Raw genomic sequence first — 144,179 nt, 5'->3', positions numbered from 1 at the left:
GAGGTACCTAGAGTAGTCATGTTCATAGACACAGAAAGTGGGATAGTAGTTGACAGGGGCTGGAGGGGGGAAATGAGAAATTGTTTAATAAGTATAGCATTTCAATTTTGCAAGATGGGAACAGTTCTGGAGATTGGTTGTTCGACAACATGAGTATACTTAACACTACCGAGCTGTACATTTAAAAATGATTAGGGTGGACAGTGTATTTGACCCCAATTAAAAAAAATAAAAATACAGTACTGTTAAAAAAAGAAACAACAGGCCCAAGATGGAGTCTCTTATCCCCAGGACAACAAACCAAGACTTAATGGCTATTTCTGCCTCTCCTGGCAATGTGACCTTAAACCAATCAGTCCAGAATGTCCTGATCACCACTAGTGAGGTAAGAAGTGTCCCAAAGTAGGTGCCCTTGCCTGAAACAGTCCTTTCTTCCCTTTTACTAATAACTTTCTTGTCCTGCCCAGTTTCTGCCTTCTATTTTTGTACAACTTCTCACAACTAGATAGGATGCTGCCCGATCTAGCAATCATTCAATAAAGACAATTAGATCCTTAAAACAGTACTGAGGCACAGCGAGAAGTCCAGGAGAGAAAGGACATTTGAAGGTATCGGAGAGTTTTGGGGAAAGGAATAGAGAGCTGATACATATTGCTCTCTTTTGTGAAATACACACAGCTGAATTTCAGAAGCAATCTCTCTATTTAATCATTACTAAAACCTTGTAGAGTAGATGTTATTTTACCCATTTCTAAAGATGGGACAAATGAAGTTGAGAGAGACTGAGTAATTTGGCAAGGCCCACAGCTGGCCAGTGGTAAGGCCGGGCTTCAAGCTCTACAAGACATGATTTCCAAGATGCCACGTCATCTCTGTGGAAGGAGGAAGAGGGCTGAGGCCTGGGCTTGGAGAACCACAAGTAGGTCCAGGAGGGAAGAGAGAAGTCAGAAAGGATTCAGCAGGAGAAAGGTTAGAGCGGGAGAGATGCTGGGATCAGAAAAGTGTAGGGTCGTCGGAGTTCAAGAGAGAAATCCAGGGAGGCGATGAATGGCCCTTAAGTGTATCTGCCTTTCGTGTGATTGCTTATCATGCTACCTTTGTACTTAATTATTACAATTTTGTTCAGAAAAGAAAGCTAAATGAGCCTCATTTGCTTTAATTCTGTTGCTATTATGTGTACTCTTTTGAAATCCCATTTTTTGAAGTCATTCTGTGCTGCTTTCTACTTAATTCTTTATTATATAGTTTGACTTCCCTGAAATACTCACAATAGTGTTACCGAACAGAAAGAGCCCGTCCACTGGGCACTGGCAGAGCCAAACACTAGACACTGAGAATTGCGGTGGAGAAATGTTGGCTGTTTTATTATGAATGGTGCCACCCAGGAGAACGGAAGCTAATGCTCAAAAGCCTGAACTCCCTGATGGCATGTAGGTTACAGATCACATTGGGCAAAGTCACAAGACACCGTGGGTTAGGGGTTCAGGGTTGTGCGGGGACCTGATTGGTTAGAGGGGAGGTAAGGTGATGAATCATTTCTTCAGGTCTTGAGGACAGCTCTGAGGTCTGCTCCCCTGTCCCTCTGTGTGGTTTTGTGGGGAAGTAGTCAGTTGGTTATGCCACTTTAGGGCTCAGGAGCTAAAACATGACTTAGGTCAAGATGTTATCTTTAGCCTGCTAAAGTCCAGACCTTGTGACCATTAGTCAGGTCTGGGCTACTGTCTTCTGCTACCTCGGGGGATGCTGATTATCTAGGTCTCTTGAGAGAGAAATGATTTCTAGAGCTAGGACTCAAAGCTATATTGAATCAAAGTCATAAAGACCCTCAGTTTCAATAGATGTCGCTTAAAATATGTTTTCACTTCATTATCTGATGCTTTACCCTGGAAAAAACCAAATTTATGCAAGTTGGATTCCATGCCTCCCTTCCCTATGACCCTCCCTCACATTATTCCCCCCCCTCCCACCACACACACACACCATGATGTACCAGATGTCCCCAGGTGGCCCTGTAACTCCTTAGGACTAAAGAACAGCATATCCTTTTTTAAAGGAAGCAGAATATGCTACCCAAAATATGTCTCTTTGGCATAAGGATTATTTTGAGAGACTGCAGTCACAGGAGAAGCCCTAACAGCAGGGTAGAAATTCCCCTTCTATAAGAGAAATGTACATTCATGAAGGAGATCTGTTTGTAAGGGTGTCTCCATCTCTGTCCCAGGAAGAGGGAGATGAATCTAAATCACAAGAAACTCATCCATGGTGAGGCACCCACTTAAATCTGCACAACAACCTTACCCTTGCTGACCATGCTTACCCTTGCTCACCTCCCATGACTAGCCTTCCCCCAACTCCAACACCTTTCTTTTGTGTTTGGCCAAAGATGTATTGAAGGTAGTGGGTTGGGTCCTCTTGAGGGCATTACCGAGGTGTGCATGTTAATAAGCTTCTGTTGGTTTTTCTCTTGTTGATCTGCCTTTAACACAGGGGACCTCAGCAAAAATTCAGAAGGGTAAAGGAAAAATTATTTTTCCTGCCCTGCACTTTCAGCCTCCTGGCTTTCAGTGTAGAGATTGTAACTGTTACACAGTAGGTCACTGCCTCTAAGATGCCATTGTTATTATAGGTACCACTAAGAAGGAAAGGACCCCGTCAGATATATTTGTAGGACACCATCAAGAGACGTTAAAATGTTCACTTTCAAATCAATGAAATATGGTTGTGTAAAATTTTACTGTGATTAAAAAGAATACAAGTACCTTCTCTAAGGGCTTAACATAGACCCACAGATGAAATGCAAACACAGGTGGCCCAAGAGGGGAGCTTCAGTTGTGCTGCATCGCCCCCACCATGCCAGCTCTCACCTCCTCCTCAAGGAAACCAGAATGTATCTGGCACATTGACACACTGGTGATTTTGAATTAAAGGCACTTAAGAAACAGCAGGTGCAAGGACACTCTGACCCTCTTTTTTCTTACTGAGAACAGGAGATAAACAGGTACCTTCCCAGATCCAGGAGGAAGGAAGACGACCTAGCACCAAAGATAGGGACTGAGGGCTGAGAAATCTGTACAAAACCTTTGTTAAACTAACCAGCTTCCTGGCCACTTCTTTGCGATCTACTATCCTCAAGACCAAACCTCTTTGTTTTGTCAATTTTTCACAAATGTATTGTGAAATATGGGAGAAATATTATCAATAAATGGTATGGTGCTGAGGACAAGTGAGGGTAGACCAAGGAAACCAGAAGTAAGAAGCCTCATGAACCTTGTCATCTTACCTTAGCCTTTCTTATAGTAAGCAGTTAAACATGTGCCACCTTGGCCTTCCCATAGTAAACAGTTAAACATGTGACCATACCCATGTTTGTGCATCTGGTCTACCCATCGCCACTGGGAAACAACTTCAGCAGTCAGGATGCAAAATAGAGAATATCATTCCCATGACATTAACGTGGCGTTACGGACATCCGCGATCCTAAGAAGGCTAGTGGGATTTTGTGGGACTTGAAGGAGGACCTGGTTTTTTGTTCTGACTCTGTATCTTTACTTTTATTATACAGTCCTAATTTATTAAATAAACACTATCAGAAGGGACTATGAAGAAATGTCGCTGTTGCTAGATTAAGATGAAGGGCAAGTGTGTATTTTGCAGCTGGTGATACGGTAAAGGAGGTTTATAAGATAAAAGTCAATTGATAAATAAAAGTAGCATTTGGGAAAGAGAGTCATCACAGTGGGCTGGCAGGAAGGTTGCTGGGGAGGAAATGGGCTGAGACCTGGGCAGGAGGTAAGGGACAGTCCTGATTGACAGCGGAGGTGAAGCGTCGGGGGTAGAAGGGACTAACTAGCTCTGTGAGCAGTTCATGTCAACAGCGACCACCGGAGGTGCTGGCAGATGGCGCAGGACCTGGGACCCAGCAGGTGAGCAGAGCTTATAAGGAGAAGGCAGGTGGAGATGGAAATTCAGCCCGCCAGCTGGCAGCATCTGGACCTGCCCTCGGGTCACAAGGCCTGGCCACTGGCTGAGGTTCAGAACAAAAACTAGAAGAGAGATTTAATCTTTAAAAATTGGAGCACATGGGTGCATTTTGGCTCAAAAGTGCTGTTTACAAAGAAGCTGAACTACAGCTGGAGGCACAGAGGTCCTAGCTCCCAGGTCCAGGGAACTGGGAGGTGGGCTGGAGTTGTTTTAGCACTTTCTGCTTTAGAATGTTTGCTCCGCAAATCAAAAGGGCGTCCTCTTGCCAGGCTGAGGAGGGCAACTGTGGGCTGGTACAGACGATGGTGAAAATCCATGTTAAACCATTTAACGAAGACCAGAACTAGTTAACTGAAGAAAAATTATGCAGCAAGCACCACACTGAGTCTGTGTGGCTGTGTTTGGATGAATTCCGAACTAGCAGGAGGCACCAAGAATTAGAGATGGATTAGACGAAGGGTCCAAGTCCTGGAACATAGTGGATTCACTTCTATTATCTTTCTATCATTGGCAGGAGCTTGGACAGACCATTTAATTAATCCAAGAGGCAGTTTCATCGTCTCAAAAGTATATCCAGCTTTCTGTCCCCAATTCCACAAAGATTCACTGTGCACCCCTGTGCTATATGTGGTGCTAGGGAAACACAAAGACATGAAAGAAGGAGTGGCCCTGTCTCGGGGAGGTCACGGCCCATCAGGAAAGAGCAGGAGATAAGGGGAAGGATGAGACACATTTACTAGGCACCAGGCCTGGGGCCTCCTACATGTGATCTCATTTAAAGAGCTCAACCAAGTGATGGGACAGGCATTATTATTTATTTTCTCAAAGATGAGAAGATAAAGGCCTGGAGAGGGGTTAGGTAACCTGTCCAAGGTCGTAGCATTGGTTAATGGTGAAGCCATGGTTTGAAGCCAGTTTGGTCTGACCTCAAAGCCCATGATCTTCCCCACATCCCCCACTGCTCAGAGGAGAGGGCACTGGGCAGGGACCTCTCCTTCAGTGCATGTGTGCAGTCCAGGGTCATTGGAGCCCGGGGGCGAGGCTGGGAATGTTTCATCTGGTTGTTTTTATTTGTTTGTTTGTTTTTTAAGTTGACATAGGATGGAAAAGGGCATTTAGGAAAATCGGGCAGTCTGATTTGTGTTAAAGTGCATTTTTCAGGCTGTGGACAGAATCTGAGCCTGTGAAATTGCAAAGGTAACTTCATAGCTTCTTCCACTAACGAGGCTGGGGCTGAGCAAACTATCATCTATCCCTCAGGAGGTGAGAGGGTGGCCTCAGAGGACAGGATGAAAATCAATAATGTTATCACTTTGGAGCAAGAAGCTGAGTGGGCACCAAATGCCAGCAGCCTGACAAGGCAAAGGCAGCCTTGGCCTGGGGCAATTGATATTGATTATAGTGACTTCAAGACAACTAGCTCTCGGCTTCGTCTCCCATTCATTTTACCTTCCTTCTCAAAATAAGTACCTTCAGAGCCACGGTGAACCATGGGTCCCTGGAGGGCTGGCTGTGCTGTGGAAAGACATCAGGAATCTCATCACTGTGCCATCAGCATCTCATCACAGGGCCCACCAGGAGCAAGGAAGGGTTTGGGAGCATCTGGGGCACCCAGGACCACAGACAGGAAAACACAACTGGTGATGGAGTTCAGGGCAGGCCACCCCCAACATGCCAGAGTAGCAGACTGATTATTTTGAATTAAAGTTACAGCTGGTACAAGAAGAACACACTGACCCACCCCTCTCTGTCCCCCTAAAGCAGGAAATAAATCTCCCACGTGAATGGGACCCTCCCTGCACCAGGATTCAGACATCCTTATAATTGGAAATAGGGAATTCAGGACCCAGAAGCCTGTTTAAACAAACCATATTACTTCACTAGTTTTCTGCCCTAAGCCCAAACTCTGCTTAGATTCTCCATGAATTAAGCACCCAAGCCTAAGTCTTTGTCCTGTGAGTCTGTGATGTGCGTGTGTGCGTATGTGTTGTGTCTGAGTGTGTTGTATAAACAGGTGTGCATGTGTGTCTGGGAGTATGTGTGGGGGTCGCTCTTTGGGTGAGTGTGTCTGTGTTGGTGTGTTTAGCCAGAGAGTCAGGCCTTGGCCTGAAGCGTATTTTCCTTCCCCCTTTGCTCACTTGCTACATGCCCCGTAGGTTATTTAATAGGTTTGATTACTTAACTTCGATGCTGATGAGTTTATTGGATTACACATTGGTCCCCACTGGTTCAGACTCCTTTGTGTGTTCTACTAATTAGCATCATTCCTGATTTTAACGCACTTAATTGGAATCGGCATAATCACGGCAGTCAGATGGAGCTGAAGATGCCTTTCGCTTTATACTTTGAGAGCAAAAGGGGGGTAAAGACCTCATGAGAGAGAGGAGAGGATTCGAGAGTCCTCCTCTGTATCCTGCCCACATGCTGGGGAGCATCTACCAAGGCGTAACCAACGCTGCTGTTGGCCCCCAAGGAAACGGGAACCCTGTCTCACCGACCTGGCCAGGCCTTGCTGGCACACAGTAGGCGCTTAGGACATACTTGCTGATGAATATGGCGGGGTGAAACAGGGGGCCCTCCTTGGAAAAAAAGTTTTATAGATAATATGGAAAAAATAGGCTTTCAGAACCATGTTTCATGGAACAAAAATGACGATGTTAAACCGAAAATATGGTTTTTGTTATTTTTCCTAAAACTATTTTCTTTATATATTCCAAGCTTCTATGATAATAAAATAGTTTACTCTGATACCATCATCTCATATAAATAAAAACATAATTTAGAAAACTGATATATATATATATATATATATTTTACTCTTTAAGCAAAGCAAATGTCTAAGCTCCCATGGGGGAGCTGCTCAGGGTCTGTGTTCCGGCGGCAGTTCTTCCTTCGTGGGCTCCCGAAATTTGGGGAGAAATGTGCTCTGTGCTCTTTCGATGGCAAAGAGTAGGTCTTAGGATGCCTTACATTTTCTCAACTCTCAGTACTAGAGAAAAGGCTCAGTAAATGCTTCCAATGAGATGTGAAATAACAGCAAGCTCGCTTGAGTGGAGCAGATCTATGTACCCCAAATCAATTTATTGAATGATTAATTTATCACATCATTATTCATGAGTTACTGATTAATTATTTCGAAGAATCACTTAGAGTTTATAATACTTCCTGTTTCACCATCATTCAGTATATTTTGTGTTTTCGTGTTCTTTGGGTCGGTGTTTGGTGGGAATCACAATTTCAGGTACCTTTAGAATTTGGAACTGAATTCTATCTTGACACGATTAAGGGTTTTACAGATGCTAAAGTGGGTTCATTTCTTCCGTAGCATCTTCTACACACTCAGCTGCCCTTTTAATTTCTCTTAATTTACAAAATTCCTTTTTTTTCCTGCACTGGGGGAGAAAGGCATGGAGTCATCTCCCGTCTTTGGGGAACTGTATTTGAGTTTGGGATACTCAGAGGCGTCTGTCACCCATGCTGTGTGTCCTGGTCCTCTCCACATCTCCCTGTCCCCATTGTACCCATGTGTGCACACAAATACAGATACCCATGTCCGTGTCTGTATCAGATCCCTCCGTGCTCACACGTCAGCTCTTTCCAAGAGGTGTGTGGTTTTCCTTGGTTAACCCAGGAAATAGGAAAGCTCGGCTTCCAGTTCATTTTCCTATATACATGACAACTTCAGTTTCTTTTTAAAGAGAGCCCATCTATCTGCCTATAAAACATTGCGCTTTCAGAAAGCGCTCCGGTCCTGAAATAGAAAGTGTGTGTAAAATCCGCCTTCAACTGGGCTGGGCTGGCAAAGCATGAATGAGAAAAGCAATGGAAAAAAGAGCCGGCTGGGCTGAGGACAGTGAATGGAGTTCGGATTTCATGTGCAGGTCCTGCCACTCTTTATACACGGTACCTTCTGGACGCCGGCATTTCCATTCCGCTGCTTGGAATGGATTTGCCTTATTGTTGTCATTTGGTTTGGCCGGGGGAACAGACCTGGAGCTTCACCATGTGCCAAGGGCCAAGGCAGGCTCTGTTAGAAACGGCAGGGCAGGTGGAAGCAGCAGCTTCTTCCTTCAGGGAGCCAGATGTAGTCAGTCACCCGCTTGAAAGGTCCAGTGGCTCCCCGTGGCTTAGGATGCTGTGTGCTACTTGCGGCCTGTACTGGCTTCTGTGACTCTCCTCGCCCACACTCCCCTGTGCCTAGCGTGCTTTCTCCCTCTCCATCAGGCCAGTTTCTTCCCACTTCGTGCCTTGCACTGGCTGCTCCCCCACTTGGAGAGCCTGTACCCCAGTCCTCTGCTGAGCTGGTCCTTGACACCCTTCAGACTCAAAAGATCTTCCCTGACCCCCTGCTCCTTACAGCACCTTCCCTCCCCACTGTACTCTCTCGGGTAGCACTCTGCTTCATTTTCATCATAATATTAATCTCCATGTGACATCAAAGACATTTTTTTCCTATCTGCTTCTCCCTAATCACTGGATCATAAGTTTGATGAGAGCAGGAAGCTTAGCTGCCCTGGGCACCTGGATATGCTCCTGACTCACAGTAACCTCAGGATATGTTTCTTTCATGAGTTCTTGAAACCACACTTTGTAGATGCAGGAACATCTTATTTTTCTCAGTATCCTGTCAAAGAGGCTGTGCTGTGTGTTTTATTAATTTTTTTTTTCCTCTTTTCATGTTGGGTGACAGTGGGTTTGGCCAGATAAATGTTTTGAATTGTTAGGTATTCGAATAGACCATTCATGGTTTCTTCCTCTGAAGGCCTGATCAGAAAATACTTCACATCAGGATGGTAAAAAAGCACCTAAATTTTCTTCTAGTGTTCCTGTGTGTTTGATTTATATGTCAATATTCAATCTATCCTGAATTTGTTTTGGACTAAGACACATGGTAAGACTCCAAATTAAATTTTATTCAAACTGCTAGTTGGTTGTCCCAACACCATTTATTGGAAAATTTTTCATCTCTCTACTGATTTGAAGTGACAGCTTAATAATATGCTAAATTTCTCTATATGCTTGAATCTTTCTCAGGACTGTTTTCTGTTCCATTGATCTGTTGGTCCAATTCTGTCCATGAACCACAACATTTCAATTATTGTAGCTTTAAAAAAAAAATTATTTTTATTTTTAGATAGAGGAAGTGAGAGAGAGAGAAAAACATCAATATGAGAAAGAAACATCGATCCGTTGCTTCCCGCAAGAGTCCACAACCTGTTGGTGTACAGAAAGATCAACCAACTGAGCCACCGGGCCAGGGCAGAACACAGCTTTTATCTGGCAGAGTCCGTGTCTCCTTCTCAGGCCCCCACTATTATTGCCTTTTTAAATGTTTTATTCCCTACCCCTCAAATTCACTTTAGAATTATTATGTCAAATTTTTAAAAAACGTGCTGGTGGGATTTATTGGGGTTGCCTTCATGGGATATACCAGTATTTTTAGGCTTGCTTGTCTAAACAGTTCAGCATGTTTCCTGATTTATTCTAATTTTTTTGTGTCCTCCAGGAATTTTTCTTTTTTCATTTTCATCTTATACCTGATGATCTATGGAAAATAAAACATCCTAAGCCTGCCCCTCTTTTTGTGCTATATCCACATTTCCTGTGGTTTGCTCTGAAGTGTCTCTCTGAACCCCACACATTGTGTCTGGGTTTAGTCCAGTGGAGTGAGAGCCACAGACAATGTTCTGAAGGTCCCGAGAGCCTTCCTGTTGGACAGAATCACCAGAGCCTCCCATGATTGTCAAGCTTTCTTAAAGCAGAGGTGAGCTTGCCAGGTCCCAGCCCTTCAGGTCCCACAATAATCTGCAGCAGACCACGTGCTAATCTTCCTGAACAGGTGATGTGTTTGTCACCCTGAGTTTGCTCGAGTCAGACAGACGTCCCTGTTAAACTCACCTTCCAGATACTAGAGGCTTGACTCAGGGCCATACCCAGCCCGAAAGGAGACATTAGCTCAGTGTGAATGTTGTGTGGGGATAAACAAAAGCAAGTCAGATTAACTTCTGTTGGCTCTGGACTGGAACCATCTTGGTCTGATTCTTGGGTCCCCCGTCCCCCACACCAGAATGGCAGACAGCGATTCCTGAGCTCAGCCAGGTACCAGATCCTTTATGGAAAGCGCAATCTCATAGAATCCTTGCAAGAACCTGAAATAACCGGCAATATTTCCCCTACATTGTAGGCGTTTAAAACCAAAAATCAAACTGCTTGAGTTGTTTGTTCAGAATACTCAGCAGTAAGAACCAGAGTTAGGGTATGAACCCAGGTCTCTCTAATTCAGAATCTCCATATTTCTAAGTGGTGTGGGGGTGTTTGGGGTCCCCCACCCCCTCTTGTTTCTAGGCATCAGCATCTGCTGTTTCCTCCGTTCCCAGTCTTCCTGATTCATTTCTCCCCTTCTTACAATACCCGATCGATCATCAGCCCCTACCCGCTGCCTTTCCTTAAACCTCCGAACTCTCAAAGCCCAGCTTCCTCTGGGACCATTTCGCAGTCACGTTCTGCGTTCTAACAGAAAAGACATTGTGTGTTTATTTCCCTTCTTGATACTGAGCTCCTGGAGTGGGAAGGATCCTTCATTCTTAGCACTCTGTCTATCATGAGAAACACTTAATACTAATGGCTTCATTCATCTTTTCATTTATTTACTAAATAAGACAGGGGAAGTCCCTGCATGGAGCCTGCCTTCCAGTGGGGGGAGGTTGAAAGAGTAAACAACAAATGAAAAACTGCGCGCATCTATTGTGTCTCCTTGTTTGCTCTGTTTGAAATTCACAGGGGGCCAAGTTGGTGGCTGCAGCAGCTGCTGCCTTTCGGCGTCGCCATCTGCTTCATCCTCGGTGTCCCAGGTGTTCAGCCTGCCTGACAGGGGCAGGGAGGCTCCCGCTCCTCCTTGTTGGTCCTGCTTCCCTGGGATCGGGAGTCTTCTTTCCACTTGGGGAATGGCCTGGGAGTACCCGGGAAATTCCCTTTTAGAGGTCATACGTTTCAGCTTCACTGCCATTCATAGAGTTGATGGTGATCTTATTTTATTTATTTATTTTTAAATATGTGTTTATTGATTTCAGACAGAGGAAGGGAGAGGGAGAGAGAAATAGAAGCATCAGTGATGAGTCATTGGTCAGCTGCCTCCTGCATGCCCCCGACTGGTTGGGGATCGAGCCCGCAACCCGGGCATGTGCCCTGACTGGAATCCAACTGGTGACCTTTGGGTGCGCGGGACGATGCTCCACCAATGTAGCCGTACTGGCCAGGGCTGAATGGATATTTTTAAAAGAGTAGAGATTTGGTAAGAAAGTGAGTGTCAGTCCTTACTGGGTATATGTATAAATAATGAATATCCTGGTTAAAAAAATCAAACCCAAAGACTTATGCAACCATGATGGGTAAGAATTGTAAAACCTACCATTTAAACTTGTAATCTAGTTGATATGTGATCAAAATTGGAGGCTTCAATATTTCTTTAGGGAAGACTGCCCCCAATTAGAAGGACTAGTTAGAATATGCCATTTGGATACAATTTTTAAGCAAGTTTGGAGGTAAAATTCAGAAATGTTATAACCTGAACTAGATTCGGGACACCAGGACACTGTAAGAGATAGGCGAGGGGAGGCGAGCTGGGTGGTGCATTAACTGGATCAGGGCTGGGGTCATACCAGGGCCAGACAGTGCCACCCAAGCCCAAGTGATGGGTGAACAGAGAAAGGAACACGTATGCAGACAGAAGCCTGGATCCAAACAAAGAGGCCCCCTCCAGATAGGGTAACAACAGTGTCATGGGACACAAGGCAGGACAACTTCTGGATAAGGACCACCTCTAGGTCTTTTTGTTTGTTTTTAAAACCATCCAAGAGAGCTGATGAAATTGTCAGGCACTTTGAAACCTCCTGATACCAGTTTATCTGCTACTTAACTTCAGGCACCTCTTCTTCCCCTAAAGTAAACCATGCATGTTGCTCCTGACAGAGCCCACAGGCTCCCTGCCTCGGTCTTTGCATATGTTATTGCTTCTGCCCCAATTCTTTCCTTCCCCTTAGCATCTTCTATGTGTTCACTGCTGCTAATGCTTCAAGACCCAGATGAAAGAACATCTTCAAGAAGGCTTCCTTGAGTCACTGAGCCCAGGGAACCCCTGCCTCTCCTTCTCTGGTAATTAGACCACAAGCCCCTTATGGGCAGGGTCTCTTTGTGATTCTCCATTGATTCCCCAATAGTACCTAGCCTGGAACACAGTACAAAGCAGCTGCTCATTAAACATGTTTAAACGAATGAAAAATGAAGTTCTAATCAACTATATGAATTCAGGATCCATATTTTTATTTTGCAGTATTAGATGAAATCATGTGCTCAGACACACGTGTCTTCTCCACCGCCTCCCACCTTTAAGATAAATGATAAATGATACCCAGCCATAATGGGTAACCATTTTCCCTTTACTCTTAGGATAAAACATTAAAAAATCCTAACGCCGTTTGAGCTTTGAACTGGAGCTATCTTCCCGTTTCCAGGGTAATCGGAGTGGGTCCCAGAGGAGCCTGAGCCTCAGAAACCCCGGTGCTGGGACTGGGGCAGGACAGGGGCTCCGTTCTAATCCAAACCTGTGCTCAGTGACTTAGGGTTTTTTCCCCATTTATCGCTCAAGGCTCTGCTGATGAAAGGAACCGAATCAAGCACTTTTAAAGCTGCAGCATTGCAGAGAGGGGTTGAGGGCTTGAGAACTTTGCTTTGCCCCCCCCTTAATTGATTTAAAAAGCAAGAAAGGAGGAAGCAGCAATAAAGAAAAAAGAACAGCAAGCCTCCCAATCCCCCAAGCTGCTGACGTCCTCGCTCCCAGGGCGCATGACGCGCAGGCCAAGTGCGCCGAGAATGCATAAGCAGGAATATTTAATATGCGTGATAGAATTACGTGGTGTTGGTTCACTGATTTCCCAGTGTTGTTCTGCGCAGCTCTCTCCAAGGAGCAATCCCGGCGAAATGAAATTTTAATAAAAGGAATCCGTTCGGTATACTGTTGAACTTTCAGGACACTGTCTGCCTAGCCCAGTGGCACCAGGCTGACAACACGATCCTGTTTGAAAATAGGATGTTTAGGTACAAGTGTAATTCGCCAGCACAAAACAGCCCCTGCCCAGGATCCACGGAACACGTGCATTTTATTAAGCTGTCCCTGTGCAGGACTGTTTGTCTGTCTGTCTGTTTTTAGGTGGGCCTTGTTTATTTGCTTGGGTTATTATTTCCTTCAGCTGTTGTATAGGAACTTTGTGTAATTTATACGTGGGGCTCCGGAGGTGAGTTGTCCCTGAAATTTCAGCAATCAGTAATTTAGTTGGGTTCCGGACAGCTCCCTGCAGCCTGCTCTTTGAGGCTCGCAGAATCTGCATGGATGCAGTAACGCTCACAAGTTGAACACAGAAACCGCTGCTGAACCCAAACTTGATCATTGGACATCCGTGTGGGATACCCCGAGTGAGACGGACACCAGGGTGATTTCCGATTTCCACCCCCCTCTTTCTCTGACGACAGACCGAGATGGTATAAATCCCTTGGCTGAAAAAGTGTAGCAGTTGCTAGTCTCCTTGCTCGAGGAACAGAGTGCTGTGTCATGCTGACGTTGACTAGCTCAGCAGACCTTGTGGACATTACCTAAATTAATGCTCACACCAGGTCTTGGAGAGGACACAAAAAGTCAAATATCCCCCTACCCAGCAAAAGTGTTTCTATCCCTCCAGCAGCCTCATCAAAAGATGGAAATCTATGATGATTGACTTCCATATACAGTTGACCTTGAACAATGCAGGGGCTAGGGGTGCTGACCCCCCTCCTGTGCAGTTGAATATCCATGCATAACTTCTGACTCCCCCAAAACTTAACTACTAATGGCCTACTGTTGACCGGAGCCTGACTGATAACATAAACAGTCGATGAAGACATATTTTGTCTGTTGTATGTATTATGTACTATATTCTTACAATAAAGTAAGCCAGAGCAAAGCAGATGTTATTAGGAAAAGGTCAGGAAGAGAAAATGCATTTACTATATTTATTGAAAAAATCTGCATGTGCACAGTTCAAACCTGTGTTGTTCAAGGGTCAGTTGTATATGGTAGTCCTCCCCATGTCTGCATCCCAAACCAAACCAGGTTAGGGATTCTGTGTGTGTGTGTAGGGGGGGAGAGATTGTTAGGGATTCTGTATGTGTGTGTGTGTGTGTGTGTGTGTGTGTGTGTGTGTGTGTGTGTGTGTGAGAGAGAGAGAGAGAGAGAGAGAGAGAGAGAGAGAGAGAGAGAGAGAGAGAGAGATTTGAGAACTGCAATGTAAGGAGGTGAGGTCACTAGTAAGTTCCTACAAGTCCCAGGCAGTGTGGACTAAGTCGTACAAAGAACAAAGAGCTCAGGCCCGGAGAGCTGCCTCCAGTCTCTTCTCTAACCTGAGGATGTGCCTTCACCCCGTCACACCATGGGGATGCCTGCAGGACATGCCTTTTTGTTATATGTGGATATGCTGGGTCTTGGCAGGACAGGGTGGGTCTGGGAGAAAGAACAACCTCAGAAGAGGCTGAGCAGAGAAGCTAAAAGCTTGGAAAGTGGGAGAGGGAGCCTGGTGACTGCAGAAAGGTGTTAGAAAGAGACACAGGTGAGAAGCACCAAGGTGACCTCCAACTGGTGACTTGGAGTGGACTCATAGCTCCTTTCATGACATTGCCAGCTCCTCCCCCAGGGATGTCCATTCCTCTGAACCGCTCTTGTATTGGGGATGCTCCCAGCACAAAGACCAAGGCCAGCGGTGACTACAGAGTCAGCCTGAAGCCACTCGGGCTGGAGAGTTTTCTCCTCACTGTGTCCCCGCTTCCACGGAGCCACAGAGCCCCCACTTCATAGAGATCCATTCAACAGAAGCCCAAGTGGTCAGTTTCTGAACAGCCCAACTTACTCCCAGCAACGGGGCTCCTCACACACGCAGGCAGCTCTCTGTGCCCAGCTGCCCTGCTGTCCCGTGCGCTGGCGTTCCTGGCTTCTCCGGTGTCACACTATTTTTAAAGTTGTTACTATTTCGGATGTGACCGTTTTCTTAGAAAGTTACCATTTTTTCTTGGCAGCACACATCACCTCTTCCCTTCAAGGTCATTTCGCTCTAGCCAGGGTCCAGGATTTTACCCACTGTAACTAGTCACTGAGAGTTACAAAGAAAATCAGTGGGGGAAAAAGGAGATTTGCTTCTCAGCTGTTGTTTTTCTCCCCCTACCCTCCAGAAGACGTTTTCTTGCATCTTTTCTAGTCGATTCCTGCAACACATACTTCCATTCTGGATCTTTCCACATGCTTCCCCTTCACACACAAACACACACAAGCTCATGGCAAGTTTGAAAGACAGAACAGGTAGAATTATTACTGTTTTACAAGCGAGAGAATCGAATCTTTATATACTGAGTGACTTTTTTGGAGTTATCGGGCTAATGAGCAGAGTGGGGTATTGGGGCGCAGGTGTTTTGGGCTGCTGGTGGTGGGTGGGTGTAACTACCATGTGACATCATGTTGTATATCAGGAGGTGGTGACATAGCCAAGCAGTTAAGCCTGCAGGCCTCTGGAGATTTCTCGGTTGTGGCTTTGGACATGAAACATAGCTCTCTGCCTCGGTTTCCTCCTCTGTAAATGAAGATAATAATAGTACCTATCTTATACCTGCAGAACAGATCAGAGCACACATTAAGCACTTGGTAATTGTTAGCATTTTAACCTTTTATTACTCAAGCTTTTCCCCCATTCAATTTTTTTTTTCAAATTTAATTTTTATTTTATCATATTTTATTTTATCTATCTCTATTAAAAATTTTTACTTTTAATGCTGTAATACTGTCAACAAAAAATAAATTTTAAAAGTTTGATTTTGATATTTTGGATTGTAGTAGTCTCTCATAGGGCTCAGGAATCCAAATTTTCAAAATACATATTCTTGAAATTTTTCCTTTCACTCCTGTTTTCTCTACTTCCCAGTGTCGTCTCCGGTTCTCAAAGCAGCAGCAACTGCTACTAATTTCTCTTTGTGTATCTGCTGGGGGATTTCCTTTCATATACAGGGAAATATGAATATTTATTCCTCTGGCCCACAGACTTCTACATGAATAATAACTTACTCTGCACACTTTTCTGCCTTTATTTTCTTTCTTAGTACTAACCTTGAAGTTACTTCCCAACCCACGTACATTGAGCTTTCTCTTTTTTTAATTGCATTGTACAGCCTCATCGTATTGCATCACATGGACATACAGATGGACAGGTCGGCTGTTTCGGGTCTCCGCTCTTACAACAGTGGTGGAATGAATGACTTTGCACATGTCGTTTTGCGCGAGCATCTCTGTAAGATGAATCGAATAGGTGTCATTATTCAAAGAATATGTTTACATCTCATTTTGGAGATACCATTAACCAAATTGCCTCCTGTAAGGCTGCACTCATTTGAACTCCTGCCAGCAGTAGGTGAGAGTATGAGTGATTGCTTCCCCAAAGCATCACCGACGCAGGGACAATTACATTAACATTTCAAATCGACTTAGGAAAACCGATACATTTTTGATGATGAGTTTTCTTAAAAGTATGGCTTGTTTTAGTCTTTATTTCTGTAATTACAGGACATTTTAAAGTGCTTTCTATGTAGCCCTTGGATATTCCGTATGTTTATTTCTAGAACGCTTATTGCTTTTTGTGGCTAGTCTACTGGAATCTCCCATTATCTGCTAGAACTTGTGGGTGTTTGCCTATTTGCAAGTCGGCGATTTCCACGTGCTAATTTTGTTTTCCATAACCTTATTGAATTTTTCGTGTATATGCTGTTTTTTCAGTTGAGTTTGTTGGGTTTTCCAGATAGACAGTCATTACCAACTGCGAATGCTGGTAATTTTATTTTCATTTTTCCCCTTCTCTTGTCTACTTCCGTTGGGTAGTAATTTATTACAATGTCAAACAATAGTGGTAACATGGTGATATGTCCATTTTATTTCTGGTTTGAAGCTTATTTTATAAATAGGATTAGTAAGGGATCTCTCTTCTGTTCTGCGCGCACACACACATATCCTTATATATCCTACTGGCTCTGTTTCTAAAATGAGATTTATTATGAAGGATTGGCTTATGCAGTTATGGAGGCGAAATTTCAAAATCTGCCATTTGCAAGCTGGAGACCCAGGGAAGCCAGGGGTGAAATTCAGTCCACATTAGAAGTCTTGAGTCCGAGGGGAGCCAATGGTGCACATCCCAGCCTGTACATATGCACTTTTCCTCACGTATGCACACGTGTATATATATCATATATGCCTTTTTCTATTCCTACCTTGAGTGTCTTTCATCAATTCAGTAATTTGAGTGATGCCAAATTTCTTTCCAACACCTGAGATGATTATTTGACTTTTTTCTTAAAATCTATGGTTATGATCAATTTTCTTAATCTAGTTCCTAATATTTAATCTCCTGGAATAATACCCACTTGGTTATGTTGTATTACCCTTTCATAGGCCACTAATTTTTGTTGTTGTTAATGTTTTATTAAGGATTTTTGCATCTAAAATGATAAGTATCCCTGGCATATAGTTATCATTTTTTGTATACTATTGATTTTTGTTATCAGTGTTATAGTCAGTTCTTATAATGAATTTAGAAGGTTCAAATTTATTTTGAATTCATTTATGTGGAACTGAACAACAACAACAAAATGCTTCTGTGATTCTTCTATTTTCTTCGGTTTCTGTAATTATTTCCCGCATACCAGTTGTATACATTTTTTATGAGCACTCCATTTTTTTTTCCCCGATTAGGACATCTAGCAATTTATTTATTTAGTTTTTGTTTTTGCTGTTTGGTTTGTTTATTTTTTCCAAGATCCAGCTTTTGGATTTATTGGCTGGTCTTACTGCTTTTATTTTTTCCTAAGTCATTAATTTCTGCTTTTATTTTTACTAATTTTTCCCTTCTGTTTCCTTTCAGGGTATTTTGTTGTTTTTTTCTGACTTCTTGAGTTGAATACTTAACTCTTTATTTTCATTTTTTCTTGCTTTCTGATGTATGTATTAGAAGTTATCAATTTATAAAAATTGAAGGGTATCTATATACACACTTTGAAGCCATAACATTATATAGACCAACCAATGCTTGGTCCCTGCCTTTTCTCCTCAATGCCCCCCATAGTACCTTTCCCAGTATCAGGCACATACTGTGCTATGTTCTCAAGAATGAGTTGATTCAACAAATGCATAGTAAACAGATCCATGGCAGAGGGAAATGGCCCCTCCCTGCCCTTCTACCCTGCAATACAAGTTTTCTTGCGCCACGTTTATTAGCACGCCCATGGGCTTTCACCTCAGCAGAAACACTGGCTTGCATTAGCCAAAACAACTTCCTACCCAGCCAAGAGTCCCAAAGACAGGCTGGCTGCCTGATTGCTCAACAGAAAAATATTTTGATAAACTAAGTTGGCACCAGTGATTCTGGAGTTCTTGCTTGAGGGCGCAGGGTTTAGGTCCATCTGCAGATCTGCGCCAAGAATGAAAGCTTGTATTCATACAGGACCTATTTGGGAAGATCTGGTGTTCCTTAGAACTATGTTTTTCACTCTCTTACCACCCTAGAGAGGAATGCAAGGAGAAACTGGGATCTGAAGTCTCCCCATGAGAGGTTTTATCTCCTGTCAGTGATGGAGAAGACCAAGTTGTGTGCGGCCCTCACTGAATGTTCAGTTTCCACACTGTATGTGGTCATTGAAGGTTAACTAGGCCATTTGCGTGTCCAGAAGAAACACCTTCTGGCTCAGTAGAAGGACAGGGATCTTGTTGGACTTGAGCTGGCATTTGGTCTTTTGTTACTAGGAGCTTTCCCAATCAATTAGGCAGAGGAATGGTTCATTAAGAAGAGAGAGGCCAAGAGATGGTTTATTGGGAACAGCAGCTGCTAAAAGGACAGATTTACTGTTTCTCGGGCATCCTGAAGGTGGTGTCTTGGTATTTAACTTCTGCTTATCTGGATAAACTGCGACTGAGATTTGGGGACATCCCCATACTCCCAACCTGACACCATCCTTTTTGGGGTCTTATTGAATATATTGATGGTGGTTCAGTGGTTTAAGGTGGGAGTGGATCTGTTCCCTGGGCTTCCTTATGCTTGAGGCCCTATGATCATCAAGCTTTCTCTTTGCTGGCGAGGTAGAGAGGGATTAAGAGAAAGCTGATGAAAATATCATAATTCTGTTTCAATTAGTAAGTCAGCCTGGTCAACATGAAAAGTGCCTACAGATTTTAATTGGTCTCAGGGGAGAACAGACTGTTCCGAGATGTCCTTGCTCACCCTGATACTGAATTATCTGGGCCACAGGGCAGCTGCAGTCTTTCCCCAAGGGCTCAGGATGTCTGCTTGGAAATAAAATCCAAACTCACCGTTAACCTTTTTACCACCACGTTGCTTCAAAGCAGATATTTTCCAGTGGTGTGAGCTTTAGCGACACAGAGTCTGTGCCGTTTCTAAGGAGGTCAACTTTATTCCTAGAATGCTAACCCCGGAGGACACAGATGTCGGGGGAGGGGAAATGCCATCTAGGAAGAGTGATCGGAAATAGCTTAGATGAAATTTAGGTCTGTGTTCTCATGCTAATGTCACTCATCATTCCAGAAGTCAGTCTCTTTACTTTCTGTGCCAGTGGATTCTCCAGCAAGATAATGGGGATGCTTGTATTGTCTTAGAAACTAATATGGAAAACAGTAAGTTAGTATGGATGGACCTAGAGGGTATTGTGCTAAGTGAAATAAGTCAGAGAAAGACAAATACCATATGATTTTGCTTACATGTGGACGCTAAAGAACAAAATAAACAAACAAAACAGAAATAGACTCATAGATACAGAGAACAGACTGATGGTTGCCAGAGGGGAGGGATGTTGGGGAGCTGGGAGAAAGAGGTGAAGGGACCAAGAAGTACAGATTGGTAATTACAAATAGTCACGGGGATGTAAAGTGCAGCACAGGGAATGTAGTCAATAATATAATAACTGTGCATGGTGCCAGGTGGGTACTAGGCTTATTGGGGAGATCACTTCATAAATTATATACATGTCTGACCTCTGTGTTGTACACCTGAAACTAATCTAAAATAATATTGAATGCCAACTTTAACTGAAAAATAAAAATAATAAAAGTGATAAAAAAATGAGTTAGTAAATGCTGAGACCTTCATTTTACAGCATCCCAAATGAAAGGTAAACATGACAAGTCTTGAAAGAGAGAAAGTACATGGAAGACAGACTTTGAAGACAGAGCAGAGGAGAGGCCCTGATAGATCACTCCCCCAGTGGTGGCCTGCTACAATTTTGGGTGGTACCTGTAGCCCTGTCCACTGTAGCATTCAGTTATTGGCCAGCAATGCTCTAAGGGGAATGAGAGCTGCCTCTGCCAGAGGGTTCCTCTCATTATTTACAGTCCTCTCACCCTGGAAGACTGATGTCTTTAGCCTAAGAAATTAGGATCCCAGCCCAAAAACATTATTTCCAAAAAATGACAGGACATATAGTAGAACCTTCTGGAAGCTACTCCCTCCCCAGGAGCTTGTACAGCTACTTTTGATGTGAGGCCTTTCAGAAAAGGTTACTGGCCATACTACCTTGCATTTGCACAGCATTTAATCATTTGCAAAGCTCTTAAATATCCATTCAGTGAGCTGTGTAAAAAAAAAAAAGAGACCAATATTGAGGAGAGTGTGGGGAAATGGGCTGTTTTTTTTGCACTATTTGGAGAACATGTAAATTGCTACAGCCTTTTTGGAGGACAATTTGTCTGTCTACTTTTTCACCTAGTGATCATACTTCTAGGAATAAAAAAACTATAGAAATCGATGTTTGCACCAGAGCTAAAGATAAGAATGAATTTACTGCAGTATTATTTGAAATAAGAGAAGATGAGAGAACACTTCAGTATCAACTGGGGATTATCCGAATAAACCATTCTGTACTGGAACTATGAAACACTACGCATCTACTTAAAAACGAGACAAGTCTCATATGTTAATATGGAAGGATATCAAACAACCACTCTCAGAGCCACCCTTTAGGGGCAGTGGCTGTGAGAAGAACCAGGGTGGGAACCAGGAGAGGCTGAAAGGGCCGTCAAACCACATCGAAAACCCCTGAGGTTTTCAGAGCAGCATCTGGGCCCCAAGCCAACTGTGCTCCCCGCCATCGAAGACCTGAGTGGCCCATTTATACCAGCCACGGTGTGATGCGCTAGGTACGCATACCTGCCGACTCCCTTCGTGCTGTACCAGTATCCGTTGTGATTGTAAACCTCCAGGAAGGATTATAATGGTCACATCAGGAGGGCATCTCAGAGTCACAAGGAGACCGACAGGAATTAACCGATTCAACGACAGAAGTTGTTTCTGAAACAGAGTAAGAGGTGCTATGTGAAACGAAGGTGGTAGTGTTGCTATCAGAAGCTCTTTCTAACTTAATTTCGATTTTGGATTCGGCAGCTGGTGGGGTTTGTGAAACCCCCTTTCTCTTGGCTTTTAAAGACTGAGGACAAGCAACAAGTGTTGAGTATCTGCCATGTGCTTATCACTGTCCTGGGTGCCACCAGGACTGAAAACTATAAGAGGAAGCCCATGCTATGGAGGAGCACATTGGAGAGATAACTATATTCATGAATAACATAAATAACTATGAACAGGGCAAGACAGGTATAGCTCTATAATGTGGACAGACAATAGAACCTGCTCAGACAAAAAGGAAAAGAGAGTCTTGCCCTTGACCATGAAACCAACCCCTAGACTGTGCCATATCACTCCTCTCATCAGGGTTAAGTCATTGACAGGCCCTAGAAATGACAAAAACCAAATAAAGATTGGGAGTGCCATCAGTGAGATGGAATGAATGGAAATCTGAAATGAAAATATTATTATTAGGTGGCTGAGTAGGATCTTTCTTGGAGTTCTGGACACACAGTCCCACCTGTCACACAAGCTTCTGGGATAAACTCATGTTTCACTCTGAGTTCCTGAGCCATTGACCTGAGAGCTATACCTACCCCGTCCTTCATTCTTCCCTGGTGGTGGGGGCAGGGGGGGTAGTTTCTATGCTTTCATGGCCATAGATGGGTCTGATCGACACTCTCACCCCCAGGCCTGGCCTCAGATGCCCTTTTCAGGAAGAGGGAGGCTTGGGCTGAGTCGCCCCAGTGAGACACGCTGCAGTCACTCTAGGGAGGTATCCTCAGCTGCCCCTGCTGGAGGGCGACCAAGTGAGTAACCCTGCCGGTGTCACGTGGTCCTGGAATGGAGCTGGCTCATGTGTGTGCCAGGCCCCTGTGATGGCTCACAGCACACACCAGCCCTGACAATTCCTTTGAAGGGACCAGAGGTCTGTCTAAGGGTCTTGTAGAATTAACAGCTGAACTTGCAGAAGGAAGGCTGTGACCCTCCAGGTGAACTTGCAGGCAACTGGAGCTGACATGAAAGCTTCTAGAGAAGAAAGTTCCTGGAGATTGTTGGCTGGGAAACTCCAGGTGGGGATCTCTGGGAATCACCTGCCCCTTCCCACGCATGTCCTTGCCCCCCTCAACCCAGCTCCTGGGGCTGACACAGACTCTCCAGCATCTTGCTCGCCCAGGGCAGAGAGGGAGAGAAATCATCTCCTGGTGCAGGATGTTGTTAAGGCTGAAAACCACCATTGGAATCTGAGTAGGGGACATGGGAGACCAAGACTCTTCTCCTTGGAGTTGGCCACGGTGCCTAAAGTTTTGAGTTGCTGCTTGGCCGATCCAGCTCCCCAAGGGACTTCTATTTCAGGCCATTTGTGTTACTAATGGTGAGGCTCGGCTCTTTGCTCTGGGCTTTCAAATGTCTTCAACTCGATCTTCCGTGTCATTCATTTGGGTCTCAGCTGTGTAGTCAAATCCCCTAAATTCTCATATTCTCTCTCTCCCTCTCTCCTGCTCCTCCGCCTCCTCCTTGCTGTCTTTCTGTCTCTCCCATTCCTTCTCCCCCTCCCAGATTGACATCTGTCCCCTGAGGCACTCCATTTCGTTAGGGCCATTATTTTGGGTGGTCAGCTGGCTCTTCCTGTCTGTACTCCCTTCAGTGTCTACTCAGGGCCTCAGACCCAAGGCCTGGGGTGCTTGAAGCGACACCCCAACACAGGATGTAGAAGGTGCACAGGCTCCCTTGAGCTTGACTTTTTTGCTACCTGGGGTGTTCAGTTACAAGTGTGCCACTACCTAATGTTCACTTATGTGGGCAGGTCGCCCATTAGCGCTCATTAGAGCGTTGGCACAGATGAATTAACCAAACTAGCCCTGTGCCACCTACTTCAGTGAATAATTGCTCAGACAAAATGGGACTCAAGTAGTGGGGTAGAGAGGAAAAAGGCTAGAGGCAGCTCGTATGGAGGTTCAGACAAGCTGACAGTAGCAGTAGGGGTGGCTCAGAGGGGTGCCTCACTGTTTCTGTCTCAGCGTCCTGCCACCAACTCAAGTTTGGTGATTTGTTAGAAGGACTCACTTGTGCTTGCACTTAAGGTTTATCATAGTGAAAGGAACAGGAAGAGGGTATGCTTTGGGTGGAGCCCAGAGATGTCCGAGACAGGCTTCTGAGTTTTTCTCCACCTGTGGCCACACAGTATATAATCTTATTGTAGAAATAAACCACAGAGACATTTGCAGAATGTCTCTGCCCAGGGAAGCCCATTCCAGCCTCAGGATCTGAAGGTTTTGTGGAGGGCTGGTCCCATTGGTACATACTCATCTGCAACTAGCCATGGTAAGCAAAACTTAGGACCCCAGCAATGAAACCAGGCATATCATGACTCTTGCTACATGGTCTTGACTATCTGGTACAGCATCCCCATCTCTCCAGGTGTCTTCCCTTCCTGAGGTCCTTGTGACCAGTATGAAAATGTCTAAGGGCCTGGATGGTGGATCAGTGGACTGAGCATTGTCCCATGTACTAGGAGGTCACTGGTTCAATTCCTGGTCAGGGCACATGCCTGAGGGCTTGATCCCCAGTAGGGGGTGTGCAGGAGGCAGCCAGTCAATGTTTCTCGTTTATCGATGTTTCTATCTCTCTCTCCCTCTCCATTCCTCTCTCTGAAATCAGAGCAAATGTGTTCCAAAGCAAATGGGTGGGGTTTGGGGTAGGGGAACAGCTTCTCTCTCCCCTCCTTTCCACCTATGTATCCTATAGAGGTGCTATGTGACTATATAGGTCTTTGTGTCTTTGCCCAGGAAAAGACAAACTGTCTCATAGTGTGTTAAGTCTGATACTTGTATAAATGTGTCATTTTCTCCTAGCTCCTCTTGTGTGTACAGAGCCACACTGAATTTCATACCCTGTCAACACCCTAGATTCCCGATAGCAAATACAGCAAATATTTGTAAGTGAGCCATAGCAAACGCTAGAGAGGGACTCACTCGTCCCAGCCCTTCTGCATGAGCACATGCAGAACACAGAAGAAGGGCATCCTGGGGCTTGTTTGTACTGGCTCTGGGATCGACCGCTTAGGAAGCATGCATAGCCAATAATGACTAATGTCCTCAAATATTACTTATTACTCATATAGCATAATCACAACACATACTCCGAGGCCTATTTGCTTGTTTGGCTCTTTGCACCACAATTTCATGTCTGCCCAGTATGGCATCTCCATGGAAGGCCTATTAGCTCGCTGTACTAAACTATATTTAAAGAGCAGTCAATTGTATGAATTCTTTGCTCTTAATTTGCAGTTAAGTTCCAATTAAACCTGTGCTTTATTTAATCAAGTTAAATTGCAATGACTGTTGAGTCAGAAAAAAAATGTAAAAGAACTGTCTGGGACTGAGACTGTGGTTTGCACTGATCCTGTTAGAGAAGGGGGTGGAGATACTTGGAGTTATAGAGCAGAAAACAATTCTCCTATGAGAAGGCACCACTATATGTGTCTAGTCAACAAGTATTTATTGAAGATTTATTGCTGGGCATTGTGGATATCTCCAAAAATATATACAATACAGTTTATGTCTGTATTGAGACTACAAATGATCCTTGAATAACGTGGGGGTTAGGGTTACTGATCTGTCTATCTGTCTGTCTATCTAACATTTAGCCTTTGTAGAAATAACATCTACTTCACCTAAGATAATGGGCTTTTAGGGTGGAAACATTCCTGTCAATGGGCACAGTTCTAACCCTATGTACAGGGGGAAAGGGAGCCCAGAATTCTAAAGAAGACAAATTCCTGGGATACAAAATGAGCAGGGAAAGTGATGAGGGTGTGATTAAAAAATGAAGCTGGAGAGGGCAGAGATAGAGAAAGGAAGGAAGAAATTTGGACAGCCCTGGAACCCAAGGAAAGAATGGTAAAATCAAACCCAGGACCAAAGAACACAGAATGTCAGCCCCCTAAATACACAGAGAAACTCCAGTGCCTGTGGCATGATCATGGGATGGGCTAGATAGAAACCTTAGACAGTTTCTAACATAGTAGCTGGAGGAAGATGAAGGGAAAACACACCCAGCCAGTGGAATGCTCAGCCTAAGACTCCAAGCAGCCTGTTACCCCTCTTAATTTTAAGTGAAAGTTTGCTATTTAAACCAGCGGGGAAAGATTTTCCAGAGCATCTGAGCTACTTGCCAGGCAACGTGCTTTTTTTCTGAGGGGGTGCAGGGTGGAACAGTGGTGACCATGTCTCCCAGTGATCTTGGCCCCCCTTGGCCTTGACCCCCAGTGACTCACATCATTTAACTCCCTTCTCTGGCTTCCATCGTTCCTTTCCTGTCACCCAAGCAGAGAGGTTCCTTTTGGGGACGTAATGTCATGGTCATTTCCTTGGTCTGCTGAATAAGGGAAATCTACCCTTCCCTGTTGAGCTGCACCTCTTGACACCGCCTACCTGGAATGACGCCGTTGGCGATGGGCAACTTCAGGTGCCATGGCCATGCGTTTCTGGGCAAGATGAGCGCATATCCCACTTTGCCTGGCAGTGTCTCATCTTTCGATGTGTTTAGCACTCAGCAGAGCCTCACTGTGTAAGACGGAATTGCATCTGTTTCCCTTCATGGCCACCTCAAGGCAAGGCAATCATTCCATCTCAGGGCCCAAGTTGGCCGGCCAATGGGGGAAGTGAGAACAAGCTGGGATCTGCTCCCTGAATCATCCACCAGCTGTCTGCACCACCTCAGAGGCAGGCCTGACCTGCTTTCATGATGAACCATGATGTTGGAAGAAGGGAAATCCAGCTGGGTGAGTCAGTCCCAGGTGGGCTCTTCAGGCAGCAGCATCTGGACGCTTCCTCCTGTGGACCGCACATGGAACACAGTCTGGAAGTCATTAGGAGAACCTAAGCCCAGAACACCCTGATGTCATCCTTAAACGGTGACCTGATCCGAGAGCATAAATCTGACCCTCACATAACTCTCCCAAACTACATGCTTATGGTTGACCCAAAAGTTTCAACAGATGCACAATCTCTTCACTGTTGCCTCGTTTGGAGTAGTCTTGGTGGCGCCTAAACACACTAATGAGATGCTGCTGAGCTTAATGCCAACCCTACTCAGCTGTTTATTGCATCCCCCCCCCCCCCCCCAGCTAGACTTTTTCAGCTTATTTCCACATAAACCAGGGTTAAGGGGCCAGCTCCTTTTCCACATCCCTGACACAGAATGAATGCTACTCTGGGCATCCAGAAGGGCCCCTCCAGGTAGGGTGAGGAGCTACAGAGCATGGGCCCATGCTCAGATGTTCCATCATTAGCTGGCTCTTCCTACTGGTAGGAGACCAGGGAATCAGCACTCTACACGGGAGGTGCACTGGCCCATCTGCCCTCATGATGTTGCCCTGGGATATTGACCATCCCAGGGCTGTGGCATAGACAACGTGGCAATCATCCCTTCAAAGTTAGCAGTTAACAGGGAGTTGCAGAAGCATTCGAAACAATGTGAGCAAGTCTGCTTTGGGGCCATCTCTCTGTTTTTTCTCCTCTTTTTATTTTATTTTTTTATAGTTGCTTCATACAGATTTTCAAGCTCTGCCTCAGACCTATGGATTTAGTTTAATAAACTCTTGAGGTTATTCTGTTGTGCGAGCCAGGGTTGTAACCACTGATCTGAAATGCCTGTCTTAGGTTTAATCTCATTGTGCAAGTCTCCGGGTCTGTATGAATGGGACTGTAGGTACAACCCCAGGTCTGCAATTCTCTGATCATTTTATCCCCTTGGCTGGGTTGATCATATTCTCTCTCTTTGTCTCTTGATAAGGAGCCAGGCTTGAAGGAAGGTGGTGGTGTAATGGTCATTTCACTCTCCCAGGCTGGTGGACGAGGTGACCAGATGTCTGTGCTTGTGCCGCCTCATTTGGAAAAGTGAGTTCCCTCTACTCACCCAGACCGTGATGTATCCACAGAGGTGCTCTTTAAAGCAGCACAACAGAAAAATATTGGAAATCAATAAACTCCAAACAATGAGAATTTATTAAGGCTATTATGACACATCCTTCAATGCTGCTTTAAAATTGTATTTGCAGAGAATTTGGCATAGAAAAACCCTTTCCACAATCAATACTTATGGTATAATATTAGCTGAAAAAACAGTGCATACATTTTATACAAAATATTTTAAATACGTAAAACATGCATGGAAATGCAATGGAAATGGATTCACTAAAATGCTAACAGTGGTTTTCTGTGGGTGGAAGAATCTTTTACATTTTTATTCGATTTTTCTAGATTTGCAACAATTTCTACAATGATTATATTAAGAGCTTTCATATTAAAATGTCAAAGGCTATTTAGCAGATTTTACAAGGATATTATGAGAATAAAATGAGATAATAAATGGAAGGCAGCTGAGAAACATGTGGTTGATTGCTGTTGTTCTGAACAGTGATTACCCAACTTTAGGGGAAGCAGTAATAAAATTTTAATTTAAAAGTGAGCCCGGAACAGATTGGACCATCTCCACTGGCAAGTGATAATCGTATGCCAACTTAGCGCATCACCCGTCACTTCCGGTTCACATGATGACGTCAGGTTTTGGATCACCTGGGGGGAGGGTACCAATCTGTACCTCAGAGGTCAAGTCCTCTACATCTCAAGCCTCTGACACCCATGTTTGCTTTGCATTGTCCAGAATCAGTCCACTGCCCAGTGAAATTGCAGCATCACCTGGCTCCCCTTCCCTTGCTGGTCCAACCCTGACTTTGGCGACTGTCCCCCTGGCAGCTCGGGCAGTGGGGAGATCGAGATGTGGGCGAACCCTGCGTTTCCCACCTTCCTCGGTGCCTCTCTCAGCTGTGGTGTGTACGAGTGACGAGCGTGGCTACTTTGGGAGATGACATTTGCCCGGGGCCAGGTGCTCAGCTCTAATCTCGCTTCCTCTTCTTACATGTCTCCCAAGGGGCATAATCCCAGTCTCTAAATATAAACTGTGTCTTCTTAAAATATATACCCTCTTCTGCCAGGGCTTTCCGTTTTTGCCCAGGTGGCATTACCAAAATTTCTATTAATAAAGAGAAGGCCAAGTGGCCAAACATGGCTCCCTATCTTCTCCAGGGAGGGGGGTGCAGGGCTCAGGGTGTGCAGATATGAGCTGCCCCTTTGCTTTTCTCTGGGAAACAGCCCGCCGCACTCTGGCAGGTGGCACTAGCCTTCGGGACCGTACGTGCTTGCTTCTCATTGTCATATTGCCGCCAGCCTTGACGACCAACTTTGCACCTTTGAAGAAAATCCCTGAGAGATGGACTGAGCCCAGTGGGTGAGCGGGAAGAGCCCACAGTCCTGACCAGGCCCCAGCTCACCTTGCAGTTTCTGCTTCCCACCATCAATCATGGTACCAACCCTTCCCGATATCAGCAAGATGCCAACGCTGGAGCCATCTAATGGCCAATACAGTCCCGTGTCCTCACTCTGGCTTTGACCCAGGGGACACAGAGTAGAACTCAATCATCATCATCTCTGATCTCTGCCCCTGCCATCCCAGAACCCGTAAATAAACCCCGCTTACTCCAACCCTAAGAATAGCTGCGTCGCATTGAGAGCTTACTATGGGCCGGGCCCTTCAATCACAGATGACTAATCTTCACAACACCCCTGTGAGGTGCCCGATGTTGTGTAAACCGACGCAGAGACCGATACTCAGCGAGGTTAAATAACTTGCCCCGGTCACGTGTCCTGACAGTAGCGTCTGAATTTAAACACAGACCCACCAGACTATTCTCCTAAACCATTTCGCTTTCTCCCAATTCCAGAGACTGTTGGCAAGTCTTTGCAAGACAGTTCAATGACTTCGTGTCCTCCAAGGGCAGAGAACTGGGAGTTCAAGGACCTGCTATACTTATTTGCCCTAGGCTCGCTCTAAGTGACCTTAGGGAGCAGGACATAGACTCGCAGTCACCCCTTCTGAAACTGAGAAGGACCCAAATGTTCCCTGAGCTGCCCTGCTGGGGATTAGCCTTTTGGGGACTTAGGACATCAAGCAGGCTTCTTAAAAGGGGAATTGAGGTGTGTGGTATCATTTTATACCAGAGTTTACAAAGGCTGAAGGAATTTGGTTCTAATATTAACAGCTCAAGGTGCCTCTTGCCAGAAAGGGCGACAAATGTCCTTCCTGAGATAGCTCATGGCCTTGGCATATGAGCTTATGGAAGGAAGCGATCCTACTGAAAGATGCAACGGCCAGGGCTCATGAAAACTGCACAGGGGATGGGAGACTCGATTATCATTTCAAGACTTGGATGGCAGCTAATAGACTGCCCCTCTATTGCTCCAAAATGATTTTTAATGGGTTCTGGAACGATCGCTTATCTAGTTACATAGAGTGTGGGAAAAGAGTGATTGTGGTGTCATTGAGGGTATCAGTGTCATGCTTGGGTCCCTCATGTCTTTCTGCCACGTGTGCTGCCATTCTGATGGGAAAGCCAGGGTTGGGGGAATCGAGTCCAATGTGATGGGGACAGCTGGGAAAGGCAAGGAGCATAGGTTCCCATGGGCTCCATCCAGGACAACTTAGTAAGGGCAGCCCTTGCCGCAGGCCAGTGTCACTGCCCTCCAGACTGTCCTAGGACCAGAGTCAAGGGTCCTGACCAGTTGATTCTGCTTTTAGTTAAAGTCGACGGTATCTGCCTTTTTCGTTCTCTATCCTTGTGTGTATTTGTGGTATATGTTGTCAGAATCCAACTCACACAACAAACTGAGTTAACACCTTAATGTTGGAGTGACCTTGAGGAGAACCAAGAGGACATGTCCCCACACCATGGAAAAGGTTACAGTCTCTCAGAGGCCATCCACCAAGTTTTTAGGGGACTATGATGAAGGCAAGATAGATGCTGCTGCGAGGTTTCAGAGGAGGAAGGAGCATTAGTCTCCCAGGAGACCGACTCTTAACATCTAGAAAGTCAACCTGGAATAAAAGAAGCATCTCGATTCAATGGAGAAATGTGGTGTTATTCACACGTGTGAAAAATACTAGCATTTAAGAAAAAAATCTGTACAGGCCTTCCCCTTCAGACATACAAAAAGAAACCAGAGCTGGAAAAGAATGAGTTGAGGATTTAAAAAGAAAACCAAAGAAAACGAGAAGCTGATAGACGCAAGTCATCTAAAACTTCAAGAAGTAAGAACTCTTTAAGTGTAGAAGCAACAGAATATGTCTCAGAGGAATCTGGTAAATTACAGATTTGAGTCCTTAAAATTTTTGAAGTTCTATGTGCTTAAAATCTTCATGAAAATATAACTCGAGTGAAAAGATCTGCCCCCCCCCCCCAGCTGATTCAGGAAAAATACTGCAGCATATTGTACTTGCAAAGGTTAATATCTTTATCCATCTACATAGCTGACAGCAGTTGCCCAGTGAAACTTGCAGAGGAGCTGTGGAATCAGCCCATTTTACAGATGAGGAAGCTGACAGGAAGTACCAGAGGAACCCACTAGAGAGTTTGTCCCAGAGATGGAGCCACATTCATGGGACTCCTGGTTCATGGGCTGGACTTTTTCTGCCGTTTCCACGTTAATCAGTGTCAGAGCCCCACGTGGGTTTCCTCCTGTGGGGACCCAGGGAGAGTTTGCCTCCTCCATAGCATCAAGGATGACCAGCCACCACCCAGGTGGACATAAGCCTGAGACAAACTCTGTGAGTTAGAAAAGCTTGGGGTTTCAGAGAGGCGGTTATTTATCCCAAAGAAAGTGAGTATCAGTTATCAAGGAGAAGTGAAATTAAGAAATAGCTAAAAAGAAATCCATATACACTGTTATTTTTTTATACATTCTTAAGTGTAATGCTGAAAAGGCAGAATGGCCGACTAATTAAAATGAGAGTGTACCAATAATCCTAAAGCCAGAGTTTTGTTTAAATCATCACATCACAGTGTGCTATGCTAGTATTTTGTTTTTGATGATAAATGAGGAAATTGTTATAGAAATCTTTGGAGGTATTTTGGAGAAAGATGCAACTCATTCATATAGATAGGTAGATAAATAGGTAGATACAATACATTCATTCATATACATATATATGATGTATTTTAATGCTCATCGTTTTTATTCTGTGATTGCGTTCAGAATCCTAAACACTGCACCAAGGCTATTTTTTTTTAAATCCTTGGGCTACATATATACACATTTAGGTGATAATAACCTGTGATGTGCGCGCTCTCCCTGGGAGGAAGATTTCAGGGGGACAATTCAAATTCTGGTGGATAACGACTGTCAGCCAGAGAGGAATTTAAAAAAAATTTCCGTAAGCCCAATATTTTAATCAGATCAGTTCATAGTTTTATGGAGGAGTCATCTTTTACAGGAAAAAAAGTATATTTTTTTCCAACATGGACCAAAAAAAAAAAATGAGACCCAAGGGAAACGATTTCTTCACAAGGCAGCTGTTTAACGGATCCGTTTGGCCCCTCAGACCACGTTGCTGCATGCTAATTGCAAGTCATTTTTAAGCAGAATCCGCTCGGATCACGATTGATTTAACGCGGCGGAGCTGACCCAGCCACCTCAGGAGGGAAGCGTGCACGGGGCCCTGGCTTTACAAGCCCCATGGAGGGAGCGGTAATGTGGGTGAGACAGAAAGAACAACAAACCAGAGCTCCAGGGATGACACAGAGCTTGGCAGCCTTTCAGAGCCACATGCTAAGTCTTCAGTGACTCCTCACGCCCCGACGGCGTGGGCCCACAGGCTGGCGGTAGCACCTCTGTCCCCCAGCACTCCCCCCTGGGGCTTCCCAACCCCAGTCTCCACGTCCAGAATTTGCCTTCTGGAAAGATGGACTGGATAAGCCCCGGTTAGCACACTCACTCCAGATCCCCGGCCGGCACCGTTATAACTTTATCTTGCTGGGCCAGGAAGGTTTGTTTTCTTTCTGTTTTGTTTCGGCCTTTCAAAGAGTATCTAAAATTCATCATAGTTCAAATGCGCTGCCCTCAAAGGCGACGTCTTAAGATTGAGCGCATTTGCGAGTGTGAATACCTGGTGGGTACTCAGCGGGGCAGGCGGGCACCTGGATATGGGGGCAGTGAGATCCTCATGAAGGGCAAGGAGGGGGGCCTGGCTGGACTGCATGGGCCTTGCCTTCCTCCTTGGACACGTACGAGTAAGGGACCAGGCCCCGATCTGGGAAGGAATGATTCCTAATTTTCTCCGTTAGGCTTGCTGTGCAGCGTGGGAAGGAAGAGGTATTTTTATATTTATTAACTGTAAGATGGATGTACCAGGAGGATAATTTTGCCTCCCCAGATATTTAACTATTCAACTTGGTAACATTGCAACTACACATTAGGTAGGCACTATGGTGAACACCCGCTAGACCACCCCCCCAACAGCCCGGCTCCCTTTCTGTATCTGATATATCCTTCCAGAAACTATTCTTTAGTAATTGTCAACACACATATATTGATACTAAATGTTTAATAAGCAATCTCAGAAGCAGGTATTGTATTTAATGCCATTTGGTAAGTTCTGGAATAGGATGTTCCTATGGCATTGTGACATCATTGAAATGAATGAATGGTGACAAACGATGACTCCATATATACCTGGGGAATTTAGAATGGAACTGTATATATTTCTACTGAAGGCAATGTGTGTTTCTTTGGAGTTTAAAATTTAATCGAGCACCTACTAGGTGTCTAGCACTGTACAAAGTTCTCGAGCTACAGAGTTGAGTGATAGAGGGACTTTTCCTTAAAGAACTTACAAAGGAGCAGGTCCACGGAGATCAAAGCTGAGGCAGAGAAACAAGCAAAGCGCAAGAGGAGCAGTGGCAGGCAGCTGGGCTCGTGGGGGGCTTCCTGCAGGAGGCAGCATGTGATCTGGCCTTAAAGGACCAGTGGGATTGTCACAGGGAAGACTGGTGTGGGGGCCTCTCAGCGGGGAGGCATGGGACGAGCAGAGGCACCGGGGTGGAGGAAGAGGTGTGGCAGCAGGTGGTTTTATTTGGCTGGAAAACACTCAAATGAAAAGGTATTGGGAAGGATGGGCAGACCCAGTGAGGAACCAGCCAGTGGAATCTTGGGGCCTCCCTTGGTGGGCAATAAGGAGCTGCTTATTTTTTTGTAGGTTTTGTAAAAGGAAACGGGTGCTCAGGTCTATGTTTTAGGACAATTTGGATGGGGCAGAGACAGGGAAGAGGGACGTGATGGGGAAAGACTGTCTCATGTCTAATAGTTTAAATCATTCTGAAGTTTGGATGGTCTCATTTCAGCTAATTGAAAAGCACAGAGTCGTGAAGAAATGCATTAAAAATTAAGAGGTCTGAGTTCTAGCTCGCGTTCCTCTACAGTTAGTTTTGTGTCTGGATGAGATGCTTCCATCACTGATCCTTAATAGTCTCACCTCTGTGGGGGGATGTGTGTGTGTGTTGATGACAAAGGTGGGTTCCTTGAATACTAAGGTTCCTTGAGTTGTATGATCCTGTATGGTGGATACATTCATCATTTTCTCCTCTGGCATTTTCATCTCAAAATTTCCAAAATGATTTAAATAGAATATTAAATTATTCCTGCCTTATTCTAAAACAAGCCATCTCCTTTGAGATCGCTACGTAGCATTCACCTCTCAGATGTCCTCTCCTTCTGTTTCCACTTTTGTCATTTAAATATTTTATCCAGGAAAAGACGAAGGCGACACCCTACTGCCACCACGTCTCTCCACGTGTTATGGTCTCTAAGCTTTAGGGTCTAACGGACTGGACTTCAAAAAGATACCTCTATGTGCTAGTAAAGTGTCTTTAAGGACAGCTACTAATTGAGCCAAGTTGGGAGGTGGTGACATAAGGGACAACTAGTACAGAGTAGAAGAGAGAGTTAACTTGCCCTCTGTCCCAGGCCTCACATGGAGAAACCACTCCCTGACGTTTAATTGTGGGCCATCATTCTAGGGACAATGCCCGTTTCCCAAGAGACCACTTCCCTGGCACCTCAGGTTGCTGTTTCAAAGTGGGGACATGTTACTAGATGAAAATCATGTAGAGCAAGTAGACATGAATAAATATGTTATAACGGAAGGCACTCTACAAAATACCGGTTGCTAAGAAATAAATGAGAATTCTGTCAGTCAGCAAAATGACTGCATATTTGGGAATACATAGAGTAGATTGCATATTTTTTTTAACTTTCTGTCCAGATCTTTATACAGAGTGGGGGAAAAGTAGGTTTATAGTTGTTGGTATGGAAAATAATACAATAATTAATAAATAACAATCCAAGAATAAACTCTTTTGCGTACTAACCACTAACTGTAAACCCACTTTTGCCCCACCCTGTATGTGGTTTTTACACGTAATTATTTGACTTTTATTTTATGTTTAACTTATGGACAGCCCTCTTTTCACCAAGTCATATAGTCTAATAAGAAAAGCAGTCCTTTCTGGGCTGCGGGAATTTGGCAAAGAGACAGCACCGTTGACTTCTTACACTCTACCGTCTTAACCAAGAGCTCTTCAGGCCCACTCTGCGGTCTTTTTCAATTTGTCTTCCAATATGACATTGACTCAAACATTTGGCAGATTTAGAATGTCTCCATTCTCCCCTGCCACTCACTCTTCCGTTTGAGATTTTTCTCATTTGATGGCTGTGGCAGTGTTTTACGCGTCCCATAGATCTCCGTGACATTTCCCAAGCCAGCACCATGCAAGTGAGTGGCCCTCTCGCGTCATCGTCTGAGGACCTGGCTGCTCTCTTCTCTCGCTCTGCCTGAATGACTCCTCTGCCTGCGGGAATGAGTCCCCCCTGTTCATCAGGAAGGCTGGCAGTTTCTTGCTCTCTACCCGTAACGAGATGAGCGCTCAGAGCTTCTGCTGAAGCTGTCAGACCCCCTGAGCTTGGAGGGTTCCTTCTCCAGCTGTGAGGCTCCTGGCTCGGGAAGTGGGTCCTCAAGAGCCATGAACCCCCTAGACAGAGGTCAGAGGTCTGCAGGAACCTGACTTTCCCAGGTCTTCCTCTCTCTGCATTCTTGCTGGGACTTCCAGTTCTGTTCTCAGCTTGGATATTTCCTCCGTGAGTTATGCTGTAACATAGATGGGTGATGACAACAATAAAAAATGCAGCCTTAAAAAATAGCAACAGAAAATTGCCCAAATTTTCTGCTTAAAAGTCCCTGAAATCCAGTTTGAAGAAAATCCGTCAGCAACCCTTGATTCAATACCTTCCCCTCTGCCACACCCCACAGCCTCCCCACCAGTTATTAGTAACCTTTCCTTTAATTGTTCACTCTTTCACTACTTTGGGCTTCCATTTTTTCTCTTCCTGAGGCAGCGAAGTCTAATAACTGGGTTTGGGCACCATCCCAGGTCTGCTGGCTCTTGCTCCTACATAGAGTTCTTTTGATTTTGTACCTGGTTTATTGTTAGGTGGGAAGTTGGGGATCCAGCCTTCACTCTGGGGTATAATCTGGTAGACTGGATGTCATGTTGAAGTCCAAGTGAGTGCCCTCACCGCTTTGCTGCTGAGGATGTTGGTCAGATTTCAGTTCACTAGGACTGACTGTGATTCACAGGACAGCAGGTGTGGGGCCTGGAGTCGGGAAAGAGGGATGGAGGCCGCCTCACGATGTATCAGCATTGCTGCCTCAATACAAAGCGGGCTGGTGTCGATACAATTTCCTAGATTTGCAGCCCACATCCACAACGTGAGGAGGAAGGGTTAGTTGGCGTTCCAAAAACCGACCTATGAACGGAAAAGCAAACATAACTTGGTTGGAAGAAAACAGAAGACAGGTGTATTGTTAAATGTCAGCATTGCCCTTGAAGGTGCCAGAACCCTGGGCTTATCTAGTTCTTTTGTCTGTTAGACTCTAGGGTCAGTCACAACAGATATGATCTCAGCTTTTCTCAGTCTTCCCCAAAGGAGGCAAAGAACAGTCAGATTATGATATTTTATACATGTGTTGCTGATGGTGCAGATCGGTTAAACCATTGCCCAAGGTCACCTAGCCCAGTCAGCGACAATACCTCCATCCAACGGATGGGAAAATGTAAATAAAGAAAATTTTAAGATTTTTACATTGCCATGATTTAGACTCTTTGAGTACCATGCTTCAATAGTACCTTATAACTACAGGATTTCTTCACCTGACAGTACTTTTGCATACATTTCACATGCAAATACATTGTGTTATTTCAATTATAGACAATAACATCTCCCTTCCAGACTGGTTGGGAAGATTAAATGAGAAGATAGACGTAAGGGACTCAGCACAGTGCCCAGAGCCTGATGGATCTTGTGTAAGGGTTGCTTGTTTGGCACAAGGTTTCTCCTGTGCCCTACACTTGATAGACACTTGTTACATCAGTGTTCATCCCACATGCGTACCCTGGACCTAGGCATTCCCAGACCTGGTTTCTTAGTCAGTTATGGCTTTCCTCTTAACACAGGAAGCACTGCTTCGAACCATCGCAGAATCAGAGCCATCTGCCCTCTGCAGTTCAGTGGTTCTATAAATGAATCGCCTGTCTAACGGCTCCTAAAGGCATTTGGTTTTCTCCAGAGGATGTGATCACGCCAGTGAAGTGAGAAAGCCTTTAAAATGTAGGTTCGCCACTGAACATCAGCAGCCACTGCTTCCCAAATGACAGCCCCCCTGGGATTCCAGCTTTTAATTACTAGGTAGTTTGCAGGTATAATTGCCTCGTAATTGCCTGAACACATGTAGCAACAGGGTGTGTTTACAAGTCATTGGCCGTGCAATAAATGGCCCACTGATTCCCATCCGTCCCAGCCAGCAGTGGCTTGGGTTTTGGAAGTTCAAAGACCAGCTGCCTTGATAGGGAGCTGAAAGTGTCTGATACGTTCATCTTCAGTGTCTCCTTGAAATTCGCTTCGACATGTCTTCTTTCCAAAGGGCATTCTAATCTTCACCCAGTGTCGTTTATTGGCTCGTCTGCTCTGTGGACCGCAAGTAAACTTTACTTAAGCAAGTATGTAAAACAGTCCATTAACATTCCGAGGTCTGTTCACTCATTTCTCAGTAGTATATTAATCAGCATAGACCTAAGCTAAACGGAGTGCTGAGTAGGCGATGTCTGCTTGTGTCTCTGTGACTTTAGCATGATTTATGCTTCGAGGAGACTTTATTGGGATGTCTCATTAGGACCAGACATAAGGAAGTCATTGAGTAAAAACTAGTCAGATGGAAACAGGAGAATTTTTCATTTTATGCTGGTAAGTGTGACTGTTAGCCTGTTTGTTTTTGACGGTGAATTGTTTCTTTGTCAAGGAAAGCCATTGCCTCTGGGGCATCAAAAGGTAGGTTTGCTATTGGACATCAGCGGCATATGGTCTTTATAATCTGGTTAAGGTTTGGGGGAAGCTAAATAATGGAGTGAGAAGTTCAGAGAAAGCCTTTAAGTCTCTGCCATTTGTAACTTGCATAACAACTTACTCCATTCATGAGGCCCCAGCTTCTCCGTCTAGGAGATGATAGGTTTGAGAAAGAGGGAAAGAGTTCTTGATCTGCTCCCTACGGTCACCCTGCGAGTACACAGATTCATCCTGGTCTGTGTGCAGCCCCCCACAAGGTGAGCTTGGCCATACTGCATAGTCCAGTGACAGGAAGTCTCAAAGCTTAGCTTGTCAGTGCCACCTTTGGCTCCTATGTGTCATGGTCGGGACCTGGAAATAGTCCCCAGGGAGTCAAGTAACCCTGGACTCATACTTGCACACCAGTAGCAGAGGGTGGGTAATGATCCGGTCCTGTAGGAAGTCAAAAGACCCATCCCCCGCCTTCTTTATACGGTAGCATCAGTCGCTGCTCAGACACCGTCTCTAAGGGCCAGAGGCAGAAGGCAGAGGCCTCTGAGGGCCCAGCATGTGACCGAAACATTCACTAAAGAGGCTGCTTCCATGATCACACCCGACTAGGTTGGAAATTGATAGGGCTGTTAGTTGGTGAGCCCTCAGGAAAGAAACCCTTAGAGTTATAGACAGAATAAAGAGTTGTGTCTCGTGTGGGTACACCCGCGTCATAGCGTGAATGAAATCTGTGATGTCATGGGACTTAGAGACTGTGAGAGCATTTCACTGTGGGGTGTGAAGGACTCCACGTGTTGTGCGTGCCTCTCCTTCCTGTGTCTTTGCCTCCACATCAGAAAGGACTTCCTTTTGCTCTTTCCCAAGATTGATGTGCGGTGTATATGGTTTTTGCTGCCCTAACCCGCCTGTCCCCCCAAACAAGGGGTAGCGCTACTCAGAGGCTCTGGCTTCTGCGTGGAGGTCACTGTGTGGCTCACGCAAACACACTGGCTTCATGGGGCCTGGGCTCACCCCCGCCAGTGAGCAGACAGCTGCTTTTCCCTCCCAAGCAAGAGCAGGGACTAGACTGAACACGACGGGCCACTCTCCTCCTTCTGGGACTCGATGTCCTGCCAAGAGCTAGAGAGAGGGCCTCGCACGCAGGTAACCCCCGCGCTCCAGCCCCCGGCCTCCCCCGAGAGCCTGTCCACACCTCGCTCGGTGCCAGCGAGGGCCGCCCGTGTTCTTCGACACCGTGTTCCTCACAGGTTGATGGGACTGTAAACATTGAGTCACAGCCAGAGTCTGGATGCTGAGGGAAACCGCGCGTGGTGAAGAGATGACCTCACAGGCCGGGGCTGCCAAGGGGAGACGTTAGACATCGCTGCTGGCAGCTGGCGCAGCAGGGGGACAAAAGGCGCGGCGAGCCTCTAAAGACCGTCTTGGAGGTGGAGCTGCCCTCTGTGTGCCCCAAAGGGTCAGGCTGCGGGTGGCCAGCCAGAATGAAAGCCACGGGCTGGATCGACGGCCCAGGAGGGAGCCGAACCCCACTCCTTGCTCTCTGAGTGATAATGGGGGGGAGAAACTGCCTGTACCAGGAGGTGCTGCGCCGGCAGGCGAGGGGGAGAGGGTGCGGGCTACTGTAAAACACAGTCGGGGTGTCTTTCGGTTTTCTGAGGTGCCCTGAAGAACTGCCCTTAAACAGAGTAAAAGGAAGGGGAGTTGCTGGGGTGGGCTGCATACTGTTAAAAAAGAAAAAAAAGACAGTAAAAGAATATTGCACACTGGAATTTGCATACTGACAAAAGAAAACAAAGCTTAGTGATGCCTCAATCCCATTCTGTACAATAGCAAAGCAACTGCATTATGTATGCTAGGTGCATCCCACACTGGGTGCATCGTACACTGGGTGCATCCCACACTGGGTGCATTGTACACTGGCTGCATCCCACACTAGGTGCATCCCACACTGGGTGCATTGTACACTGGGTGCATCCCACACTGGGTGCATCCCACACTGGGTGCATCGTACACTGGCTGCATCCCACACTGGCTGCATCCCACACTAGGTGCATCCCACACTGGGTGCATTGTACACTGGGTGCATCCCACACTAGGTGCATCCCACACTGGGTGCATTGTACACTGGCTGCATCCCACACTAGGTGCATCCCACACTGGGTGCATCGTACACTGGCTGCATCCCACACTGGGTGCATTGTACACTGGGTGCATCCCACACTGGGTGCATCCCACACTGGGTGCATCCCACACTGGGTGCATCGTACACTGGCTGCATCCCACACTAGGTGCATCCCACACTGGGTGCATTGTACACTGGGTGCATCCCACACTGGGTGCATCCCACACTGGGTGCATTGTACACTGGCTGCATCCCACACTAGGTGCATCCCACACTGGGTGCATTGTACACTGGGTGCATCCCACACTGGGTGCATCCCACTAGGTGCATCCACACTGGGTGCATTGCACACTAGGCCCATTTAACATTCTTCTCGAAGTAGTAGCTAATGTAATTAGACTAGAGAAAGCAATCATAGGCCAATGACTATAAAAAAAGAAATAAAGTGATTTCTACTTGCAAAAGACATAATAATATGCCTGGAAAATCCGAGAGAATTAATGATAAAATAACTCAATAAAAGAATCAGCAAGACAGCAAGATAGAAGGTTAATATAAAAATGTTAATGACATTAACATATACAAATAACCATTAGAATATATAAGGGATGAGACAACTGAATTTATAACGGAGAAAAGGGATACAATAAAATATTTAGTAATAAAATGATATCTCATTAAAAATATATGTGCGCATAAACTTGTACTTGTTTGTAACATCTCCATTTATCAAGGCCAAAAACTGGAAACAAAACCCCAATGCCCGTCAACCTGTTTTATGGAAAAACAGATTATGGCATATTTATACAATGGGACACTACTCAGCGATAACAGGGAGTGAATTAGTGACTTGTGCAATAGCAGCGATGAATCTCTAAAGCATTTTGCTAAATGAAAGAAGCTAAACCAAATGGCTACTTACTGTTTGGTTACATCTATATAAAATTCTATAGAGGCAAAGCTAAGGTGACAGAAAGATCGGTGGATCCTGGAGCCCAGGGTTTGGGAGAGGGATTCATAATTAAGAAAATTGGAGGTAACAGAACCGTTTTATAAGTTGATTGCAGGGCTGGTTACATTACTGTATGCATATGCCCAACTCATTGAACTGTACACCCAAAATGGTTGGTTTTTTATTATGCGTAAATCATACCTTGATAAAGCCGACTTTCAAAAATAACTTTAGTCTTTGAGTAGCTTGCTTTCTAGAAGTCCCCAGAAAATCAGCCAAGGCACCTGGAGTGCAGCTAAAACGGAAAAGGGGTGTCTTTGTATAAAATAGCCTTGTAGGGTGTTGAGACATAAACTAGATGTTTTGGGGCAGCAAACTCAGGGCCACCAGGTCATTTCTCCTGGACTTACAGATTTCGAGGTTCTCAGCATTCTCGGCAAAGCTCAGAGTAGACCAAGCAATGGAGAAAGTGGCGACAGCACAGAACCACTATCCTCACAGTACCACCTACCGTTTCCTTCATTTGTCATCGCCCTGTCTGGCCGATGAATCACTACAGCTGCTCATTCATTCATTCAACAAACATTTGCTAAGCGCCTGCTCTTTCACAGGCCTCGATGTCACGTCCTCCATGAAGTTTCCCACAACTTCCCTCACAGGAGTTAGTCCCTTCCCCTCTGCCTCTCCCTGGCACCTGACTCACATCCCATGATGTCTCTTGTGCATGTTGCAGTGGTACCCCACTCCTCTCCTCTGTAGGCTCATGATGCTTCTGCTTGAGGGAGGCCAGTCTTACTGGTACCCCAATGTCCGGCACTCTACGGATGTTGACTGATGACAAATGAATAATGAATGGAAACAGGGATCAGTGCAAACACAGGAGCTCTTACTGCCCAGGAGGGAGCGTGGCTTTGCCGTCAAGGGCACAGGTTTTGAAGGCTTACCGCCTTGGTTTTCATCCCGGCTCTAAGATTTAGCAGCAGTGTGTTCCTAGGCAAGGCATGTACCCGCTCTGAGCCTCAATGGCTACACTTGAAAAACAGTAATAATCGCAGTACCCACCTCACAGAGTCACTGTGCGGCTGAGCTAAAAGAATCCGGAGTGAGTACGCAGAAGACTGCAGGCATATAGTATGTGCTCACTAAATGGTGACTGTTATCGCTCACTCTTCCTCTCTTGCGAAGTGGGTTGTTTTGGGTAAAATGTTTGTGTACTTAGATGGACAGTTGGGTGGGTTTGCGGTGTGGAGAACAGAGAGAAGTTTGATTTCATTTCCAGTGAGCAGCAGAGAGAATAAGTTAATACATCTCATGCTCTGCCTTCGTTCCTCCCAGCTAGAGGCCAGTTACACCTCCTGTGTTACTCCCCCGCTTTGCAAGGACTCTGGTGCGACAAGAAGGATGCTGGAATCTAGTCATGTAGAGCTATGAGGGGACTTTCTAGCCAAAGAAAATACAGTTGGAGGGCAAAATATGTCATCCAACAGGGAAAAAAATCTGCATGTTTCTTATTGGGGAAAATAAGGTGGATTTGAGATAGATTCTGCTGTGTTAATGGCTACAATAGCCATGAGATAAATGATTACCTTCTGAGAGTGGGCAGCAATTCCTAGTCTGGAGACATGATTTTGAGACCATTTAGGGAATCTTAAATTTACCTAGCTTCTCCACAGAGTCTTTGAAAAAGTGCTGAACTTTTTGAAAGACTCAGTTGGTTAGAGCGTTGTCCCAATTCACCAAGGTTGTGGGTGTGATTCCAGTCAGGGCACATACAAGAATCAGCCAGTGAATGCATAAATAAGTGCAACAGCCAACTGACGTTTCTCTCTCTCAAATAAATCGGTAAAAAAAAAGGAAAGAAGAGTTTTTTAAAAAGTGCCGCACAAGCTTTCTCTAAGGATCCCTCAGACACCACCTCAGCTCTTCATGTCCTGCCATTGATAGTGTCTAGTCCCAGAGCTCTCAGATGAATCCTTGAAAACGTCCACATTAATGTGGGAATCCATTTGTCCTGATACTGGATGTGATGGGAAGAGTCAGGAACCACAGAATGCTGCCCCCAATTACAGGCACGTGATGGGAGAGTTTGGGGAGAAATGCCAGGTATCAGGAGGCCAGGAAGAGACGCAGGGATGCGGGGAGGTGCCGCCTGCAGAGCAGCGGGCCGGGCATCTGGAGAACTCCAGGGAAGTGAGCCTAGACTTGTTCATATCTGTCCAAATGCCTACTTTTCTTTTCCCGGATCTCTGGCTTTCCCTGAATTTCCCAGAATCGGATTTTCAGTTTCCCCTGCCTTCAACATCCCGGCTCCCTCTCGCACCTTCCTATGAACTGAGGTTGGATGGTGACAGGGCAAAAGTTTTCATCTGGTGGGTCTCAAGGTTCTGTGTTCTTGAGTCAGGTGCTGCCCAGCCTCCTGTTGGCCCTGCGTAGCCACTCGCTACTTTCTCCGCCTTGCCTGTGACCTAGGGGGCTGACCTGTGTGTTGCTTGCCTCTGGCTTCCCGTTGCATTTGGCCTGTGTGGGTCCCGGCAGAAGATGGATGGTCAGGAGCGAAGGCAGGTTGGGGTGTTCATTCGCCTGGCTCCCTCCCTGTGGGGGCCAGCAAGGGCTGGCTGAGTCCCTCCATCTGGAGAATGCCAAGGATGTCCTGTCTAGTCTGGTGGCCATCCCCAAACAATCCCTCTTCTGCAGGTTGCAATAACCCCTCTCTCTCCATGCCCCTTCACACCTGACCCAAGGTTCTTACAAGACAGAGCACTGTAGTTTTGGTTTCCCCTCTCCCTGGCTACCTCTTTGAAAATGGTCCCTTTATGAAACTCTCCTAGAATTACCCTAACTTGAGTGTATCATCAGTTTCCTTAGGGGCACTGACCTCACAGATCAATAGGGAGCTTGTTTAAAATTCAGCTTCCTGGGCATCAAGTGCAGATTTTTGAATGACTAAATAGGTCCAGAGTGGGATTTGTGACAAGCACCTGATTCGGACGCCAATGGTTCAGGGATGACTTTGGAGAGAGACTTGACCAGATTCCGAATGTCAAACTGGACTGAGTACCGATTTAGTCAAACAGTAAGAAAAATGCAGCCCTCCTAGTTCCCACTGTTCTAGCACATCTTCTGAGAAGACCAGATTTTTTTATGAGATCATGATGAGCTAAGTTGGGAAAGGCAGGGGGATTTCTAAACCAAGTCCTGGAATCCGTGGGAGGGCTCTGGTAACCAGAAAAATAGAACTAGTATCAGCATTATGTGATAGTTTCTCAACACCTCATTGATTTATGCTGGCATGGTTTACCTGGAGCTGAGGGCAGCCGAAGCTTATTTGTATTGATTGCATCATCACTAATAAGAGAGGGAGATGTAATAGATGGCAGATGCCCAACCTGAAATTAAAGACCCATGCAAGCCAGCCGTGCACACCTCTAGTCCAACCCAACAGTTGTTAATTGCACGGTAGTACAAGGAGGCACTGGGCCAAGGAGAGAAACCAGAAAACGAATGAACTGGTATCAGGAAAATACCAGTGAGGACCAGCCAGGTGTGCAGAGAACATCCACCTGGATGTTTAAGTTGTGTGGACGTAACCATTTCAGAAATCTGTCCTGATTTGGACCCACCAGGTGCATTCTTGGACGGTGACTACTTCAGACATTGAGGTTAATATTTGTTTAGGCAACAGGGTAGACAGCAGGAGACCTGGAGAAGAACCATGCCTCTTCTGGGAACTGTCACCTCCTCTCCTTCTCGAGTTCACTTCTTAGAACAGCTGCTCAGAAAGTAGAAGGGACCCCACTGCTAGTGTCTGCCTTGAAAGTCTTCAAGCAAGAATCCCATCATGGATGTCTCTTCAAGATCACCTACTTTAAATCCTGCTCTTGCCCAGTCATAGGCGAGAAAGAATCCTTCAAATAATCCAATGTGCAATGACACAAATGGAGTATTTACTATTAATTCTTCATTCTGTTACTATGACCACCACCATCAATGGAAATTTTATTCAGGGAGGAAGAAGGGACAGCTTGGGATGGGATTGGGGGAGGAACTTGGGCGGTTAGTACTAATGGAAGTAGCCTGAGAAATGCCGGACTGGCAACTGTCTGTTAGAAAGGGAAGGTGATGATAATAGAATAGACCTTCAGGTGTGGGGGTGGCACTTGCAGTGTGCTGGGCACTATTTTAGGTTCTTATCTGTATTATTACATTGAATTCTCAAACAAGTCTACGAAGGTAGGAAGTATACATGGTCTCTTGGGGCACATAAATTGGGGTTGCCGTACATATAGAAGGATGGCATTACATACAGAAAGTGGTCTTACATAGAGGTTGATGTCGCATGTAGATTGCTTACAGAAGGATGCATTCTGATCAAAGGACCATTTGCCAAGATGGCAACTCTCACTGGAAACTGACCTTCCCCTGCACTTATAATTTAAAGCCGTGACCTTGTTTAGGAAGTAAACTCTGTGCCTCTGGCCTCTGGGAAGAGCCGGGAACAAAAGCAACTGGGTGCTCGTAGAAAAACAAACAGAGAGGACAGCAAATCTCAGAGTGGCATCTGAACTCAAGATTAAATGTGTGAGCCTCGGGGAAGGCAACAAGCAGAGCTCACTTTACAAGGAGTGGGGAAGAAGAAGCATCCACCTGTGTATCGTGTGTGCTGTAGTGTAGGACACCCCAGCCCTCCAGTCACCTTTTCAATTTAATTTGTTAATCACCCCTCAACATAGCAGAGCCTGCACATATGATGGACTGAACAAAAGTTAGTTTCCATATTTGTTTGGTAAGATATAAATGCTTGATCAGTAAAGTACACCTTTCTATGAATTCATTTATAGATCCAGTCTTAAGAATAGGTTTTGCTAAATGTAATTAAGGAGAGAGCCTGGAAATATTCCTCTCTCTCTCCCTCTCTCCGTTCCTTCCACTCTCTCTAAAAATGAATGGAAAAAATATCCTCGGGTGGGAATTAACAACAAATTCTTTGAAAAGTCTCAGCCCTGTTCCTAACACTGGCTCAGGTAGGAAAGTAGGACATGTCCTCTGGGAGTCTACAAAGCATATACTCATAAAACAGGTAAGTAGCAAGAGCAAGGTATGATTAAATACTAGAATTAGTCATCTACGTATTATCTGTGCGTCTCTGCCCGAGCTGTGCATTAGGATCCCCTGCGAAGCTCTGTCAAACCACAGATGCCTGCAGCTCACCCACAGTGATTCTGATTAGGTCTGTCTGGTCAGGGTCTGTATTTTTTAAATAGTCCCCAAGTGATTCACATGAGCACACAGGATATGAATCACCGTAACAAGTGCTGAGGAGTATAATTAAAAGGGAGGCCAGTGAGAACCAGAGTGGGGAGAGAAGCCTAATGGCACAGTTGGACCTTGCGTTGAACCTTGAATCATAGCAAGGATGTGGATGGTCGGTGATAGAGAGAGGAGAGCATCCCGCCTGGGGAGAGGGAGTGGAGATGTTGTGAACAAAGGGAGTTGGAAACCAAGTTGATGCATATTTGATGAGTGCAAGCACACGTTAGAGGAAGGGTGCAGAGGTTCATGTCCAGCTGCATCATGTGCCACCAGCTACGTGATGGCAGAAGGAACAGCCTAAGGGACCAAAGGAAAGAGGCAGAGGGGGAGTATTTTGGCCCACAAGCCTGGGAAATAATGTACCTTAGTTTGTGTCCATAAACCAGCTATCGGTGGTTATCAACACAGTCTTGAGGAAAGCTTGAGACTAAGAAATGCGTGCGTTTTAACTCAAGATGCCATTAGTAAGACTCTGATCTGAAACAAGTCCCCAGGTTTGGAGCCCAGGTTCTTGGAACTATTACTCCTAGAACTGTTGCATCGTAAGGGTTGGGAGGATGTCTCCCTGACCTTCCTTACTTCCCAGATTGTCTGGTTTCTTTTCCTCAATGGCAAGCTCTCTTGCCTTTCTGCTTCCTCTCTAGGGAGTAATAAAGAAGCTGGGTGGGGGTGGTGATCAGGGTCATTGGAGGTAGAGTGGAGATTCAAGGAGATGAACCAAAAAATTCATAAATGAAAAATGATCTAAATGGGGTGTAAGGGGGTGACTATGCCTGATTCCTACCCGTTAATGTGCAAAATGAGATAATTAAAAAGAGCTTACCCCAAATGGTCAGGTGAGATTGCTGACGGTATGCACCAGATTTAGTGAGCTCACTTATGGTGTATGGTGAGGGCGCCCTCATTGCATGAAGGACTTTTAACAGTGTGTGTGGGGATGGATCCCAAAATTATGGAAAAAGCAACTCATCAGAGCAGCTCAAGATGTTGTGATATTTTGCTGACTTCCTCCATCCATAGCTTGTCTATTTCTCTATCCAATTGAGGGCAAACAAAGAGAACCAACCACAAAACAATTTTCAAAAAGAACTTACAGAAAATTAGAAGGTGAGACACCCCCCCCCCCCAGTTCCCAGGATCATGAGCCATAGGTTTGTGTCACTTCTGCTAACAATGGAGTCATTATTAGAGAGGCAGAAAATAGCAGGGAGTAAGACCTAAAGATTTTGCCCAGAGGCGTAGCAGACAAAGGGAGCAGCAGTTTCCCAGGAAAGCAGGATGATTCCCATTGAACTCATCCAACGAAACTTTTCCAAGAATGAAGCCAGACTCCCTAACTGTATCTTGCAGGGAGCTGGAGGCGGTCCCATCGCAGCGATGCCAGCTGCTGCTGTGGGTGCCAGTGCCAGAGTTACTGTCTGTGGGCTTTGGCGAGGTGCACTCCCATGTGTGTTTGGGGCAAGCAGTGATCTAAATTAAGACAGTTGTCTGGGTCCCCAGGTCAGATCCGCCACTCCCCAGGCCCTCGTGGAGAGTGCATATTATTGAAGTTTCAGCTTCCCTGGTGTCCTCTCTCAGGTTCCCAGTACCTACAGCCAGATCCACTGATCCCATAACCTCAGGCCTCAGTCCCCAGACCAGTTTGGACTTGAGACAGGAAGTACTCACAAAGGGTCAGTCCTTGCCCTCCCCCCTCCCAGCCGTGGCCCCTCACCACTGAGTCACTCTCACCAGCTGACCACTGGGCTCCCTCCCTTCCTTGAGTCACCCTTACTGTCCATTACCCCCAGTGCTCCCCAGTGGGCTTTCCTCCAGCACTGAGCGGCGCCTGATATTCCATCCTGGGACCAGAGACCTGAGAGGGGCCAAGGTGACATTGACGCTCCGGGATTCAGTGTCACAGTGTGGATTACAATTAGCCTCGATGGGTGGTCACCCTTTTCCTGGCAGCCACTCACCAGAGACTATTCAGAGGAGGGCAGTTTCCCACTCATTGGCCCAAACACTGGCTAACCTTCTGGAAACAAGCAGGCAGCCTGGGTGAGCTCGCAGGGCAGCAACACAGCAGGTGGGACATACAGCCTCCAAGACGATTCCCTGCAGGGTCTTTGTTTTGATTCCTGGTGAAATGGGACCTTTTATAAAGTCATCCAGGCATTAGGAAACCTGACTCATTTCAACCTTAACAGGAGTTATCTCCTTTAATCATCCAAACTTGTCTGAATCTCTCATTCCTGGATGCCAGACCCCACAGCAAGGGGAAGCAGTTTTAGCTTTTAATTTCTGCCTCTTTCCTATGGTTTAATCCTCACAATGCATCCCGGCCCTTCAGTGCTTTCTCTCCTCTGTTGGTCCTCAAAATGCAGTCACCAAAACAGCAGCATTAGTATTTTAGCTTGCAAGAAATGCAAATTCTCAGAGGTTGTGGGCAGGGTTCAGCAGCCTGTGTTAGTGGGTTCTCTAGGGAGCTTCTGATGGGTGCTAAGTGTGAGAACCTCTCTCCCAGGACCATGGATCCTTTCTGATTAACTTCTACTGCAGATAAGCTGTTTGGTTCTGACCTCCAGGAAGGAGAGATTTCTGGCAAGCTTTGAGCCAGAGACCAAACTATGATCCAGTCTCGTTTAATATTTAATCAATACACAATTAACATTCAAGTCGTTTTAGGAGGCCACCCTGGTCATTGGAATCCATGGCTGAAAGGAAGTTCTCTGGAAACTTGTCACAAGTCCTTGCAGTTATATTTTTATCATCTTCATGAATTCCAGATGCTGTAAAGTAATTTGGTATCCTTGGCATGGTTCCCTTTGTCAATAGCTCTCCACTGCTACTTCTAGAATAAGGTCCATTGAGAGAGGCGTCCAGTGCTTTGCTAAAAGATCTATTCTACTCACGCTAATGAAACCCCCATTGTCCGCCAAAACTGGAATGGTTTCAGAGAGTGCCATGGAGTTTTTCTGAAAGGTCTCTTTGTTTCCTTTACGCATCGCTCACCTGTTTATACCCTGTGAGCTCAGCTCTGTTAGCTTGGGGTGCATTGTCTCACAAGTGAGATTATTTGAATGAAAGAGTTGTTCCTGTTAGACTCCCATGGGTTCCTTCCCATTGAGGGACCTCCAGTAACTTTAACGTGTTTACAGGCAAGGGAGGCCAGTTACAACCAGTCAGGGAATGGAAAACCATGCCTGGTCCCAGAAGTTTGTCTATAATCCTCACTATACCTTCCAGTTCCTGGCTTGGCTTGACTTAAAATTCCACTCCTTATAAGAAATATAGGAAATAACCCTTTTGGGTAAACTTCTGTTAACAGCCCACTTTCCATCGTTGCCCATCTCATCTCTGTCTCCACGTCTCACTCAAAGCCTGATGCATTTCTGAGTCCTCCTGTTACTGACCACACTCATCTCATGATTCTGTTTCAGCAAAATCCCATTATTCTAGCTCAACGTTTCTCAAGCTTCTGGGTGCATCCTGATCACCTGGGGGGTTGTGACAATATGGATTGTTGAGCTCCACTTATGGAGTTTCTGATTTAGTAGACCTGGGGGGTGGAACACAAGTTCATGGGCAAGACTGATACTGCTGGTCCAGGGACCATACTTGGAGAACCACTGGCTAGTGGCAATATCTGGATTCTTTCTGATTGTTGCAGCCCCGATGCCCTGCTGTTCCCAGTGCAGTGTTTCACTCATTCCCTTTACAGCAGCATATCTCCTGCAAGTTGCCAGGCAACTGTGACCTATTGTTTGAACAAGCAGAGTTGATATAAATCTCACCATCTTCCCATAACTTTTATTTGGGACAGTGAACTGATGTGTGTCCAGGAAAACAACTCACTTCCTTGCCCAAAGTAAAGAGCTTAGAGAGTGTTAAAACCACATAGCGTCCTTGAAAAACAGTGCATCCCATGGCATTTCCTGACAGACACACAGCCACATGTAATAGGATTATAGATCAGCCTCATTTAAGATAAAGTTTGCTGGGGGAGATTAGAATTGCTCCTTGTGGGACTTAAATTAGGTACAAAGCAATTAACTTGAAGCAACCAAAAAATTGGCTCTATAAAAAATTCCATTTCAAATCAGTTCTTAACCACGAGCTTGTTACCAGTTACCTTCACTACATAAGAGCCACGCAAGTCCCTGGAGCTAGAAAACGTGCACTCGGTTTTTGAGACATCTCCTCAAATATGGAAACTGATGCGGCCTTACATCTGACATCTCACAAGTATCAGATATTTCCACAGACTTTCTGACTTTTCAATTTATTCCTACACCTGGAAATAGAAATCTTCCCATTACTGAAAACAAATACATTTGGGTTTCACTTCAGAGGATGGGTTTGGTTGCGCATTATTAAATGCATTAGATTTCCTTCTGTTTCTTTCCGAGTGTGAACATGTTCAGTGGCTTTTATTGAGAACCAGCACCTGATCAGCTCAGGACACTTATTTTCACAAAGCATGTTTCTTTGCTTGGTTTATGGTAAGAGCTTTATAAGTATTTGTTGATCAGAACATGAACAGGTTGTTGATTTGTTAATTGTTGGATTAATGAATTGAAAGTTCATTTTTATGATTATAAAATCAATGTCATTGTTTTGAAACTTGAAAATCACAAAAATATAAAGAAATAATCATCTAAAATTTCACAACCTGGGACTAATATTAACTTTGGAGACTTTCTTCCCATCCTATGTGTCTATATGTGTGTATATTTACTGTAATTGTAACCATATTGAATATAAAATTGGATTCTGTTCATTTTACTTTTGTCATGGAAATTTTGAGTCATTAGCAATTCATTGCAAGCATCATTTTCATGGTCACTCATCAATATTTTCAGTTCAGTTGCTTCTATTGTCAGCTATTAAGGTGTGTCTAATATTATTTCTTTGTACCTAGATATTCACGTTTCTAGAGAACTATTTTATTTAGAATCTATTTAGAATTTAGAATCTATTTCTTGAAGTGAAATCGTTAGGTCAAAAGGTAGGAACACTTTTAAATCTCTTGACAACTATTGCCAAATTGCCTTCCAGGGTGGTCGTACCTGTCTACACGCTGACCTGCAGTGTGTGAAGCATCCGCCTCCCGGACTGTGAGTATCTCCTTTCCATTTATCACACAGTGTGTTTTCATTTTAATTTGTTGTTGTTTTTTGCCAGTGAGCTTAAACATGGCAAGTTCCACTACCGTTAGCACTTTCTTATGTGAAGTGTGTGTTCATGCCCTTTGTCCATTTTTCAACTGGCGTCTTAGACAATTTATTATTTATTTGCATGTGCTCTTTGTACGGTAAGGATATAAACACATTATAGACCATGTCCCATTGTAAAATTCTGGACAAGCGATAGGGAGCAAAGAGCAGAGCCGTTTGGGGGATGTTGTAAAATATTTTTCTAAGATATAATCTGTACAGACTAATGCATGTCTCATAATTAACCCGTTGCCTTTTAAATTTTTTATTCATATAAATGATTTATTCATATAAATGATTATGTCTATACATTTTCTTCTGTCACTGGGGTGAGGTGGCTGCACTAAAGGAATGGAAGATCTTGAATACTTTGGATTTATTTTGCTGAGTTGATTTCTAAGTATTTGTGATAACACTCCCAGCAGCAGGCAGAGAGGAGAATAAGTTTGTGCTTGTGATTTTCTCAGAGTGTGGGGTGTGGGGGAGGAGTAACACCTGCTGGTCCTGGGTCTCTGGGAACTGGTGTGTGTGGGGCAGGTGAGGGGGACTGTCCAGCCTCTCTTTTAGGGATGTCGTCGCCCCAACTAAAAATGAGGAACTGAGGTCACACTAGATGTACCCATGTTAAAGTACCTCTTTCCATTTACATGTCAACTCTCCTCTTATGAGACAATCAGGAAATGAACTTTGAGTAGGAAATGAATCAGAAAAGAGAGCCAAGATGAGCTAATCTCTCAACACATGCTGTCTGGGGACTCCAGAGAAAGGACAGAGGGGCGCCTGCCTAGGCCTTGGGGATGAGACAGGGCCCAAGCCAACCTTAGCTCCGGTGAAGATGGCGCACCGCTCGTCTGCTCCTCTAGAATCGATATCTCTCTTCCTTTCTGCATTTATTCTTTAATCCATTCAACACTGATGGAGCTAAGAGCTGTAAAATGAAAGGGGGTGCAGAAGTGAGGGGCTCCCAGTCTAGTGTGTCTTTGAGTAAAGTCATGAGAATAGGAACAGATCCCAGACACATCAACAGCCCAACATGCCCCCGTGTCGATGAGTAGAGCAATGACCCGGGCATGAGTCTCAGAAAGTCTTCGCAGATGAGGTCACTTGTAAGCTGTGGAGGCCAAGTCGCCTTTGTCCAGGCAGAGAAAAAGAGGACATTCCAGAAAAAGCACAGAGAAGTGAAGGAGCCTCACATGTTTGGGATTGCGGCAGCAAAGACCGCGGTGGAGGTGGGGGCTTGGGACAGAGAAGGGCAGGCCCACAGTGACAGGGAGTGAGGCTGTGAAGTGAGTCAGAGTTTCTACCGTAGAGTCTTTGTAGTCCATTCAAAGGGCTTTCACCTGTCCCGTAGGAATGGGGAAACCCGAGGATGACACTTACATGATCTGTACTTCTGATATAAAAGGATAACGGGACAGAGGCAAGGGGCTGAAAAATAGGAAAGCCTGGGATGGGGAGTGACTAAAACCGTGACATACAGTAATGACATGAAGACATCACCATGCATGGATTTTGTGGTTCAACGTATTTTTGAAACAGAGGCAGAAGGCAGAAAGTATACGGCAGAAATGACCAGAATCCACGGATGAGCTCATGGTCGATAGTGACAGTGATGGAGCTTGAAGTCGGGGTGGCTGTCATTGCAGAGAATGAGACACCGCCCAGAACACTCCAAATATTAGAATAATGTCATTATTGTTCCCTTACCTGTGACAGCTGACGGGCCAGCGTGATCTATGGTCTTTTCTGGGCCTTTCATTAAGTTTTCATCACTGTGCCGCCTTCACAATGCACTGCCTCGGGGGACATTTGAGATTTGAATTCGAAAACGAGAGTGACAAAATTAGATAGTCTTCATATTTTCTTTCTTTCTCTGTTTTTGAACTGACTTTTTAAACAAAGGATTTGAAGGGTGAGGTCCTTGAGCCCTTTGACCTTCAGCTGTGAGACAGCTAAGATTTCAGTCCCCAAGCATACAGTTCAGAAATCTGTCCCTGTTCCTTTATTATTTGCAAATATATTTTTTTTCTTGGAAACTCCCAACCCCTGCCGTGGGAGGAAGAGCGTGCTTGGGCGAGTCTCATGCCTGGGCTCTCAGAAGGTTAAGGGAGGGGCGAGGAAGCTTTGGAGGATGTTCTGAGGGCAAAGAAATCAACAGTCATGATGCAAGGAGACCGCGTTGAAGGCTGTCCAGCCAGGCGAGGAATGCAGAGAGCTGGGCCCTGCTGAAGTTCAGGGAAAGCTCTGACCTTGTGAGGCCAGGAAGTGACCTTTAGCTAATCAAGCACCAAAGATGAGAGGACAGAGGTGCCATCCAGAGAAAATAAGCAACAAAGGTTATGGTGAGAAGGGAAATTCTAGTTTTTATTTCTCTCTTCGGATCATGTGCTCTCTCGAGCTAGATCTCTGTCCCTGGGCGGCTGGGGGAAAAGCAAAACATTTAATTCAGGACTTGAACAATTAATGTAGGCAGAGGTTTCGTGTCACGTAGTAATACGTCTGATCGACGGATGTGACTCTCTGTGGCCACAGAGAGCTTGCTGGTTGCCATCTCTGTGGTTTGCTTTGCTTCTTGGCATCTGATCTTGCCCAGAAACTTGAAAACATCACGTCTACCTCGCCAACCACCCCTACCCCCAACGACAACCAATTGTGGACCTCTTCTACCTTCATGTATTTCACAGCCTTGGACTTCGGCCCTTGTGCCAGCCAGACTTACACTGCTCTTTCTGACAAACGCCTGCTTCCATCCTGGCCCACAATTTGGGTTGGCCTTCGGGTCACACTGGGTGCCCAAGCCATGCAGGGCTGCTCAGATGGAACACTCCCGTCCATACAGCCCCCCAGGAGCAGTTTCCAGGGGCCTGCCACATGGTGCTCGAGCAGGTCCCACCATTGTGTGCATGACTTCCCCAAAACAAGCTAGGATGCCTTCTAGGACCTCAGGACATTGTGCGGGTCCCCTACTACTGACACTTCCAAACTTCTGTCACCCACTTAGCAGATATCTCTGTGACCTCAGGGTTGTTCCCTTGAATGGCTCCCAATGCTCTGGGATGTCCCAAAGGATGCACAACCATGACAGAAAGAAGGAAAGGTCTGGGGACTTGGAGAACAAAATTCCCTGAGAACACTGGGTTCTCCACACCAGGGAGACTCTAGAGCTGAGATCTGCTTCCACTGCCCACCCCCCAGTACCTCATCTGTGTTGTAACGAGGACTCTGAAACAGGTGGTACAAAGATGATTCCTGAAAAATCAATCCATTTTAGGCAAGTTCGAGTGCATTTAAGGACACAGGATTTAGTGAGTTGGTTTTTGGAAATTCTCTACTTGGGTCAGTGATTTGGGGGAACTTTTCATTTTAAAAAAATTGAATAAATGCTCACTATTCAAGGATTTTTTTAAAATGGGAAGTAGGAGCTTCCCTCAGACATCTATTTCTTGATGTATCCATTCACTTTAGATATTTCACTGCATCCTGTTAAAAAGCAGTCAGCTATTTGCCATCTGTAGTGAACAGCTGTGGTTTCCTTCCTACCCAAGCACAACATTTTATTATAGAGAAACTGGCATATTGTGCTGGTCGCTGGCTTTTTGCATCTCCCCGGCCATAGCTAGACTAATCAGAGAAGGAAAAGAATTCTCATGTCCCAGGTCCTAGCTAGGTCAGGTAAATCCAGGTGACATCACGTGTCTCTTTGTCACCAGGTTAGCATTGCCTTGCCTTGCCCAGCTCTGGGAGCTTCTTAGCTGAGACATCTGTGCACAGTGTTATTTATGAATGGGCACAAATGCTTGACTCTCCGTGGGACTTCCTGTTACATGTGTTGGATTGAATGCAAATATTTATCTTTGCTCTTTTGGAAATTTTATTAAAAATGAGAGTAGAAAGAAGCAAAGCTAAAAATTAACAAGGAGATAGAGAACAGCAAGATGATCTCAGCCAATGAGAAATGTCAACAAAATTTGGAAATCTGAAAACAGATGGGTGAACAGTAACTCATTCATTAGAGCCTAGAAAGAATGGGGGGGGGGGGCAGAAGAATTAAATGAATTTGATGGGCAGAACTCTGAAAAGGCTTAGGAATCGGAGGCAGGAGGTATTGAGGGCTCGAGGACAGATGGGGCTTAAGACAGGGGGATGAGTTAGATCTCTATAAAGAACATTGAGACCCTCCATCTTCTTCTGATCACTCCGTTCCAGTCACCTCACCCTCCTTCACCCAGGCAGGGGGCTGGAGGCTTTTCTCTGAATGAATCTGACCTGGAAATCTTGCCAGGAGGACTCAGGTGCAGCGGAGGGTAGAGCAGAATATGAGGCTGGAAACAGGGCCAATTAAGTGAAAGACTAATTGAGTATTAGCTGCTGATCTTAGCTTAGACTCCCCCAGAAAGGACCGGAGACTCCTTTTTGTAGAAAGAGCCACGTGGGCCCAGAATGCTCACAGATACTGATGAGTGTGGTTCTCCCATGAAATGACTTGGTCCCCACCTTGTAACTCTGTTGTAAACCCTACTGATGAGCAAGCTACTTCTAAACCCACTTCTCTCTCTCTTTTATAAAGAAATATTTTTATTATGCATGGAGTGCTGTGTTTATTATAGATAATCTAGAAAATATATAAAAGCATAAAGAAGAAATACAACTCACCTAGATTGCCATAATCTATTCATTATCATGGCTTAGATGTATCATCAAGCCTTTTTTTTGTGTACCTATATATCATAAATAGTGTCATTTTCAGTGGACCTCCATTTTTATACAATCTTCTTTCATATTTTTAACTTAACATTATGTCATTAACATCTTTCCTTGTCAATAAATAAGTTCCAATAATATTATTCCTTATAGCTAAATAGGATTCCTCAGATAATATAACCATCATGTATCCTGTTTATAATTTGTATTGTGTCCAATTTTCACTATAATAAGCAAATTTGACTAATTATCTCCTTAATATTAGGAGCTATAGAATTGCTGGCTCAAAGGGTACACTCTTTTTACATAGAGCTGAATTATACCCTGAAAAAATGAACCAATTTATAGTCCTCCCAGCAACGTATGAGAGTAACCTCTCCCCATCCTTGCCAAGATTTAAAATTACAGTTAAAAAAAAAAAAAAAAAAGACAATTTGGTGCTAAAAATGTCCTCTTGATGTTTTCATTTATATCTGATTACTAGTTAAGCATTTTAAATGTTTTAGCTAATTGTATTTTGCAAATTGGTTGTTCATGACATTTATCCTATTTTATTGAAACAGTTCTCTTATTGATTTGTTCATGCTCTTTAGATATATAAACGTTGGCCATTGTTCTGTCATATATAACAAATATTTCCTCTGGTTTGGAATTTTCCTTTTGAATTTGTTTATGGCTCTTTTTTGATTTTTAGTCCTTTGTTCTGAAATGGGAACAGAGAACTGGGAAACGTCAGACACGCTGAGGAAAAGATGCAGAATTAAAACAGATACCCCCTGCCAAAAAAAAGAGGCCGAAAAAGAAAGAAAGAAATTGAGAAGGAAAGAATAAAATGAGGGAAAGGAAGGCAATTAAAAACGTTACGATAATAGACTCAGAGAGACAAGAGAAGATAAGGCATTCGTGAAAAGAGAGGCGCTATTTAAAAAACAACATGATTGTGAGAAGCTGAGGACCTTTTAAGAATAAAAACCTGTATATTTGTTGGAGCAGTTGAAAGAGGTGCTAATAAATATACCAGAAAATGGGAGAGAAAGAAAAATAGGAGAGAAAAAAGAAATGTAATGAACGGGAGTTCCAGGAAAGAAAGGCAGAGGGGAGTCAATTATCCAATATATCACGTAAAGCAAAAACCCCAAAAGTACCCAGATTACATGAGATTGAAAAGCCCTGCCAGGAGCCCAGCTGTAGGAAGCACTCGAGCCTTTTGATGAACTAACTCCACAGTGTCGTCTTTGGCACCAGGGCCCACAGATGAGCGGCTAATTTGCAGGGAGAGAAAATCACTTAATCTCCTTCTCACCCATTATCAATCAGCTAGTCCACAGACTAAAAAAAAATAGCTTTGTTGGCAAAAGACTGTAGAAGGTTGCCCAAGGCCGTTCTAATTGTCGTTCGCTATTTTCATGTTCTAATAATGTTTTCTTAACCTGGTGAATTGTATTGTACAGATTCCATTCGCGTGAAAATCTGTGTGTGCAGGCGGTGGAGTTGAGGGTGCAGGGGCAGGTTCTTCCTTCACTGACCTCGTCTGTACCCACATCCCCTAACCCCTCTCCCCCCATCTCATTTTCTGGGCCCCACCCGCGCCTACACCAATCCAACTGTACCTGAAGAATTTTGCTGCTTTTCTTACCTGTTGTGACAAAACGCGATGGCACACATCTTTAAAGCAAAGACAATACGTGGGATTGGCAGAATTATAAAGCTCCCTTCCCTTTGTTCTGTTTTCAGAGATTGCTAAAGATGCAGAAAGGGGCTATTTTTGAGTGTTACAAGCAAACAGCGCTCATGTTCTTTACCTTAGTGAGACAGAAAAAAAGGTAGAAGAAAGAGGCGAGTGAGTGACAAGCAAAGGCGAGTAGGCTTGTGTACAGTTTTCAAGATAAATGGAATCCTGGCGTGCTAAAGAGCATCTAGAAACCATTGTTAATGGGATTTTTAATAATATAATTTATCAGGTTAAGAAAACATTTGAATACAGAAATAGTAAACAATAATTAGAACTGCCTCAAGCAACCTTTTCTAGTCATTTGCCAATAAAGCTATTTTTTTAAAAGAGTGCGGTTTGGAACACTGATGATAGGTTTATTTAATGAGGTTTTATCAACCGTGTTATTTTCCCTAGAAAAACCCAAACCTATAATCATCGAAGATTTAATCCTTGTGTATCACCCGTGACGGAACAGCGCTGGTTTGAAGAGAAGTTGATTAGATTATGACCATTTTTCTAGAGCAAGTAGAAGACTGAGCCCTTAATGACACCTTACGTAGCTAACAATCAATAAAACTTAGCTGACATTTCAGATCCATTTCCTTGAATCTATAGTACTCCATGGGATCGTTACTTTATCTTGTGAATGTATCAATAGGTCATTAAAAACCACTGGCGAGCGCACTTGGCCTTTATCCCTGAAGACCAATAAAGTCAGCCAAAATGACCTTTTTACTTTTCCCTTGGCTTTTGAGCCACACCATAATTGGACTTGTCACCTGACTCTCCAGCTGGAAATAATCACAAACCAGCCTGATCAAATGATATTAAAGACTCGCACACACGACAACAGAAGTGGTTCCCAAGGCAACCAGCCCCTGCCAGTCATCCCGTTCATTGTGCACTCGAGGGCTGGTTATGTCTGAGATGTTATGTCAGTTCTTCTTTGCTTGTTTTCTTCCTGGAGTCAGGCCCTATAATACTCTGAAGGAAGGACAGAGAAGACAGAAAAGAAAAGTGTCAGCAGAACAGGGTCAGAGGTGGAGGGGGGAAAAATCGGAGCAGCTTGTGGCTTTTGTACAAATTACCTAAGTGAGTCAGCCCCTATGAATCACTCCCCACTCCTGGAAAGAGGCTCTGTGAGTACCTAGCCCAGCCTCCAAAGACTGTTTACAGCCAGGCAGCGACTAAACGAGCTCTGAAGGAGCCCGTGTCACCCAAACCCTCAATGACAGGTGTCTGTGGTTAAAATCCGGAGCTCGCCAATCTGGGGAGATCTTATGAGTCTCTGTCCACTAAAGTGCTGAGTCAGGTTTGACACCCAGCAGCCTTTCTGCCTGAACACACCGAGTTCTGTATTGAAATGGGCCCCATTCACTTTCCCCTGTGCCAACACCATCTCCCCACTCTACCTTCCTGTCCACCTGCTGGCGACTTCTGTCCCATGCTCCTGCTCCCCATCTGGCCTGGTAAAATGAGCAGAGGTCTCTAAGGCATCATTGGCATTCTTTTACAGAAGCAAATCCCCGAAACAGCCAGGAGAAAAAGAAATATGTCTGTTTTTTTCCCAGATATTGGATTGGGAAAGAGGGAAAACAGAGCTCTACATTATTGCATGCTTAAAATAAGTGAGCCCTGTGCTGGAAGCTTTGCTTTTATAATGCTATTTAATCAAACAACTATACTACATAGCATGCAGTGCTGACTCAGGAAACTGAGGCTAAGGTACCCCAAGCTTGACTGCCACACAATCCCAAATTCTGTGCATTGACACATATGTGGCTGATGGGGGCCGTGAAGATAAATTTGCATGGTTGTTACTATACATCATGCACAGCAAATGACATAATGCATTAGGAAGGGCTGTGTAACTCTGAAGTGCTATACAAATATTACTGCCATTATTGTGGTTATATTTATTACCTCTTTGCTGGGGATGGGACTGCACATGTCATAGAATAGCCAAATATTTAGAAATCACCAGTCTCTAATGAAGGGTTAAGATTATGACAAGGCTTCTTCTTGACAGAGCAGAGACACACACCAGAGCACAGTGCGATTTGTTGAACTTCATGAAACCAGACTAGTGCTTGTCTCTTTTCTGCCTCTCACATCTGTGATTCCCCCCCCCCACCATGTCTCTCATTATGCTATAGGGGGGGCATAGACTATATACATATGCACATACAAATGTATGTCTATGTACATGTAAAATACAGTGTCTAAAAAGATGCAGGGTTTCATCTTAGCTATGGTTCCCCTAGGGAGACAGCAGGCATGTAGACAGAGGGGAGGAAGACTTTCGTAACTTGTTTATTGTATTTCTGTATTCTTCAAATTGTGTATAAGATGAATAAATGCATGCATTATGTGTGTAATAAAAAAGCAGCAGTGAATTTTAAAATTGCAAACTTAGTTATAAAAAATTAATTAAAATAGATGCAGTTTTATTGTGCAAATTGGCCAAGAGTTTTTTTGAAACAGAAGGCAATAAACTATAAAGAAGTAATACATTTTTAAAAAATCCTGGGATTAAAGAACATGAATTTCTATAATGAAAGGGCCCACCAAATGCCTAGCTGAATGAATGGGTAGATGATAGGTAGGTAGGTAGGTAGGTAGATGGATGGATAGGTAGATAGATAGATATAAGTAGATAGGTCACTTCAAGGCAGATTGATATGAAATTTTAAAATACTATCGATAGAGGAGTCCAAAAACTTCCAGAGAAGGGAACAAATGGTGGTGTGCAAATTCTGGAATTAGAAAGGGATTGAACTAAAAAGAAAAAATGGAAGCTAGGAAACAGCAGAGCAATGTCTTCAAAGTTGTGAAGGATACTGTACCCAGACAAACTATCCATCAATTGTGATGGGAAAATAAAGACACTTGCATGTGAACCAAGGCTCAGAGTTCTCCCTCATGCACCTTTCCTCAAAAAGCTGCTGGAGGATATGTTTCATCTGAATGCAGGAGTAAACCAAGAAAGAGCAAGGCATCAAAACAAAACAAAACAGGAGATGCAAAACACGAGCGAGGCAAAGAGAATTCCGGGGATGATTGCAATGATGATTATCTGGACAAAAGAGGTGCACCTGGCCTATAAAACAATCAGTGAAATTAGAATAGATAATAAAGGACTCCAAGCAGGATGTCTTTAGGAAAAAACAAACAGAACTCAGATTAGTTGATGTATTTAAGCAATGGGGCAAGTTGCAGGAAAGTTTGAGAAGAAAACGGGATATGTACATAGAAAATTGAGCCAACGACTAAAACAAAAATATTCAGTTATTAATCATATAAAAATAAAATGTTGCACGTGCAAAAAATTAAATTTAATCATAGCATACCACTTGTCTCAGCAGAGAAGAATTTCTTTTATGATCATCATAATTTCCATGATGCCTCTTGATTTAACTGAGTTTTAATTTTATTCTAATTGGGAGAGATGGGGAAAGCTGTTGGGATTGGAGTACCAGATCCTCATCTCCCATCAATACAGTCACTGGCTTTGGTTAAAAAAAAAAAAGCACCCCAAACCCTGATAAATTGAGAGTGAGAGGAGAAGCACCTAATTTTGAAACCTTGAGGTAATTAATAAAGAGGCTGTCAAAAGATTGAAAACGTCTGTCACTGGGAGTAGGGATCTAGACTAGGGAAGGATGGGCAGGGGCCTGCTGTCTTCTCTGAAAAGTTCTGTATTTGCTTCTTAACTTTTTATATAATTAAAAAACTTTGTATATAGTTTGTATTACTTTGGTCAAAATAAAAGTTAGTTTGGAGCACCTGGAATCACAAAGAACAACCACAAAAGCCCTATCATGGAGCCCCCTCCCCAAATTTTCATAGAATAGAATATTACTCAATCTTTAACATGACTTATGAGTTTAAATAATTTTTAATGACAAAGAAAATGCTCATGAGATAAAGTTTTAAAAAATCAGGGTACAGTAGTATCCTTGGCATATTATCCAACCCACGCTAAAAAGAAAAGGTTGGGGAGAAATACACATAAACTCTAATTACCTCTCAGAGTCAGATGATAAGCAGTCATTATTTTATTCCTACATGTTCCTATATTTCCAAGTGTTCACACAATAAGCATGTATTACTTTAATGAAAACAGGGTTAACTGTTTTTAAGCATACAGCCGTTCATCATCATGCCAGTGCCTGCTCTTGTGTAACTCCGCCCAGGACCAAAGTAAAGAAATCAGTCTGCAGTGCAGGAGGGGACATTCCAGTTAGACATAAGGACACCAGTGTCACTAAATTCGGAAAGTGGGTAGCTGGGAAGGTGACAGAAAATATTTTTCAATGAAACGGGCTGTATCTTACAATGTTAATGCTGGGAAGAAACACCAAGATGGCCCACTCCAAGCTGGTTCTCTATAGATGAGATGGAGCATTGTGGAGCTTACGTGGCTGGCCGGGGGTCGCCAAGCTATTAAGAGGCAGAGGCATGAGTGGACTATCGGCCTGTGGACCCCAGCGGTAGGTCCTTTCTACTCCTACCCTGTGCCTTTGCTCTATGAAGTGACTTCATCGTGTTAAAAGTCTGGGCCTGGGCTGCATGGAGCTGGGTTCTTCATGCCTATTTCGTCTCTTGTTTTAATTCTACCCTTTTCTTTCTGGCCTCTCCATGGAACGTCACACCATAAATATAGCCTAAGGGCGTGTCCTTTTGCCTTCCTGTGCAGCTGTGTCTTGCAGAAGTTGTCTTCTCTTTGGGGTGACGCCTTCCCCAAACAACCACTGCCTTTGACTCCATTAGTTTGGGCTCTGGGAGTCCTAACCAGGATTTGGACTTCCTGTTGGTATTAAGCCACTCCCTATGGACTGTAAGGCCCCAGAGGGCGGTGACCTTGTAAACGTCCCTCTATGGCTCCTAATTGCCAGGAAAGTGCCTTGTACATGGTGGAGACTCTTGTACTGTTTTTGAATGAGCACATGTATGTCCTACCCATTCTGAGCTCCACACACAAGCTCTCCCCAGCTGTGGGATCCATAAGACGTGCATGGTTAGCTAAGACATGGCAGCTGTAGCCTCAGTGAGCCTAAAGGTGGGGTGAGCCTAAAGGGGACCTTATGGGACAGGGGAGCAGAAGAGTAAGGCCTAGAACCCAGGTCCCTCTGCCTCTGCATCTTCCCTGCTGGGGGCCCTGTCCAAGTCCCCATCATTATTTGTTCTCTCCCTGCTCTGGTTAATGGGAGAAAGGCTATCTGGAATTGCCAGCAAGCCTTCTGCTCTGATTCCCTGGCCTGACGCGAAGTGGGTGAACGGCTGCTGTCACTGAAGATGAATAGCATTTGTAGCCACGAGCGTCTGATGCTGTGTCCCCGTGAGGCCCTCTCGTTGGGTTTCTTGATTAGGTCATTAGATAAAATTTGGATGATCTCTGCACTCGTCTGCATGTTTATCCAGACCTCTGGACTCTTAGGTCTTCTCATTGTAACCTACCAGGAGGGGAGAAATATATGACTGCATAAGGAAGGTATTTTCACTTAAAAAAATAAATTTGAATTAAATGGCCATGATTTCCCTGAGCTCAGCTTCTATTTTAAAGTAAACTTCTTTGGTTGGATAACAAGGAAATCCTGCTTAGATTGAACCCACCTCTCCTTTCCTCACCCCTTCCTCTAGTCACATTGGTTCAACTCCCATCAAAGTGGCCTGGACAGAGCTTGAAGCCCAAAGGTGGATGCTCCCCAACGGACTCCCCTTGCTGAAGCCCCTCCCCAGCAAAGGAGGTACACGGGGCATTTCCAGAAACTTCGAAGGCCATGCCTTAAACCCTGAGTTTACAACTAGGGCTTCCTTTAGTATTTAAAGGTGCTCTGGTGTTTCCCTGGACACAAGTGCGTGTATGTAGGTGGGGCAGCTGCAGAGCAGCATAGGGGTGTCTTAGGGGTGCTGAGGCTTTGAGCTCCTGGGGGGGCCTTCTGGCAGGCAGGTTAAGAGTTGATAATCAATCATAGAGCCCAGGGTACACTTCTGTATAAACACAGACCACGGAGGAAGGCTTTCCCAACGGTTGACATTTTAACATGGATTCATCAGGTGTTTTTCTTGTTTGTTTGCTTTTGTGTTTGTTTTTAATCTTCACTCATGGACATGTTTAGAGAGAGGAAGGGAGAGAGAGAGAAACGTCAATTGGTTGACTTCCGTACATGCCCCAACCAGGGATCGAACCCTCAACTCAGGTATGTGCCCTGGCCAGGAATCAAACCGGCAGCCTTTTGGTGCACGAGATGACGCTCAACCAACTGAGCAGCTCCAGCGGGGCAGTTTTCTTCCTTTCTTCCTTTCTTCCTTCCTTTCTTCCTCCCTTCCCTTCCCTTCCCTTCCCTTCCCTTCCCTTCCCTTCCCTTCCCTTCCCTTCCCTTCCCTTCCCTTCCCTTCCCTTCCCTTCCCTTCCCTTCCCTTCCCTTCCCTCCCCTCCCCTCCCCTCCCCTCCCCTCCCCTCCCCTCCCCTCCCCTCCCCTCCCCTCCCCTCCCCTCCCCTCCCCTCCCCTCCCCTCCCCTCCCCTCCCCTCCCCTCCCCTCCCCTGTCCTCCCCTCCCCTGTCCTCCCCTGTCCGTCCTCCCTCCCTCCCTCCCTCCCTCCCTCCCTCCCTCCCTCCCTCCCTCCCTCCCTTCCTTCCTTCCTTCCTTCCTTCCTTCCTTCCTTCCTTCCTTCCTTCCTTCCTTCCTATGCTGAGGGATGGGTTGGGTTGGAGGGCAGCAGCTGAACAGCGCGACGAATGGAGTTGAGAGCAAAAGTAAGCTACACATCTAACTCTGGGGGATTTTAAATTTTTCTCAGCATGTCAGGGATGCCCATGTCACTCCAACTTCTGTTTTGTTGCTGTTTGTTTGTTTGTTTGTTGACTTGTCAACTTTTGAGGTTCTTGTGTGGAAGGGGTCATGATTGCTAGACCTCAGACACAGGGAAGGTAATGGCCACAGCTGTTCCCTTCGCATGTACGTGGCTCCTTGTAAATAAGTCTCAATTAAGAAGCATTTTGTGACCCACAGGAAGCCCCCGCTGACCCTGGCTCTGTTAATAAAGTGTGTGCCTGTGCTGGAAGTAATTACACGGGCTGAGCACAATTGTCAGAGCTCCCAGGGCCGAATAGCACAGCTCCTTTGTTGGGAACATAATGAAGGAGACAGGCGGGAAGAAAGCCCATTGTCAGCTGCACAGATAACTTTGGTGTACCTGGGCTTTGCTATAAATGTATTTTGATGGTTTATTATGTGGGGAAGGACCTTTCCTTATCTTCAGGACTATTTAGCTGAACAGAGGAAATCATCCTAGTGTGACATCTACTTATCCAGATGTGAGTCCCTATAGGAACAGTGGGAGGAGAGTGTCATGTTTATACCATCTTCTTTATTAGTGTTCTGGTCTTGCCTGGGCAACCTATGCAGGTGGACGGGTGGGGCTGGTCACCGTTGGACATCTGGCAGGAAGACACACAGACCTGAGGACTGTCACCCCAGACTGATGATCCCTTTCAGGACGGAACTTTTAACGTGACATTTCACTTCAAAAGGAAGCCACTCAGGCTATCAGATGACCAACCTGGTTTCCTCAAATGCACGTCATCAAAGCTGGCACTGGGGTCCCAATGACTTCTGTCATCGCCACTCTCAGAAGCTGGGAGATGCTTTTATCACCCTGTCACTGTTCCAGTTGAGAAGATAAGAGACTTGGGAACTCCCCAGGAAACAATTGTCCCCATTCTTTCTGTTCCCTTCCAATTTTTCCTTTTACATATTTCTCCTTCCCTCTTGACACCAGGGTAAGTGTCATACTTAATATGCTAAACTGTGGTCTACGTTTCAATTCCTGAAACTCTAGGAGAAATGGTCTTGCTAGCCATTTTAACTCCTTGAATCTTTTTTCTGCTCACTACATCCATGTGGGTTACGTTTGTATTTTAAAAGAAGACAAAGGGGGGAAAACAATGGTTTGCCCAAAGGGACATGTTCCTCATGATGGCATATTATGAACAGTGACAGCCTGGTTTAGAGGGGCTTGGAGAAAATTCTTGTTTTCTGAGCATCCCCAGTTCAGGTGCTGTGGGCATTTCCTCACCTAAGGCTAACCCTGCATGTTAAACATCTCTGGGCATCTGAACTACCCAACTACATATGGCTGCATATACACCTCTCCAAACTTAGTAGCTTCAAATGACAGTAAGTCATTATTTCTCATGATTCTCTGGGTTAGCTGGGCCCAGCTGGGAAGTTCTTGTGCCCTGCATGGTGCTGACTGGGGCACTCATGTCACTGTACTTAGCTGGTCACTTGGCTGGGGCTAGAACATCCCAGATGGCTGCATCCATGTGCTTTCAGCTGATACTGTCCATTCAACGAGGTGCTTCAATTCACCCTCACATGTCCTCTCTCCCTCCAGTAGTCTAGACTGACTTCCTAAGAGTATGGAGGATGGGTACCAAGAGAGCAAAGACTGAATTGCTTCTACCATATTTTATTGGTCAGGCATGTCACAAGGCAATCCCAGACCCAAAGGGAGGAGAAATAGTCCACCCCTTGATGAGAGGAGCCATGTGGCTGGAGGAATTGTTGACGGGCATCTCTAAAGGCTCTACCACAATGCCTATCTCAGATAGTTGAGAAAACTCATGACTAGGTCATCAGAACAGTTCACATCTACCTACTGCTCCACCTTTGCTAAATTCCAGAGAAAAGACTGAAGCGCTCAGGCTTGTAACTGTATTCTTTGGTGAGGGACCTGGCCAGTGGATGTTTCTAAGCGGGATGGACAATGCTCTTAGTTTCATTTCTCAATGAATGAAAAGGGAGCTCTCTGAGTTAGGGCGAGGTCCATACCATATTATCCCCACAGTTTGTTCTGCCAAAGAAATATGTGACAAGACTTGGTGCCCAACATTGCAATGCTTGGGAGCAGCAATGCGTGATAGGTTTCCTCAGTTACTCTCCAGATGTTTGAAATACAGTAAGTCCCAGCCCATGGCTCCCATTTGCTCCTGGACAGACTCACGGAGCTCCGTAGCATTTCCCTGGAGCCTCAGGATGAATCATAGATTTGAGGTCCTGGCTATAAGGAGTGAAAACACACTTCTCTCTGCCAGAATCTTGCTAGCTTGGGTGTCACTCTTTTATGGACAGAGCATTGTGGGTAAAAGAATAAATTCTAATATCAGCATTGCCTCCATTTCCTTTAGCATATCAGATGGTCGGTAAGCAGGGATAACTGTGGTCTACTACACTGTCCTATGAACAGACTAAGAAGCAAAAAACCTGTCCCGATTATTGAAAAGGAGATTTCCAGTAGATACCAGGTTGACTGTGCAGGCTGGGAAACTTTGGCACAGATGACAAAGAGCTTTTTGGTCCACTTGACAGAGCCTTAAGAATATTGCTACCTATGTTGACTTGGTTGATGGTCTAGCAGAAGTCAGAAGGAAGTATTCTCTGACCTTGCAAGTCATGTTTTGCTATCTGAGACCATTACTGCTCTTAGTTGTCACATTTTCTTACCACCACTTTCATTAATCTGTGAGATGCTGAGATATTTATATTTATTTGCATTTAAATTGCTTTCCCCTTTGCATCTATATAACACCCGGGGCTTTATTAGTGAGCTCATTAGGAGTGGCTGCCATGTGGAGGTGACGCTAGCATGAGACACAGGTCAGTCTCTGCACATTCAAAGCATGCCCACCCCTCAACCCAGAAGACAGGATGGGCTGGGGAGTCTGGGTGGCTTCTTTCCCAGAGGTTGTCTCTGAGACAAAGCGATATTGCAGCTCAGGCAATGCTTCTGCCCATGACCATAAAGGCAGACTGGATGCCAAATGAGAAAACTTGAAATAGAAGAACATTCTGAGTGCTCCGTTCCCTGGATTATCAAATCTCACTTGCAAAAATGGAAGCTTGGCTTCTCCTTTATCCAACCAACTTCATCAAAACAGTTCCACTCATTTCTGCTCAATGGTTTGGCCTGTGGGCTGCGGTTGTAAAGTTTGAATGGGTTTCGAGCTCACTCCTTTCTGTCCTGGTTGCAAAAAGCCTACACGTGGTTTGATTCAGGCAACCCACGCATTTCAGGGTTTTGGAATACTCAGCATTACTGCTTATTGGGGACGTGGGGGTTATGTAGGGCCCGGTGGCTCTGTTCTGGGTCTGGGCTCCTGCATGGTTGTTGGTGTCTCTTTAATCCTCAGCTTTGTCCCTGGTCACTGCAAGCCTATCGCATCCTAGGCAGTCTCTGCTCATCGTGGGTCACCGCTGTCCAAGGGAAAGCTGTCTTGGCCTTGCCGTTGCCGTTCTGTAAAGATCAAACCTATCGCTTCCCAGGCCTTTCTAAGCGACTCAGACGGGACTGCTCAGGTCTTTCTAAGTTTTAGATGTTGAATAAAACCTCTTGCCTCTCAGATGCCTCCCTGTCTCTCCCCCCGCAAACTGTGTAACCAATGCCTGGAATTCCCTTTGTTTTCAACATTTAGAGTGGGTTCTGCTGTCCTGGTTGGACCCTGGTGGATCCATGTACCCTGGAAGGCAAACCACCCGACTACCTGCCCTGTGCTGCTCATTCCTCTCCTCTGGGAATAGCTTTGTGTGGAATGTGCAGGTGGAGTCCAGATGGTGGCTCCAGTCCAGCCCAGGACCAGCAGGACCAGTTAAACTAGCTGGAACTGAGAAAGGCCCACATCTATCTATCTATCTATCTATCTATCTATCTATCTATCTATCTATCTATCTATCATCTATCTATCTATCTATCTATCTATCTATCTATCTATCATCTATCTATCATCTATCTATCTACCTACCTACCTACGTACCTATCAACATCTAATCTATCCTGAATCCATTTTTATCCTATATTGGATAATTCATTCACTCAACCTATTTTAGAGAATCTTCTGTCTGCGGAAAACATTTTGAGAGACCCAATTAGAGAGAAACAGGATGTGAATTCTGAAAAGCACAGATGCCTCTTGGAGTCTAGTGTCAGAATGTCCTTCCCCAGCTGTGTTGTGGGATGTGAGGTCCGGAGGAACTGGGGGTGCGGTGGGGAGGTAGCAAGCTGGCCTCTCCTCCCCAGGCCCTCCAGGCGACGGACTACAGGGGGTCAATTGCTCTGCTCGGGATTGGGTGCTGGTGGATTGTTGTAACAGGCACTCCAGCCCAGGGTTGCAGAAAATAGCATCGCACATTCTGTCCACTGTAAAATGATTCCACTCAGTTATCAACTGAGACGTGGCCTCTCAAGTCAATCAGCTGTGACCTCTGCAGGCTGCAGCACAAAATGGGCCAATGGCAAGTCAATTGTGGTGCACAACCCGAAGCTTTCCGAAACCTCTATTTCTGAAAATGAAATACGTGGGGGAAATACATCCTTCCCAGTGAGCAAGAACCGTCTTCATTTATGACCGAGTAGTTGCTGCTTATCAAGCGCCCATCATGAAGCCAGTACCGTGAGTTTCACACATGTGGTCTTATTGTGTCCCCAAAACTCTACAAGGTCGCTTTTTTTCAATCCCCATTTTACAAGTGAGGAATCAAAACCCAGGTAGTTTTCTATAGTTTGACCCAGAGGCAGAGGTGGGAGCCCAAGTTCATCGGAACTGTTCATCAAGTTCGGCTTGGTGCCTGTCCTTGGCCCCTCACCAGGCTGCCTTTTAGTAAAATCTGTATTTTCATGTTAGCATCCAGGGTTTCTGGGTCACTTACCCACAGCAGGTCTGGAAAGCAGGCTAGTTCACTTTCACAGTGCCAGGGCTGAAAGGGGACAGGTGGGGTGGCCACTTTCTGTGCTCCCTACCACTTTCCTATCCCTTTCTCTCAAAGACAGGACCTGCCTCTCACATGGACACATCCTGGGCTCACTCCTGTCCACCGCCAATGGTCACTTTCATTCCTTTCTGTGACTTGCCATGTGCTTGCAATGTCAGGCTGTATCCAGATCTTTCTCTGCTTCTGTATTCCCCTTACCTGGCTATTATTTAACTAGAGATTAGAGTTAGCTCAAGAGAGCATTTTGGCAGGGGGGAGGGAGAAGGAGCCCAAATGACAAAATGTCATGATATGAAATCCATTTCTCTGTAAGGTTTGGGGCTTTGGAGCTTCCATTTGAGGTTGACATTTTGCACTGTGGCCGTGAGGACACCAGTGAGGGAACCGATGATGACACTGCATTTTTGAAGCCCTTTCGCAAGGTAGCCGAGGCCACGATTTATCGTGTTTATTGATTCTAATTTGGCTGCTGATGTCGGGGCCAGTGTCAGGGCACACATGCTGGTGCTTGGCTCTGGTTTGGAGGCCTCTGCCTCCCTTGCCTTTCCCCCTGGCTCCTCCTCCTGTCCCGGGGGGTCCCCAGCTGGCATCAGGTGATGGTCCCTCTGAGACTCTGCGACCGTGATGGATGGGCAGCCTGCAGCTGGGCTGGGCCCAGATGACATCGTGCAGTTTCACTTCACTGTTTCCCCCAAGTGAACTGGGTCAAGTGTATTGGGGCATAAAGGCCATGCATGGTGGCTCAATCCCAGGCTGTGGCCCTTGAAGCAGAAAATTTGAGCCATGGGCAGAACAGACTCCCAAGTGCAGGCCAGTCAGCCCAGGAACTGAGCCCTTGCATAAACAAGCCCAGCAGGGCCCTCGCATGAGCCTCCTCCATTCCCTCATCTGTAAAATGGGCACATCTGGAAAAGGCATTACTCTTTCTACCTACAGACTAAATCTGCAAAGAGACCGAAAATTAGAGTGAATCCAGGCTATCAAGTTGGAATTTATGTCTTGGAAGCTCCACCCACCCTCATGAGCATCCTTTCAGTGCCAGTTTGGACTTGGACTTGCCAATGGGGAACCTGCCTAGTTGTAGTCTTATTTTAGGATTCATAGGAGAAGGCGGGATTTTTACTCACAGCAAGACAGAGTAATAGAGATGGAATAAAAATAGCAACAAAGTGATCACTAGCACCTGGCTGGGGTGGGGAGCAAGGATGGGGTTGTGGATGGTCCATGAAATAACAGGAGTTCCATGAGTGGGTGGAGTACCGCCCAGGGGAAACTAAAAGACCTGCTGTATTAGTTATTTGCTGCTGTGTAACAAGTGGCCCCCAAGTTCAGTGGCTTAAAACAAAATAATTACTTATTATGTCTTATGTTCTTGTGAGTCAAGAATTCAGGAGCAGCTTGACTGGTAGTTCTGGCTTGAGGTTTCTCATGAGGTCAAGGTCATAGTCTACAATCGGTACTTGACTTTTGTCACAAATGCAGAGTGGGAAATTTATTGGATAGTTGATGTCTTTATTTTTTAATTCTTTTTTCTTTTTGCTGCCCTGCTTGGATGTTTTCTGCTCTCTTGTCCTCTAAATTGCTGATTCAGTCCTCTGCTTCATCTGACTCCTTGTAGTGTATTTTTCATTTCAGATATTGTATTCTTTATTTCTGACTGGTTCTTTTTTATGGTTTCTCTTTCCTTTTTTGTGCTTACTATCTCCTTCTATAAGTTCTCACTGGGTTCATCCACTCTTTCCCTAAGTTCCTTGAGCATCCTTATGACCTTGTGTTGAGGGGTGTAGGTGTCTTATTAGCCAAGGTCCTTTCCAGCCCAAGCTGTAGGATGAAGCAGGTCATTTTCCCAGCCAGGCACTCTGGGGAGAGCTCTGGTTAGAGCAGTGTGGACAGGCATATTGGCAGGAGTGCACACATTTCTGGAGCCCCTTCAGAGTAGCACCTGCCTTCTTTGTGGGGTGTCAGGTTTGGGAATGGATAGAGGAGGTGAATGCCGTCAAGTTGGCTCCTCCACCACTGCAGTGAGGACTGGAGGGTGATAACGCTTTGATGTCTATTCCCTGTGCAAGAATGTTGGGCTTCACGGCTTCCTTCTGGTTCGGTTGCGAGGAAAATCGATGTCATGGGGGTTGGGGAAGATCTAGCCTTCTTGGAATGCCTATTGTGTGCCAGACATGAAAGCAGGTGCTCCCTTTAGAACACTCCTGTGGGGTGGACTCTCTTAGCACCGTGTACAGATGAGGAGACTTGTTCCTGGAGGCAAAGTCATTTGCCCAGGACCCCACTGCTCACGAGTTGCTGGAGCTGGGGTTTGAATGGAAGCCTCTGTGACTCCCCAGTTCACACTTGCTTCCAGCATGTTATCCCTCTGGGAAGGAGATCTGAAGCCTTCAAATGAAAGGATAGTTTACCCTTTGTGGAAATCAATACAACAGTGTAGCAACTGAATATTCTGGAAAGAAAATTTTGTCCAGCCAAGTTGCCCTGGTGCCCAGGGCAGGAGAGGGGCAGGTCTCCTGGAGGTGAAGGAGACAGTGTAGGAAAAGGGACAGTGTTTAAAGCACCTGAGGGTGGTCTAGTATTTCTCATAGAGCGGTCTGAGCGTGGGCCTCTTGTGGTGTGGGTGAATTTTTTAAGTTATGAAAATGTGCATATGTCTGGTTTCAGCCTGACTTGGTAATTTGCTTATATAACCTCTGCGCCGACTCTTGGTGGCCCTCAGGACTCGGAATAAGAGTTTTATGAACATCCTGCTGTGTTTAGTCTGCTATACCTGGGAGTATCTATTTCACTAACCCAGATGGTGCCATTACCACACACATGTCCTCCAAGACGAGGAATTGTATTCATAAGTATAACCAGTAAAACCACAGCATTTCACTGTAGCCAAAAGGTTTCGAGCAGGAAGCAGGTAAATCCCCTCCTGCCCACACCCATCACTCTGTTCTCGCTTCTGTGAAGTTTGAGTCTTGGACTCTGCCCCTGTGGGCCAAACTGGGCACTGGGGGAATCTGCAGGTCTCATATTTAGCTCAAAATACCCCTGAGCTAGACGTGGGACCCATCACTTCCTTATGGTGGAAGAAGCTATAATTTCTCTCCTCTGTCCCCCGTCTTTTCTTGGTCTCTGTTGCTTCCCCTTCTTCCTAGAGTTATAGGCTTGCCTGGACCGCTCTTTCCCGGTGGGTTTCTGATGGCTACTTGTAGGGGACCTTCCTTACCAGAACTAGATTACGTTTCCAATCATCAGGAAGAAGGCTGAACCCATCGGTTTCCCTGGAGAGCAGCGTAATATTTCAAGTACTTCCATGCTCCTGCCCTCTTCCTATTCTATCACCCTCCATAAAAATGCTGGAAAAATATAATTTAAACAGCTCTTTGGATTCTAATTTTTTTCTTTTTCTCTGTCAAGCCATTGTGGATGAGATGTTCCCTCCCCCGCCCCCCCAAAGTTGTCTGTTGGCTGGAAACCTTGAACAAGCGCAGCTTCAGAGAGTCACAGTGAGCCCGAATCTCCACCTCAGGGAGCATCTCTTCAGGTACCAGAGAGGGAGGCTCACCCTGTGCTTCTCCTCCCCAGGCTCTGGGAGGAGAGGCCATTAGCTCCCTCGCTACTGGCAATGCTGAGAGTTGCCCAGTGAGTGGTGGTGAACATATAATGACAGTCCCACCGTTGGGACTGCTTTATGTCTGTGCAGTAGTTTGCATTTGTAAACGGTTTCATGTTCATTATCTCGTTTGGACTCACTAATAAACCCTGTGAGGTGGGTGTGGTGAGTACTTAAGCCCCTCTGGAGATGTGATTTTGATCTTCAAAACACTAAAGAAGCTTCAGAAGACCTCCTTGGAAGGAGATAAAAAGCCAAAGGATTGGGAACTTTGCAGTGGGTCATGATAGACTTGTATTGCAAATTCTTAAAAATAAGCCTATTAACGTGGCTGCAACATGCAATACACTATGCCTACCCCTCAGGAAGGGAGGTATATAAGGATAAAGAGACTGTCTGTGCCCTCAGAGGGGCCATATGTATCCCATTGGGGGACAGAGACAAGCTCACCAAGAAAAGCAAGAAATGAAAGGGAAGGAGAGAGAGAGCTTTCCATCTGCTCTTGCTGTTCGATTGCTTTACATTCAGTCTTCTCTCCAGATTTTGCTGATGTTGCTGGAAGGCCCAAGAATCCCGGACACTCTCCTTAGCCTAAACAAAACCTCCATTTACACAGGACTTGCTGTGGGAATACATGGGAAATGACAACGACGGCATTAAGCTCACGCAGCGCTTCTGGACAGCTGCCCTTCATTGTTCTCGAGGGCTCAGGTCTCTAGCTGCTGGGCCGGCAGGCTTCTGATGAACCAAAGATGACCGAGTTCTGATCCTCAAAAGAACATCGTCGGGTGTAGTGCAAAAACAGTCGGGTTCAAACTCTATTTCTGCCAAGGTTTAGATGTCTGACAGCCTCCATTTGTACACCTGCTGGGCCTTAATGTTCTTCCTCTAACGTCAAGGTGCCTGTACTAACCTCTTCATGGGGAGAGGAGGCCAGGAGGAAATGAGCCAAGGTGTAGAGAAAGCTTCGTGATAATTACTAATAACTGTTCTTACCCCCCATACTCCAGGCCTCACCTGTCCCTCAGATCCGTTAAAACCTCATCTGTCACCTAGTCACAGCTTCCACCTGTCTCAGGGCACCCCTCGACCCACCAGATGAACAGAGGTCTTCCTCAGGACAATGCCCTGTGACAGGCATCAGAAACAGACTGAAGTCCACGCCCTAGGGGAATCCTCTGGGGTTCAGTCTCTGCAGCCCTAAAATAAAGTCATCGACTACAGTTTGAAGCTCTAGCTTGTTCTAGAAATTTCCACCTCGTGGAAGGCATACTTTATACCTAGGGCACTGTGTCTGTCTTCCATAGGGAAGATATTCTACAGCTCAGTCATCCCCTCCCCCTCCCTGAGGTTGGAGTCTAACTAACTGGGAAACACCATCATCACTCCACTTGGTTAATCGCCACCCCCACTGGGCGTAGCAGTCGGCACCTCCCGCAAGGACTCCCTGGCCCCCTTCCTATGGAGACCAGGGCCACTTGGCCTCAGCTTTTGAGCTTTCCTAACTAATCAAAGCAGATTTCCCAACTCCTATTACCCTGTCTAAATGATAAGCCAGACTCGGGACAAACTCTTGATAGGAAAAGGTTAATTTTAAATATGATTGATAAAATAATAGCTGAGCCAGCAGGACCTTTCCTGATAAAAGGCCAGTGAGCATTTCCAGCAGGGCTGCTGTTGAGAGGATTTTTTTCCAATTTGACCGTAATTAATTCCATCCTGAGCTCCTTGTATAAATTCTCACCTCGGGAAGGTGAGACGAGTATGCATTATACAATAGGCATGCATATTCATGGGCCAGGTAAATTCTTTCCAGGTGGCACTTGATGGATGTAGGTTATAAATCCACAACCAGGGTGATGAGAGAGTAATAATTACCTTGGTGGTGTTTGATATTTGCCAAGGAGCTTGCAATTATTTATTACATGGGCACATTCCATAGATCAGTATTCTCAATGGATGAGGGAGAGCAGGGAATGGCGGGTGGGCTGTTACGAAGGTTGGGGGGGCTGTCTTTGGCATCTTCTGTGGCATTAGCACTGGGGAGCCCTCCCTGAAGGATACCACTGTGTGAAGCCACATTCCCTTTGGTGTTCCTGGCCGAGCATCCATTCTATTATTGTTGTGTCCATGGCAAAAGCAGCAAGGAAAGGAACCGATGACTTACACCTCTTCAATCATCATTTTAAGTCAGTAATTTGAAGCTCACACTTTGAGAGAAGGTAGTGGGAGACCCTGGGTTGCTTTATATGCATGCAGTCAGATCTCCAGTCTGGGGGGGGGGTGTCATGCCAGACAGTTGCTCCCGCCCCAGAGTTTGTAGCCCAGTGATAGAAGATTATAAAATTACAAAATAAGAGAAAGGCTGTATGTTCTCATAGTCTGGGGCCATACCCTCTTCTAAGGTCTGAGGAAAACTGGTCAGGAAAGTTGCTCAAAACATAGACACTTCCCCAAAATTCTGTTCCTAAGATACGCCTTCCTCTCCTTACTCTTCTGTTATCTCTTATTTCTGTAATTCTTCATTTCCCTCCTTCCAACCCCCACCCTGATCTTTCCCCAGAGCCTGTTTGCTTCTCCTATGGGGTATCTGACCCTGTGGACTTCTCCAGTTTCCATTGCCACCCTCTGAAAATAGCTAATCATTTCTTTTCTCCCCTCTCATACATGTGAAAACATTATTGAGCATTTATACTGGGTACCAGGCATTGAGAAACTTTTCACATTTATTTGCATTCTCTTCCCTACGAGGTAAGTTCCGGTATTTCTCCAATTTTAGAAATAAGAAACCAGTCACAGGGAAATTAAGTCACTTGCCCAAGGTTACACAGGAAGTAGAAGCTGCCAGACTTGACCTTGGCTCGGTTGATTCTCGAGGCAGCGCTCTTGACTGTTAGGCCATCCTTTTCTCAAGTGATTGTGATGCACCCGGAGCCTCTTTATGACCTTCACGCAGGGAGGGGGTGTTTCCAGCTTAACAAGGGTTGTGGGAAACTCAGCTGTGCCTGTGCATAAAGTGGGTGGCTCCATTCCCTGGTGGACAGGAGATGGCCAGGGGGCCTGCCACCATGGAAGTGGCATTGGATGGGAGTGTTCTCCCCAAGTTAAGGGGTGGGGAAAACTCCCTCATCCTCTAGGGCGGGCCAAAGGAGGTGGCTTACAGCAGGGAGAGGAAAACACTCTAAGGAGGCCTAGAAAACGGTCCTGGGAGCTGCTATGGAAAATAGGAAGCAGGGACCTGCCCCACTGGGCTGTTGGGCTGGTTACGCAGCATCCAACAGGAGATGGCAGAGCCAGGCTGCCTCAGGTGCCAGAGTAGCAGGAAAGGGATGGTTTGTACGTATACTATATACTGTATTCTTACAATAAAGCAAGCTAGAGCAAAGAAAACATTATTATATAAAATTGCAAGGAACAGAAAATGCATTTACAATATTTACTGAAAAAAAATCTGCATGTAAGTAGACCTGTGCCTTTCAAACCCATGTTGTCCAAGGGTGAAGCGTATTTAGTCATCGGATGGCGGTTGTGCACCTCCTGTGTCCCAGGCCTGAGTCTAAGGACTGGGCATTGAGGACCAACAAGACAGATGAGCGCTCCTGCCCTGTGGAGGTTTTCTCTGTGTGCCTCTTGCAGCAACGTGAATTCATCAGCGACCAAGAGGTGCCAGATGACGACGGCGGTGCGGGTATGCCAGCCTCGAAGACAAGCACAGTTAGAGCTGTCAAAGGAATTAAGCAGCCAACGAATATTCACAGTAACAAGCTTCTTTGCTTCACAGAAAAAACTCTATTCTCGAGTCTTTTCAAAGATGCACCACGGAGAGAGATCACCGCATAAATACAACACGGAATCTAAGTCATCAGAAATTCAGCTCCTCGAGGCAGCAGGGTGTTCCAGGGAGCAGGCACTAATCAGGTGGCCTAATTTCCATGACTGACACTGTGTAATACCTAGTGGAGTTACTACTTGCACAAGTTGTTGGATAGTCAGGCTGTTGCAGACACTGAAACGAACACTTGTCCAGTAACAACAACCAGAAATGACAGTTGCCAGTGTTAATTTTGGAACTCCCCTTTCTCATGACCTTGAACAAGTCATTTCACTTTTACAAATGTCCTGTTCCATTCCTGGAACAAGTTGGGGCGCGTTAAACAATGTCTAAGTTTCATTCCCATCCTGACCCAGTCTTTCTGTGAGGCTCCACGAAGAAGTCATTCCAGTGAGTTAGAGCAGATGGAACGAGCCTCTGTGACTGTCAGATGCAGAAGAAAAGGCACCGAGTCAACCAGAAGTCCTAGGGCTGAGAGCCTGGGTCTGCATTGGGAGCACTGAACCAAGGATTATATAGATTATAGACATCACTCACCTGGGAGATATTTTGTTTTTTCCCCCCGGTCACATGTTGTCCATGACCAGGTGCTTTAAGAGCAGCCACAATTGCGTGTCACCCATGGAGATTGGTACATATTCTGCCTGAGGGAATTCCCAGAGCACCCAGGCTTATTTCTGCAGACATCGACACTCCTTTCCCCAGCATCTAACCTATTTTCTCAGGGCCAGTGTGAGGAGCCTCTGCTACTGTGCTGAGCTGAGCGATGGTGGTAGCTGTGGCTGCTGCAGGAGTGCAGTATGACCCTGCATTACTGGACGATTTTTCTCATTAAACTTCTTTTCTTTCTCTCCCCTCCCCTCCCCTCCCCTCCCCTCCCCTCCCCTCCCCTCCCCTCCCCTCCCCTCCCCTCCCCTCTCCTCCCCTCCCTTCCCCTCCTGTCCCCTCCCATCCCCACCCTTCCCCTCCCCACCCTTCCTCCCTCCCTTCCTTCCTTCCCTCTGCAATCCATGCTCTCCTTGCCCTTGTTTTTTGGTCTTGTCTTACATCTGTTTGTTTCACACATCACTGCCTAGTTGGGGGCCTCAAGGCCACTCCATGCTTCCCCAGAATGTATCCCCCGAGCTATGTAACCACTTGTTTCCCAGAACAAGGCTTTTAACACTTTCTATCAGGATGGCAGGGCTGCAAGAATGATCTTCATATGACTACTGGGTATAAAAATCTGTATTTAGCAATCAGGAATTAATTCATGTAGTAAGCAGTGGTTTGCTTGAATAAATCTTCTGTTTCAAATAGGGAGCCATGGGCACTGTGGGCAGACACTGAGGGGTAGTTCAGATATTGTCCATGAGGACAGGTTCTTGCTGTATGAATGTGAGAGACCACCTCCCTCCTTGAGCTTCATGCTTTCCTATCTGCAAAATGACAATAGGAACATGCACCACAGAGCTCTCATGAAGTCAACTGTGATGAAGTGTATGAAAGCATTTTAAAGACAACGTGAAATACAAGGTAACCATTAGTAGGACACAGCGTGCCATGATAGTGACGTGTGGGCATATCTCAGCCTCTAAACCGAAAGGATTATATGCAAAATATTTAACAACTGGTTGGGGCATCAGCCAATCAGGTTGGTCCAATCAAAGCAGATGCTGGCTGTAAACAGCCAGAATGCCTCAGCCAGGGCTCAGATCAGCCCTGCTCACACCATGGCATCTTCCAAAGGGACTAGTACAGTGCCTTGTGCACCAAGGGATGCTCGGTGAATGAATTTAAAACATTACCTGCTCTGGGAAACTTTGTTTTACTCACAAAATTTTTAGATGAATTTTTGATGCAAAGATGAGCTGCATCTCTTTCTGTTTCCCCAAGATTTCTTAGGGGCACGTGATCCATCCTTGCCCTACTTGACTCCCAGTAGAATATTTTCTTTCCAAGCGCAGTTCCAGGTACTAATCCCTGAACACCTGAAGCCTCTTTTCTTTTACCTGAGTTACAGATTCATTAACCCAGACTTTTCAGAAATGTTATTATTAGAGCTTTAATCACCCATGTCCTCCTTTTAAGTTCTTTCTAAAATTACTTTCTGGCAATAATAATTATGTCAATCGGGGGCCAGCCAAATATAGCTGTGGCCCTTGAGCCAAATCAAGACGGGAGTTTCCAGCCACGATCTGGAAACTATTATTTGGCTCCAAATGATTGTGCTAGTTTTCCCCCCACCTCCCCTCTCTTCTCCGTCATTCTTCTGGCATAAAGTGACATCCTAGCAAATGAAGTCCTAGAGACCAGGGTAGATGGCAGAACTGGGTCCGTCTTACATCTGTTGCTGTGCTGAAGAGTGGGACCAGATTTTGCAAGTCACATCTTGAAAGAATGCAAAAGCACAGATGAGGTGGTAGGTAAATGGAGTCTAAGGCAAGGGCAGAAGCCAAAATGGGAGTGGTGTTGGCGGGGATGGAAGGATATGTGGGTTGGAAGAAAAAGAAACCAGGGAAGCCTAGAAATGAAGAGCGCTGACCAAGTGACCAGGGTTTTCACTGTGAAAGATGGTCTCAGCCACGGCTCCTTTTGATGTGATCTGGGAGAGCTTTCGGAATGGACCAGATTCAGCTGGAGAAGCCACAGTGGAAGCATTTCAGTGGTGGTCCTCCAACCTTCGAGCCCCCATGGCCTCCATCTCTGTCTCAGGAGCTCTGCAACTTCATCTACAGGCTTAGTCCAGCCCCGGCACTGAGACGGACTTGACCATAGGCAGCATTTATCACCCTACCTCCCTGACCTCTGCTCAGTATGAGGTCAACTAAGTTGTCCCTTTCTGCCCTGACTTCATTCAACAAACATGTAATGAATGGGTGCCTCGTGTTGTCCAGGCACTGTGTTAAACGTTGATCTTACACAGAGACTCTTTTCCAAGGGGTAAGGAACTGAGGTGATAGACATGTGAACCAGAAGTCGCATCTGAAGGGGACGACATACATGACCTCTTTGTCAGATGTCAAAGGAAGGGCAAATGCGGGTAGTTCAAAATGCCTGGCTGTGAGGAAGGGATCGTAAGCCAGCCCAGGGTGTTTACTTGGACTATGAGGAACCACTCAAGGGTTAACCAGGGGCATGGAGTGCTCAGATCTGGGCTTTTGACAGCTCTTTGAGGCAGCAGCGTGGGGGATGGCTCGCTCATGACCTGTGGCGAGAACCAAGCCAGACTTTGGTAGTATAGGTTGAACTGGAGATGGAGAGAAGAGAGTGGTGTTGAGAGCTACGTATGACTGGTCAAGGAAGGTGAAGATGTAGGATAAATTACCCTCCCTGGTGTTTCTGGCTTAGAGACCTGCTGGGGGAAGGCACCAACTCATGGAGGACAGTGAAGGAGCAGGGGGAGGTTTAGGAGGTTTAGGAGGTTTAGGAGGAGAGAGATGTCTATAGGCATTGAGGTTGAACTGTCAGGAGGAGAGTGTATATAGCAGTGTTACCCCAAAGTACCTGCTCTGTGCGCGATGAGAAAAGGGAGCCCAGCCCGAAGGTAAATTCATGTTCTGCTCCTTTTAAAGAGAGGAAATAAGTTCAGCTGAACTAAACAGTGTGCTTAGTAACGTGTACTTGCCTTCTGATGCCAACCCCTTCCCTGAATTTCGATCAGCGACAGTCTGTGATCACGCACGGGTCCGCGGGCCACACTTTGAGAAGCCCGAGACCAGGTTAGGAGTTTAGGAGGGTCTGGGCTGAAGTCTAGCAGGTCCTCAAATAATGTCATTTTGTTACAACGTTGGTGAGATGCCGTAGGAACTTAACTCTTGCTGATACCAATTAGAATTGTGTAGAACTGGTGTCATTATAGGTCATTTTGCTTAAAGTCACAGAACCTATCAACGACATTGGGGACTTCCTGTAATATGAAATTATTAACGAGATATTTCATCTTTTTTTTCCTACTGCACCTTCAAAATCTGGTATGTGTTTTATACTTAAGTAGATGTGAATCCAGACTAGCCACAGTTCAAGGTGCTCCAGTTGCCCTGTGTGGTGATGGCTACCATCTTGGGTGGGGTGGGTCTAGATGTGCAAAGTGCGGTCTATGCATCGGCTGCGTCCATGTCACCAGAAAGCACACTAGGAAATGCAGAGCCCCCAGTCCCAGCCCTGCCCTGCCCAATCAGAACCAGCACTTTAAACAGGGTACCCTGATGGCCCGTGTGTCCTCAGAGTAGGAGAAACTGTGGTCTAGATAACAGGCAGGAGCTCCCCGTCCACTAGGAACCAGAGAGGAGGGAGCCAAGAGTGGTACAGTCACCGCCAAGCTCTTCATACATTCCTGATAAAGAGCCAGAAAACCGGAAAACATCAGGCAGCTGCAAAAATAGAGTACTTTTTTGTCTCCATGCGGTTTTGTGGGCTGTGACCTCATCATTTTGAGAAATCCACTCCTTAAGCCCTTAGTCTGAGATCGTATAATAATTCAACCGTGTGTAGATGAACTTGGAAAAGCCAAAGTAACAAGAAATAAATAATGGCAACAAGATGTCCACAGTAATTCTGGGACTTAAAATGGCTTTTTTGGTACACGATAGAAAATTGGGAAAGCAATTTGCACTTAGTGGAAACTCCTGATGGGCTCAAAATTCAGGATGTTGAGATAAAGATGAAATATGCATTTAGGGGAAAGCAAAAATATTCATCTCTTTCCTCCTTCAGGCTGAATGGACACAAATCAGAGGCTCGGAAACATATTGAAGGTTTATTTTTACCTTTCCAATCTCGAGATTGCTTTAGAAGCCCAAAGCCAGAAGCCTCATTTGCGATTTTGTATTTTTTCTTGATAAATTGGGAGGGGGGAGGATTGTTTTCCTTCTATATCAATAATCCTATCTTAGATTTATTGAAATTAAAATAATTTTTTTTCTATCTTAGTTTTATTAAGTGTATCCTCCTCAACTTTTCAGAGTAGTTTTAAACTCTTGGAAATTAAGGCACTCAAAGATGTGTTTAGTAACATAGGACCGGAATGGAGACAAATTGACATTTGATACAATGCTCATCTCCCAAGCTTTGCTCTGTTCTGTCCACAAAAGGAAACAAAGATGTATTAGTCATCATTCCCCAGAGAAACAGAACCAACATGATGTATGCCTATAATATAGAGAGAAATTTATTTTTGGAATTTGTTTATGGGATTATGGAGGCTGGCATGTCCAAAATCTTCAGGATGGGTCAGTAGGCTGAAGAACTAGGAAGAACCAATGTTGTAGTTGAAGTCTGAAGGTCAAGTGCCAGTAAAATCCTTTCTTGCTTCGGGGGGAGATCAGTCTTTGTTCTATTAAGGCCTTCAACTGATTGGATGAGGCCCACCCACACTATGGAGGGTAATCTGCTTTACTCAAAGTCCATGACTTTAAACATCCAAAAAAAAACCGCTTACAGAAACATCCAGAATAACATTTGACCAACCGTCTAGGCACCATGGCCAGCCAAGTGGAATTAATCATCACAGATGGAGATCACAGTAGCTTAAACACACAAAAGAAAAAACTCTGTATCTTCACAGGAGGGAGGCACAGTCCGCTCCTCTTACTGTGGGATCAGAGAAACTCGTCTTTGAGGTTCTCCTAAGTTTGAATACAGTGACTCTGGACATGCCTTGAACATCCCCAAATGTCCTTTCTCTCAGCTTTCCCAGAAGAACGCTGACGGGCTTCTTTCATCTTTGAGGCCCCCTAGCCCAGCACAGGAGCAGTCGGTTGCTGTCAGTCTTGGTGCATCTCTGTGAGGGGCAGCTGTGACTCAGATATATCAGGAGTGTGGCCCAGTGACTGCTGGGGACAACCACACTGAGCTTCAGTGCTGAAACACTTTTTGGCTGCAAAGCATTCAACAACCCCTTTCTGTGGCCAGATTCTGTCCCAGCCTACTTAGCTTGTGAAACCAAAAAAATGTCTAGAATTGTCAACATTCCTTCCTCTTATTCAGTCCTTGCCCTCTCTCTGCCCATCCGTACCCTTCCCAACTCTGTAGTAAAAATCCAAGCAAGAGGGAAAGGGGGTGGGAGGAGGGAGAAGAAGGTAAAGGGGGGATAAATGGTGAAGGAAATAGACTAGACTTGAGGTGGTGAATACACAGTATAGTATACAGATGTGTTATAGAATCGTACACTTGAAGCCTATATAATTTCATTAACCAATGTCACCCCAATACATTGAATACATTTTTTAAATATATAAAAAAGAAAAACATTTGCAACAAATTCAATAGAGTTAATATCTTTAAAACATAAAAAAATACAAGCAAAAAGTTATATTAAAAAAATTCCCAGCCATCTCCATCTCCTTTCCTTCTTTCTTTCGATTCTTCCTTCTTCTATCCACAAATAATTTTGATGATTTGGAGGATGGGAAGTGGGAAAGAAGTGTGACCTTTAGAAGTAGTCACAGATGCTAGATAATCCAGCAGCCACCATCAGGAGAATATGCTACATGATCTTGGAGTCTCTAACTTTTCTGGTCTATATTCTGGAGAACTCATGGATGACACAAGGCTTGAACAGGAAATCATTGGACTGGTTGTGGTCATTAATCCAATTTAAAGTTCAGAATAGCAGTTTATCAAGTAGCATCAGTTTTCCTAGGACGAAGGTGCTAAGGATTCCCTGTGAATTCTGCATCTCCGTGTGTTAATGTAGAAAGGTGACACACTCTGTCAGTCACCCACACCTGCTATGTCCCAGGCCCTGGGCATTGAAAGATGAATGAAACATGGTCCAGCACTTCGTTTGGCCACTTTCTGATCCTATCTGTCTTCTTTAAATTCTAAACTCATGTGTGCTGGAAGTTTATGGCATCAGCAACATCTCCCCCTTCTCCAAGATTCCTACTTGAGCTGAAAATATAGTCAAGTGCAATAGGGGTCTTTCTCTTATCTGTTGAATGACTTGAGTTAACCTGACCTGACTTGAATTCATCTGAGCATCTGCTGTGTACCAGGGGTGGGCTCAGTACTCAGCACACAGTGGATCTTTAAGTTCCCCTGGAAAGTGACCCAACCACCACAGTTGTACATTCTTGCCCCTTGCGGGCTAAGAGTGTAATTCTAAAGTGGTGGCTGTGTCCACCACACAAATCAGGGCCAACACTGCACAGTCCCTCTGAGTGACATGTCTAGGGGGACGTGGGTGACCTTCACAGAACCCTAGAAACAGGACTTCTCAGGTCAGTGCTCCCCGTCTAGCCTGGAATTGGAGCAACATTCCCTCTCAGAGCACATCCCCCAGCTCCTGGGCACACGAACTTGTTGACTTCCAGGCACGGGTCCTTGATGACATGCCTCTTGCAGAAAAAAAAGCTATTTATGGGCATTAATCGTGTTCTAGACAATAAACACTGGCCCAGCCATCTGTCAGAGAGATGAACCAAGGAAATGGATGCCCTGAGTGCCATAAAACGGAAGATGTTGGAAGAAAAAGAGAAGATACCTTCATATTACTCAGTGGATAAGAAAGGGTCAGATTTCCTCAGCCCTGGAGCTGATGGAAATGCAAAGGGCACTGACAGGTGGAAGATACGAGTGCGCTGTGGCTCGCGATGAGGTGGGGTACAGAGAGAGAGATGCTGGTGTTTCCACAGATGCCAGGGGAAAAGGGAATTGGAGTCCAACTAAAAACAACCAACCAAAGTTAGATGTGAACAGTGGGGTTCCCCAAAGATGGACACTTGATTAATATCTGCATTTAGAATTCAGAAGAAGATTGAATTTAGGGCCTTCAGAGGTCCCTAAACCCTTAGCTATTGAAGATGACTTAAATCAGTAGCTAAAAAGGTATCAGATGAGCCAGGGTATGTACCTAGGAGGAGGCAATTCAAGGGTACATATGTAAACATGCTATCTGTTGATTGATTGATTCATGGATTCATTGGTCATTCATTCATTCATTCAACAGAAACTTACTGAGCTCCCACTAGGCGCCAGCTCCTGTGCCAGGTGCTAGGGATGGGATGGTAAACAAGATAAGATCTGGGCAATAGATGGTCATAGGCTCCTCCTTGAGTCCAGCCTGCAGCAGCCATTCAAACACTGATAAAGTGTAGAGCACTCACTGGGAGGATTCTGGAAACGTAGTGGAGGTTTTGTCAAATCCCAAACAGGGATGGTGCTGTAGTGAGACTGGGACTACACGAGGACATAGTGGGCTCTGAGACACTGGAGAGAAACCAGAGGGAAAACACTGCAAATTCCCCTGAAGAGGCAACTGAAAACATCCTGGCAGTCCAGAGGCCGAGGGGGATGGACCAAAGTTTATAAAATCCACACGGAGAATGAATTAAATAACACATACTGGTTAGAAACAGATGCTCTGGCGTCGGGCTGTCTGGGTTCAGATGTCATCCCTGCTGCTTTCTAGATGCATGACCTTGGTCAGATTATTTAACTCGCCTGTATTTCTGTTTCTTCGTGTTTTAGGTAAGGCTAATAAGAGTGCCTACTCAGAGCTTCGGTGTAGATGTGAAGATTTTTGAGTTAATGCATGTAAGATCCCTTACAATAGCACTTGGCTCAGAGCAAAACACCCAATAGTGTTACCTATTAATGTTTTTCCAAATGCTAGATCTTTAAAACCCGTTCAATGTTTAATTGTAAAGATAAACAAGGCACATGAGGACACAGTTGGTGATCTAAAGGACCGTGTTATATCCAGAAGCAGAACAGTATGAACCTACTGGGAGATCCTGGGAAGGTTCAATTAATCCCTGTAGGACCTGTGTGTGTTGTGTGTGTGTGTTGGGGGGGAAGGGGGGGTTAGGAATGCTGTGAGTTCATGTTTACATTTTGTCTTGGCATCCCACAACATCTCCCCCCACCCCCACCCCCACCCCCGCAACAGTCAGACACAGGGACTGTGGATCGGACAGCATTTCCTAATGAGAAAATGATCGCTCAGAGCTTGGCGACCGGGAAGATGTTGTCTTTGATGTCGCAACACATAATCATAAGAGGCCATCCATCTCAGAGCAGGGCATGCTGGAGACCTATGGCCGGCAGTTGGCTTTTTGTTTATTATTTTCATGGAGCAAATAAGCTTGTGTCAATGATGCACACACTTGGCCCAGCCAGAGTTTTCTGTTGACAAAGAGCAGCAGGCCTCTGGGAGGTCTCAGATGTGGGGGGAGTGGAGGGGGAGGAAAAGCTAACTGCTTGGAAAGGGGATCTGCTTGCTTGAGACAGGGCCCTTATTAATTCCCCCAGCTGGTCCGTCACCTCCTCTGCCGTGTCCAAGAGTGGCCAGGCTGGACTTTGAAATGAAGGCTGAGGTCAAGCATGGCTGTGACCATGCCGCCTCTATTATGATGGCCTCCCATTGCCTTACAGGTAAAAGGCTGGGCCCGGATTAAAAAACAAAATGAAATAGAACAAGAAACCAACCAGAATCCTTTCTTCAAATGATATCTTACTTTAGAGTCTCAGGAATAAAAAATATATATCAAGTGTGCAAGGGTGGGGGTGGTAGTGAGGCCTCAAAGCTCCACCAGCTCCTCTCTGCGCCCACATTAGTCACGTGCACTGGCGTCCCTACTCCCTCCCGCTCCTCCTAACACAATTTGAAAACCACTGGCCTAGATAAGCTCTCAGGTCCCCTCCAGGCCTCACATTCCCTGGCTCTGTTGCCTTTGGCACCAGAGTGACCTTAAATCAAAGGAGCAATTATAGGCTCTCTAGAAGAGCACTGCCAATAAAAATATGTAAACTGCACAAGTCATTTCATATTCTAAAAAGTAAAAAGCTGGTAAAATTCATTTTATTAACATAATTTATGCCAGTATATCCAAACAAGTCAACATGTGACTGGCATAATGATGGAGATATTTTACATTTTTTATATATTTTCAAAATCCAGCCTGTGTTTTAAACTTAGAGCACATCTCAGCTCATCTTTGCCACATTTCGAGGGCTCAATGGTTATATGTGGCAAGGGGCTGCCACACTGGAAAACACAGATATAGAACCTGAAATGGCTCAGACCCGCGGCCTCCTGTGTCCAAACTCATGGACAGTGAGAAAGCAGATGGGCCCACTTCTGTTTCCATCACCCCACCAAACGCTTCAGTGGCCACCTCTTTCAGGGGTGGGGTGGGGGTCCTTTTATCGGCCCTCTTGAGGCCTGGAAAGTGTCACAGGATGTTTCACCACCTGCCACCTCCCTTTTCTACTCCCCACTTCTTGCTGATTTAGTATCACCTCTATCCTGGGATTTTTTTTATTTCTAAGTTTTCTCTAAGCCGTTCTCTGCCCTTATTCCAGTACCTCCAGGAATCCACCTTGACCTTGAGGATTATTTTGGGAACCTGATTCTCACCCAGTCCCTACCTTCTGCCATCATCCCACACAAGCAATCATTTGAGTGCACATAAAGGAAGCCATTTAATTAACATTTGTTCAACATTTTTCCTATTATATCTTATACGTTGGCCTAAGTTATCTTCATCTTCTGGATTTAACACATAGTTCTTTGCACTGAAAGAATATTTTTCTTACGATGTTTTTTTCTGTGGGAACAAAGATATGGCTGAGAATAATCATGTTAGAACACTGAAATACAATGAAGATGCTTTGCTATTTCTTTGGAACTAAAACTGAACAGTGAGACTCTGCTGGTTATTTGTATACAGGTCAGGTTCAGAGCCATTGGCTGGCTGGTGTTACAAATTTAAATCTAAGGGCAGTACTTCAGATAGCATTCTCACATTCGTGACTCAAAAATGGGAAGAAAATCAGCTCTTTTTGTAGAAAAGAACCTTTAGAAGAGTATCGACTGAAAAAACATACATCTATAATCTGATTTTTCCACCACTCTATAATTTGAATATAAACTACACACTTAGAGATGCCTAATGAAACAATAACTACATCTTTGTATATGTCAATGACACGTTTATTGCATGTTTCAGGTTTGATAAATGCTGAGAAATTTTGCCACCATTTTCCAATTTTTCAGCATGGATGGCTTAGATTCTTAGTCAGCCAAATCATAATCACTAGTTTGAAACTGTAATATAATAATCGTCTCATTAAATGAGCGACATTTCTTTTTGAAGTAACTTTCCCTTTCTGGGCCTCCTAAGGAAAAGCTGTTAAGATCTCTTCTGCGATTGCGTAAGTCCCCGCTTTGTTTGGGCTTTGATACCGAGGCGTTAGGAGTGAATATAATTTATAGCTCATAAGTACCCTTAAATAGAAGCACCCCATTTCCTGAAACAAGGACAGTGCTTTTTTTACTGACTGCCTTTTATCAGCAATCTTTTTTTCCCCCCTGAGCACTTGCACAGAACTTTTTCCATTTTTGTTGTTGTTGGAGTATTGCCATTTTACAGATCAATCAATGAACACTGACTCTGGATGGACAGACACAACCGATGAGAGTCAGAATCAGGTCTTACATCCAGAACTCTCCACCCCAAGTTAATGAACATTCCCCCTCCCCCCCAATAGTTATCTATAGTGAGGGATGCCTTAGCTATTTAAGGTCCAAAGACATCCCTGGTAGCTCTGCTCTGGGAAGTTCTTTTCTGATTTCTATGGAAAGCACCCAGAATATAACTTTCCTGGCCAGGACCTGTTGATCCCCAAAGGTGTGAAAACCAAATGATGTGGCCCCACCACTGCCTATGTGTGTTGGTGTGAGAGTGGAGAGGGGACAGAAAAATTCCTTTCCTGTTGAAGATGAGTGAATGCATTTACTGCTGTGTGAAACACGGGTGTGAAAGCTAGACTGTGTGTATATGCATATAAATATATATATATATTTCCCCCCCAGAGATACCCAAGGGGATTTCTCTGACTAGTGCATTGAGCAGAGCCAGCAGATCTGCACTTAAAGCAATTACATGCATATGTCGCTACCACTTAACTGACTTATCAGGCCTGGAGCCTGAAGTCTGTCTCCGGACACCTTCAATCTGGTAAGAGAGAAAAACCATGGCCAATATTCTGCCGTGCTCACAGTGTCTTACTGCAGTGGAATCACTTCACCCTGTCGCCCCCGCCTCCCTGAGCCAGGAGAGGAAACGGCTCTGCTCCTTCAGGGTTCCTGGATGCAGACTCTCTGCAGCCCGGCCCCGCATCTCCACTCCGGCTCCAACCGCCGGCGAACTTTCCCTCGGTTTCCCTGAGATTTTCCAGGCGCGGAGCAGACGCGCGAGCTTCGGGCCCTCGCCCCTCCTCCGGACGCGCCTTGGCCAGCGACCCCTGGGCGGCGCAAGTCTGGTGACCGACATCGAGCTCAGGCTCCTTTCCGCCCGCCGCCGCTGCTCCCGGAGCCCCGAGCTGGCTGTCCCGGGCTTGCCAGGCGCCCTGCGGGGTGGCGCGCACTGCGCGGGTACCCTGCGCGCCCGGCTCGAGAGGTTGCGCCGGCGAAGGTGGCGGGGTCCCGGGGAGGGGGGGCGGTCCTGGCGAGCCCACGAAGTGCCCCGGGACGCTGGGCCTAGGTGGGTGGCGCCCGCGCGACCGCTCGGGGTGCGCCCCCTGTAGCTTCCGGCCTGAGCGCAGGCAGCCGCCTCCGAGCAGCCCTCCGCTCCGCCTCCTGGATGCTCCGGCTCCAGCCCGGGCGAGTAGGCGGGGGAGGCGGGGGCGTGACCCGGGCGCAGACGTCCGCGAGCCAGAGGGCGCCGCGCCGCCGCCGCGCGGGGTAGCTGTAGGGAAGCCGGAGGGGCAGCGACATCTGCGGGCGGGCGGCCGGCCGACGCTTCCCGGCGGCGCGAGGCCGAGCGGGGCGGCCCCTAGGACGCGGGACGCGGCGGGCTGGGCGGGCCTCACTGCGTCCGAGCCCAGGCCCGCAGCCGGCGGCCCCGGGATGCGGGCCGGAGGAGAAGCGATGCCCCGGGCTGCGCGCTCACGAGCGTCCCGGCGCCGGCGGCTCGGCGACGTCCGCGGTTCTCGGGTTAGCGTTTGTCAAGTCACCTCGAGCCGCGCGAAGAACCCGGCTTTCCCGTTGGGAACAGTGATCTCGTTGTCTCTTGCTTTTAGAAAGTTACTCCACTTTAGATCGTCCGTGTAGAGGAAGGAGGAATGAGAAGGAGACAGCGTGGTCGATCCCCGCGTGATGGGGTCTCGGGGGATCCCGTCTAGTGGGCAGAGCCCGTTGGAGCCGGAGCAGCGAGTCCGGCCGATTGACAATCGGGCCCTGGAAAGGGTTAACCGCATCCTGCTGGTTCGGTTTACATGTAAATAAAGAGCAGCTGCTCCGCGCGGGCCCCGGCTGGCCCTTTTTAAGTTTTTGATTGGTTGCCAATGACATCACCGCCCGTGTTATAACACCGACGACCCGGGGCGGCGTAGGAGCGGCCCTCCTTCGAGAGGCGAGGCCACGCCCCCAGCTCCGCCCCCGCCGACCGCCCATTGGACGCGGGCTGCTGTGAGGTAACGGTCAGCTCTTTCCGGATTCCTATTGGCCCAGCTCGCCGTCGGTCGGCAGCCGGCCCGCCCCCCCAGAACCGTACATTTACAGTGTAGCAAAAGAGAAAGTAACTATGTTGTTGCTGGAGATCAATGAAGCCAAGTGAATGGGGGCTGAACGTGCGACTCCACGCTGAGGCGGGGCGCCAGACGGTGGAGGGCTCCACTGATTTATGAAGTAAGCGGGAGTCGCCGCGGCTCCTCCGGGAGCCCCTGGGTGTGAGGCGGTGTGAGTGTGAGTGTGCGTGCGTGTGTGCGTGCGTGTGTGTGTGCGTGTTGTGATGCTCACGGGGAGCCCCAGCAGGTGAGGGGAGCAGGGCTCCCGCCGCCCAGTGCGTTTACTCGCTCTGCAGTCTGTCTGGTTTGGGGGCGAAGAGAAAAACGAGGCTTGTTGGGATGCTTTGCGGCAGTTTTAAATGCCCGGGGCTCGTTCGTGCGCCGTGTGGGGAAGGGGGAGGTTCGGTGCCCCGGGAGCCGGGGAGCAGCGTTCTCTGACCACCGAATTTTCTTTCCAGCCTCTGGGTCGAGGTGGAGGGACGGGTAGCCAGGGAGAGGGGGCGGGTAGCTCCGTGTTTCTCCGGGAGGTCTCCTGGGCCGGGCTGGATGGTTTCCCGGGCCCTACGGACGCCCGACCCTCTGCTGCAGGGATGCGGATCTCCGCAGACGCTCCGTGCGTGTGCGAGCCGCGCGCTCCGAGCGCAGGCGGGGGGGGGGTCCCCGCCGGGGTCCCCGCCAACACGCCGATGCGTCCCGGTCCCAGGCGATGGACTGTTGATCCCGGGACGTTCCCTACCAGGTAACACAGTAGCAAAGACTTTCCACCGCTCGGTCCAGCTGGGAAACAGTTACAGCTTCTGGAATAGTACTTGCTCTTCAAAAAATACTACGCAAGGGAGGGCAGAGAGCAGGCCGGCCGGGCGGGAGGCGAAGGGGTTGGTTGGATCCTTCGCTCCCATCCAGAGGTGGGCGAGAGGAACCGGAGTCGGTGGGGATCTGCGGCGGCGGTGCGCGCGCGCGTGTGCGCCTGTGTGTGTGTATGTGTGCGTGTGCGTGTGTGCGTGTGTGTGTGTGTGGATTCTGCCTGTGACACTAGGGCTCGGTGTCAGAAAATGGTGACGGTCATGTGTAGAGGGGTGATAGATGACATTTTCCCAGACACCCCCTTAAAGTTCGTTTAGGTGAGTGACTCTGGCATGGGGTTTGGTCTCTTTCCCGTGGGCATGGCTAGTAGGAGAGGAGCCAGCAGGGCCCGCCTCAGGGAGGAAGGAACTGTCCCTTTGCAGGCGCCCTCTCCAGACAGGAGGCAGACCCGTTGGACAATGCTCCACTGCCCCCTTTAACAGGGACAGGCTAACTGGGAAGTCGTCTTTATGGAATTCACCGCCTGGGAGAGGGGGATATCTGTGCCGGGTTGGAGTGTTAGGCACAGTGCCTGCCTCCCATTGAGAGAAGCTCTGGATGTGTAGCCTGTGCCCATGGGAAGGGAAGAGAAGAGTCACAGTGGTCCTTTCCTTAAAGGCAGGGGTGGGAGGGGGGTGGGTGGGGGGAGTGGCAAGGGAGCAACGGGTGATGGATCTGCCAGGGTTGAGGTTTCCAGACCCGGCTCCTTGGCTCGAGGCTTCATTTCAGGACACGGATTTGTAATGAAAGGGGAAATGCAGATTAATTAATAGGCTGAGAGGAAGCATGGGAGGTTTAATATGATGGTGTGAGCTTTTCAAAGGGCTCCGTCGAACGGAAAGTGAGAATAGCTCCCAGCTAAAGAGACTCACTTCGGGGGGATACTTTCACTGATCTGCAGAAAGTTGACATCCGCCCCGATGTATATTTAGCTGCTGTATATTTCTGTGAGCCGTGCCAGTGCTCTCGGCCATTCCTGTGCCTTTGCTGTGGGTGAGGAATTACATGGAAAGTATGCAGGGGTGGACAAATGGGTCTCTCTCAGATAGTTGCGCTGTACTTCTGCCCAGGAGATGAGGCCCAGAATAGAGACTTCTTGAGAGCCTTCCTTTCCGTCTACAGAGTTTCCAGTTCTTTGTGCTTTTCCCTTTTCTGGGGCTGATGTATGTCCAAGAAAGGTTGTTCATCAACATATGCATGGACTATACATTTCACCTTAGACTTAGAGACCAAGCAGGTGGGGCCCCTCAGGCTCACATCCTCTTTGGACCCATAACAGCGAGGTTCGAGCTTCAAGAGCTGCATGGAAAAGGGCGCTCAGGACGACTTTGCTCAGGGGGAGGCGGTGGCCTCTCCTCGGGATTGGCTCGGACTGCCTTTGGTATCACGTGACTTTATGCTTTCTTTCCCCCTCCCCTTCTTTACAGACTGTCTTCAGTTCTTCTTGAATTGCCAGTTTTCAGCCTCCTCATGCCTCCGTCTCCTTTAGACGACAGGGTAGTAGTGGCACTGTCTAGGCCCGTCCGGCCTCAGGATCTCAACCTTTGTTTAGACTCTAGCTACCTTGGCTCTGCCGCCCCGGGCAGTCACAGCCACCCTGCCGTCATCGCCACCACCGTTGTGTCCCTAAAGGCTGCGAATCTGACGTATATGCCCTCATCCAGCGGCTCTGCCCGCTCCCTGAATTGTGGATGCAGCAGTGCCAGCTGCTGCACTGTGGCAACCTACGACAAGGACAGTCAGGCCCACACCCAAGCCCTTGCCGCTGGCTCCGCCACCACTGCCATCGGGACCTCTAGCACCTGCCCTGCCACCCAGATGGTCAACAACAATGAGAACGTAGGCTCTCTAAGTCCATCCGGTGGGGTGGGCAGCCCCGTGTCAGGGACCCCCAAGCAGCTGGCCAGCATCAAAATAATCTACCCCAATGACTTGGCGAAGAAGATGACCAGATGCAGCAAGAGTCCCCTGGCGAGCCAGGGCCCCGTCATCATCGACTGCCGGCCCTTCATGGAGTACAACAAGAGCCACATCCAAGGAGCTGTCCACATCAACTGCGCGGATAAGATCAGCCGGCGGAGACTACAGCAGGGCAAAATCACTGTCTTAGACTTGATTTCCTGTAGGGAAGGCAAGGACTCTTTCAAGAGGATCTTTTCCAAAGAAATTATAGTTTATGATGAGAATACCAATGAGCCGAGCCGAGTGATGCCTTCCCAGCCACTCCACATAGTCCTCGAGTCGCTGAAGAGAGAAGGCAAAGAACCTCTGGTGTTGAAAGGTAACGCTCCCTTCCCCACGCACTCCCGACTGGCCTGCGGTCACTCGGGGTTTTCTCTTAGAAGTACCAGCCTTCTCCTTACCCTACCTGCCTGCCAAAGACCAGAATAGACTTCCTTCTTCGTGTCTGCCCTCCCCGTGCCCTTTCTTAATTATTTTGGGGTAGTGAGAGGGGCCCAGCAGCGTTGAACTGGAAGCCAGAAGATCTGGGTTCTGGTTTTGCCTCATTTGCATTGTGCAAGTCATTTCACCTCCCTGAGACTTTCCTCATCTTTCCCCACAGGGGCTTTTATAACACGAGAGGGGTGTCTCAAGTCATGCCCGGTCCGGTAGCTCTAGTCCAATCAATCACTGGTTGGAAAGTTATCGCCTCTCAGACATCACCAAGATGATGGAACTGAGATGGTGAACCACAAGTAAACCTAAAGGTACCAGTTCTGTCTGTGGGAAATTCTCCCTCTTTCCCAGCTCTCTGACCAGCTTGGGCTTTATGTGATTCGTGAAGGGACATGTAGAGGGGCAGAGATCCTTCTTATAAGACCCCACAGTATCAGGTCACCAGAAACATCTGTTCCTCTGCCAGAAGGGGACAGAGTCATTGTTACTGGACACTCCACAGCCCGTTGTTCCCTCTGGCTGCTCCTGACAACCGCTGGCATCACCGCTCCTCTCAAGATGGGGCGGTGGGTCGCTCGCCTCAGTACGCTCAGGGCAGGGTAACTGAGGCCATGGTGGCTGAGCCCTGGCAGGAGGAGTCCATTACCCACTGTTCTCCGAGCTCCTTCCACACAGCGTTGCCTGACCCGGTGGGGCAGCCCTCGCCCTTTGTCCACCCCCAGGTGAGCTTCTTGCCTCCAGATGCCGCCCTTCGGGGCACTGCACCTGATCCTTTCTCTTCGGCATCTTCTGCCTGGTGGTGGTGGCTCTGAGAGATGGTCACTCCCTTCTTCTCTTATGTTTGAGCCAAGGTGCACAGTCTGGGCCATGTCACCAGCCAGTCTCCTGAACTGTGTTGACCAAAGTGTTCCCTTGAACATCTCTACCTGTTTAAGTTGCAACAGGCCGTTGAGGTGAGCAAGTTAGTAGTTTTGTCTTTGTGAAGACAGCCCTGCCAGTCCCCTTCTGGTCTTTCCAAAGCCCTGGTCTTCCCAAGTAGGGCTCTTGGAAATCGGGTTCTGAATTCCTTTGCTGTAACCCACCTGCCCACCCTCCACTGCCCTCTCCCTGGACTCAACCACCACCAAGCCAGAGCTGCTCTTAGGGCTGGCGGGCTCTGATGGGAACGTTGGCATCACGGAGGTGGGATCCAGAGAGTGTCAGGAGCTTCCAGTCGCTTTTGTTGTTGTTCCTGGGTTTTCTTGGGTTTATAGGTATGTTCAGATTTCCTCTGTTGAGCTCTGTATTTTATTGCTTTATATACTTGTTTGGTTGACTTTGAGTGATCCCCAGTAAGTTTACCGGCTAGCGTTTTCTTCCCATGGTATTGGCTTGGCTCATCTTTTTCGGATGAGAAACTACGACCTACACGTTTCCCATTTGCAATAGTTTGTCCTGGGGAGCAGACAGAGGGGTTGCCAGTGGTCTTAATGGTCATCTCTCTGCTCATGCAGAGTGGATGTTGTCGAGGAAAAGTAGGCCTTTTGTGTCTGTATGATCTGAAGACAGGCATCGAACGATGCACACTAAGATGACCCTGGACTTGAAAGAGGCTGGTTAGGAGGAGCTGTAGATCCTTCCTCCCCTTAGGCAGCGGGCATCATTGTCCATGGGGGCGGCTTGTCAATCACTGAGAAATGAGTCTCCCGTGTGCTACTAATGAAAATGGGGTTCCCCCCTTCCCTGTGGATGCAGCCGAGACTCCAGGCAGCCTGGGCTCGTTCCTCAGTGTCAGGGAGTGAGACTGCCTCAGTGGGGCGGGGCCGGGCATGCCACTGACCTCACCGCCGGGCGCCCTGGGCGGCCACTGGGAGGGCTCGTCATTTTCGGGTTGGTGAGACAGCGGCGGGGACCTGGAAGACGCGCTGGTGGAGAGGTTAGATTATTTGTAGCTTTGGGGGGCTTTTTCTTCAAATGTTTGGGCATTTGGTTGAAACTATGTAGTTCAAGAGCAAAAGAGTCTGTAATCTACTTTATTTATTCTTATCGACATTATAATTTTGGTCTCTTTGGGGGGAACGGCCTAAAATTGGGACCAAGATGGTAAAGGAGAGAGAGCAATACCAGGATGCCCGAGTTCCCCTTTCATCTGGGCAAACCAAAGGTTAACACAGTAGCGCCATGGGTGAGGAATGGGGTAGGCATCTCTCAGAGGGCATGGCCAGCAACTTCTCCTAGGCTCTTGAGTGGGTCAAGAAGACCATCCTGGTCTGGCTTCTCTGCTGAGGTTAATTTTACTAACCCCAACCCTTGGTGATGTAAGATTTTATTTTAGCAAGAGTGGTAGTGGTACCATTTTGGAATGAGTGATTTTTGTAAGGAAGCTATGGTGATGGGGGTAGTGAGGATCTTCTAAGGTAGAAACTCCTAAGGCCTCATTAATTTATTTTCAGAGATTTCCGTGCAATCTTGGGTAATTTATGGCTGGCCCACCTGCTGCCCTGGTGTGTGTTTGTAAACACTGGTTGCTACCCTCCCTGTCCAAGATTCATGTCCCCTGTTTCAATGCCACGTTCTCCATTTTTGGTGCTGCCTGTCAAGTAGAGCGGCTGCTCAGTTACCATTTTAGTAATGCTGTGTCAGGGTGGGAAGAAAGTGATCGGAGGCACAGGAGCCCCTGAGATTAAGTTACTGTTCTAATTTACAGTCCCCTCCCCATTGTGACCCATGTCTGAATCTGTGGTTTAGTCTCAGCTTCCGAAGAAAATGTGGCATCTGACCCACGCTTCTACCCAACCTGGAGAAACGAAGAAATATTTAGGATTTGCAAAGCCTTTGAAAGAATTGTCATTTGTTTTACCCAAACGTGATTTTTAATATGATTTGTAACCATACTGAGTCAGAAGGCTGGACAGTTCTGGGTCTTCCAGAATGAGACCTACCATCTTTGCTGTGATGTTTATGAGGCTCCCAAGGTTGGGTTCAGGGAAATAATTTGCCATTTACCTAAGTGGGAAAGGATGGGCTACACCACCTGCTCCTTGAAGACAGTCTATGCCTTTAAAATTTTATTATAAAAATTTTCAAATATATAGAAAAGCAGGAAAGAGTGGAGTGAGCACCCATGTACCTGTCACCAGATTAAACAATTGGTACTGTTTTCCCTGTCTGCCTTCTCTCCCTCTTTTTGGTTGAAAAAATGCATAGAATAGACAGTGTTTCAATGTATTTAAATAGGCTTTATGTTTAAGCTTAATGCTTTAAAATTAATGAGGCTGGGATATTTTATAGTATGGTATGGACTCATGTTTACTGTTAAATACTTCAGTGCCATGTGACCACTTTGGAGAACCTTTCAGACTTACAATTCTGCCCTGACTCACGGCGGTAAGGACTCTGGGAAAGCAGCCCCTCCTCTGAGTGGGAGGCTCCCGGTGGTAACTGGGGGCCCAGAGCTCCCGGTTCTGCGCAGGTATGTCAGGGTCCACGCCTGTACTTGCTCTGGGCTGTCACAAAACAAAGACTGGCAGGCCTGCGTCTGCACCAGGGGCATTTACTGGGGGCAGGGGGAGGAGAGAGAATTACTCCAGGAGGCTGATTCATAGAGAAGATTTGGATACCATAAGGGGTTAGACTCTCATACTAGAAACTTTCCATTCTAACTCCCAAGAAACGAGCAGCATCGATTGCACATTGCTCCATGGTCAACAGGGACTCCAGAGCAAACACCTACAGGCAGTATTGAGTTTGATCACAAGATGAATGGCTGTGCTCAGAAATCAGAGACCCTGTGAAAACAGCCTCTCTCTTTCCGCTTCGTTGTGTGTGGGGGAGGGAGGGGGGAGGCAAGTTTTCCTCCTGTCTCAGGGATGTTATGAGGACATACCTATGTTCACAAACTGACTGTTGTTACTTTGAACCCCTGTTCAACACCCAAACGTGCCAAACACTAGGCCTGTGGCACATGGGGTGGTGGTGGGGATTCAGGCAGGACTTGGGATTCAGTCTGTCCGAGTTCTAGTCTTGTTTCCCCCCCCACCCTTACTGGGCACATTGCTTAATTCCTTCTTTCCTTGGTTTCCTCATTTACGAAAAGAGGATCTGGCAGTAGCTGTCTCATAGTGTTAGTTTAGGAACACAATGAACTGATGTGGGCAAAGCACCTAAACAGTTCCTCATGTGCCGTAAGGACTCAAACATGTAGCTGAATATTATTATTAGTGTTGGGTGAACAGGAATGATGGTGCTAGTAAAAAGGCAGTGTTGGCTCCTTTTCTGAAGGAGTACAAATAACAAGCTAGGTATAGCTGTGTGTGTGTGTGTGTGTGTGTGTGTGTGTGTTGCTAAGGCCTAAAAATAACTTGGTGACTGGTCCCTAATTTAAGTAGCATACAGTTGGAGGGCCAAGTAATTACAAAAACATGTTGGGTCAAGAAGTCAGAGTAATTTGGGCCTATCCTTGACTTATTTATTTGTAGGGGAATTTGTAAAAATGTGATGATAAATCTGGCCCACTCATGTCCCATAACTCAATAGTGAAAGCATAAAACGATTAAGCTTTGCTTTTTCTGGCCTCTCATCATGCTGGTTTATTTTTGGAATAGGGATTGTAGTCTGACTATAAAAGGGTAGGTGGAAGGAGGGGGCAGCGTGCTTCACGGTGAAAAGTTCTGGAAGCGTTGAGTTGGGAGGAGATGGCGTATGAAGGAAGAAGGGAAGTCACTGAAAGTCCTGCTCATTTCTCCAAGAGGGTCCTGAACCTTTTCCCTGAACGGTCCGCAGGGGCCTGAGCTCTCCCTGAGCTCGGACTTGCTAATTAAAATGTAAGTGAGAGGGATAAGGGGGCTCTCTCCCCTTCTCTGCTCCTGCTCATGGGCTCCTCATCGGCTGCGTGCTCGGCAGAGTGGAGTTCAGCTCACTCTTACCTGGCTCCAAATCTAGGCTTTTCCACTGCCCACTGCAGGTGTCCTTGGGCAACTCAGGTTACCTCTCCGATCCCCAGTTTTTCCCATTGTAAAATAGGAATAATTTCAACATTGCAGGACAAACTGATGACGTAAATAGAGTGCGTGGCACCGACACCCCTCGACAGCCCAGGCCCCTGGCCCTGCTCCCACCCCCACGCCCTTTCAGGACCTCTGACCTGACGTGACATTCAGGGTGTGGTGTTTTTGGGGGGCGTGGCAGCTTGCTCTAAGCACAGTACCGTGGGAGCATGTTAAGCATGAACGTGTGGTTCACCCATTCAGATCAGTTAAGTTAACCGTCTGGCTTTGTCAAGGTACAAGTTCAAGAAACTCCTCTCCTGTCAGTGGTAGCTGATGATTTTAGATGAGCAACAGCAGGGGCAGGGAAGGGGGGTTTGACAAAATCGCAGGGACAGAAAAACGTTTTGCCATAGTCTGTGGCTCACACGCCCACAGGAGCTGGGCGTGTGCTTATCCCCAGGAGCCCGCTTCCTCGGGCTCAGCGTCATGGGCAGCAGCGCCCGGCTGTCGCAGCATCGCTGGGGGCCGTTTGGGCGTACAAATGTGTCCCCCCGCGGTGCATAGACGATTCAACTCCAGCGGGCAGGCGAGGACACGCTACCTGCTGAGGGTAGAAATTCTAATCCCAAGGGAGCTCATCTCATCTTTTGCAAGCTCAAGGAGCCCAGTTTAGAGAGCGAGAAGGAAGCTTAGGGGTCCCCTAGTCCAGTGGTCGCCACAGCAGGCTGCTCCTGGGGTCAGTTGGGATGATTTAAACCTTTGCTGCTCAGTCGCCACCTCCAGAGATGCCTATTAAGTTGGTCTGGGGGCCAAGCCTCCGCTTCAGGCGTTTTAAAGCTCCCAGGTGATTCTAACGTGCGGCAGCTTGAGCGCCATTGATCCCGTCGTCTTCTCATTACGCGGTTACCGAAATGGAGCCTGGAGGAGTTTATTGCTGGTTCAAGGTCACATGCGTAATTAATTTTAGAGCCTTGGTCCTCAGTGCTAAAATAGGCCCCGTCGGGTCGATAGAGTGATGTGTGTGTGTATTATTGTCTAATGATAACAGCATCTAATGCACAGCATACCAATATAAAAGCAGATAATATATTTAGTCAATCATTTTAAGTATTGATCTGTTTGTTGGATTTTCAGATTTCAGTCCAGAACTATAAGCACTTACTTCTAACAGCTTATGAAACCAGCAGCTCACCATCCTGCTATTGACCTGGGTCCTAGCAAAACGGGACAAATATCAATGTGGATTTAATCCCATCTTCTAGGGAACGTGATGGTTTAAGGGACAGCTGGAAAACATACCTGAAAATGGAAGGGGAGGCAGGGGGATGGGTGAAAAAGGTGGGATTTAGAAATACAAAATAGTAGCGATAGTGTAGTCACGGGGGTGTAAAGTACAGCATAGGGGATACAGTCAGCAATGTCCTAATAACTAGGTATGGAGTCAGATGGGTGTGAGATTTTTCAGGATGATCAATAATAAGTTTTATAATGTTTAACCACTGGGGCGTACCCCTGAAACGAATACAATATTGTATGTCAACTGTAATTGAAAAATAAAAAATGATTTAAAAGAATGCACCCCTGTACCCAAGTGCCTCAGGTTTCTAGAGACTTCTTGGTTGGTTGGTCTCCACAGATGTAGGGCCTTGTGGGTAAAATAGATCCATTCATTTGTTCAACAATTATGATCAGAGCTTTTTATGGGCCAGGCACTAGCCTTCAGTGTGGGGGGGCAGCCATCATAGCCCATCTCATCTAAATGCTAAGATGAGAACATACCCGAACAGACCAGCATCCGGGTCCTTTCCTCCTGACGGTCACATATCTGCTGCCCTCTTCATCGTCTTCTGCACAGTCTTGTCTGGGGCAGCTCCTCTTTAGGAAATGTCCTTCTGCAAAGTACATGTTTGTGTGGCATTTGGCCTTTATGTTTTCCCCTTGCAAGGGAGAGACTGGCCTTTTCTAAGCGCATCTGCAGGGCCAGCAGGATTTCTTTTCACAGCCTTGGTCTGAAAAGAAAGAATATTTTTTAAAATGTGTTGGTTTTTCATAGAAAAGGAAATGTACGTCCTCTCGCTCCCTGCGCAGCTCAGGGCTGCCCGGGCTCCCGCTCCGTGCTTTGCAGGGGAACTTGGCAACTCGGGCCTCGCTCACGCTGGACATGTTGCTGACAGGAACGACGAGGCCGGTGCTTATTTCCCCGCATGCCGTCTATGAAAAGATGACATGCTAAGCAAACAAGCACTGTAAGCGATATTTCACAAACAAGGTTTTGGCCTACTTAGGCAAAACAAAAAAAAGTTTGCACGCACAATGAGAAGCCACTGTGGGGACAGGGCTGGGGTGGAAGCGGGAGCCGCCGTTCCAAAGCCGCGTTGGCCCCCTCTTGTGCATTTTGTGTTGGCGGTGTTTCCATATACCGTATGTCTACATTCATAACGTATCAATTTACTAATTCAGAAAAACGCCAGGGAGGAAAACAGGATGAGTGTAAGCCACCACCTGGATTTTATTCTAGGACATTTAAAAATACACGTTATGTTCAAGTTGTTGTAGTGGCCTTTCTAATTGTGAAGTCTTTCACTTTTTTTTTTTTTAATATATCTTTATTGATTTCAGAGAGAGGGAGAGAGAGAAACATCAATAATGAGAGTCATTGATCGACTGCCTCCTGCATGCCCCCTGCTGGGGATCCGCCCGAAACCCGGGCCTGTGCCCTGACCGGGAATCGAACCCCGATCTCCTGGATCCTAGGTCGATGCTCAACCGCTGAGCCGCGCCCCACCAGGCAAGTCTGTGACTCGATATGTTTCATCCATAAGCCAAGAGGAAGAGCTTAGCATCTTTTCTCCAGCTTATGTCTGCGTCGTCTCTTATTACTTAAAAGAGTATATATATATTTCATATATATATATTCTGCTCCCTGCCCCCAGCAAGACCCATATTTTATGGGACTCAAAGGACCCGAGCCCCTGCCTCCGGGTGAGGAGATGAGCGTGCACCTGGCCATTCAGCTAAGATCACAGCTGTTCCCCGATGCTGCGCCCTGGCAGCGCCCTGGCAGGCGAGCCACCTCCACCAGGAAGCTGAGGGTTTGCAGATGCACCAAGTCCCTGTATCGCCCCTAATGTTTTATTTGTGCTGAGGCCTGCTTGTCATTTGTTCGTCCTTTGAGACTCAAATTTCACTAAAACAAAACAAAGGCAAACTCTCCCTGAGGCCTTCAAAGGAGGGTTTGGTTTTCTTTGTCTTGCCATGGACCTGGCGCCCCCCCCCCCCCCCCCCCCCCCGCAGGCATCTGTTGCCCGTTTCTCAGTGAAGTGAGCAGTAGAGGAACTGGTCTCGTCTAGAGGGTGCGAGGGCCTGGTCCTCCCTTTGAGGAGCGTATAATGTCAGCTCGGGTGATCTTAGTGTCCCCAGCTAAGGACGCAGTCGTCACTTTTCGCCAGAGCATCACTATCTAGTTCCTTATTACTTTGATATTTATTTGACGGGAGAATTAATCCCACGTTCTTTGAATTATGGCCCTGAGGTCCATGTGCCCTGGGCTAAGTGTTACCAGCTGTGATACCCATGTGAGCACTGAGAACACTGGGAGAGGGAGGGAAGGAGGGAGGGCAGGGGAGCGAGAGAGCAGGACCGTGAGGGCAGAGGGTCGTCTCCTGAGAGCGTCTTCCTGCTCCTGGACTCAAGTCCCAGGTTCTGGGGTTCAAGACTGTAAGTTCTTGTCATTCTTTGTCACAGTGTCTGCTTCTCCCTTAAACTAATGAGACTAGATACAGACTTGTAAGAGGACCTTCCCTGAAGCCATAGGGGACATTTCTTGGGTCTTGCATTTCTAGTCTTATTAAAATAGCACATTTTGATGATAAGAATTTGTAAGGATGATTCTCACGCAGTGATATTTTAATCTGGCAGCAGAATACCAGGTAATCACATATAATTTCTGGGGTCTGACCAGCTATCCTATTGAAGTTAGAAAACTGTTGTTTCCATACAGCTAGTGAACGCTTTCTATGCGACAGGCACAGGGCTGTCATCTGTGTGTGTTTTTCGGTTCTCAGCTCAGCTTCTCGAGACAGGTTTCAAATCCCCAGTTTCACAGATGTGAATCTGAGGCACAGATTCAGTACTTGCCCCATGTTACCAACCAGCGAATGAGAAACGAGAATTGAAACCTGTTTCTTCTCATGTCAAAGCTCAAGTCCTTTCCAGTCTGGCCGCGCGCTCGTTCACAAGTGAGTCACAGACCTCCTCCCTGATGGCTGCTTTCCCTGCGCCTTCCCCCGAGGTGCCCCGGGTTATAATACTTTCTCCTGCCCCCCTTTCTGGTATCTGCTCACCTGCAAATCAGTGCTAAGAAGAGTGGCCCACTGCACGTCCTCAGAGCAGGGGTGGCTTCCTGGTGACCTCACCCTGACTTGTGTCCCAGCTTTTGGGACCTTCAGATTTGGGTCATGGCAGAGACAGTAAAGGATTAACAAATCGATTAAAGAAATGTTTGGAAACTGCAATAATGATCTCCAACACTCATGAAATGCTTATCCTGAACCAGACTCTGTGCTCGGAGCAGTTTATCTCCTGTTTACGTATGAGGGACTGAGGCTCAGACAGGTGCAGGCACTCGTCCAAGGTCTCTCAGCTGGTGCGTTTTCAGTGAGGAGGAGCTTAGAATGCATCCCCCAGTAGCTTGTGGATATGAGGGCGATGCTTCCTCTTTTCTGCACTATTAATATTCTCGCTCACTTTCCAGAATGGGAAGTAGATGAGTGAAAGACAGATTCGAAGTTAGATGTAATGAGTAAGGAGTATGTGATGAGTGTGTATGGCTACATCCCAAGGACTCTAAATAGCTAAAGGTATTTGGTTGCTTAGGTTTTATATTCATTATCCATCCTATTAGCGTGGATAATAATATTAACTATAGGTTTTCCCCCCTCAAGTGTGTGAAGGAAGACTCTGGTCAGGTTCTCGTTACCCTTGGGGCAAGTTAATTCTCTGAGATAAGTGGGTGGGATCTCATCAAACTCTATTTACTGCTGTTTTCTTCTGCATCTCTCTCCATCCTCCTCCTGCTCTGTAGTCTAAGCCCAGCACAGCTCAGGTCATCTGGGAGGGTGGGGGGCAGCCCCTGGAGAAAGAGTGGGCACCCTCGAGGGCTAGCAGCAGGGCCCCTGGGGAGCCTGTGCTGGGAGCTGCTTCGTTCAGACGGATTGTTCAGCATTAGTCTCACCTGTCCCACTTTACAGACATGGAAACTGATGACTCACCCCGAGCATATAAGTAGCTGGTGGCAGAACTGGCACAGGATCCCTGTTTCCTAACTCTCAGATCAGTCATTTTTAAAAAACCCCAGCGGGAGTGTAATCCTTTGGTTTGTATCTGAGTTGTTATTAAATAAGCAATTCTCGTGGGTCCACATGTTTGGCCAGGTCACTCCATGTTTGCCTTTCCTTTCCCTTCGTAATGAGCTTATTAAGTGAGTGACTTCTCAGTGAATCAGTGGCTGTTTTGCATTTGCACTCAGCCTTCCCATGAGGAGTTTATACCTTTTCTAGCAGAGGGAGTATAGTAGGGAGGCTAACGGCCCAGATTCCAGAGCCAGACTGCTGAGTTTGAATTCCGACTGTGCCACTGTTAGAGCACGAACTTGAGCCAATTAATTTTGGTGTGTCTCAGTTTTCTTATCCATAAAATGGGGAGGGTAGTGACACTTTTCTCATGGGATTGATGGAGGATTAAATTAGATAATATGTGTACAAGCGCTTTGAACAATGCCAGACACATAATAGCTAACCTTTATTAAAAATTTACCATAATTATAATGTCAAATATCTACAATAATGTTTTATCAGTATCTACTTATGTCCAAGAGATATCTGGGTGGTATAATTCGGTAAAATGAATTGACATCGCCATTGGTACGATATAAGTAGGAGCTCTTCGATACTTGGTAGATTGTTTTGTTTATGGGTTTGGAAAAACCCAGTGTTTCTAGGGGTGGTGAACAGATAACTGCATCAGTACTTTTTCTGAATCAGTGCCATACTGGAAAATTATGTACTCTTTCTGTGTAAGGAAATCTTGTAAAATCAAGCCTTAGCAAAGACTCAATCATATACCCATTGTTGGAATATTAAGAAAGTTTTAGAAAGAAAAAACCAGAAGGTACATAAATCCCCCTCACTGGCATAGTTTCATTTTTACAGGTCCTCTTCATTCTTTCCCCATATATGTGCACATTCTGCAGAGTTTCTCATGTAGCAAGTGAAATTCATTTTCACTTTACATGGCCTGTACTTTTGCTTCCAGTATAGTCGTCTTTTGGTGTCATAACATGTCTCCTTTTATGGAGGAAACACATTTTACTCAACTAAGTTGCCTCTGAATGAAGTTCAGGTGACTTCGAAATTTTTGACAGTATAAGAGAAACCTCTGGAGGAAGTCCCTTATTTAGCATCTTCTCCATCTCCCACTGAGGAGTGGGACCTCAGGCCAGCCTCATTATTCCCCGCTCTGATTTCCTCTACTTTTTATTTCTGCTTCACAATGCGAGAGCCAACCACCTATCCAAGTGATTAGTTTTAAGAGAAGTGTTGCTCCTTGACCACAGGCTTTGCACGTGGACCCCACAAGGAGAGTGCTGCCCATCTTGGCTTCTCCTTTGGTGGGCAGAGCGAGGAAGCGCGGAGGCTCCGCTCAGCACCATTGAGACCAGAAGCTCCCGTGAGAGCGCCTGGTGCGCAGGCCACCGCCGCCTCGTGTTGTGAGTGTGAGTTGCTCCCAGTTGCTCTGCGGAGAGGCCGTGAGAGGGACACCGTTCCGCGCAGCAGGAGGGCTGAGCCTGCGAGATGCTGTGTGATTTGTGTCTTCCACCCTCCCCCTTTTAAACCCTGGGGCTTTAGGACGGTGCTGAAGTCTTCTGAGAGCTTAAGCAAATGCAGCCAAAAAAGTGTATCAGAATGGAAGACAATTCCCATTAGTTCTTTTTGCTAAATTGAGGTAAAATGCCCTTTAAATAGGTGCTAATTCTCCAACAGATAATTAGCTTGTCTTTCTTGATAAAGTGTGTGAATTGGGTTGAATTCATTATCACGAATCTTACATATTATATAAAATGCACCCGCCTGCCTTTACTAGGTGGACCTCTTCTTGCCTACCCTGAGCGTGGCTGGGAAGCCACCCCATTCCAGTGAGGATGAATGAGCTGAATGAATGTGAGGGTGGTGGGCAGCTCTCTCTTGCAGAAGTTGGGAGAAGCTGAACCTGGGACACACCCTTCAGAGACCGAGCTTTCATATTAATACCTGCATCATTTTAGAAAACTTTGAGAATTCTTTGAGGACTGAGAATCAGATGCTGCAGAGCTGCCTAAATAATTACCTTGAGATCAATTTCCTACTAGTGACTTGACATTTTTCCGCATTTACGATGCAAAGCTTCTTCCAGGGAGTGAAGAGTAGGGTCATGGGCTTGGTACGCATACCTGGTGGCTGGGCAGTGACTCCGGGTGGTGGCCCCAGAAGGCCAGGAGGGGCTGCTCAGGGACTCAGTGAGCCCACGCTCCTCCGTGGACTTTTTCTTGCTCCCCACTCCCCAGCCACTTAGAGCTCCTTGAGCTTCCCACCTGGCTGCATGGTGCTTTACGGGGAGAGCTGGCGCTCAACTTGCTCGTCTCTTGAACCCCATGTCCAGGGTGACAGTGGCCAGTTACAGTCTAGACTTGTACAGTGACTCAGTCTTCCAGCCTCTGCTTTTGACTATTAGGCTCAGCCTGAGACAGGGGAGCCTCGGACACCGTCGCGCCCAGTGCCCTCGAGCCTGCAAGCCTTGGGGCCCCCTGTCCTAGACAGCGCCACAAACTTTTGAAGTATGTGTCCTATTGCACACACTTTGATTTGAACACTGTGTTCAAATCAATTGTTGTCTTTTCTTGAGGAACTCTTGTTTGGATTTTTAAACCATGATCCCACGTGTTTTCTCTTTCTTTCTTGGTTTGGTTGCCCCTTTCCTGCTTAAATAGACACGTCTTGCCTGTGGTCGTGCTAACCCTAATCCTTCTGCTCATGCTCAGTCCCGGTCCTTGTCTGGCAAAGGCCTCTTGGGTCACCACCTCCTAGAAAGTGGACTTCACAAGAGCATCTTGGGGCCACCTGGAAGGCACATTTCTAAGGAGAGACAAACTTAAACTGAGTTTCCTGACAACGCTTAGGCTGACTGCTTCCACTCAAGCCTCTTGTATTCTCATGGCTGCTTTCCATCCATGCCCACCGTTCATCACTTATACAGAGTGTCCAAGGGGAGACATGGAAGTGGCAGGAAGGGTTAAAGGTCACCAGGTGTGAACTGTCATGCATCCAAGCCCTCCCTGGGCATCCTATTTGTCACACTGGAACTCCTGCAGGTGCCCCTTCTTCATGAGGCTTGTCAGCCTCCATCCCATCCAGGTGGGGTGATGGGAGCTCCATGTCCTCATGCTGAATTCACCTGGTTGGCCCTGTACCCGCCTTGCATGAGTCACAGCTGATGGCATCATTTCAGGTTGATCTTCAGTGTTTCTTTTTGCTAAGTTTTCCCTAATGTTTCTTCATCCCTCTTTCTATTTTCTCACTAGATTTATCTTCAGGGAATATATACTGTTTTATTTTTTAATCGCCCAAGTCCCTAGCATTATGCTGAACAGCACATAATAGGTGCTTTACAACTAACTGGCCTTTCTTGCCTCATTTAATCTAGAAGTATTTAATGAGCAGCTACTATACAAATCATGTACAACAGGTCCTCAAATATGGTTGTTTTGTTCAACATCCTTCTGTTATGCATTGATGAGATGCCGTAGGAACAGATCTCTTTGTTTATATCAATTAGACTGATAAAATTGGTTTTGTGATATGTTCTTTTGCTTAAAGAACCTATCAACGATGTTAAGTGAGGACTCACTGTATTGTTCTAGGTGCTAACCAGTGAATACTTTCAGTTTCTATTAATAGCTACCAGTATTAGCTCATTAAGTTCACACAATAACTATTGTTGCCGGTTGGTACTATTATTAGCCCCATTTTGCAAATGAGCAAACTAGGGTACAAAAAAAGCTAAGCAGCTTGCCAAGATTGTACTGCTGTAGTGTGGAGGCGGCCTGAACCCCACTGCAGGGAACTATTATACTCAATTTCCTCTGAGACAAACAACAGCTGAGTGTTCTTGGGGGCCCACATTTTAATAATAACAACAATAAACTAGTGAAGGAATAAACAAGTAATTTCAGAGAGTGATGAGTGCTTTGAAGATTATAAAGCTTTGAAACTTCATGATATAATGAAAGAGAGCTGTGGGAAGGCAGCTGGAAACTGAGTGTTAGGGAGGAGCTTTATGAGGAAGCCACACTTGATCTAAGGTCTGAATCACCCACGTGAGGAATAAGGGGAAGGGAGTTCCAGGGAGAGGGAATAGCAAGTACAAAGTCCCTGCGGTGAGAAGCAGATCACCCAGGCCTCACACACCCTAGAACAGCTGGGCTCGTTCTTGCTGTTGTTTATCAACATCAGGTTGGTCAAAGCTGTGTTGAAATTGTAAAGTGCTAGAATTGGGAGAGACTTACAGATTATTTCAACTCCACATTTTAGAGAGGTGCCAACGGAGGTCACAGAGCTAGAACCCAATGTCACTTCAGTGCAGAAAGAGGGCTGCATTCTGAGTCCTTGCGGCCAGGACTTCTGTCACCCTGAGCAGTGTTAGGCATGGCTTCAAGGAGATGTGGCTGAGAAGGCCAACGGTGTCAGATGTGAGGTGCATCCCAGGTCATTTCTCCATGCTACATGTCCCAGGTTGAACTGACTGTTACTTGGCTGGCCCTCCACCTAGCTCAAGTCCACGTTGACAATATAGAATCCCGTCTTACCTCCTCGGAGATGTACTAGCCTTTGGGTTATTTTCCCCTTAAACTCAGAAGGTGGTCTACTAGGTGGGGACATGCTAGCTTCTGACCTAATGCAACCTTGTGTTCTCTCTCAGTGCACGGAGGCCTTACCTGGCTTCAGGCTGAGCTCTTAGGGTGGCTTGACTGTTGGGCATGGCTGGCTAGGTGAATCCTTGTCTGAGGAGAGCTCATGCCTACTCTTTCTGTCAACTGATCGGTAGTGTTTGGGCTTGCTTAGTACTCTTGCTAAATATAGAATTCAACTCAGTGTCTTGAGGAAGTCGTTCCTGTGTGTTTTGTGAACTGAAAACACTGGTTCAGTAAAAACAGCTCAAATTTTGAAGTTGACACTTGACCCCTTCCCCTTCCACTTTCTGAATTCCCTAAGCCACAGCCCTTTGATCTACAGGTCAGATTAAAACACATCACTGTGAAAGCTGTTGTTTTGGACATGGGGGTTTCATTCAGAGCAAGCAGGGAGATGCACAGAGCATTGTTGGCGATACGCTTCTGTACATAACTGAGCGATGGAACTACCGGGCTTCCCTATGTAGCCTTCCTTTTCTTCCTGCCTTTCCTCCCCTCTTCTTGTCATGGATGTTTCTAGATGACCTTTTGTGAATGTAATTTCCACTGGGAATGTTTCACAGTAGAAATATGCTCTCCCTCGAGGCTTGCTCTTGATATTTCCAGAGATTTATTTAATTGGACCCTACTTAAATCCCATTGGGAAACATACTTTTGCTGTGAAGCTGTGATGTGTTTAATTTGGGGTCTAAGATAAATATTGGTCCTCAGGGGAGGTGGATGGTTAAGCAACAGTTTTCCTTTTGTACAGTGGGCCTGTTTAATGAATAGCTTTTCTGGGCTTTCCTCTGTTTGTTTGTTTAGCAATGCTTCATTATTTAAACTCCTGCACCGAGAAAAAGCAAAGAATGTTTCCCCCTCTTCAGAGAATTAAACAATGATGGAGAGTGGTTGAGCTCTTGGGGAAATACAGCTTTGTGTTTTATAGCACTCTCCTTCTGTTAACATTCTTCCTTCCGCGCCGCCTTTCAGTGGGATCTCATGGATTTTTCCTCCCTTCCCTTAATCCATCTTGATGGGTTAACCAGCATTGAGCTTTTTAGTGAACAGAGAAGGTGTAGAGTAGCCTCCCAAATGCACACAAAGCCTCCAGCTAGAAGATTCTTTGGCCCAGAGCGATGCTGCGGGGAGGGCATGGGCCAGCGCTGATTCACATGGAGGGTGTAACTCATGAGGAGGCAAGTGTCACTGGGAAAGGAGTGGGCTTCTCTGCTTGAGGCTGGCTCGTAGGACTAAGGATCTGTGAGGCTCCATGGGCTTGTGTCTTACGGGCATGTGGGTCCTTTAGACGGCATCCTCACCTTGACCTTGGATCATTCCTGCCTTGATGTTAAGATATGGTACCAACTTGGGTTGGCTCCCATGGGACAGGTTCTCAGGCAGTCCACAGGTTTTGATGTGTTTCTTTGAAAGTAAGAATTATAATTTCTGTTTTTAAAAGGAAGCTATACTGAGAATCAGAATTTAAAGTGATACTGTGTTAGTTGGCTTGGGCTGCCATAACAACATAACAGACCAAGTGCCTTAAACAACAGAAGCTTATTTCTCATGGTTCTGGAGGCTAGAAGTCCAGGATCAGGGTGTCAACATGGTTAGGTTCTGATGAGGTCTCTCTTCCTGGCTTGCAGATGGCCACCTTCCCACTCTGTCCTCAGGCAGTAGAGAGAGAGAGACACCAAGCTTTCTGGTGTCTTATTGTAAGAGCACTAACTTCATTATAAGGGCCCCACCCTCATGACCTCCTCTCTCAAAGCCCCATTTCCAAATACCATCACATTGGGGTTAGGGCTTCAACATACGAAGAGGGGGCTGTGCATAATTGTGTCCACACCTGGTATAAAAACACAGCCAGGGAAAGAAAGTAGACGAATTTGCCCACATTTCAGAGTATAGGTATATTGCACTGTCTGGTAAATTAACACCTTTTTTCCTCTCTGCCTCTCGCCACTGTCCTCTCAAACAGGTATTGATCACCTTTTATGGACTTCTGAACATTCAGGGCCTCCCACTGAATTTAGAGTAAAGTCCCAACTGCATAATGCACCTAAGAGGCCTTGTGCAGACTTCCGTGGCCTCCTCTGGTCACTGTCACCCCTGCCCACTCATTGTGCCTCACCACATTAGGCCCCTTTGCATTACCCCAGGCCTGGTGAGTGGCCTGGCCTGCCTTTGCCAGTGTGGTTCTCTAGGCCTTAACTGCTCTCCTGCGCTCCCTCCATCCCACCCTTCCCCAAAACCAGTCAGTCCCTTCCCAGCCCTCGAAAGGCCTCCTGAACCCAGATCTAACTAGTTCCCTCCCATAGCACCCAGGAACTGGAGGGCACCTCAAGGTAATTATTACCTTTCTATTTGTAGGTTTATATGTTTATCATCCATCTTCTCCCATTGGACTCTGACCAGTGGGGAGGGAGTGATGGGGGAAAGGGAGGGAAGGGACATCTTCAGCATGTCACGTAAGCCCCAAAATGTTTGGGAGGCCTTGCTCTTAGAGAAAAGAGATTTTAAAAGGAAAAATATGTTACTGTAACTGGTGTGTGTATTAAGAAAACCCAGAGGTTTGAGCCGAGTGTTTAGGGTGAGCTGCTGTCCCTGGGGCTGGTAGGTCGTGCTCACATAGGTAGTTTCCACACGGAGGCATAGAGAAAGTGGAAGGAAACCTGAACTTGGGAGTTTTCAGGAGCACGGGCTTGAACTTGGCTGTCCGTCAGCCCCCTTCCCTCCTCGTGCCAGCCTGTATTTTGATAGGCATGCTTCTGAGCGGAAAGCCATTCATTTGATGAATCCCAAAGTCCTGTCTGAATATCAAACACTTTTCTTTCATTGGCATTTTTGTTAGAGTGGAGCTCAGTGGAGAGGCAGATGAACTCCCAGTGACAATGACACCTACAGGCTGGCATTTCAACAGGGACCTGGGGTGAAGGGGACAACTGGACCCACCAGAAAGTCTGCTCTGGGCCAGTTCTGGTGAGGCCAGAGATGGAAAGCTTCTCCCTGCCCCCAGGCACAGGGAGTGACTGGGAGAAGTCAAGGACTCCCACCCCCTGCCTTCTAGGTCTTACTGAAACCTTTCTGAGCCTGAACAGGGAGGGTGGGTGTAAAGATGGGGCTCAGTCCTGTGTTTGGGGGAGGGGATAGGGGCTTGACCACTCTTCCCAAACCACCTTCGACCCTTTAAAAATAGGTTTAAAAGATATTTGGTGGATTCGTTGGAAGTTCGAGCATCAGATGTATTCTCGGTAGAATCCCCCGAATCTTGCTTTCTCCCTTGTACTTCTGAAGGGTTCAGATAGGAGGGAGGGAGGAAGAGAGGAAGGACACAAGCTGGCCCTGGTGAGGAGGGGACAGAAGGGGCCCTTCCCTAAAGTCACAGTGACTTCTGCACGACCTGGGGGAGTCCTGGCTGTGGGAACTCTGAGATTCTCCCGTTTGAGTCCTGCTCACAGACGAGTCATCTGTCCATGAAAATCACACAAAGCTGTTTGATTGTTGCCTTTGTGGAAAATTACACGACTGTCATCAGCTGTTGCTTCTGGCAGTGCTTTCTGTTCTAATGTAAATAAATGAGGTAACAGATTTAAAGAAACAGGCTGTATTTACATACTTGTGGAGGAGCCTCTCAGACAATCTGCCCGTGTTAGTCAAATACACACAAATTAAACTCGCTGTGTCCTAAACACCGGTTACTCATTAGAGCTCTAAGGTAGGAAGGGGTGTGAGGTGCACCCCCTTCATGGGGTTACAACAAGAAGCTCCTTTTTTGGAGCTACTTCAGCAGGCTGGAATTCAACCCCCAGCCCTTTTCTGCACCAATTCCGTAGTGGGGCTCTTGTGTGCCAGTTCCTCCTGCACTGTGGAGTCCAAACTGGGCCCCAGAACACTGAATGTGACCTTCTCGAGAGCAACGCTGCAGGTGGGGTGCCCCGGGGCCACCTCTTTGGCATCCTTTCCCTTGCTTGGGGCTGGCTCTGGCAGATGGTCTCCTTTTCCTCAGTTCTCTGAACCAACTGTACCGTCCTTCAAGGTCTCAGCTGTAACAAACCTACTTTGACCAGGAGTCCAGAGTAATCCTCCCTCATCTGACCACCTGGAGCTCTTGTTTTCTTTGCCTCTCCATTGACCATATTATCAAATAGCCACAGGGGGTTTGATCGCCTTCTTAAAGACACCGGGATGGTGTTTAATGCCCGATCTCACTGAATCAACACAGCAGACTGAACAGTCCTATGGCAGGTCCTCAAATAAATATTGTCCTTTAGTTCAAGTCATTTCATTATAACTTTGATGAGCTGCCCTGGGAACCTAACTCTTGTTTATGTCATTTAGCCTTGTGTAAAACTGTTTTCGTTAGAAGTGATTTGCTTGAAGTCTCAGAACACGTTTATGATGTTAAGTGACTACTTGCTGTATCCCCGTTTTGTAGTTAAGGAGACCTAGTTTAGAAAGACCCGATCACTCACAAAGCCACACAGTTGGCACGTGGCAGAGCCATTGTTCTAAATTCAAGGTGGAATTCTTTCCCTGATGCCTTATGTTTCATAGACTGCCTTCTAAAGTTGCTTTTAAAATATATCTGTAAGTAGCTTGTATCTCCTACTACAGAGAGATCAGATAGTAAAACGCCCATGAGGCGAGGAGCTAACATACGTATAGAGGAATCTTCCTGGAACACCTAACAGTATTTGCCCAAATAATCAACATGTGCTCAGTTGGATTCAAGATACTGGGTTTTTGTGTTTTTTCAAAGGTTTAAGCATTATGTTACCTCCTTATTTATATCTTTTCACATATTGGCCATTTTACCTGTAAGCAGTCAAATGACACAATCATAGGCTGCTCCTCTCTGACTTGGTCCCACCATCAAAACTGCTTACCTCACAGCCCCCTAAGTTTCTCTCTTCTGTGGGTGACAATAAATGTTTCTTAATCCTTTTGTTTCTTACCTGACATCTAGTGCCACGGCGCTGTCACTGGACCTAGTCTCTTTTTTCAATATAGCCTCTCTTTGCTTTCCTTGGGAAGGAAATACACTGTCCCTGGGGACAGGATCATAAAACAAGTTAGGTGACACCACTGGGTCATGAACTTGAAATCATTCCTTCTGTGAAACACCCCATCCTGTCCATGGACTATAGAGACAAAAGCAGAAGGACTCTTTGTGGATCTAGCTGGCATCCCAAATATTTCTCCCATTAAAGTGGATAGTTTTCTGCTCTGAAAAGTACCAGGTGACTGTGACTCTCTGAGTCTCAGCTCTGGAAGCGTGGCATCAGCTTCAACTTACCCGAGCTTTGTTTCCTCCACAGGATCCTTGTGCAAACAGAATCTTGACTGTCAGCTTTGATGTACTCGTTTCCATTGAGGGCCCCCAAAATAGTAGCCATTAGGGTTCCATTTTATACCAATATTGTCCCCATTTACAGTGATAATATCTGACTCATGCAGCATTTTATCCATATTAAGAGCCCTATGGAATTAGATGCTGCTGCTGCCTGCATGTTGCAGAGGTGCGGATGTTAAATAACTTGTCCAAGGCAACACAGCTCGTTCGTGGTGGGAGCCAGGATTCTACACTCAAGCAGCCTGGCTCCAGAGCCTGTGTTCTTGGCTGCTCTCACCCAAGTACCATTTTAATCAGACTAGTCACCCAGCAAGAAAAACAGCAACAAAAGGGGTGATCAGTATGCTTGCAGCAAGCTTCTAGAAGACCTTCACTTTAGTCCCCTCCACGTCTTTGGGTGTTAATCCCATCTGCTGCCCTTCAGTGAGAGTTTTCCTTGAGTTTCTGGGAAGGGCTCACTTCCTAGCTTAGCGTGCAACCAAACCACTTGTGTGCGAAGCGCTGTCCGGCTTTCGAATATGGAAATCTCTCGCGAATTCTGCATGTGGATGTGGTTTCTTTCATTTGCCACCCACAGCACTGCTTCTGAATCACATCACACAGGCTCTTCTGTTTCCAGGAGCGCAGCAGCCAAAACAGCAACACGAGCCAAAAAGCATCGGCAGAGAGAGGCCGCCCACCCCAGCGTGGCTCCGTGGCTCAGTGTCACCTAGCTGACCTTCTGGCTGGAGAAACGGGCCTGCTGTAGGTCTCCGGGTTTCTCTGCAGGGGTGCTGGGTACTCTTCGTTGCCATTCAGCACCCACGTGCTGCCCAGGTTTTGGCAGAGAACCTAGTTCGGAGATAAGGGTTGGAAATGCGTCGCCCCAGGATTGTCGCTCAGGCCTGGAAACTATTTGCGCTGATAACTACAAGCAGTTGTGTGTCTAAGATCACTCAGCCTGGCGGGGACTGGGATGGGAGCACAGGGGAGGGGACGGAGCAGTGCCATTTAAGACACTCAGTCTTATATGAGTGTCTAACCACTATGGTGTAACGTGAAACTAATACCAAATAATAGTGAACGAAAAGAGTAATGGGAAAATTTAAAAAGGTTAAAAAATTCATTAAAACACTGCATCCGCCAGTGGAAAAACCTGGAATCCAAAGACGTGCAGCCTTGCTGGGGAAGCTTTGACACGCAAGATCAAGTTCGATATATTGGTTTAGGAAGGAGAGCGAGCTGCTGCTCTCCTTATGAGCGGATTGCTTACACGGTGCAACTGCTCAGACACTTCGGCTCCTACTTCCTTTGAAATAAAATCAGAGGGAAAGCTCTAGGTGCTGGCTTACTTCTCACACAGCGTCAGCGCTGCTCCCTACAGACCTCGCTGGGCGCCCCAGGGACAGTGCTTTCCCCGCTCTGCGCCGAGGGCACCAGTGACCCTTCCTGCCCGAGCTGATCAGCAGCCGAGCCCTCGAATGGGAGGCTGTTTCTTCACACCCTTTGCTTAGAATTTTCTCCAACAAGTGTGTTTGAATTGCACCGTTTCCTTTTCTGTCCGCTCCAAATGCTCTCCGCGCCGGATTCCCACATGGCTGAAGCCTCCGACATACCCAGAGTTTTGCGCGTGGGCACCCCCCGCGATTGGGATCTTTCTGAGTCGGCCGGTCTCACATCCCCTCTCCCCCCATGGTTTCCCCCCATTAGGCAAATGGGCGGCCCAGCCACCTGTTAGCTATTACATCACCGCCTCCCCAGAACACAGTTGCACCAAAGGCCTTAAACAAAGTCCTTCTTCTTGTATTGTTTGCACTCAAAGAGCTGATATCATGCCAACTGATGTCATTGTATGTCTTTGTGTAACTGCTATGGCAACTGGGCAGGTGGGGAGCCTCCAGCTGATGTCATTGGGAAAGGAGGTGTAGAGACAGAATTTTAAAAAGCTCTAGGCTGCTTTTTTCTGTGCGGGGGGTTTTCTGGCGGGCACTTTTTTTTTTTTTTTTAACTAGCTGCTTTTAAGACAAATTACAGCTCGTGTGCCCTAAATAAGAACAGAGAGGTTATTTTTTCCCCTTCCTCCCCCTACCCTCTTAGAAACTTCTTTTGAGTTCATTTTGTTGTTGTTTCCTCTCATCATATATGGAAAAGTGTAACAACTGCCTTGTTCTTTGGGAAAAAAAGTGAATTAGGTTCCCATCACAGAATCTGTGCGGAGCTGTTTACTTGGACTTTATAGAGGCCAAGCTGAGCAGATTTTCAAATAACTCTTTATCTGTTCTATAGAGCTTGTGAGGGGGGCAGTGGGTAATTTCAGTTTCAGTGTTTTTTCACTAGTGAAGTTTTTCAGGCTTTCCATTTTTTGTTTACTTTAAAAATGATCTCTTTGAGCCCAGATGAACTTTTTTATTTACCATGATTTCATAGCAAAATAAACTAATAATATGTAAGGGCAGAGTTTAATTCTAGAAATCAACTGAAGTGAATTTATAGCTCTTGTTTTTCTTTTCAAAAAGAAGAGGTAGGTTTTGACACTTAGACATGAGCGAAGTGATTCTAATATTACCACTTAGAATATTCTCAGGGTCATTGCAGGACCTTAAAATATGCCCTCCCTGGTTGACATGGCCAGATCCACGTGCGTTGGCCGTAAACAGCCCTGACACTTGGTCTAGGTTACAGGCTAGAGCTTCCTGCAGCCGTTGCTAAAGATGAGACTTGAAGGACACACATTAAGCTCAGAAACTGGTGGCCAGCTAGACTTCCTGTCCTTGTTTCGACACAGCCACATCCTGTTCGCGCTTTTGTTTCCTGCCTCACCTCCTGAAACCACTGAGGCCGACGTAAAGCATCTACCTAGGGGGGTGAATGTTGTGTTTTGGTAGCTGTCAGCTTACGGGAGATCTCCAGCATGCTCTGCTTTTCGAAGGGAAGGCCAGAGTGTACCTACTTCTGTTTGATTTGAATTAGAGCTAATTTGGTGGTTAATAATGTTTGATCGCATGGCTCTTACTTGTATATTGTATAATCTGACCCTCATAATAATCCTTTGGGCTCATCCACATGTGTGATATATCTAACAAATACTAAAGGAAAAATTTAAGCAAACTATGATCCATAAATTCCCTAACTTAAATCAGTGTTATTTTGTGTATAGTCTTTCAGTTTTTGATCCTGTGGATGGTGGATGGTTTTGAATTGGCTTTTTTTCATTCAAAGATAGAGAAACAGTATCTTTCCCTCATTTTTTCACAGCCTTGAATGGCTAGATGATATTCCATGGGGTCACTATGTCAATTTTCCCCTTAACTTTTTTAAAAATTTGGCCTTTTTTATAAAACAGATAATACTGTATCCAGCTGATTCCCTTAAGATAAATGCTCATCAGCTATGCTCCCCTGGTTGAGGGGGTGGTCTGCATTTAAAAAGTGGGGAAACTGGTAGTTTTCAGCTTTTTCCACTAGACCCGTAACATCCAGGAGGCAGAACCGAGCCTTAAGCTAGCTCGAAGGTGTGTATCCCGGTCTGCTAGAGGCTTCCTGATGGAGAGGCGGGAGCAAGGATCGGGGCTGCTCTCACACTGCCTCCTACTGGAAACCTGCATTGAAAACTGTCAGAGATCTCCATGGAGCGTATCAAAAAAGAGATCATAGGGAAAACTCAGAAACCTCCCCTCTCACCTCCCTGTATTTTGTTTTTTTCCAAGCATTTCGCTGCTGCTTCCACCTGGAGGCAATCACATAAATAATAATAAAAACAGCAAATCCTTGCTGAGTGATGTGTGTGCCAGGCAGCGTGCTGAGTCCCATGTATTCATTCATTCCAGGCTCCCAGTCACACCAAGGGGTAGATGCCATGACCCTCACGTTACAGGTAGGGGAACTGAGGCACAGAGAAATGAACTTCTGCCCGTGACAGAGCCAGGCGGTGGTGGAACTGGGGTGGGAGCCGAGGTAAACTGGTTCTCCCAAGATCCCTGCTCATGCCCACCGCGCGGTGCTGGGAGCGAAGCTGTCATTCTGGGTGAGGTGAGCTTAGCAAGGGTGCAAGTCACATGCCTGCAGCGCCAGGCTGCTGGCAGAAGTCCTCCGCCCCGAGGTCATCGTGCCTTCCTCAGCTCCCAAGGTGCAAGGTTCTATATAGGCCACTGAGCACATGGCTCTGTGCTCAGATCAAATTAGCTGCTGATGAAATTGCCTGATGCTGCGCCGAGCTCCTTGCAGGGGAACATGCCCCAGTTTGTAGAAAGAGCACATTTCCCAAGTACCGTGTGCAGCGACGTCCTCCGAAGCATGTCCTGAGTCTCCAGATGGACTTATTTTATTTAAAAGATATATATAGCCTGGCTGGTGTGGCTCAGCGGTTGAGCATCGACCTAGGAACCAGGAGGCCCAGGTTCGCTTCCCGGTCAGGGCACAGGCGCGGGTTGCGGGCTTGGTCCCCAGCAGGGGGTGTGCAGGGGGCGCTGGTCCATGACTCTCATCATTGATGTTTCTCTCTCTCCCCCTCTCTTTCAAGCCAATACAAACATATTTTTTAAATAGTTATATAAAATTAAAAAATTAAAAAATACAGTTATGCACGCACACCCCTTCCCACGGGGACAGCGGCGCTCGGGTCGTCACTGTCGCCGTGTCTGTGTTGCAGGTGGGCTCAGCAGCTTCAAGCAGAACCATGAGAACCTCTGCGACAACTCGCTGCAGCTGCAGGAGGCGCGCGAGGCGGGCGCCCCGAGCGCGCCGCCCGCCCCCGCCACGCCCGACGTGGAGGGCGCCGAGCTGACGCCCATCCTGCCCTTCCTGTTCCTGGGCAACGAGCAGGACGCGCAGGACCTGGAGGCGCTGCGGCGCCTGAACATCGGCTACGTGCTCAACGTGACCACGCACCTGCCGCTCTTCCACTACGAGAAGGGGCTGCTCAGCTACAAGCGCCTGCCCGCCACCGACAGCAACAAGCAGAACCTGCGGCAGTACTTCGAGGAGGCCTTCGAGTTCATCGGTAACTACCGCGCGCCGCCCCCGCCCCTCCCCCTGGGCTGGGCGATGGCTGGGTGTTTAAGAAAAAGCCCGGGTGGCCTCCAGGCCCTGCCGCCGGCGCAGCCAGGTCACCCCCGAGCCCCAACCCGCCGAGCGGCCCGGGTCCGCCGGGGCCGCGGGGCGGCAGTGCCGGGTTTCAGAGCACAGTCGCTACGCAGGTCTGGAAACGGGTGCGCCGGCGGGGCCTCCGGGGTCACCCCCAGCGCAGGGACACGCCCGCGCCTCTGTCACCTGGAGCTCAGGGACGTGTCGGGAGACGGGCTCGGTTTCCTCGGGGGGTTCAGCCCAGACTCACCCAAGTCGGAAAGTCGAGTCGCGTGGCCCGAACAGCCCTAGCCCAGCAGGCTTTCATCGCCAGGAGGCAGCGGTGGCCCGAATCCTAACCCTAACTGTGACCTTTGCCACTTCCACAGCCTCAGGCTGTCCTAAGGCTCAAGTGATCGTTTGGGGAGCACCGAGCATCTAGTGGATACTCAGTGGTTTTTTTTCCAAGTGACTCTAACCTTAATTACCACAGAGAGGTGACCCTGTCCTTTTCCTAAATAGGGCAGCAGCCTGTTACTGGCCTGCGTCCGGGGAGAGAGGCACCCCTGTCCGGTGGCCCCTCTGTTAGAAAAAGCCTTGGGTTCCACAGCCTCCGGGTCTGGTGGGCTTGCTGTGGCGCTGACGTCTCTGGCCACTTTGCCCAGCGGTTTTCCTTACTAATGTGCCTTCAGTGGGGGACCATGGAATATTCAGTCTGGAAGGAAATTCTGAGTGGTCACTGAACTCAGAAAAGCAAAGGGACTTCTCCAAGGTCATGGGAGTTTTAGTGTCAGAGAAGGGACTAGAACTCAGGCCCTTGACCCCCAGGCCAAGGGCTTTTCTACACTAAGCTGGGGCTGTGATTACGATGCTCTGTTAATTCCCGCCTGGTAACGCGTGGATGCAAAGGGACCTTACATTCTTTATTAATACCTGAACCACCCCTTGAGCCCTGGGGAAGAAACATTTGTTGTCATCAAGTAGATGAGGAACTTCCTGGTTGGTACATGTTGTTACGGCCGCAGTTTTTCTGACCTAAGTCCAGTTGAGGGAAGTTAGGAAATTGTTTTCCTGTAGTGAGTAGCACGCAGTCTGCTTCCTCTAAGAGAACAGCCATCAGAGCATCCTTGTAGGGTGTTCAGGCTTACCCGCTTCTAGATGGAAAACAAATTACAGACGGCATTTGTCCTGAACCACAAATCCATATCCCAGCCTGCATAGGCCCGATGTCATTTTCATTGTTATGTCATTGAGTAAACAAGTCTTATAATCTTGCTTTAGGAAAACAGAGCAAGTTTAATAAACATAACAGCATTCACTGAGAGTCGAGTGTAAACTACAAAGGCCTTGGTTTAGGGTTGAACTGTGCCAGTTTGTTTATTTCTGAGTTAGGAGGCACTGTTCCCATGTCCCCTGAGACTGGTTAGTTGGTATAATAGAGACAGAGGGATTGAGGCTTGGGGGAGTTAGGTGACTCACACAAGGTCACACACCTGGTGTTAAGTGGGATCAGTGGTCAAGCCCAGCGCCTTGTGGCCCATCTTCTTACCAGCACGCCTCCCAGTCTTGGTGTGGTGGTCGACACCCAGTGTGTGCTGAAAAGAAGATACAGAAAAAGGGAGATACTTCCTTGACATACTTTGACTATGACAAGTAAGCCTGCTCTGTAGACTTTTCAGATGAAAATGTGCATGATGATACTTTTCTTGGTAGGTTTAAGTTAAATCACTACTCTGCTTCCCCTGCTGTCCTTCCCTGCTCTTCATCTAACTGGTATCCCCTTAGGGACACTTTCTTGGGGGTGCCTTCTAGTCTAGAAATGTTATGAAAAATTCAGGCAGTGCCAGCAAGCTATTCTCCTGAACTTTTAATATACCCGAAACTTATAACGGACGGCCTTTTCCAGGTGCTCTGGTCTGAGCCATGTCTGAAATTCCTCCATCTTTTGAGTCATTGCCATGTGGGCACATGGATGCAGTGGGGTCAACAAGCAGTTCAGACATAGGTGTCACCTATATCTGGGGACCACAACTCTTTAGCTAACTTTGCAACAGGGCTGACCAGTAAGAAGCTGAACATAGTAACTTTCTAGTTGACTTTTGTTCCTTTAAACTCGGTGTGAGTTTAATAAGCCTGAAATTCTCACTTATTCAACGCCAGTTCTTGTACAGAGCTATTCTGCTGCATAAAGAAAGAACTGGGTTTTCCTCCATCACAGGTAGGAGAGGAACTGTTTTTTCCTCTATCACAGGTAGTTAAAGTTGTTTCTGTAGTGTAGTGGTCATCATGTTCGCCTCACAGGTAGTTAATAACTCTAATTTTGATAAGTCGCACAGTCTGGCAACTGGAATGAGAATCCTTGATCAGAAGGGTCTACTTAGTAGCTCGCTTAACATGGAAATTAGCTGGGTTGTGGGTTAGTCGGCTGCCATCAGCTGTGATATAAACTGTTGCTGTGAATGATTCCTTCACCTGCTCTTCTCTCTAAATGTAGAGACATAGCTTCTTACTTATGCAAAGGTTTTTAGCCCATTCTGGGGGTTGTGACATAAGCATACACAAGGAGGTAGTAACTGTACTTGGTTAAAGCCATTCAGACTTACCAGTTCTCTGTACAGCTCCCCCTTCCCCTCGCGCCGTGTCCTCGCCTTCACTCTCGCCTTTCTGCCTTTCCCAGAGGAGGCTCACCAGTGTGGCAAGGGGCTACTCATCCACTGCCAGGCCGGGGTGTCCCGCTCCGCCACCATCGTCATCGCTTACTTGATGAAGCACACTCGGATGACCATGACTGATGCTTATAAATTTGTCAAAGGCAAGCGACCAATTATTTCCCCAAACCTCAACTTCATGGGGCAGTTGCTGGAGTTTGAGGAAGACCTGAACAACGGGGTGACACCGCGGATCCTTACACCAAAGCTGATGGGCGTGGAAACGGTTGTGTGACGTCAGGAGACGAAGAGAAGGGCGAACAGTCTGTCTTTGCTTTTATTTTACCTTTTTTTTTTTTTTTTAGATCGGGGGTCAGGTTTGCGAATGGAAACAAACTCGTTTAAAATCTTTATTTTTAACAAGTGTGAGAAGAATTTAACTTTTGATGCCCATTGAGATTTCCTTCCCAGGAACTGCTAAAGCAGGGAGGCTACAGAAGTTTTTGTTTTTTTTTAAGGCAACAACAAACATAATATAACTTGTTTCTTCCCCCTTTTCCTTTGAAGCTATTTGTAGAGTTTATGATTATATAGTCTGTGCAGGTTCATAGACCGAATATACTACACTTTATACCAATTTAAAAGAACCAAAAGGAAGGAGGAGAGACATTGGATCATGAAGACCTGGGATCTTCCCGGGCCATTCATGTAGAAAACCGAAAACCAACCAAACCGAGCCCTGTCCTGCTCACGGTGCCGGGCGCGACCAGGGCGGCTTAAGTGGTCTAAGAACCCTTCATGTTCTTGAAACAGACAGAGGAGACTGTTGATTTTGTGTGTTTCATACTCTGAATTATTCTATTTTTCCCCTTTCTGGGTTTAAGAGATTTTTTTGAACTAGCAAGGAACTGACCATTCTACCATATGCCTTCACTGTGCAATACTTGGGTGTTTTGAGTGTGTGAGCAAGGTAGGGCGGGCAGCCAGATGCTAGGCAAAGAGTGCAAATTTGCCAGCTTGGAGATTAAAAGGAATTAAATGAAACCAATTACTTTTCTTCCCACCTTTTTCTTTTAATTTTTTTTTTTTGGGGGGGGGCGGGATTTGATTCTGGTTACAGTGCCATAAACCTTGTTACATATGTATATCAGAATGTAAAAAAAAAGACAAAAATTTATTTAAAAATATTTTTCGCAAAAAAAAAACCTGGGTGTGTTTGTTGATTGTGTAAAAGTTTATTTTCATTATATAAATGAAACTCATCTTGGGATGTGTCTTGTTTCCTCCCCTTTTCCTCAACTCAGGGTCAAGCATCTCTTACCTCTGGTAAGTGGCCCATGTCACACAACTGGAAATAAATACACGTATTTATGGGGGAGAGAGATGAGGCGGCGAACACGTTCTCTGTTCTCAGGGTGATGCTGAGACAGTGAGCAAGGAAGCACAATAGCTCCAGTATGGTCTCCTCTGTTGTCGCAGCTCTGCCATCTTCTTCTGCACATGTACTTCCTCTTAGATAGGGGAAGCTTCGAGTAAAGTCATGTTCAGGAGTGAGGGGCGTCTAGACCAGTGTGGGTGACTTTGCAAAACGATCTCCTTCGTGCCCTTTGCCGTGGAGTGCACATGGACCTGGTGCAGGGCTTGTGAAAGTGAGGGAGGAGCTCTGGAGGGGCCTCCAGGAGCTGCCATTCCCGCTGCAGCCCGAAGTCAAGGTGAGCCACCAGGTCAGTGAGCAGGTGCGCCAGCTGCAGTTGAGCCTGGTGCCCAGCCCAGAGTGTCATGGCTGCTGCTTCACTTGGGCCCTCCACATCTCATGCAAATCTCTCGTAAGGCTGACCCTAATCCAGTGTGAGACAGGAAGGGATTCTGCAAAATGTAGTTCCTGATTTAGCTACGTCGATACTGGACCAAAGCGCCCCGGTCCATCCCTGCCAACTTGGCATCCACCTACACCTCTTTGAGCATAACTTCCAAACAGACTAGAAAATGATGCTTTTGCCTAATAAGATCCAACTATTAATTCGACGGTTGAAAACACACCAACACTCCCTCCAAGAGAAGATGCATAGCCCCGTGCGTTACCTTAGCCACTCTTGGGTGGTGTTCATTCCTCTTTTGGTTGAGGTCCACTCTCCCTTTCATATCCTGTAATTGAAGTACATGAAATGTGAGGATAATTATAGACTGAAGTGTGTTTGCCCAAAAAGTATTTTTGCAATTTTGTACCCCACACCTTGTCAATGTGATCCTATTTGGAAACAGGAGTTTTGCAAATGTAATGAAGTTTTAAAGAAGTCATATTGGACTTGGATGGGCCCTTATCCAGTTACTGGTGTCCTTAAAGAGAGAGGAAAAATTGGACACACACAAAGAAGTGAAAGCCCTATGATGGAGGCAGAGGTGAGAGTGATGCGGCTACAAGCCAAGGACACCGGTGGTTGTCGGATACCCCCAGAAACTAGGAGCGTGGCATGGAACAGAGTCTCCAAAGGGAAGGCTAACACCTTGACCTTGGCCTTCCAGCCTCCAGACTGTAAGAGAACAAATTTCTGTTGTTTTAACCCACGCCGTCTGTGGGACATGACAGTACAAGAGGTGTCCTTTGCTCAGACCTACTTCTTTCTCATCTAGTGTAGTAGTAATTGAAGTTCACCTTGATAGTCAATGTCATTCCAGCCAGGACATTACCCAACTCTTTGCCTGCTGGTTCTTCAGTGCGAGGAGCCCACAGTGGCCAGCAGGCAGTTTCAACTTTTAGTTTAATGGAGCCATTGCTGGGTCTCCTAGCAGAAGCATCTTTCCCTTGGGAACTAAATCTTCTAGACAGCACCCCAAAGATCTTTTTTTCTGTCTTCAGCTAACATAAATCTGTGTTTCCTTGTTTTGGATGGGGGGGGGGGGAATCCTGATTGGAAGTGGTACAGTCAAGATTGTACCAGGGACAGAAGAGCAACAAAATAATTATTTTAACACTCTGCATTTACATGGCACTTTTCCCCCAAAGGTCTCATAACTGTTTTCCGAATACCTCTTTTGAATTCAAAAGCATTTACTAAAGAAGATAGAGCAAAATGTAATTATATTAAATTTTGACTCTGGAATCCAATTTAATTCATACAAAGTAGACTTACTGGAAATTGAATTATCAACCTGCACATGAACGTATTTTGACACAGGATGTCCCAGGGTATGGGCCTTCGAGGAAAGCATGACACATAGGCACTGACACATTTCCACGTGATGGATAGGAAAACAGGATAATGTCTTGTGACCAACCGAGATGAAGGAGATCAACAGAGAAGGCCGCCTGAGGAGCGGCATCTGTGCTGCTTCCTTGGGCGAGAAGAGAATGACTCGGGAATTAAGGAAGTAGGGTCAGTGTTGACACTCCTCTCCCTGTGCCATGTGCTGCTGGGGGTGTGGTTCGTGGTGTAGCTCTTGCTGTGGGGGCCGTGAGAGGCTCCTGACAACCACAGGACTTGAGCAACCACATGTAGCAAAACAATGCCCACTATTATTATAACCACCCTTCTTGGTGATCCAGGGAGCCTCAGAGCTCCCAGCGCTGCTGCTGTGTTGGTGCCTCTTTGCTGCCCACATCAGCAGCTCGGGACAGGACTAAATTCCCTGTAGAGTAGTGCTCCAGGGTGCTGCGGTGTCTACCACCCCTTGGTACCCTGTCCAAGGCAGGGTCTGATTCCGTACACCGGAGGGCCCAGGTTCTGCATTTCTCCCGCACTTTCAGGGGCACCAAAGCTGCTGACCCAAGGACCACGCTTTGAGTAACAAGTCTCAGAGGCAGTTACCGTGGAGATGAGTGGCTGCAGCTGCCCAGGATGCTCTCTCCGGGACCAATCGTGCGCTCTTCCAATGGGTCAGATTTTGCTCTCCACACCAACTTCTAGAAAACAGATGAAAATAAAATCTGTGAAATGAAGAAATTACCCATTTTTTTCCTCAGCCCCTCAGCAATATCATGAGAAAAAAACTTAGTGGGTTTTTTTTAAAGTTGTTCTTGTCAAATGTGAGGTATAGACTCACTGCTCTGCCTCAGCCCTAAGCTCAGCTGTCCTTTCTAATGGGCTGGTGGCAAAGCTGTGGCTTATGATCCAGGCTCATAAATGTCAGGATGCTTTCCTGGGGCAGATGTGGTTTCTCACCAGTGTTGTATCTCACAGCTTGTGTGGGGCTGAAAGGCCAGGGCATTGATTTAGCTATAGTCAAGCACCACCCAAATCCTGCAGGTTGGAGCTAAGTCCCGCTTTTACGGCTCTTGAACTGCCAAGGGAGGGCACAGATGGGGCTGCTCTGGGCTGCTTCTCCTAAATTTATCTCGGGCCTCATTACCCACAGGTCTCTGAGTGAGCAGGGCTGATGAGCAGTGCAAGTTCCCTGCATAGAAATAGCCCCGGAATAGTTCCAGTGTTGTTTCTAATTGCCGTGGATGAGCAGACTGTCTCATTAATCCTCGCCTATCAGCGCGCAAACTGGTGGCCCCAGAATAGCCCTGAGCTCAGCCAGCCCACAGCCAGCTTTGGGGCTGATAGTTTGTACATATTTGGCGTGGGAAGGATCTCTTCCCCCGGGATGGGTGTGTGCATTTTGGGGGTGAGGAGAGGTCTATGGATTCTGGAATCTGAGGTCAACATGAAAACAGGATGTGGAAGAGTAAAGAATACCACACATTGGGCCTGGGCAAGACTGGTTCCAAAGAGCTATGAAGTAGCTGAAATATGTCCTTCAGATGTCCCCAGTATGTTCTTGTGCCCTTTGACCTCTCTGCGTGAATATTTTACCGTGGCCAATTCTCCTTGCCCTGCCCATAATCCAGGCTGGATTATGTGAGTCAATGGCATTCATATGAGAAAATACACAGGAGACTCTGAAAGGTCTAATATATGTGAAATTCAAGTCCAAGGAGGAGAGGAATTGGAGAAAAGGCTAGAAGCAACATATGCCCAGGGTGTGGCTGATATTTCTCTAAAACTCATGCAAGATATCAAGCTACAGGTTAAAGCAGCACTGTGAGCCCTAAGAAGGATACATGGAGAAGCAGTCACATCTAAACACATGATAGTTAAGCTTATAAAAACAAAACAAAAACAAAGCAAGAGTCTCAACAGTTACCAGAGGGGGAAAAATAACTACCTTCACTAGCAGTAAGAATACTGAGTAACATTTAAACAGGAAAGAGTTTTGTCTTGGAACGCGAGATTTCTACATCATAGCTCATTTTCCCCTCCGTGATTTCACCGGATGTCCCCCACAGCTAAGCGGACCCCTCTCACGGCCAGGCTGCTCCAGCCCAATGGGCGCGTGTAACGGGAAGACATGAGACATCTCCAGGCAGTCATGTTTCTGCACAACGAGAGGCGGCAGTTTTCACCAGCCTGAGAGTTTCTCTTCCCATAACAGGGAGCATGATAAAATATCTCCACCGACACCACAGTTTCCAAAGATGATGAAGGCAACCAGCTAGATATAATAGCATATTCCCAATGCAGAGAGAGCGGGAAGGCTACAGGGTTAGCCAAATAGGAGAAAAAAGGGGTTCTCTGATAAGAAAGAGCTGGTAAGCCACTTACCAAGTTTGTTGACGCAAACCCCAGGCCCCCAGACCGCACCTTTGATGGAGTTTCTCTTTGTGTGTTTGCTCAAAGTTAGCTTTGAGTCTACAGCCTGAGCTGCATCTAGTGAGGGCAAACCAGGGAAGGACTTTCTACAAAACGCGGCTGGACCAAGGCTTAGTTACACTGGGGGATGCCATGTGTTATATACAAACAGTAAACTCGTATTTTATATTTTTATTGATTAGCGAGGGGGAGAGGGAAACATCGATTTGTTGTTCCACTTATTAATGCATTCAGTGGTTGATTCTTGTATATGCCCTGACCTGGGATCGAACTCGCAACCTTGGCATATTGGGACAACTCTCTAACCAACTGAGCTACCTGGCCAGGGCAGTAAACTCATATTTTAAGCACCGTGGTCTCTTACTGGGTTGCTTGGTTTGGCCAGCTCTCTGCCTTGCAGCGCACACAATTCTCTGGGGGCTGCCTCTTCTCCCAAATCACATGATAACAGCACTATGAGCCCAGGAGCTGTCTGGAACTTGTAACTGTTCTTGGGGTCACTGGTCACTGGATAGGGGAATGGGGGATTGAGCAAGCTGGGCTATTTTGAGTCACATCTACAAGAATTTAGAATTAGGCAAGAGACGAGAAACCAGTTTCTCTCTGGGTAGCTGGACATGCATACTGTCAATTCGGGAGATGTTGGTGTCTGACATGCGGGAGGAAAAAAAATTAAAAGATGTTCTGAAAGAGCCGAGAGGAGTAGCGCTAACTGCCTGGATGTCTCACAACTTTCCAACTCTCACTTCTTTCCTCGGGGCAGGCTTAATTTTTCTTGGCTTCTCTGAGCTATTATGGAACCCTTGCAATACAATTTTTCTCTCGTGTTGCTTCAGCTTGGCCAAGGTGGTTCGTGTTATTTACACCTTCAAATGTTCTCACTTGGAAAGTGGTTCAAAAGTTGTTTGTAATCCCAAGAAACTTGAACATCTGACATCTGAGAAGTAGAGTCACTGTCCCACGTCCTAATATTCACTCGCTTCCCCACTGGGTGATACCAGTGGTTGACTTCGTTTAAGTCTCCATTGTTGTTGCCAAATGTGACAGCCAAGGGTCAAGTATGTTTTTAATGTCATCTCACTTAATGTCCCATCATCTCTGTGAGGCAAGCATTGGATTCCACGTCTGGGAAGTCAAGGCTCAGAGAATGTCAGCTTCGTGCTTGAGGTCTCACGGCTGGTAATTAGCAGAGTTGGGATTCATGTCTGTGTGTGTCTCCCTCTAAGGTTCTTACGTATGCTAATCTACCCTTTGTGATAATAATTCACCTTTAAAGAGAAAAAACCCCATAGATAACTGGAAAACAACCAACTCACGAGCTATAAAAAGTATTATTTTATTCAAGAAAAATGCCAAGCAAAGTTAATTATGGTTGCTTTTTGATAAGATTAATGCACTGGGAGGCAGTGGCTGTAATAAATCCTTTATATAAAAATGGGGCTCTCTTTCATTTGTCATGTCATGCAATCCTTTCAATTGATCTAAATGGACTTTTTAGATTCTCCAGGAAGCTCTTACGATGGACAGGATGAAAATCCAACTGCGTTAAGTGTCTTTTGCAGGAAGCTACCTCCAGTCAATGCTAGCTGTTCTCTAGGCAGGTCTCTTGGTCTCTCTTGGCACTGAGGTTTGGGGAGAGAATTCCTGAGCCAGAAGGGACCCTGCATAGTCTCTGCTCCGGTCCAGCCTGTACCCTCTTCACACACCCCTTCCTGAGGGCTGACACCTCCATCTTTCCCTTCTCTCTGTCTACTCACGCCACACTAGGTTCAAGTTTCTTCCTCTTAACGATGCCTTGCTAAAAAATAACCCGCCCCAAACATTCCATATTGAGTTTCTCTTTTCCAGATTTTTCAAGCATGCATTCATTGCCGGAGTCATTCAAGTTGGCATTTGGTCATTTGCTATCTTCCACTGTTGTCCTTAATGCCATACGTATCGACTCTCCAGTAAGACTTAAGGGGTCTTGAGGGTGAGCAGCCTTCAAAACCACACTGAGCTTGAAGAAAAGTGTTAACACTAGTCCAGCATCACAACTTATTGACTTGAATTTCTGCCTATTTAGAAACAAATCAGAACCAGACTCTGATAGTCTGAGAAAATATGTGCCTCCTTTATTAGCTAAAATAGGGTGCAAGTTTATAGCCAAAGCACCCAGGGTCTACTCTTTCAGTCCTCTCTGGACCTTCATTAGCATCCCAAGTAGGCACAGGGTTTCAAGCCGGACCAAGCACCTCCTGGGCTGCAGCGTATCCCACTTCTATCAGGACCACAGTGCAGAGTCCAGCAGCCTCTCGGCCTTATCTGCCTCCACTGGTAGAGCGGCTGGAATATTTCCAGAGCTCTTGTTGTAAAGGGATCTGTCCTCTGAAAGAAACAGAGCAGCCCAATTTCCATCACGCTGTGGTGAGGGAAGAAATGTAAGCCCAGTTGGGCCACGGCCAGGAACAGGTATGTTACCCACCTTTGACTCAGTGACATCAGGTGAGGCTGTCATTTATTACTATTATTATTTCAGAGAGAGGGGGGAGAGGGAGAGAGAGAGAGAGAGAAACATCAATGATGTTTCAGAGAATCATCAATCAGCTGCCTCCTGCACAGCCCCTACTGGGGACCGAGCTCAAAACACGGGGCATGTGCCCTGACCAGGAATCGTACCGTGACCTCCTGGTTCATGGGTTGACACTCAACTGCTGAGCCACACTGGCCAGGCCAGAGGGCTGTCATTTTGCAAGGTTTCTGAAGCATGCCTTTCTCCTCTGTTCTCCTCACTGGGATCAAGGCAAACCTTCTGCAAAGTGTAGGCCGTCTTGAATTCTGGGGAGCAGCTTGCAGGCTTGGGGTAATAGGTGCTATTTCACAGAGGACTGTTCAAATCATAACATGTCATTTTGGGTGATTAGCATGGCAATGTCTTGGAAGATTGTGAGTGAAGAACATACCACAGTGTAGTAGACATACCTTGTTTTGATTTCAACCTCTGTCACAAAAGGGTTGCATGACCTCGGTCAACTTCACTGCCTTGTCTGAGAAGCAATCCTGCCCATCACTGTACGAACAGGGACACGGAGGCCAGTGAGGAAAATTTTCAGTTCCTCTAGTAAACCACAGTTTGCATTGGGCTCATTTGGCTTCTCAGTGTGCCAGATGCATAGTGGCTGCTCAATAAAAAGTTGGTATTTGATTTGCCGATTGATTTTCTTGGCTTTAAAATGGACGGCTGGAATCCTCAAAAGTGAGTCTGAGAGGTACCTGCTGAGTTTGACGGTATCCTGTGGCCCACAGCAAATAAAGTCGTGAGCGTGGCTGGAGCGAGAACAGAACCTAGGAGTGTGAGTTCACGGGAACCCCCCCGACGGAGATGCGGGCCCCTGGTCCTCTGGGGCGGGCCGGGGTGGCGGCTGCTGAGCCCGCCTCCCTCCCCTTCGGGCAGCAGGTTTGGCGTCCCTTCCCAAGCCACTCCCATCACGGAACAGGCTGGAAAGGACCGAGTGAAATGAGATAATCAAACCCATGCCCCGGCCAACAAAGAGGCCATCCAAGATGCAAGAACAAATAAAATAAGAACCTCTGGCAGGGCCGAGAGAAAAAGGGCTGCAATTCAAAGGGGACCGAAATTACTTTTAATAGATCTTGGTAAAGCTGCTGAGAGACCTCAATCTCTCAACCCTCCCTGTTATTTATTGACTGGGCTGGCGTCCTCGCTGAATCATGAGTGCTTTGCAGAATTGCACAAGCTTGGTGCAGCCCAGGAAAGGGAAGACTGGCTCTGAAGCTAGTTTTTCCTCAACTCTGTGGCTGTGTTGCTTTTGTTCGTGCCTCAGTGTCCTTATCTGGGCAATGGGTTGATGAACACAGGCATTTGTCAGCTCTCTCTTCCTTAGAACTATTGACTAGGCAGCCACCATGCAGCAATAAGCTTTTCCTCTCTCAGATTTAATTTTGAGTTCCTCCAAACGACACTCCCATGGATTTCAGAGAGAGGAAGGAAGAGGGAGAGAGAGACAGAAACATCAATGATGACAGTCCTTGATCGGCTGCCTCCTGCACGCCCCCTACTGGGGATCGAGTCTGCAACCCAGGCATGTGCCCTGACCGGGAATCAAACTGTGATCTCCGGGGTCATGGGTCGATGCTCAACTACTGAGCTACGCCAGCTGGGCTACCTCAATACTTTTTATCTGTAGTTCCTAAGTTAATGAACCTGCAGGAAGAGAGGCCCTACGTGTTCTTGAACTTGACTGCAAGCCATCTGTGGCTTCAGGGGCAACTTAGATGTCTCTGACGTCCAGAGCAGAGTAGCTGCATAATGTCAGGACTTGGGTCCTCTTCTGGCTTTGTCACCAGCTTGTTGTAAAGTCCGGAACAAGTCAGTTATTCATTTTTTCTCATCTGTAAAATGAGGGGATTGGACTAGGTGCCTTTTAATGTTCCTGCCAGCTCTGACAGTCTATATTATAGTAATGAAACTTGTGACATTGCTTCTCTTTCAAGAAGCCAAAAAAAATTGGCTTTAGAGTCGCATAAGAAAAATTGTGTCTTTCCATCACTCCATTAAGACCAACCCCTGTTGCCAAATTAGTGACATGGTAAATTGGGGTGACAGTATTCAGTGTCTCGCCTTGGCCGGCACCAGCTGGTAATCAATCCTAGCTCGGTGAAATAGAGCGCGCTCTTCAAACAAAGGCACGGCCAGTTATCTCAATAATAACGCAAACCCAAAAAAGATGGAAGATTTTTTTTTTTGGCCTTCATTTGCTGTTAAGTAAGATTTATGTCGGAAGCGAAAGAAGGAATATGTTTTATGTAGTAGCTGTTGTCTGTCTGCATGCTCACCTGTCTACATCTCTCCACACCAACCCCCTTTAATTTTGTGTTAGATTGACTGAAAATTCCCAGATTAAAAAAGAAACCCTCCAACCTTGGATATTTGCAATGCACATCTCCAATGTTTCCTTCCCATTAATATAAGAGCTTCAACTTAATCCCTGAGCCAAAGACCGAGCTGTATTTTGTTTGTTTCTTTTGATTTACTTGGTGGTGATGGGGAGAAGGTATAAATTCCTTGGCTTTTGCCAATAGTAAGAAGACGTAAAATAAGATCCCACCAAATAACAATAGTGTTTCATTTTATACAGATAAATTATAGGATTATTCCCCCCCCCAAAGTCGCGTTGAGTGAGCTGATGCCCAAAGAGCCATTACTTAGAGGAAATGTATCACATTTGGCAATACTGTTTTAACTACTCATAGGTGCAGAGATTTGGGTGAAATGGCAGGGAGCGGGGACAAGCAGAGGTTAAGGTGACATGGACTATGGAGAAGGGCATGGCACTGTGGAGGGACCTGAGGGAGCATATCTACATGGTGGGAAAAGCAAGTAATATAAAAAAGAAATATTAGCACAGATGATGTTTGGCAGTGAATCTTGCCAACTATGTTCATGAACATTTTTTGCAAGTAAGGCCACCACTCAGTAGATGTGTCGAGGCCTTCTATGTCCTCGGCATTGTGCAGGACAACATTGAAGCTGCAAAAATCATATAATCATATTTTCAACTCAAGAATATTTGTTCGATGTCCAATATGATGTGTTATAGGCACAGGGGAGACCAAGAGAAATAAATTGGAAGCAGGCAGAACCTCAAACAGTGTGATTTGGCCAGGCTGTGCCATCACTAAAGGGCTCCACCACCAAGATCCCTGTGCAATGTGCAATGATTCACCCGCTTCTGTTTGAAGGGTGTGGTCAAACAGACATATCCCTTGCCCTGCAGAAGCTCCTCAAGTGGACTCTGGCCAAGAATTTGCTGCGGTTTTCTCTCCAGAGTCCCAGGAGTCAGGCCATGGTAAGAGACAGGGCATCTGGGTGAGGCTGGTGGGTACGGACAAGTGGAATCATGTAGACGCACTGTCCAATGCCAATGTCATCTCGGTGTGGCCACTGGTCCTTGTCTAAACAGACACGTAAACCTGATGCCCTACTGGCGTCTCAACACCGCTATCAGTTCCTTGGGTAAACATCTCTTCTGAACAATTATAAACAAATTACTTCATGTGCAACACGCAAAACCACTGTGGTCTGAAGTTACGTAACTTCCCTTTCTCTTCCTCCTTCCCTCCCTAATGACACAGATTAGCTCTACCCGTTTTTAAAACCATCTTGTGAAAGGCATAGGACAGTATGTACCCTTGTGTCTGACTTCTTTTGCCCAGCATTGTACCTGTGATATTTCCCCAGCTTTGAGTGTTCTAGTTTTCAACCTTTCTGTTTGGCAAGACCCAGCCTCCTGTTTTCTTACCCTTAGACCCTCACGCGCCTGACTTTGAACCAGGGAGACGCATCTTCTCAAATTCCCTTTTGTGTTGTTACGGACCCTCCATGGAAAGCAACGAAACCTTCTCAAGTGTGCCTTTCAGGCCTTACGTGCAGCTAACATGGAAAACTGAGAAGCCTCAAGAATGGTGGTCTAGTTTATTGGCCAATAACTCGATGTGCAATCAGTGAAGTCAGCCTCACAGAGCTAGTTACCAAACTTTCCAGGAGCGGAGCCAGCACTTTGAGGCTCCCCGGCAGCAGCTCCGATGAGTAAGTTAAAGGTATCCTTTAACTCGCAGCATCTCTCCAGCCAGCATGAGAGCTCCTGGCCCACCCGCACTCCTGGCGGAAGGTGCCAGGGGTTTTGCTAGATAGACTAGCTGGCGATGGCCATGCCGTCATTTGGAAGGAGTCGATATTGTGGTCTTTGATGGAGAAAAGCTGTGCACAATTTTCTATCTCAGAGCACTGAGTTCCCTCTAGCTGCGTACTTGGTAAACGCTGGGGGAGGTGGTGTAACTGCCATGGATCCCTCAGTTCTTGTCCTATTTTTGTCACTAACTCTGCGAAAATTTGGGCAAAGTCCTTTATGTCTTGGACCTTGGTTTTTCTCTTGAAAGAAAAAAAATCAGAATGTAAGACTCTACGGTCTCCTAAGCTCTATCGTTCATTGTTTGTTTGGTGGCTGCTAATTCCCACTTCTGTGCCTTTCCTTGGGTCACTCCAGCTTCCTGGCTATTTATTCCTGTCCACCAAGCTTGTCTGCAAAATCTCTCTTCCACTAAACCTTATAGAATGAGCCTCCCTCCATGCTGTGCAAGCTGCTCATGCTAAGAGCTGCCAGCGTCGGTGTGTGAGGCTGCCCCACCCTCCCCTGAGGGTGCTCGTTTCCCTGGAACTCACAGGGTGAGATTTAGGGACCGCCAGAGGGCGAGGACCTGGGCAGGCACCTTGGCAGTGTGCAGAGTGGGCAGCGAGAGCCGTGTGTCCAAGGTCAGCAATGAAGGGGCACATGGCCTATAAAATTAGCGAAACAATAATAAAACTGGGTCTAAACATGGGTCTTTTATTACCACCTAGTGTAGGCAATTCTAAACGATGGTTGTGATAAAATGTCGGTGTCTTTCCTGAAAAATATCTTTTTCTAAGTTCTAAACTATCGTATCAGTTACTGTCTTACTTTTACAATATACATGAAGATTCCAATTAGCTCATTTTCTTATTTATGTATTTATAAGCAGTGTATTCTTTATAAAAAGTGTGTTAGATTCCAAACTATTGGCCATCTCCTTCGTAGGTCTCTGATTCTAAACTGCCATGTTTTTAAATAAATTTATTGCTTTTTTTGGGGGGGGGGGGAGAGGGGAGAAAGGAGGGGAGAGAAACATTAATTTGTTGTTCCGCCCATCTATGCATTCATTGACTGTTTTTTTTATGTGCCCTGACTGGGGATAGAACCTGTGACCTCGGTGTATTGGGATGATGCTCTAACCAACCCAACTCCCCGGCCAGGACCCTGATGTTTTTAAAAGAATAAATAAAAATTATTTTTATATCTGTTAACTATTCATCTATGAGAAGGAAGGGCTGGGCCACATGGTTTCCCAGCCTTCTTTCCTTCCACTTTGGAATTTTAATTTCTGCCCATGGAGCTCCTAACCTTCCCTAACCCGAAAGGGGCTACACACACACAGTCCCCTGAGATTTGCACATCCACACGGTGGTCTTACTAATCAGAGGACAGCAGAAGCTGGTCTGTGAGAGTAGCAACAACTGTCACTGCATGAATGAAAGAAGATTTTTCTTGTATCTTTCAAAGTTGAGGGCAGGACAGAGGGTGGAGAGGTCCCCTGGGGGCAGATGTAGGAGCTGGTTCACTTAGGTCAGAAAAGAAATGTGGCCCTTGGCCACAAGGGCCTCCCAGGGTGACTCACAGTGCCCTAAAATGAGCTGTTTATTATGGGGCTCGTTTCATCATTCCAGCCCTGGGGTTATTTAAGCTCTTAAAAGCTGGTAGGTAGTAAGTGGTTTGAGGTGCCAGGAAAAGTAATTGGATCAATGAGCTTCTATCTCAGATTACTGCCAAGTCAGTGTGTGGTACGTGGGCTTCCTATGTTAATCTGAGTGTGGCCTGACACGCCAGCTCCGCCTGCGACTCTATCACCCCTCCCACCAGGCCCTTCCATCCAGCCCCCGCCTCCCGTCACAGCCCAGCTGCACCCCTCCCACCCTGCACAGCGCGGCCGGTCCCTACTCTCTCCCTCGCCTCCTGCTCTGCTTTCGGCTTCTCCCTTCGTCCCAGGCTTCTCGCTGCAATGACACGGAACGAAACCAAAATCTTTCCAATCACACCAAAGCCTTATCGACTGTGATTTCACTCAACAGGAACACAGACGAATTCAACCGTGACCCGACAGCAGGGCCTCCCTGCAGCCTCCATGTAGAAGGATGTTGAAAAGAGAAAACAGGGACTCAGACATCAGATGCCACCTTGAACCAACTCAAGAAAAGCAAACTAATTACGGACTTTGGTCAATACATTGCTATTGTCCACGATCTACGGTTCACTCGAATGGGAGCGGAGTTTTAGGGACAGTGTTGGCCTTGGAGTTTGATGACCAAGTTCAAAGTCTTGCTCTAACACCTACATTCTGTGCGATCTAACAGCGGAGGTTGGCAACTGCTTCACCATAATTACATAAGTAAAATGAAAAAGCTTTACATGTTGGTAAATATTATAAAAATGTAAGTTTTTTTAAAAAATACTCATTGATTCAGGCCCTACTTGGTAACAATTCCCAGCTAAGTGCCCCTTATTCTATGAAATAGTATTACAATTAAAATTCCTTTCGAATCGTCTATAATTCCTACCTGTATCAACTTCAAGTGGCTTTCCCTTGGTTAATTCCCACCCGGGAAGATGTGCCTAGAGCGCTTACCACAGCTCTTGCAAACTGTCTTTGCGGGGGGCAGTGGTCACCCCTTCCCCAATGCTTGGTTTACGTGTTGACATTGAGCAATAGATATGGCTGCGAGTGCCTATGGCAGTTATTCCTTTGAAATATTTTTGGGGTCAGAGAAGCGATTTCAATATTCTTTGGTGCATTTAAAAACCAGATGTAGCTAGACTTTTACAGAAGGAATCGAGCATTGTGAATCCAGCTTTGATGATTTGGGTGTCGAGTTTTCTTGCCCGAGTTTTGACAGATATATTGATATAGATTTACTGTCCTCTTTCTCTCAGTGATAAGTTTTATGAGACAAGGTACATTCTCTGATGCATAAGGGTCCTTAAAGAGGCGATCCTGGGGGCCGTGGGTGAACACACCCGAAGCGTGGGTTGAAAACATCTCAAGAATGTATGTCAACAGCCCCCATGGCACCTGAGCATCTGAAGATGTCTTCTCTTGTGTTTTTCTTCCAGTAGCTTCCCTCTCAGAGGAACTTAATGGGAAAAGCAAAGGATGCCGAGAGTAGGGTGCTCAGGGCCTGAAGCAGCTTTGCCAATTCCAGGAAATCTGTCAAAGCTGAGCTACTCCCATCGAGGCGTCCTGGAGCCCTTGGGGACAGACCTGGCCTCACACTGACCACTCCAGGACTCATCACAAGGGAAATGACTTGGGAAGTCGTGCGGCTGCTCCGATATCTGCCCTAGGTTCCCCCAGCCTGGGCCGTTCTGCTGAGTCACGCTAAGCCCGCACCCACTAAAACCAGAGCGAAAACCACACCAACCGTATCGCCTGTGCTGCAGAGAGATGCATTTCCCATCCGATACTCACTCTGGGTTGGTTGTGGTTTATGACTCGTTCAATTTTATTTTGTTGAGTTCACTTCAACATTTAGTTTGGAGAGTCAAGACTGTTATAATGCGTTTTATTTGGAAATAATTTCAGACTTAGAGAAAACTGCAAGAATCAGAGTAGTAAAAACAAAAACTAACAAAGTGATCCAAATACCCTTCACCCAGACCCTCCTGTTGTTAACGTTTCCCCACATTTGCGCTCCCTCTGTGGACAGATAATATTTCCAGCCCTTCGTGCGCTCTGGGCACTGTTTCTTCTCATCTTTTAGCGTGGCTCTTCCCCCAGCCCTGGGAGGTTTCTTTGCCTTCTTGTGCTGACCAGTGTTCAGCTCTGGGAACACCATCTACCGATCTTCAGGGCTCTCTCACAGATCTCTCTCTTGTCCTGCACTCTGCACTCCTGACTGCAGTTCTGTTGGCACCCCTGAAATTCCAGCTCCATCTTCAATCAGGGCGACCGGAGGGCTCTGCTCAGGTTCCCCCTGCCTGTGGCACTTCCTGAAGCTTTCTCCAGGCAGTGAGGGTAGTCACAGAGCCCGTGTCATAGAATGCCATCGTCTCTTTGTGTCCTCAGATGGCAGAAGGGGACAAATAAACCCTCTGGGGTCTTTCTCATAAGGGCACTAATCCCATTCATGAGGGCTCCACCCTCATGACCTAATCACCCCTCCAAAAACCCTGCCTCTAAATACCATCTCCTTGGGGGAATAAATTTCAACATGAATTGTGGGGAGACACAGATTTTCAGTCTATAACACTTACTTTCTAACATGTAGCTAGTTAGTGGTCATGTGGGATTCAAACCCAAAGAGAGCCAACTCTGGAGGCTTCTTACCTCTTACTATATTCACTGCTGATCACAAAGGGTTGTCAGAAACAAGATTTTACCCCGCAGAATGAGGACTTTGTTCTAAGTTGAAATAATCATTCTTGTTTATGTCTTATGTTCTCTCTTGTTCATATGAATCCCTCTGACCAACAAAATGTCCAATGAGAAGGGAAGTCCATGGGCAAGTACAGAAAACTAGACAAGCTCCTTCGTTGGGAGGGAGCAAAGACTTCTCCCTTTGGCTCAAATGTGGACACCTCCCCCACCAGAAAATAAGTCCCATGGGGGAGACTGTTTTATGTCTCAATGTATCACCAGCATTTAGAACAGGGTCTGGCACATAGTAGCTGCTCAATTAGCACTTGTTGACTCGAATGAATGTGGAGAAGCTAGTGAGGGATTTCTCCCCAATGCCTCCATCACATGGCAGCAGTCCAGAAGTCTAGTAGATTAAAGAGATGCAAAATACAGAAACGCACGGGCTTGCATGATTTTCCTCACACAGAAGGCCACCTAGGGACACCCAGTGTGGCCTCACGTTGCCCTGGGGTTGGCCCTGCCCCAGGCGTAGTGAAGCCAGCCCTCCCTCCTAAGTTATTGGAAGCACCGGAAATAGCACCCGTCATTCTTGGACCTCAGCCCATCTCAGCTTCTTTCCACTGGATCAGGTTCCCTCACACAGAACTAATAGGGCAGCTCCAATACACCCACGTGTTACTTTCAAACCCACATTCTTGACTCAATAATTCGCTTCATAGTCCCCAAAATGTTCCCTGTAAAAAATGTGATACATTTGACTCTTGCTGTACTTGCTAAAAATGCCCCGTTGTAGATGACAAACTTCCAGTTCAGTTTTCAGCTGCCCTGCCCAAGAGGGTATATAAAATCCCAGCAGGACAGGACTCTAGCTGAGAAACCCACTCTGGCTTCATACATAAGGAGACATTTAGTGTTTAATGGTGATAATGATTTACATTTTGGGAAAATGGAATGTTACCGTAGAAGGAGCTGAGCCGTGCCCGACTCCCTCACACACACAATGGTGTGGCCGCTGGGTCAGGAAGGGGTGGTGCACCTGGGGACTCTTCTTTGTACTTAATTACTGATGTCCAAAGGAATTATGGATGCAATAACTTGACCTCTTTGCATTGGCGATAACAAAAGTTCTTCCAGGTAAATATTTTCTTTTATGTCTTATTTACTTGTCCATCTGCTGTGTGTATCAATTAAGCCAAGGAGATGGCTTGGGCTCAATAAATATTTGTTAAATAAATAAAAGGTTGAGTAAACAAGTGAGTAAATAAACACTGCTCGTTGATATAATGAACATGAATGACTATCCTTGAACTTCTAATTGATGGAACATGAACAGAAACACACACACACACACTACTTAAATGGTAGTTTGTTCTCAAAACATAATAAAGTCTAAAGCTCCTATGAAACAGCTTAACAGAAAAGACCAGGAAAAATAATGTCACGTAGACTTCCACTTTCAGCAAACTTTAGAAATTCAAACTCTCCATCATTTGAGGAACTCAAGGGAGATAATGGTCCAATCTCAGCCAAACAGTGCTGTTAAAAACACAAACAACTACGTACGTTCCAATTTCCCCGTGATTTCAATTAAGATCACATCAATTAAGCGAACTTAGCGTTTTGCATCACAGAGCTCTTGAAAGCCGCATAGAATTTAACTTGGCATTTTCTCCCTTCCCTGATAAGGAAGGAACATGATTGCATCACGCTGATTGCATATTTATTTAGCTCTCCAAACAGCTGCATAAACATTATAAGCAATATAGCAAAACAGGCGGGGGGAGTATAGATGCTAAAATCACAGGACACTTTTGGGAAACGGAGCGTGCTATGGGCGGTTGATTTTAATTGAGAGATGACTCAGAAATCTGGATCCAGCAGAGGAGTGGGCATTGCAGGAGAGAATGAGATGATTATAAGTCTCCCCATCCCCAAACCCCCAAAATCCTAAAGTCATAGTCTTTGTTCATAGGACCTTAAATGACCTTCCTTAGTGACAGCATTACTGCTACGAACAAGATGGACAAATTTCCCCAATGCCAGGCCACCAAGGACAGCATCTCAGGGATGGGCCGATGGGAGGGGGAGGGGCCACTTAAACATCCCTCGGGGAGCGGTCAGATTTCTATCTCTCTACCCTTTATAAATCCTCAAAAAATTGCCAGATGATCTCCAAAATATCCCAGCGTAACTCCCTAGCGACGGCAGGTCACAAATATTACCCAAGGTTGCCCCTTCTGCCCTTATATTAGCGGTTGATAGGAGCTCGGGCTATTCAGCTATTTTATCAGAGTTTCTATGCTGACTCACCTCAGACTAATTTGCATGACCTTGACTAAGCTACTGACCTCTCTGTGCCTTGCTTCCTCCTTTAGCAAATGGGGAGGTAATTGCAACTATGTGATGGAGTTGATGTGAGAATTAAACACTGTAATACATACAAAGCACACCGGGAACCTAAATATCCCCCAAGGAATGGTAGCTGCTCTCAGCATTGCTTTCACGGGCGTTGCAGTGGGTGCTGTTATGCTTTGTCCCGTGGGGTACGTGGACCGGGGGTGCTCCTGGACAATGAAACCTGTCCCCGGAGCGCTCAATTCCGTCCCTGCCGATGCTGCCCAGAGATGCCCCAGAATTACAAGCTCCTCTCCAAGCAGACAAAATGCATTTTCTCAGATACGCAAGTGGTGGTTGGGTCCCCAGACAGATAAGAGGATCTGCCTTCAAATGCCCACACTGTGGTTAAAACGATACACAAACGGTAGAAAATCACACTGCTATAAATACCCAGGGTGGCATTTCAGCTACCTTTTGGGTTAAGTAGGCTTTTTAAAAAATATGTATTTTTACTGACTTCAGAGAGAGGAAGGGAGAGGGGGGGAGAGAGAGAAACATCAATGAAGACAGAAAATCGTTGATCAGCTGCCTCCTGCACGCCCCCTACTGGGGTATCGAGCCTGCAGCCGGGGCAGGTGCCCTGACCCAGAATAGAACCGTGAGCTCCTTGGTCCTGGGTAGATGCTCAACCACTGAGCCACACAGCTGGGCTTAAGTAGGCTTCCGTAAGCCAGTCCTCAAACCTGCAGAATGCTATAATTCCTCTGCATTCCAGGTAAGGGCTGATCTGTAATCGGGGTGCACGATGTCCCTGTCTGGGGGACTCAGTGCAGCAAGGTGGGTGGGAGAATATGCCTATTTTACAGAGAAGGTAACTGAGGCCCAGGGAGGCTGGTACACGGCTTCGGAGGTAAACAAAACAGCGATATTCCGGACCAGCTCACTGAGACCGGAGGCCCGAGCAGTCCAGGGCCGCTGGTAAACCCCTCCCCACTGCTCTTCTAGAACCACCTCCCTCCTCTGTGTGATGCACGTTGCTTTCACCCTTCAAAATATGATCTGAAAATGACAAAAGACAACGGAAGGAAAGCTATGGCCGGGTCAACTGTGGCTTTTCTTGGAGAGGTTGGGTTACTGGTGGTCAGAATTTTCTTCTTTGTGCTCTTTAATATTTTGCAAATTTTCTGCAGTGAACATCTTATAGGACACAGTAAGCATATTATTTTTTTTTAATTCTCCTCAAAATTCCACCATTTCATCAAGCCTTTCTGCACTAAACCCATTTATCTCTATCATCCATTCATTCCTCGCTCCCCATTGGGTTGCAACTATTAAATCTGATACATAGTTTTAAATCTTTCACATGTAAGTGCATATGATCTATGTATATGGCTATGTATTTGTATGTGTGCATATTGTATTTTTTTAAATATAAATGGACCCCAAATCATTTTCCTTCCTGCAAATCAATTTGATTACTGCTTTGGGATGTTGGTATTTGACTTTGAGTCAAAGACCTACAGGTAAGAGGGACCAGCCTGAAGGGCCATTTCTAAGGGGGTCCTTGTCTGAAGGCCTTGGCCATGGTGACCTTCACATGACCTCAGCCCCAGTCCAGGCTTCACAACGTGGCCACATGTACAGTAACAGCATAAATGGTGTATTGCAAGTGCTCTCTAAAAATGGGATTGAGAAAAAAGGGTCCCATCTGCAGCCCTCTGGGTGGCCTACGATAAAATGTTCACCCCAATCATGCTTCGTTTGTAATATCACCTATATCCATATGAGAATTGTACTAAGCACTTTGAAAAATCAGTTAGTCTGTTGGATCAAAATAGTCAACTGGCATCTCTTAAGGAGCCTGAATCACAACATAACCAACAAAAAACGTGAGAAGGCTGAAGGAGTTTTGCAGGACGAGATCTGGTTCTCCCGATTTTCCGAGGGAGGCAAGCTTTGCCTACGACTCTGCCCTCTCCTATCAGCCTCTGTTAGCTGTGGCTTTTCCATCGTTTACCGAACTTCTGCACAGCTGATGAATTCCTACCCATCATTTTGAGTCCTGAAGAAAATACTAGACTCCCGCTTGCTTCCTGCATCCCATTTTCATGACAAAAGAGATGGAAAGAATGCTTCGGTAGGCGGTCTAGCTCTCTCATCTGAACTCGACCACTCGAATTGTATTCTAGGCGGCCTTGTGATTTTTCTTGCGTTGTTATATGTGTTTATGTCTTGTATCCCCAGTGCACTGCAAAGTTCGTAAGGACAGGCACTATACCTGACTCAGCAGGTGGTTGCTGAGAAGCACGGGGCTGAGGGTGACACTGAGCCTGGGCACACATCCCTGCCCTCGCCAGCGCTCTTATCCAGCTCTCCTGGGGCTGCGCCCTCACCTCTAGTAGGGCAGCATTCCTTGATGGGAAGGCAAACCCACGGGATCTGCGTTCACCCCGCCTGGGCTGCCACCTGTCTCCCCAAACTTTCCAATTCACCTTCCAAATCACAGTTTCCTGAGTAGGGAATTTCCCCCCAGGCTGGAAGCACATGGCCCTGGGCCCGCATTCCTGGGTGCCAGGGTTACTACTCGCCATCTGTGCGGGGACTGTGGGTGCCTGGAACATCTGGGCTGCCTTTGGATCAAAAATGTCCCGGTCATGTGCCCAGCCTTCCTCAAGTGACCTCACCGTGGGGACAGGCCAGGTCACGGGTGAACGGGGACTATTTTTGAAAAGGCCTTTGGAAGAAGACTTCCCATCCCGCTGCCCAAGTCCCCCACACTATGCATTCTTCACGCCAAGATTTTTGTAGAGCAATTGAAATAGGAGTAAGAGAGGGAGGGAGGCCAACGGAGGGAGGGAGGGCAGCGAACGGGCACATGGTTGGAGTCAGGAGCCAGGGGCTATGTCTTCCTGGTGCTAATAAGGACCCTGGGTGTCTTCAGAGACCTTCTAGCTGGGTCCTGGGCCCCCTCTGCATCTGTGACATGGAGTGGGGCAATTGCTCTTACCTTCCTCACTGGAAAGTGGGCGTGGGGGACAGGTAAAAGAATTCTAAAGTGTACCGGTAGGAGTGTTTCCTACATTTAAAAAAATTGCTAAAACCCACTCAATATACAGGGGATGCTCAGCTGTGTGGTTGTTTCTCTTCGGTGTCGGGCATTACCCACTCCACTTGTGTGGTCGTTAAATGTTCTGAATTGGGTTTCTACTTATTGACTCATTGTATCGAAGCAACAATTCTGGGGGGAGGGGGATGCTTCTCCTTGTTTTATAGAAACTGAGAGAGAGAAAGGTTAAGTGACCTACCCAGAGTCACAAAGGTCATGACAGGGCCAGGACCTGAGCCCAGAAGAGAAATCAGTGCTATTTCTTTAGGTTCTTGTTTTGTTTTGTTTTTGTTGTTATTGTTTTAAAGGTTTGAATGGATCCTTTGTAATCTCAGAGAGTCCTTAGTTACTGCTCAGGATGACTGGTTTTCCTCTCCTCTGAGCACAGAGAAGACCATATATTGCTCGATCCCCTAGTGGTTGAGCGAGTTTTGTGACTAGTCTTAGACAGA

At 46.5% G+C, this 144,179-nt stretch overlaps 1 protein-coding gene across 3 annotated transcripts; it reads left to right on the top strand.

The window, feature by feature from the left end:
• Positions 1-51,157: 51,157 nt before the first annotated feature.
• DUSP10 (dual specificity phosphatase 10) lies at positions 51,158-136,084 on the top strand. Of its 3 annotated transcripts, none has more exons than XM_081124053.1 (4): positions 51,158-51,206; positions 92,698-93,551; positions 118,602-118,952; positions 121,692-122,917. In XM_081124053.1, exons 2-4 carry the CDS (start codon positions 92,741-92,743, stop codon positions 121,955-121,957), a joined length of 1,428 nt encoding a protein of 475 aa, XP_080980179.1. In that variant the 5' UTR covers positions 51,158-51,206; positions 92,698-92,740; the 3' UTR covers positions 121,958-122,917. The 3 variants fall into 3 exon arrangements, with proteins under 3 accessions (XP_080980179.1, XP_080980178.1, XP_080980180.1); XM_081124052.1 differs by lacking the exon at positions 51,158-51,206 and adding an exon at positions 90,330-90,548 and having other exon boundaries at positions 121,692-122,930; XM_081124054.1 differs by lacking the exons at positions 51,158-51,206; positions 121,692-122,917 and adding exons at positions 90,461-90,548; positions 136,000-136,084.
• The last annotated feature ends 8,095 nt before the right edge of the window (positions 136,085-144,179 follow it).

The sequence above is a fragment of the Miniopterus schreibersii genome (assembly GCF_964146895.1).
Source record: "Miniopterus schreibersii genome assembly, chromosome: 21".
Taxonomy (NCBI): Eukaryota; Metazoa; Chordata; class Mammalia; order Chiroptera; family Miniopteridae; genus Miniopterus; species Miniopterus schreibersii.
The sequence above is the reverse complement of the archived record's forward strand: the minus strand, read 5'-3'. Positions and strand labels throughout refer to the sequence as shown.

What these genes read in the sequence shown, in the direction of transcription:
- DUSP10 (XM_081124052.1), top strand. An exon ending in AGAACCTCTGGTGTTGAAAG is followed by an intron (nt 93,552 to 118,601) that starts GTAACGCTCCCT and finishes TCTGTGTTGCAG; the next exon opens with GTGGGCTCAGCAGCTTCAAG. An exon ending in GGAGGCCTTCGAGTTCATCG is followed by an intron (nt 118,953 to 121,691) that starts GTAACTACCGCG and finishes TGCCTTTCCCAG; the next exon opens with AGGAGGCTCACCAGTGTGGC.